This window comes from Chelonus insularis, unplaced genomic scaffold (assembly GCF_013357705.1).
Source record: "Chelonus insularis isolate UGA/USDA-ARS -01 unplaced genomic scaffold, ASM1335770v1 contig_77_pilon, whole genome shotgun sequence".
In the NCBI taxonomy this organism is placed as follows: Eukaryota; Metazoa; Arthropoda; class Insecta; order Hymenoptera; family Braconidae; genus Chelonus; species Chelonus insularis.
In genome coordinates, this window is record NW_023276746.1 from 1,029,407 (window position 1) to 1,173,585 (window position 144,179).

At 31.6% G+C, this 144,179-nt stretch overlaps 2 protein-coding genes and 1 long non-coding RNA gene across 6 annotated transcripts; 1 reads left to right on the top strand and 2 right to left on the bottom strand.

Moving 5' to 3' along the window:
• Window positions 1–8,670: 8,670 nt before the first annotated feature.
• Window positions 8,671–9,603, bottom strand: LOC118071351 (uncharacterized). The gene is made up of 3 exons (XR_004690875.1): window positions 9,557–9,603; window positions 9,070–9,125; window positions 8,671–8,916 (listed from the first exon to the last, which is right to left on the bottom strand). It is a non-coding gene; the product is annotated as an uncharacterized lncRNA (long non-coding RNA).
• A 15,602-nt stretch (window positions 9,604–25,205) lies between these two features.
• Window positions 25,206–82,680, bottom strand: gro (groucho). Of its 4 annotated transcripts, XM_035090430.1 has the most exons (15): window positions 82,449–82,680; window positions 80,582–80,804; window positions 68,956–69,068; window positions 67,480–67,543; window positions 62,035–62,079; window positions 58,874–58,936; window positions 58,696–58,770; window positions 58,573–58,605; window positions 56,842–57,192; window positions 28,591–28,644; window positions 27,638–27,829; window positions 27,244–27,456; window positions 27,112–27,179; window positions 26,089–26,965; window positions 25,206–25,947 (listed from the first exon to the last, which is right to left on the bottom strand). In XM_035090430.1, exons 2-15 carry the CDS (start codon window positions 80,615–80,617, stop codon window positions 25,840–25,842), a joined length of 2,292 nt encoding a protein of 763 aa, XP_034946321.1. In that variant the 5' UTR covers window positions 80,618–80,804; window positions 82,449–82,680; the 3' UTR covers window positions 25,206–25,839. The 4 variants fall into 4 exon arrangements, with proteins under 4 accessions (XP_034946321.1, XP_034946322.1, XP_034946324.1 ...); XM_035090431.1 differs by lacking the exon at window positions 62,035–62,079; XM_035090433.1 differs by lacking the exons at window positions 62,035–62,079; window positions 80,582–80,804; window positions 82,449–82,680 and having other exon boundaries at window positions 58,696–58,782; window positions 68,956–68,967.
• A 3,357-nt stretch (window positions 82,681–86,037) lies between these two features.
• On the top strand, window positions 86,038–102,693 carry LOC118071334 (protein fem-1 homolog CG6966). The gene is made up of 6 exons (XM_035090436.1): window positions 86,038–86,458; window positions 95,573–95,732; window positions 97,736–97,936; window positions 98,577–99,424; window positions 99,997–100,203; window positions 100,301–102,693. The coding sequence occupies exons 1-6, from the start codon at window positions 86,387–86,389 to the stop codon at window positions 100,703–100,705; spliced, it is 1,893 nt and encodes a 630-aa protein (XP_034946327.1). The 5' UTR covers window positions 86,038–86,386; the 3' UTR covers window positions 100,706–102,693.
• Window positions 102,694–144,179: the final 41,486 nt, after the last annotated feature.

Below are 144,179 nucleotides of genomic sequence, written 5' to 3' on the forward strand. Positions count from 1 at the left end.
TTCTTCGACAGTATTTTCACTGATGTCTAACTGCTCCAAAATCGACAAATTGATGTCATCAGATAGTTCAGTGGTCATAAGTATATTTTCATTAGGACTATTATTATTTTCAAACATTTCAAAATTAATTAATTCGTTTTCATCTTCAGATCCCGACAACATTGATGACGATTGAATCGGTAACACATTAGATTATTTATTGTTACTAATATTGTTAATTGCACTACCACTGGTGTCAATTTGAAGATTTATTCGATGTCGTCGAACTTTTAAACGCGTCAATTCACGAGAACGAAATTCTTGAATATTAATATTTTCACTCACATTGTATTTTTATTAAAAATAATATAACCTCATTTGCACAGTACTTAGATTGGAGATGTCAACAGCTAATGCGCACGCATGTTGACAACGGTAGTAGCGCCATCTCACATGTATTCCTTGTATGTCAGATGATTTGTAAAGGCGCAACATTTATAATATATTTCAAATCAGTACATTTTATATATAAAATGTACTGTTTTCAACATATGTTTAAAAATAAATAATTAATTATTATAGAATAAACATTTATGAGTCTGTTAAAAGTTACTTTTTATAATTTTTAATAACATCAGTAGAAGAAAATTATTTATTGATTTTTTTAACTAATTATTCCGTTTATAAACTATAATTAATAATAACAATATTTAAGCAACTATAATTAACTATAAAAAATTATGAATTAATTTTCTTTTGTGATGCAATTAAATAATACAATCATATAATGTTCACAATTGAACTAAGAGATATTTATTACAATTGTTAATTGCAATCAATAATCAATAATAAGTATTGTAAGAATATATTTTCATTCGAAATAATATCGATAAATTATTCGTAAGTAATGGAAGTTAGATGAGGGCCTAACCAGGAACCGATGAATCTTATACCCTGACTCGGTAAATCTAAAACTACCTCATCAGGTAATGATCGGGTAAATTTAGGTTTATAATTCAATAAAAAAAACCATGTGGTTCTGTTCATGACCTCAGAAGGCCAAACCTATGAAGGCTTACCTCAAAAAAACCTCATCAGGACCTTATGAAACATCAGGCCAGCGTCTATTCGGGTAGAAGCTTTCAACAAAATAATATGATTAATGATGAGATATGACTTTAAACAATCACGCATTGCATATAACAATATGAATTTGTTATAAACAATTGAAAATTTATTACTTACTACATAACGTTGGTCCATTTTTACAATTTTCCTTAAAAGTTCTATAAGCTGGGCTTTATTACCCGTCGAATGAGTTTTATAAATTACTACTTGTATCCCGCAACTTTGCCTGTGTTGGATTTTTCCAATCATTGCAAATAGTACTGCATCGTAAAAATTGATTCACAAAAATTAAGAACTACATGATACTTACAGTTGATCTGAGTAAAGAACTATTGTTTCATGATTAATGCTAGATTATTTTGTTGTATTGGTTAGTTTTGTACGTTAATAAGTTATGATTTAATAGATGTAATGAACTATTCAAAATACGTAATTCTTGTGGAATGAAAAAAAAAATTCCTTATGTGTTTATTGAAGGTATTAATCTTCTATTATCACTAAGTGAACAGATTATACGTTAATTTGGGTTTTTAAAAGATATGTATTGTTTTGCACAGACTAATAGACATTCCATTTTTTTTAACATAGATAATGTTCCTTTTGCTTTCAACTGCTTACGTATTGGTATTATCATCTCCCTGGCGACACCTGAACGACTGAGATCGAAAAATGCAGTCCGGCTAAATCATGGAATATGGCAACAAACACTCAAAGATAAAAATTTATTGTTATGAAGAACAGGCAATAAAAAGTGGCCTATGTTACTCACAAGTTTTCTTTTTTTGGACATGTGCAAAATTGTTACTTAAGTAATGTGTATATCACATAGATTCGGATGCTTTCAACAAACATTGATTATAACTATTTCAATTTGCTATAAACGATTTCTAATGAAAAGTTCGTCGTGTTAGCACAGACAAAGTGTGCTCAGTCCTATTATATTATATTTGTTATGATTAGATCATTTGAAAGTTCTATAGCTTAGTGTCAATAGAGTCACAGCAGTTACGATGTCTGGGAGATGAAGAAGAAAAATGAATCAAAAACTAGACAAAAGAAAATTTTTATGTCCGTCAGTCGTCACTGCATATTACCATAAGGCAGATACAATAGGAGAATATGCTAAAAAATGTCTGAAATCCGTCAAAAACAGATATCGTGCGATATCTGTAAAAAAAAACGGCGCCATGTCACTGTTGTTTAAAAGTCTAATATTTTCAACTTGTTTTATATGCAAAAAATGTTTGAAATCATTAAATGGCACCATGCTCAATTTGCCATTATTGCAAAACTATGAAATTGTTGTTATATATTCAAAAAAGAAAAATTTGATTTTTGTTCTAATTTTTCAATAATTTTTTTTAAGGATTTTAAAACAGCAGAAAGATTTGAAATCAAATGGAATGCCATGTCGTCCATGGAATTAAGTCATTTTTTTTTTCGATTCCGATGAATAGTATAAGGAAATACTCTTTCGAATTTTCTTTTAATAAATTAAAAAGTCAATTTGTGGATAAAATATTACGATGAATTATTTTTTTGCAATTAATTTTTACTTAATTTAAAAAAGTAAGTAGATAAGCAAGGAATCCTACACCCTGGGCCAGGACGCTTCCGTGTTCCAGGCAGAGGTGTACGCAATCCTGTTATGCGCTATGCATATCACCAAAAGAGATTGCACTGGGCAGCATATCTATATCTGCAGTGACAGCTATGCTGCCTTAACGGCTCTTTCGCAAGTGGCTACCTGTTCAAAACTCGAGGACCACTGCAGAAGGGTACTAAAACAAGCGGCATGCCGCAACAAACTGAAGCTGCTAAAGGTACCAAGTCACTGCGGTATACGCGACAACACCGAAGCTGACAGGCTGGCCCGTATTGGCGCCAGCGGCGGAGGTGACAGGGGCCCAGTGGAGATAAACGCTCCCGGGGAACTTGTGAAGGCGCTGGGGGACAAGTGGCTGCACAAAAGATTCAGCAGCTACTGGGCGGAGACCTCGGGGATGAGGCACACCAGAGCGTTCATCAGGAAACCCACAACTCAAGTGAGTAGGGACCTGATCGAACTGGATAAAAGAAGGCTAAGAGTGGCCGTGGGCACCGTCACAGGGCACTGGCTAACTCGACGCCATATGAAGATGCTGGGACGCGGAGAGGAATCCGCGTGCCGGTGGTGTGGTGAGGAGGAAGAGACGCCTCTCCACATGATAAGGGAATGCTCGGGGCTAAGGGAACCCAGGCAGCGCCTGTTAGGGAACCTTGGGACCGACGCACCCATTCTCGAGACGGTCGGGACGGACAGGCTTCTGCAGTTTTGCTACGAGGCCGGGCTGTACCAACCCACCTAAGACCGCCTTCACCACAAGTTTGGACCCAGTACAATGGCCCCGTGGCTAAGTGCAGAGGAGGCGGGGCAGACTAAAGGGGATTGGTTAGCAGAGCCGGTTCTGGATCACTCTACAATACCGGCCAAGTCAAAAAAGTGGGTTCTGATCCGCACTAATTACCGCCTGCGATAACTTTGACGATAAGTTACCGACTTACCGACCGTGATAAGTTATCGACAGTAATAATATCGATCTTTATCGTCCTCGATAAGTTATCTTTAGCGATAATACCAATTGCGATAACTTTTTGGCGATAAATTATCGGCAGCGATGATTGTGATTTTCTTTTACCGACCTCGATAAATTATCTTCAATAATAATACCGATTTTTTACCAACCGCGATTAAAATTTCACTATCAGTAAAAATAACTGATTTTCAATGTTTTGTCAATGTATTAATATTCTCTAAAATTTGCGCTACCGATTATCGGGTTTTTCTGGAAATAAATGAATGAAAACAGTAATCTTTTTCGTGTACACAATTTATTTATAGCAAAAAAAAATTTAATTCATACATTAATAATATAATCATAATTATATAATATGTATATTTTTTACAATATTTTATGTTAGTTTTCTCATTTGCGCACTTAAAGGTTTATACTTTATGATTCGATCATGTAAAATCAAACAATAGGCTAATATGTTAGCAGGAAAAGCTTTTGATGATTCAAATTCCAGTCGAACATCAACTGGTCCTGATTTTAAGGATTCATTTTGTTTAGAACAATTAATTACAACGAGTGGTGCTATATCTATAAAATTTTTTTTCGTGAGTAGAGGTTCTGCTTCTTTATCATAATATGATGTTTGGAAATCTCTATACATATCATATAATAAGGCAAATTTATTGTGACTTATGTCAAGATTCATGTTGCCATATGGATAGCATTGTGAATTGAGAAAAAGTTTTACATCTCTTAAATCACAATGATCGAAATGACTTGCATCTTTTGTAGCATCATTTTTGCGTGCAGTTTGAAATTTGAATATAACATAGCGGGGCTTTTCCAATTGAGTTGATGTTTTTACGACCCATACGTGTTTGGTTGTGTTCGGCAGCATTGGATATTCATATAATTCCCATGATCTGAAACTCACTGGAATCGGTGGGTCTTTTGCAATGTAACTTAACAATTCTACTTTTTTTATGTCTGCAACAGTGACATAAGGAATTATCCATGCAATTTTTATAAGCGTGATCGTCTTTTCAGGTTCCGCTGCAGCTTGTACAATTGCATTAAGATCGGTATTTGAACAAGTAAGTATTAATTCATGTTTGGCATTAACAATTATGCGATGATAATCTTCAGCAAATCCCAATAGCATATGTAACGGTATCGAAACATCAAAGTATCTATTATCATTAAATAATTTTTCATTATCAGTTACCCAACTTGCATTATCTAAATAATTTTTTTGACCTGGATGAAGAGATAGATATCCCTTCATAAGACTTGTAAGACCAACATTTTTATTTCGATCAATCTCAACACCATTCAATTTATATCGTATTTTTCCAAATAAATAGCATACGGCCATATTAACGAATCTTGATGTTACTGCTATTGCATTTCCGTTCGATTTTTTAAATTTCCCCATAATATGAAGAAAACTTTTGTAGTAGTATTACATCCCTGTAGTAATATTACATTCAATCCTTAATGCATTAATTTTCAAGATAGATACTGGTAAATCTGATGTGCGAGTCAATTTTGGAAAAATAACTCGTGGACTAAAGCCCAACAAACTACCAATAGAATCATGCGGTTTAAAATTTATTGTTGCATTTTCACTGCAAACTTCACTGTGTAGTTCATTATTATTGGGCTTAATAGAAATCGATAATTGAGTATCAGCTTTCTTCAAATAATTTTCAATGTCTTCAATTTCATAGCTTTCTGTGGGTATTTTAATACTTTTATCTTTACCATTGAGTGTATAATAAAATTTATAATTGCCGTTATCAATATTTGGAATAGAATTGAAAGTTAACAATTCCACAAGTCCTAGGGTATATTTTTTAGAAGATGATAATTCAATTGGTGAAAAATAAAACGCTTCTAGAATGGACGTTTGTCCAGACAATGTTAATGTGAGTGAATCATCCATGACTGATGCTTATTGGAAAGTGCATATTACTTTCATACTTTTCTCGTAAAAATTTTAAACACAAGTGTCCGCAATTATCTGTACTGTAATCTTAATGTTTTTCATGATTGTACAGTATTTTATCAACATTAAGATATTTCATAAGCTCATGTGGTGGCTGCAGATTGCCAAAACTGTCATAATATATAACTTTATTACCACGTTTTTTGTATGCCACCCAATGAGTTTCAGGTCCAGTTTTATCATCGAGATTAATAATTGCTGATTCATTTTTCCACGGTGTAGATTGTGAAAGATCATTTCGCATAAAAATACCACGGAAAAAAGGTATTTTCATGATTTTTGCATATTTTTGAAGTTTAATATCAGTCAGTGCACGATGGGGTAAATTTAAAAGTTTTTTTTTGCCGGTTTCCAATACAATCCTAATCCTCTCTTGTGTGGTTTTAGACGTAGACCTTTACTTGGAGCTATTGCTTCCATTTTCTCGTTATGTCGTTTAGCTTCTTCTAATTGACGTTTGGCGTCTCTAGCATCATTAATTGCTTTTGCAATGCCAGCAGCGCCAACTGCACTTAAACCTGCAAATAGAAGTATAAGAGGTAAAACACCTTCCACTTTTGGCGGTATTGGTATAATCACACCAAAAACAGCCCTAACGGACTTCACAAAAATACGCGCCAAGTATGAATAACGAAGACGATAATCATCGTTCATCAAGTGCGATTTCTATAAAACTTCTTTATGCGAACAACTACAAAAATGCATGAAATCATTGCAGCCAAGTATTTAAACATAAAGATTAATGATATTTAATAAAATAAAATAGAAATGTTTTTTTAATTTTCGTTAAATTATTATGTAATTTTCTACATAAATCAAAGACAAACTCTTTATAATAAGATAAAAAAAACATTCAATACATAAAGGTAGTTGACAGCCTTATGACGTTTTAAAATTTTAAAAAAAGAAGAAAAAAATTGAATTAAAAAAAAATTTCTCTTTTTTTATAAAAATTTATTTAAACACAATTAACTTGGCGTGGCTATCAATGATATGAACCATCTAATCAATGATCGTTTTATCTACAGCTGTAAGAGCCACGCCAAGTTAATTGTGTTTAAATAAATTTTTATAAAAAAAGAGAAATTTTTTTTTTAATTCAATTTTTTTCTTCTTTTTTTAAAATTTTAAAACGTCATAAGGCTGTCAACTACCTTCATGTATTGAATGTTTTTTTTATCTTATTATAAAGAGTTTGTCTTTGATTTATGTAGAAAATTACATAATAATTTAACGAAAATTAAAAAAACATTTCTATTTTATTTTATTAAATATCATTAATCTTTATGTTTAAATACTTGGCTGCAATGATTTCATGCATTTTTGTAGTTGTTCGCATAAAGAAGTTTTATAGAAATCGCACTTGATGAACGATGATTATCGTCTTCGTTATTCATACTTGGCGCGTATTTTTGTGAAGTCCGTTAGGGCTGTTTTTGGTGTGATTTCACGATTTTTTGTACAACAAACGGAATATGTATCATTCGACTCCGTTACTACGACATGGAATTTAAGAACAGACATCACTATCTGTGTATAGATAATACAGTACCAGACATAAATGCTGTTCAATTTTTTGAGGGTTCTACAAGCGATTTTCCTATACCGTCCTATAGAAAATCACACAGCATTTATGTCCGGTACTGTATAATAGTCTTCAGTCTGGTAGTATTTAACTATCAACTCAATAAAAAAAAAATTGTTATCTCTTACCGATCTTAAGAGATAAACAAAATTATTGATTGAAGGACATGAATTAGTTTTCAAAAAACGTAAAACGATTTTTTTTAAAACGTAAAACCATCGGTTATACATTCTATGTATTACCTATCAACTTAAAATGTACATAAATATTTGTCGTTTTCGATACCGAAAAACTCGGTCGGCATAATACGGACACGGCATAATGACAGCGCGGAATGTACGATCGATCGTCGTGCATAACATCCACGCAGGTTCAGAATTAGAAGCGGTACCTTAAATTTTTCGGCATATTAGATTTTTGCGCCTTTTCTGATTTTAACTTATGAAATCTAAAAAGTAATAAGTGAGGAGATGTAAGTAAAATAATTAGTGCAATAATTCATATGAACACATAAATTTTAAATTCTATTCTTTAAATTTTTCCTCCTCTCTTTTTCTTCAATTTAGTAGGATACAATTTTTCTTCTATTGCATTCCCACCATCAACTTTTTTCATGAGAATTTCCTACAAATAAAAGAAAAGAAATACTTATTATGTTCAATTTTTAATTATTGTGATGAAATGCAAAAAATAGATTAGCTACCTTACTTATCATTTATGAGTAACTTAATTGTTCGTTGAACATTATGAAATAAATAACAATCTCTAGACTTTGTACACTTTGATTTTCTTATGGGGGAAATTGACCGTTCAGAATGAAGTCGTAAGTAGACAGAAGATTCATGCTGCATTCACGTGGGAGTGAATCAAAAGTCAACAGAATAACTATTTGAATTCTTCTGTAAATCTATATTTAGAATTTTCCCAAAAACTCAATTCAAATAAAAAGTAATTTTGAAAAAAATTATTAATAATTTTAACACAATTTTAACTGTTGCGTCTTTAATGCCTTATACTATTGTACTGGAGCGACATTTGTACCAGTACTATACTGTCCTGAACATTTTGGTCATATAACATTTGTGCCCCTTTCGAAATGTGCTAGTAGTAAATTTACAATGTTGGTAGAGTCGAAACAGTTTCAACCGTTCATTGTGTTTATTTATTCAATGATCCTCTAGTACATGTATTTATTAGATATAAAGTATATTCATTATGATTAGTAGAATATTCATTGATTATTTTTTTTATATTTTTTATTTATTTACCAAAGAAAGTATATATTTTAATTTATCTGTATCTCAAAATTATGAAAAATTCAAAAAAACATGAAAACATGATTTTAAATCTATTTAATTTTCTCCTAATATTTTTAATAATTTATCGAACCCTTTTCTTTTCTTTTCCACCTTCTCTTCTTCTTCTTTTTTTCTTTTTGATGTGTAATATCTGGAACAAGACATTGAACTATAAAATGACAATGTTCATTTGGTTGTACTTTACTTCATTGTTATTGCAATAAAATAACCCTTACATTTTGTTCCGCAGCTTGAGATTTTTCCCACACTACCTCTTTTTTTTTTCTTTGAAGAAACATCTATTTTAATTTTTTGTTTCGTTTTTTCATCTTTTAGTAAATTTTGTGTTCTTGTTTCGATGACCTGTAAATTGAATTTTATCAAAAAGTATTCAGAAAATCAATCACACCGATTTTTTAATATCTCTGTACAGTCACAACTATTGACAGATAAATAAAATATCTTCGTCTGACAATTTATGATTAATTTACCTCTACTATCAACTACCGTACTTACTTGATTTATGTATAGGTACGTTTGACAGAAAGGAGCATTCAACACGCTCACCAGCGCTAATAGAACATTTATTGAAAGATGGTTGTTTTATTTACGTAATAGGTACACGGTATATCCGATTGATACACTCCCCAAAACTTTATTACTTTTTATTAATTTTTTGTACCAAAAAAAATTTACATTCATAATTTGGCGCCTCAGTAATTCTTTCGTTTTTTACCAACATAATATTTTCCATAGTCATGTAGCAACTTCATGGTAGTACCAACTTTACAAAAAAAAGTCGTACTTTTAAGGAAAAAGATTCTTTTTACTTAAAATGCGGTACAAGGGGCGTGGCCAATTTTAATTTTTGCAAATAAATGATTTTCAGGGCACAATAGCAATTGCAATTTATTGTCGTAGCTAATCAATGGGGCTTTCAAAGATTTTTTAATGAAGTTTATGTCATTATTGCAGAGAAATGAGAAATTTAAAGGAGCATAACCTCAAAAGTGCTAATTTGAGCGGAATAGAGACACGGTAGTGCCTTCGTTACCGCTATTCATACTTGGCGCTCGAGACACTACTAAAATAAACGTGTCTCTTGATACGTGGAACTTTGATTTTTTTCTTTCCACCAGCATCGCGAACAGTCTTTCGTGCAGCAGCTAATGCAGATTTAATAGGATCTGAACTGGAATTTAACATAAGCTTTGCTGAATGAACAACTTTTCGCAAATGTTTAACTCCCTTGTCCTTTTTGTTTTTTTCTTTCAAACCCATTCCCAATTTTGATTCAACTTTCATGACGTTGGAAATTCTTAAAGCAGCAATTCGTTCAGCACTATCTGCGTCTCTCGCAAAAATGCGTGTCATAGATTTTTCAGCAAGTATTCTATCAGCTGCGTTTCTAGCTTCAATGTTATCTCGATTTTGCGAATATGCAATATCGTGTTCTTTACAAGCAGCGTCCAATGGATTGATTCCTGGATTTCCACGTGCTAATCTCTCCTTCAATTTGGTTCCTGGACCACAATAATGATATCCTGGTATATAAAGTTTGAATGGCAATTTGTTTATAAGTGTGTTAACAATAACATCACCTCGTTTTTTAATACGTCTTTGCACTATCATTGTTCAAGAACGACTAACTCGACACCTATAAAAGATTTAAATTTATAACTAGAATGTCATTCTACATCAAGATGAAGTTCAATCAACAAGAAATTAAGTTGCCTGTAATTAACTTTGACCTATCACGAGACACAAATATCAAACGTCACGGACAACTTTTACCAAACAGTGTCCGTAGTGTTATTTCTGGTCCATCAAATTGTGGAAAGACAGACACTCTTTTAGCACTTATTGTACATCCAAATGGCCTACGATTTAGAAATATTTATTTGTATTCAAAATCATTCAACCAACCTAAATATCAGTTTTTAAAAAAAATAATTGAACCAATTAAAGGTATTAAATTTTATGCTTTTAATGAGCATGAGGAAGTGGTAAAACCGGATGAAGCAAAACCCAACTCAATGATGATTTTCGATGACGTAGCATGCGAAAAACGAGATAATATGCGAACCTATTTTTGTATGGGACGACATAGAGATATTGACTGCTTCTATCTTTTTCAAACTTATGCACAAATTCCTAAACATTTGGTGCGTGACAATACAAACTTTCTTGTACTTTTTAGGCAAGATGACATGAATCTAAAACACATTTACGATGATCATGTAAATACTGACATGACTTATTCTCATTTTCGAGATATATGTTCAATGTGCTGGAATAATGATAAATATGGCTTCTTGGTAATTGATAGAGACAGTGATCTTAATAATGGGCGATATAGAAGAGGATTTGATTGCTTCATAAGTATAAATTCACCGTGAATACATTAAATTGTACATTATGTATGTGATTGTCAAAGTGTCAACATGAAAACTACGAAGCTGCAACAAGAAAAAAAAATATTGCATCAAATAGCGAAAGCAAGTAATGCAATACGCCAAAAGCATAAGTTGATTAAACTTGGAAGAGATATGACTCAACAAACCATGAATAAAATATTTAAACCTATGGTGACTCCTCTTAAACAATTAGCTGATAAAACACTTCTTAAAGAGGAACCTCAAGACATAAAAATAAAAAAAAAAGAACCTAAAGAAGAGCCTAAAGAAGAAGTTGAAAGCAAACAAGAAAGCCTTACATCTGATTATGAAATAACTGATGATGATTTTTATACAACAGCAACAATTACCCATCAAAGTACTCCTATTAAAGACATACCTGTAGTAAGGTATTTCAAGATGTTCAATTGTAAGCTCTTGTGCAAAGACTTAGATACAAAGTATGGCATAAGAAAGTTAAAAGGTAATTCACTGATGATGGGTGATTCTGAAGTCAGGTTCGACAATAATTTTATTTATATTAGTGATAAAAAATACAATTCTACTTCTGGTCTATTGGAATTATTATTTATGAATTCACCTGATCAATCAAAAATAACAAAAGAAGATGAAAACACTTATGGCGGAATTATCAGTATGACAAACGCCTATCGAAAGCATTATCTTCCTGACAGAAGTATCAGAGTAGATAAGAATTTAAAAAAATTCACCGACATAATCAGTAAATATATACCAAAAAGTGGAGAAAGTTTACCACAATATATGATTAAACATAAACAAAATCATCCTACTGATTATATTTATTGGGATGATCCCAATGAACTTGTAGATCGACTTTGTTTACTTATTGCATCTCAAACTGCTGGAAATTTCAGTCATACTAACGAAATTTTATCAATTTTAGAGGAATTGCGTGAAGCTGAAATCACTTATTAATCTGATGTATTCTACACAGCTACTCATTCTTTGAAGAACTTTTGAAGTGAGAGGTTGAAAAATGAGTGTTGACGTTTTTGGATGACAATTAGCGAAAGATATTGTGAAAAGTGCTGTTCGTGGGCCTCCTGGTGAAGGATTTAAATTAACTGTGGATCAACAGTTTGACATGGATAATAAGAGATTATGTAATCTCGCTGAACCAGTAGATTTGAAAGATGCATTAAGAGTAATTGAAAAAAAGATTACAATTTTAAAAAAATTTATTGAAATAGAATTACGTCTGTTACGCGAAACTGTAGCAAATTTAAGAAGAATTGTTGAAGAAAATAGAGAAAGAATCATAATCATTAATGTTCAAGTAGAGCAACATATTGAATCATCACAAGAACATCGTAAACGTCTGAAAGAAGAATTGAATGAAACAATTGAACTGCATAAGTCAGATCGATTACGCTTACTGAAAAAAGCAAATCGTAAACAAGCTGAAAGTATTAAACAATTGGAAGAAAATATTCGGAAATATCTTGATCAGCAGCATCATGAACAAGAAGTAAAAAATAATAACTGAAGAGCTGCATAGACCGGTTAGAAGAAATTAACAACGACGACATGTTGATATACGTGGGCTTGATGAAACTTGGCAAGCTGATCTAGTTGACATGAAAGCATATAAATCTTATAATGAAGGTCATCAGTATTTATTGACTGTTATTGATATTTTTTCAAAATACGCTTGGGCTGTGCCCACAAAATCTAAGAATGGTAAAGATGTAGCCCATGCAATGAAATCGATTCTATGACAAAAAAGAGTGCCAAAATTTTTGCATGTTGATAGAGGAAAAGAATTTTACAATAAAGAATTTGAAGCACTTATGAAGCAATATAATATCAAAATGTATTCCACATTTAGTAATCTTAAGGCATCTATATGTGAACGATTTAATCGCACGTTAAAAAGTCAAATGTGGAAACAATTTACGTTGCGAGGTAATTACCAGTGGATAGACATCTCACCAAAATTGATGACATCATATAACAACAGCAAACATAGAACCATCAAAATGAAACCGATTGATGTTACTTCAGCCAATGAGAAACAATTTCGTCATACTATCTACAATAATAAACTTGAAGTTCAACAAAAAATAAAAAAGACTAAATTTAAGGTTGGGGACAAAGTACGCATAAGTAAATGTATTGAACACTGATCCAGTAACCTACAAGCTTGTTGACTATTAAGATCAACCGATTGAAGGAGGTTTTTATCAAAAAGAATTGACTAAGGTTCAAAATCTTAATATTTATTTGGTGGAAAAAGTTCTGAAAAAGTGTGGTAATCGAGCTTTTGTCAAGTGGCTAGGATTTGATAAAACGCACAATAGCTGGATTACCATAAAAGATTTATAATGTCTCTAACTAATGAGTTAGAAACAATGACTGCCAAAATGTCTTTAGCTGAAGAGCTAGAAGCAATGGCTAACAAAATGTATAGTGATGCTCAAAAATTACCACGTTATACAAAAAATAAAGCTGCTAACATTAAATAAATACCTTCAACTCATAAAGAACAACAAAAAATTTATAAGGAAAACAACTAAACATTTTGATATAATTATTAAACGAATGTTGAAAGAAATTAAAAAAAAAAAATAAGACCAATAAGAATGAAGATGATTTTGTCATATTATTTGTAGAAGATAAGTTCAATACAAACTAATGTAAATAATTTATAATATTTTTTTTTAATTAATAAATTTTTTTTCTTACAAATTATTTTTTTTTAACATAAACCTCATATTTAAAATAATTTATTTACACTATTTCATATGAATTATAACCCCAAGGAAGTGTATTAGTTGTTTGTGCTAAAAGAACTCTTTTATTGTCTTCCCAACTTGATGCTAATTTTTGTCTACTCATTGTATATACTTCATGTTTCTTGCTGACTATATGATATTCCGTTTTACATAATTTTTCATGATGAAGTAAGCATTTTTTTGTAATCATCAAATGTTATAGATTTTATTGTTGCAGTTTTGAGACCCTTTGCTTTACTATATTTGTCTTTTTTATTTTAAACTTTAAATGTGTACATTTTTGCTTTTAGACCAATGAATTCCGTCATTATTTTACCTTTATTTTCATCTGTCATAAGACCTACAATTTTTTTATTAACTAATGGAATATTAAAACGGTTATTTGGTGGATAGTCTGAGGTGTCAAATTTATGTATATTATCTTTGATGCAATCACAAATATCAGCATTAAGAAATTGATAAATTGAACTATCTGTATCTGTGTATAATAATTTTACCTGATTGTCTGTAAATTGTCTTTTAATTAAGTTGTAATGAAAATCATAAATAAACATTTTTGAAAGATCTAAAACTACAAATCCTACGTATATCGGCTTATTGAAATATATATTTTTTTCGCTCCATTTATATTATTACCATGTCATTGTCAAAAATTATACTATTGTGGAATTTTGGAGAGGCAATGAGATTTTTTGCACCATACCGACCTTCCCACTGTGTAACAAACTTTACATCTTCATACTTTCGAACGTTTTTCATTGTTTTTCCGTAAACTGCATTATTCATTAATTTATAGAAATTCTTTTCAAAATCATTTTTAGATTTTTTGAAAATTTTTTTAGAAATCTGTATTCAGATCTACATACTTCTTCATCTATGGTGATTGATTAAATTTAAGGATCCTATGGATTTTGGTTACAATCATTCTTAAATCGAGACATTGTTTAAAATTTCTGTAGTGAATCACATATTCAAGTTTAGGTAATAATGTCGTCATAAGTTTGCTGCTATTGCTGTTTGGAGGTTTACGATGTTCAGGACACGATGGCGAATCTTTATGATGCTCGTGTAAGATTTTTGGATACTCTAAATCAACCTCGAAAATGTAACCAACTGGAGAATCATTGGAGATATTTTTAATTATTTCACAGATATTAGAAATATTGATGTCATCTTTCACCCATTCAAATGATCTACTTGGTAGCAGGGATCGTCAAAAAGAGTATTTTCAATTACACATTACTCAATTACTGGGAAATTGTTAATCAGAAAAAAGAAATTATCAATTACTTCTGTAATGGATAATATCGAAAATAAAATTATCAATTACAGTATTAATTGATAATTTTATTTTTAAAATTATCAATTGATAATGTAATTTGTAATTTAATGGATCCAATTACAAATTAATAAAGTAATTTGTAATTTCGTAGATCCAATTACAAATTAACGGAGTAATTTGTAATTTTATAGATCAAATTACAAATTAGTTTTGTAATTGATAATATTTTTGGTGAAATTACAAATTACTCCGTTAATTTGTAATTGGATCTACGAAATTACAAATTACTTTATTAATTTGTAATTGGATCCATTAAATTACAAATTACATTATCAATTGATAATTTTAAAAATAAAATTATCAATTAATACTGTAATTGATAATTTTATTTTCGATATTAATGATTATTCAATAATTGATATTTTTTTTTTCTAAATTATCCATTACAGAAGTAATTGATAATTTTGCCCTATAATACTACAAAAAAAAATATTAATGCCGAACCCTGCTTGGTAGGTACCCACTCATTGCTGCTCCATACAAATTATTTACATCAAAATATGTGAGATATGATATATCTTCATTGGGGTTATAATCATTACACATATACGGATTATTTGCTTTTGCATATCTATTTGAACACTGTGCCACTCCTCCTTTAATACCTTTTTCTACGAAATTAATCATTTCCACTTTGTCCAAGAGTTCGAGTTCAATTTCTGTATATTTCAACATAGCATCAAAAGCTAATCCAGGTGCAGTGTAGTAATGTAACGGATCAAGCTCATAAGTAGAGATACAACTTTGTCTAAAATTTTGAAAAAAGTCTGCTAACAGAAGAACATCTGTTTTTAAATATAAATCTGAATATTTACCGAGGGTGTTTTCCCAACGGTCAAAACATTCATATGGGAAAACACCTTTACAAGTTACTAACTGAAATTTATCTGGCTCGGGATAGAAACTTTTGGTAATTGATTTTGCGTTATTATCCAAAAATGATGCAAGTTTCTCAATACTATTGCTCATGAATCGGAAAGAATCAATAAATCGTAATTTAACAACTATTTTTTTTTTCTTTTTTCGTGGGAAATTTTCTGATCAACTGTTTTTGTAAATGCTATGTATTTTTCTTTATGGACCGGTAATAATTCCATATAACCTTTAAATGATGTAGCTAATAATTTAATAAAAAAATGTGAGTTATATCCTGAGAGGTTATGAAAAATGACTGGAATTATGCATAAATTTTGATAATTTAAATTACAATTAACATGAGCAGCGCCTCGATAATTGCCTGTGAAGTGACAGTGATCATGTACTTTCGTTTCATCATGTAAAAATGATTTATTACAAATGTGACAGATTTTTGCATTATGAAAATCGTTTAACTGTTGAGATGTTAATGGTTTCATTGGTACTACGTTTTCTAGGTAAGTTTTGACAGTTTCAGCTATTTTTTTCAACTCAGTCGTGAACCAGTTTATACAATTAACGTCACGTTTAAGATTAAATCGACATTTTGAATTGTCATATGTACAGTGCATATAATAGGCTACTCTACATGTGATATGCTTTTGATTACCTTCATTATCAGGTTCAAGAATACTTTTAAGATCGGCATAGATAGCAAATAGCACAGGCTCTTAAAAATAAAAATTTTTAAATTTTATTTTAACACCTTTTTCCGAAAGTGAAATTCGCGTATCGTTCATATTAATACAATCTTTTTGATGATTTTCATATGATTCTTTTATCTTAAAGTGATTTAAACATCTATCACACAAGAATAGTTTGTGTGCATTTTTAGAAATTTGATTTCCAACTAATCTTGAAAGATCCTTTATCAGACAAAAATGAAAAACTGGATGAATATTATTTTCATCACCTACTTCTACTCTACTTTGTACCATTAACAAGTGAATACATGGCTCATCTACTTTATAATATTTACTTAAATATAACGGAATAATTTCACAATTATTATCTAAACCATACACATTTATTGCTAAATCGTTCAGTTTTCCGAATTTTGGAACATCATGTAAGGTTGTGGGACAGTTGATACCCTCACATTTTAACACACTTTTGTAATCAGGATATGAACTTGTTCTTGTTGAATTTACAAAAACAGGATAAAGAGCTGCAGTAATAGCCCAAAGGAAACAACATTGATCGTTGTTTTTGATATTAAGTACTGCTTTTTTTTTGTTGTATAAATTTTGGTAGAGGTATCAATGTAGATTGTCCAGGTGATAAAGGTTGATAACGATTAATATTGACTTGCAAATATTCAATCTCTACAAGTGACCAACCAGAATCTCGTTCTTGAAAATCCTCGACTTTTGTTAGTAGTTTGTCAACAAAATTTTCCAGGAAATATTTTTTTATGTCTGTTGACGGCAAAATTGCTTCATTTTTAACATTAAAGTACTTAATTTCTACAACTGTTCCATCATTTGTTTGATTACAGAATTTACAAGCAAGGACAAAGTTCACTTTTAAATTTCCCTCACTTGTTACTATATCTGTCAACTTTTCGGTAATAAGCTTTTCAGCGTCCAATGAGAAGTCTCATAAATTGAGATGTTGCAAGTTAATGACAACACCAGTGCGAATTCGATGTTGGAAAATATTTTCTAAATTTTTTCATCGAATCAATTGTTCTGTTGATTGAAGGCTTCCTTCAACGATTGAATGATTTTTAAACTTTTCATTTAAGTTTGCGAGTGCTGCAATTATCGATTGAATTTGTTGTTTTTCACCAAACGATAAACCACTCGATTGCAAATGTCTGTTGAATGTAGTAATATTGTCACCACTTATTCGCACCCACTTATCAATGATTTCACTAGATTCATGATTCAAATATGGTAGAAGAGCATAAGCCTCCTCCATCATTTTAATCAAATCAGAATAATAGTTTGATGCACTCATTTCTTTCGACTATACTAGATAAACTTCAGAATTACAATGATGAAAAAGCGTGTTTAAAAAGATTTATATAGGATTTTGGATGACCTTGTAATGAGTACCATAATCCAAAAAAATTTCTTGAAAGTTCGAGAATATCAATTACTGAATTTAACTTTTATTAAACAACGATTTTCTAAAAATGTAGAGAGGGGAAATATTTAAATCAAAAGAACAATAATTTCAAATTTTTTTTTTTTTTTCATTTATTGTATTCATTATTTTTGTAACATGAAAATTTTTGATTATCGTGAGATTTACATTTCGTCAATTGTATCCATTATATTTTTTTTTTTTTGACATGTTAAATTTTAGATTACATTTCATCATCAACTATGAATTCAAAAGAATTGTTATCTCCACCATGGTACAACAATGATAATCTGTTGTTAGCGGCCAACTCAACCAATTTTTCAAATTCTTTATGATTTTCCGAAATTTTCACCGTTCCTGGAGGTAAAAATATCATGTAGCTATTTTAAACTGTTGCCACAACTTTTGTTCCATACACAGTTTCAAGTTCTTTCAAACCAGTTATCTCATACGTTTTAGACGGTTTTAATGTATCCATCTTTTTGGTTGGTAAGTACGTCTCACACTTGGCAATTTTATTTACTCTTGATACATCCATTTTTACTGTTTTGAATTATGTATAACAATGTATTTCTCACAGTTTCAATTGATCAGTGATTTTAAACATGAGTTGCATGGGTATAAATACAATGCATCCCCTCTGAAACAAAGATTCCAGAATGTTTCAATTTTTGATGCAATCATAAATTAAAACATGCATATAAAAAACGTTTGCATGATGTTTCATCATCATCCCCCGCTGAAAACTTCCAAAACATGTCAAGGCTGTGAATCAGCCCTGAGATCATTTAAATTCTTGCTTGATTCTCCAAGAAAAAATCGAATGCATAATGTTTCATCATCATTCTCGCTGAAAATTTCCAGAACATGTCAAGGCTGTGAATCATCCCTGAGATCATGTAAATTTTTTGCTTGATTTTCTAAGAAAAAATCTTGAGGGGTTGGCATGATGTTTCATCATCATTCTCGTTGAACGTTTCAGACTATCGAAAATTACATGTAATGAAAAAAAAATATAATTTTATAGACAATCGTTGTAGTGATCAAACAATAAAATTAGATGTTATAATTTTAAAGTGGGGATGAACATATAAATAGATGATTTACCAAAAAACTTTTCAGTTGGGTTTTACATTTTGGCATGTATACAAATTTTTGAGCGCATCATGGAAATGATATTGGATGTTCAAGGTTTCAAGCAGCCAAATAATCAGTTTTTAGTGAAAGAATTGGCGACTATTACAATCCAAGATAATAGTGATGGTATGGAAGACATTTCAGTGATAATTTTTAAACCGCCATATCAGTGGGAATATTTACCTGAAAAATATGAATGCATAAAATCGTGGTTGATACGTAATTATCATGGCATTCCATGGAAATCTGGAAAAATACCATATGATGAACTTCCATACATTCTTCATGTACTTGTTAAAGATCGAGACCGTATTTACGTGAAAGGAGATGAAAAGAAAAAATGGTTAGAAAGTTTAATTGACAACTCAAAAGTTGTAATTACTTTGGATGAGCTTGGATGTCCTTCGCTACATGTTCTGGATATGAATCATCTAAGAGATTGTGGGGTGCATAATGGAGAAAATAAAAAATGTGCAAAAAAGAATGTAAAAACTCTAAAAGCATGGTATATAGTGAATTTTCATGGAAAACCCCATTTGAAAAGTCATTTAAATTGTAGTGTTTATTGAAAAATATAACAAAAATGCCAAGGGAAGATATTGCTTGTCTTCCAAAGTATTTTTTCTTGAAGATATCCAGAATACATCGACGATATTTGGGATAAATTACCGGAACATTTACAACTCGATAGAGATATCTTATTGCATCGTAAATGTTACAAACATTACATGTCATTAGATCATACAAGAACTTTGAGAATTCATTGTATTGATTGTAAAAAGAAGAATTCATTCATTCAAATACATAAAATAAAAATGTATAATTTTTATTCCTTAAATAAAAATTCTTTCTCAAGATAAAAATCTGATTATTGTTGTTAAAGAAGTCATTTAACGTAAATAATTATAAATCATAGTTCAGAAAATATAAAATGAAAAAAGATAATAATTTTTCGTTTCAATAATTTTTTTACATTTCAAATACGTTTAGTTATGATTACTCATACAGTAAATGAAATATTTCAATTGATTATTCATAATATATATTCTGTCTTACTTCAATAAGTAACAGAGAATGAGAGCATAAACAAAGTGAAAAAGGGATAAGGGTGAGGAAAATATGATGCAGTCGACCGACTGAGTCAAACGTTAACGTTTCTAAATGAAATAAAATAAGTCGATTATTTTTCGACACACGACCCTTTCAACTCTTGCATGAATCACAGCTTTTAAGCGGAGAATAAAAGTATAGACAAAGTGAGGAAGCGGTGGCAGAGTGAGGAAAAGAAGATAGCAGAGGCATGAGCGACAAAGAAAACACGTTTAATTAAAAATCCAATCGAAAAAATATGTGTCTAAAATTATTTATCCATAGTAGAGATCGTTTACAAACTATTTTAATAATTAAAAAAAAAAAAAAAAATGTCATTTAAAAATTTAAACATTTAGCCATGGTGTATGATGCATAGGACAAAATATTTAGTTCATTTTCTACAGTCAAACTGATCAAACCATACCAAGTAAGTAGTGACTTTTGCTTCATTCAAGCATAAAAAGTGTGTTTTTTTTTTTAATTTTTATGCATTAATATGATTATTTATTGAGTGTAATTGTGAATTTCATGAATTGTTAAATGATAATTTATCAAGTGGGAGAATTTTTCTTTTTTGAAGTTTGAAAAAAATCGATTACAATCGTTATTACTTTTTAGAAAAAGATGTGCACTTTTATTTTCCCAGAGGCCTGGTTCGACCTACCGATCACCCTTCAAGGAATTACTATTCTAATGGCACTTGAAGATCATTGGGGAGAGACGGGAGGGATAGAAGGCGCTACCCTCACACTTTGTGGCGTGACAGCTACCTGCCTAACGTTCCCCGGTAACGTCATATGATTCCGGATAGGAGGAGACATCTCCGTCGTGCCACCACCTCCAAGCCAGGGAATCATTACTGTCGAAGGCAGTGATAGTGAGGTAGAAGTTCTATCTCCTTCACCTCCAACAATTGATGACGACGATAATTATGATGATGATTCCACTGACTATGATGATGGTTATGATACTGTAAGTCTTGTTTTATGATTAGTTTTTCTAGTTTTACTTATATGGAAAAAGTTATTAAAGAAAATAATTTTGATTCTTACAGGTAGATTAATGCTACTTGGGAACTATCATTCAAGAGATCATTACTTTTTTTATAAAAAAGAAAAAACATATTATAATTTTTTTTTTTAATAGAAAAAATTAACTTGAAAGAGAAATTGTTTTTACTTTAAAACCTTTTCCCATCATCTAACATCTTCAAGGCCCATCACCGCCATTTTTTTTCTACGGTCATTTTTTTACTGATAATTATAATATTATCACTGAAGATAATTTATCACCAATCAGGATCGGTAAAAATCGCTGCCGATAATTTATCAGTGTCGATAACTTATCACGGTCGGTAAGTCGGCAACTCATCGTCAAAGTTATCGCGGTCGGTAATTAGTGCGGATCAGAACCCACTTCTTGACTCGGCCGGTATTGCAGAGTGATCCAGAACTGGTCTTATATATCTACTAAATCAAGTTCGATGAATAAAATAATTAAGAACGTCCGGGAGTGCAAAAATGGAAAATTCTGGAATGAGTAGTTTAAATTCGGCGTGAAAAGAAATCAATGTTTATCAAAAAAGAATTTTAGTCATGATAATAAAAAAACTGGTTAATGAAGAGTTGATAAGTATTCTCGTATTTTACAATCAAAGTCTCTCCAAAAATATATACCACAACCTGTTATTCCTTTTGAAAAATCTACTCGTAAATCAGCACCTATAGCATTATCTGTAAGTGACGTTGATAAGTTAAAAGCTAAACAACTATAAAAGAAAAATCATAAAAGTATACAGCGAGCGAGTCAAAATAATAGAGTAAAATACAAAGATGATAAAAAATTTAAAGTCGCAAAACCTTCAAGACTCTACAACGCAATTTGTTTTCAATTGTGTTTCAATTAATCGGAATTTAAAATTCTGAACCTATAAGAACAGAACTTACTCAAAAAATTGTGATAAGAACGAAAAACATAATAATATATTGTCAATGACAGTGGATAGTTCTTCTTGGGCACAGAGTACATCCAGATCGATTCTTTGATTTTGATAACTTCAATGATTGTCATCGTATTATCTATGATGTAGCAAATCTTAAAAAAAAATATCGTAGATTGATTCGGCGAATAATTCCGGAATATTCCGCTGTGATTGTATTTAATTGAGGTGTCATGCTTCTACGATTTAGTATTTATTATTAAACAAATAATAAATATACATGAAATTATGTTTAACATAATGAAAAATACAGAATAGTGGAATGTAATAACTCCAATTTACGTATTGTATGTTGCACTATGCGATATTAAAGCTGTGGAATATATTTTTAAAATAATAGAAGCTTATGAAATTTTAAAATCATATTTATTATGTTCTAATGCTGATGAAGAAATTAAAATTTATCCTTATAATAACATATCAAATTTTGCTCCTGATGAATGGAAAACAGTTGATGGAATCACATTAGATCGGAATTCAACGGTATTTGAAAAAACAGACGTAGAAGCTACAAGTGATTGATTTTGAGGTCTATGTAGATTGGAGAAATAATCTGCTGAACTTTATTCTAGTCAATTAGATCTACACAGATATAGCAAGATCTTGTTCGATCTGCCGAGATCAATTAAAACTAATATGATTAAGCTTGATCGTTTTTTCGGCCCAACATATTTACAGAGATCCATAATTGTGCTAAAAAATAGATCTAAGAAGATCTGTGTAGATCTAATCTGTTTCCCTACAATAGATTATTTTTATCATTATATGAATAAAAATGGTTTCTTTTTTAGGAAACATTAGTCGTTATTTTGATTTAGATCGAACAAGACATTTAGATGACTATGAAATCACTATAGCGAGCAGTCCAAGACCGTCATATTCTTCTTTAATAGGCAAATTTTATGACCAAAAAAATTTAAACAACCACCCAACATGTTTGCCATCGCTTCATAAACTGATCATTGATACTTTGGCAACAGCATTGAAAGCTAAAATAAAAATATATATTCATGCTCATCAGTCTTCTAGGAAAGAGTACTTAAATTTTACGAGACATTTTCAATATAACATTTGGTTTAATTCCTCATGTGATTTGCTTTTGATAATCACTGAGATGCATGTTCAAAACTATTATTTTCCTCTAGATGCATCATTTCAAACATCATGGTCAGAGAATGGTATTGTTACCTATCATCAACGCTATCAAACTCCTGTAGTACAAATTCGAGATTTTTATGGGGTTTAGATAAGTTTGTTTATCCTATTCATTCTTTTAATAACATTTATCGTTGTACGGTTTACCAAAAACAAAAACATTGTAACAAATCTTATTAAATAAATAACTATTTTTTAGGAAAGTGATAAAACTTATTGTTAGCCAAAGATGTAGTCCTATCATAATTATGAATTCGCGCACTTCGTTCACACACAAATTAAAGATAAGGGATCTAATCTAGTAATACGTAATAGTTGAGTTACTCATACTCTCATAAATAATAAAGTGATGTTCACTTATTTAAATGTTACAATCATTCATGACATTCTATTCATCTTCCGTGAACACTATTATATTGTTAATGTAGATGTAATGTTACTAATGTGACCTGCTTCTGAACTTGTTGAGCTATTCTAATACTTGATATCCAGGCATAAATATAAGTTCAGATATGAAAAATTATCAACACATCGAATAGTATCAATAGCAATGCAAGTAATCATATTACTTATAAGTATAAATCTAATCAGAGTGTCATTTGGGGACATTTCTTAAGTACAAGGTATTATTCGAGGACATTTGTATAATTTAGGGACAGTCCCCAAAAAAAAAATCATGTATCCAACGAATTATTTGAGCCACTGGCCTATATATAAGGTATTATTTGAGGACACGACGTTACCACGTTGTGATAGATTTATTTTTGTTGTTTGAAAAAAAAGGTGAAAATGAGGGCAAAGGTACACTGTAATTGCATACGCTGTACTTGCAGGGTTTTTTTTTCGACGAACTCTTAGTGTTTAAGATTTTTTTGAATGGTATAGAGTTACGTTATTATTTAATTTAGATTATTTGGGCCTGTTTTGGAGGTTTTTTTTGAGATTTTGATTAGCAATTTCCAAAATTCATAAACTATTCCTGTATAAATTATCTCTTATTCGAATTATGAAATTCGCTACCAAGTAGTGTATGTCTGTTTGATGTAACCTAGTGTGTTTTCAATTTCGTCATTTTTATCACCTATCTAATAATAAAATCACTATTTTTTCAGAATTATTATCATTATTATTGTTATTACTGTACAATAGTCACATTATTGACAAGTTTTGATAGTTGATATAAGTCTACATGCGTTTATAACCATTCCATGACTACAAGATTCTATAAGACTTGTGTCAAAAACAGTCTGATAAAACAATTTATTTTTCATTCATTTCAACTTCTTTTTTGTTTAATTCCTGTACACTAAGCGTCATTAATGCCTGGTCCATCAAAAACTTTAATACCATCCGAGAAATTATCGATGGAGTAGTTTTTTTTTTCAAATAGAGATTCCACATCTAAATTAATTTAGAAAGTTCATGATTAAATACTCTTTTAGATAGTCCCTACAACGATAGAATATCCCGACTAAAAAATTTTTAAACCTTAATTCAAATAATAACAAGAAAATTTAAGTAATGATAATTATAATTTAATTATGAACTTAAGTTTATAATTACTATAATTAAACTAACATTTATAGTCATGACTATTAATGTGCACGATTATTTCATGATGACTGAAGAAGTAAGTTTAAATTATTATTATTATTATTATTATTATTATTATTATTATTATTATTATTATTATTATTATTATTATTATTATTATTATTATTATTATTATTATTTAAATTAAGGTTCAAAAATGTTTTAGTGGGGATAGTCTATTGTTATAGGGACTATCTGGAAGGGTATTTAATCATAAACTTTCTAAATTAATTTAGATGTTGAATCTCTATTTGAAAAAAAAAACTACTCCATCGATAATTTCTCGGATGGTATCAAAGTTTTTGATGGATCAGGCATTAATGACGCCGTGTGTATGTTGAAAATCTTTTTCAATTTGCCAACGTGGGAAAACACAATTTCCCGATTGTCAAATTATCACTTGTCAATAAAATAATCGGCGAATTTACCGACTAATTGTCAACAGTCGGTAAATAAGATTTTTCTGAAAACTATTACGATTGCAAAGAATCAATTGCAATCAAATAAATTATTTCATCAGCGCACGAAATGTACAATTCTTAACTATCAACATATTTCTATTGTATAATACAAAAAAGGTAATCCATGAATGTCTTTAATTTGTCACACATCCACAATACGTTCGTTGTATTTGGTATCTAGTGATTCATCATCGATATTTATTCATGTTTCATTCACTTGTATTGATTATAAATATTTATTTACACGCGTGGCAACAGTATTTATCCATTCTTATACACGTGATCGTCCGTTCTTTTTTAATTTAGACAAAAACCTCTCCGTGATGGTCTAATATATCACTTCATAGACTGTTGCTTTTTTATCACCTGATCCAGTTACTATATATTTGTCATCCGTTGAAATGTCACAGCTTAAGACTGATGATGATTCTTTGGACTGTAACATACATTTACTTACTGAGTGATATTCATTCAGACATAATAATTTCTTTTCTTATTTTTCTCCGATTTACATTAATTATTTTTTAAGTTTAAAAGAGAAGAAAGTATGTTTTTATATTCCATAAAGTAAATTTACCTGGAATATTGATGCGCCGTACGGCGTTCGCCAAGCATTGAGAAGGTTATCTTTGCCGGTTGACACAAACCATTTGCCGCAAGCAGCAAATTTCAACGACAATACGCAGGATTCATGTAAATGAAGTGAATACTTATCCGATTTATTTGCATGTAAAACTTCAACATGAGAATTTTCCATTCCAACAGCAAGCCACTCCCCAGTAGGGCAATATCCTAAAGAAAATATTTGGGAGGTGAAGTCATGCTGTTGAAGTTGCCTTCCTTCTCTTAAATCCCAAGATCGGACAGTATTATCAAGGCCACCAGTCCAAAGCTTTGACCCATCAGCGGAGATGTCAATACATGAAGCTCCATCGGTGTGGCCTTGGAACTGCCGAACCAGTGATTGATTTTGAAGATCCCAGACAGCTATATTGCCATCACTACAGCAACTAAAACAGACTTTTGAATCTGGAGATATTGCTAGAGCATAACATGCAGGTGCTGCTGATGTCAATTCCGCTTTTATCCTTGGAGTTGGACTTGCCAAATCCCAAATACTCAATTGGCTCGCTTCACCACCAACAATTAAAGTCCTCCCATCAGGTAAAAGTTTTACTGATCGAATATAATTATCACGTTGGAGACAATCTAATTGTGATACAGGTTTTGAACTCCCATTTGCTTGTCCGATATCCCAAACTTTTACACAACCTTTACCACCAGTGTAAACGTATTTCGTAGGATTAGATATCGTTACCGCACACACTACTTCCCCGTGAGTTAGAGTACTAATTTGCCGAGCATGTCGGGGTATTCCTGGACCTACTAAAGCGTCAGTTGGGAATGGTGCTGGTTGAAGCTGTCCTTCGCCATTCATGTGAAACGAATAGGCTCTGAAAATTTATTTGTTATTGTTTTGATGAAATTTTATTATTTTTTTAAACTTAACTTTAACTATTTCTAATGAAGTGATTATTTTTTGTTATTTCTCATTAATTTCAGCTTTAGTTGTGAAGAGGATAAGTGAAGTGGTACTTACGGTTTACCTCCGGTAAGATTACTAAGTCCATTAGCAGAAGGAACTCTAATGTGACCATCAAATCCAAGCTGGAAGATTTTTTTCGTTAATAATCAAGGTATGGAATGAGGTTTTAGATATAATAATATTTACTATAGATGTCCTAGCGTAGGGTAAACTACTGTAAGATGATGGAGATTGCGGTGGTTCATTGGCGCGGGACTGCAATGCTTGGTATCCCTGCGGTGACGTTTGCTGCGATGGTTGATGATATCCTCGAGACGTTAAGGGTCCAAGGATTGCTCCCATAGTTGGGGTACAACTGCGCGATCCCTTCGGTGCCATTGGGGTTCCCGGTTTGTCGATCTACAATAAATTTCATTAATTAGAAGGATTAGCATTACTGTATGACCTTATCAATATGGATCATCTAATTAGTTAATCATTAAAGCTGATATATCCTATTCAGCTTAGTATTGTTATGATAAATTTAAAGACTTTTGAAATTAATTTGAAGTGCAAGCCTTGCTTTGTTGCAAGATCTTACATCTTTACTTTTCAGTGAGGGTGTGCTCCTTGCTGATGAACTTCCACTCCGTGACGGTGGCCTTTCTTTCAATGACGTTATACTTCCACTAGATATTGGCGCACTGCCATGACTTGGGGCATTTATCTTCTCTATACTTCCGTTTTCACGATGATCCAAATGGTCTCCGTTAGCATGTGGAGATGTTACTTCCTTTTAAAATGAGAGCATATTTTTTAATTGTTATTCTGTTGTTAGACTGGAAGTTTTATTTTATTATCTGTTTAGGGCATGACAGAAATGGAATGTCTCATCAATAACATTAGTAACATAAAAAAAATTAGAAAATATCGAATTAAATTGTATTTTAATATTCAAAATATATTACATACGATTTAAATCGATCTATTAACTGATTCCTTCAAAAGCATGATAAAACCAATCGTCACAACAAAATAGACACAATTTCGGTCAGAATTCAAATATTAACATTATTCATTAGATACAATATATATCATATCATTAATACCAATATATAACCAAATGATTTTTTAACAACTATTTTAAATAAAATTGATTGAAGTCTATATTTGACATTGATGTGGACAAAGTCGCAAGGGAAAAATAGCTGAAAGTCAATAAGCCATGAAAATACCTTTTAAATTGTAAAAACAAAAATACTTTGTTTATAAAAGATTCTTACATATTCTTGGGGTAAAAATTCACTCCATGTCAATTTAGCATTAAAATTGATCGTTACTTTAAAGTGAAAAAATTTTTCATACGGATAGATGTTTTCATCAAGTTTATTGCATTCTATGCTAATTAATTACTGAGAAGTGAAATTTTACCCCTAGTAAAGAATTTTATTTCACTCTTTCATAATAATATCGCAAAAATTAATTTTCTAAAGTTTGTTTTTTTTTTATAGTTAGATTGAGTAGAAAATGTGGAAAATTAAATCATTAACATACCTCATTAGCCACATCAACAACTAGATCTTGATCACTCTTTTCCGCATCACTATCCTAAAAACCAAAAATCCGTTAAAACTATTTCCTCTAAATAGTAATTGTGTTTACTTGAGAAATGGATGGAAGAATAATGAAGGAAGTAAGTAGGGTAAAAAAAGTTGATAAAGACTCAAAGTAGCTACGTGTCATGCAAGCAGCTCATCAATTCATTAGGTAAGGGGGAGAGGGCACGTGAAACGCGTGCGTGAATACAAAACGCTTGTATGGCGCGGCGTGAAACCACCTGTGCACGGAAACGATTTCGCGGTCGATGAAGGATAAAGGGGTTGATTTCGTCCGGTCATTCTATTTTCCCCACACACTCTAATCATCACGTGAATGACAAAATCAATCCCTGTCAAAGAGCTATTCAATCTAGTGATTCCAATCACACCGTTAATTGTTACTAATCATTATTACCTTTTTTATTTTATTAATACTTTATTACTTGTTCATTTCTACATCGTTTGTTAGATAAAAGATTTTATGTCAGTTTAAAAATTATTTTTCAAATAAATGGTTAATAATTATACATAATTAGATCAAAAAACATCTGATACTAGCAGGAATCAGTAGCGATTAATTTCAGCATTTACTCTTTGAAGTCTAATTGATAAGTTCTAATCAATACATTTTATCATCATTTTGAATCTATTTTTTTTGTGTTAAAAGCTCTATCATTGCCATGAATTGATTTGCTAACATAGCGGAGAGAAATTTAACACTGATTTTTTTATTTGGAGTTATTAGTTCTAAAGCTCATAAAATCTATCTAGATCTAGTTAATTCAATGCTATTAATTGATATCTATACAGCATACTTAATCATCTTTACCCTCTTGAGATTCAATTAGGTCTTATAAGATCCCGTTAAGATATCATCTCATTTGAATCGAATCTCTTTAGAAATCGATTAAGATTTATTAACCTACACTTCAGCTTTTTTTAATACCTAGTCGAGCAAAATAAATTTACTTTTAGATTAAAATTCACAATCTTGGCAGATAACGTATCCTTTTCAAGTATTTTTTGTTGAAATCTAACCGAATTTATCTAACAATATTTGATCGAATTAAAAAGACTGAATCTGTTGAAATGTAGATGGAGCGGATGTTTCTTAGTGATTGTATTTAGAAGGTAGTTTGAAGAATAGTAAAACAAGAACATGTCGAATTTACTCTATAATAGTAGACTATGGAAATCAATCTATCAATTATAGATTTATGATTTATGTAAATAGTGTAATTGAAAATTAATTCTTGATGTATGTTTAAAAATGTCTCGGTACGAGTATGATGGCTCTCGAAAATTATTGTTATTATTGATGCGAAAATGTAAACTTAATATGTGATAGTAATTCTTTGCGTTGAAGTGCTAAAAGTTCATCAATATTGGTCTCAAAATGCTTGTCTATGTGTACTTATTATGTGTGACAATTTTTTCCTAGACGATAACTTGGAAATGGATTGAGATTCGGACTTAAAACTGAAAATATTTCAAGTGCTGTAATATGAAGATCATCGAAAAAAAATTCTGTTCACATCGATTCGAAAATTGTTTTATCATCTTTAAAAAACTAAAGTAACATTTTCATCGCAATACCCGTGTAGAAAGTTCACCTTTTCATTCTAGAGAGATAAAGTTTTCTATGTGAATATTGTAAACAATGACATTGACTTCTAGGTAAGACAAATTAACCATTTGCAATTATATATTTATTTAATTTATATTTTTATATATTTATAAATCCATTATAATTTACCCAGTGTTTAAATAAGGCAACTTTTTCACTCTCAGTGAGAAAAGTATCGTTTTCTGAACCATTTGTTGATCAGTTTTATTGCAAGTTTCGATTAATGGCAATTGATCTGAAAGATTTAATAACTATTTCGAATAGACATTAATGATTTAACCATAAGAATAAAATATTTCTTTCGATACAAAACTTAAAACCAAATATCTGTTAATAAAAATAAAAAATAATTGTATTAATGATTAAAATCTAATTGCTCAGATAGATTTCCAGGTTCTCTATAACATTTCGTTTGTTATTTTAAATTTAAAGTCTTGAAACTTTTATTTGAGGAAAATATACCATTTAAGCTGTAATAGAAAATTAAATGAATTTAAATAACTTCATACTATCCAACCCTAAACGAAGTGATAAATATGAAATAAATAAACTAATAATGTATTATTGACACTGTGTGTATGTTGGTAGTCTGTATTATGATAAAAAATACTCAATAGCTGATATAGATGTAGAACTAAGTGAGCGAGACGCAATAAATTTGTGTGCTGAACTTGAGTAAATAGAGAGGCCGTGTGGTAGTATTGATTTCAGTGGTATTACAGGGTGACGAGAGAGGTGGTTTCAGTAGAAAAGAGAAGGAGAAGCAGACGGGTGGTTTCGAAAGGGTGGTAGTGGTGGATGATGGTAGTAGTAGTGGTACAACGAAGGGTGTCTCCTACCCCCTTTAACCTGGCCACTCTACCGTTAAATATGATACAAATGTTATCATCCTGTCTATTCCATAGCCTGTGTAGTACTCAAACCACGAGCGACCATCAACCCTTCTCTTTTTTTATCGACTATATCTTTTTTATCCCCATCCCTATTTCATCACTTCAATCTACCCCTCTACTCTCTGGCTTTCTTCTCACTCTCATTGCGACGGAGATGATGGCATTAAGGCTAGCTCTATTATTCCAACCCCTTAACCACTCGACTTTGCCTCGAGAATCCTCTAATTTTTCTTCCCCCCTCCTCCGGTATACTGCTGCCCCCATTCACCTTTCTTCTCCTCTACTTCTACTATGAGCCTATGTCCTTTCGCTTTTTTTTTACTCTTCTTGTCTTTTATTTCGTCTTTCGCTTCACGACTATTCTTTCTACTTTTTCATGTCTTGAATCATTTTCTTCCTTTCAGTCAACAGACGCCATTACGAGAGAATAAGTAGCGCCTCATCGATGTTGTGTATTGGATTTAACAACTAAAATTAGATTTCAATGAGAATAGATTATAAGAGGTTGAAAAAAATGATGGTACTTAAAAGTTTTTAACATTTTATTAAGGAGTAAATTTTTTTAATTTACACTGCACAAATAAAAGTATAATAATAGTTGTGTTTGTGATGGGGTAAAATTTACACCACAACTTAGACAAAAATTACTTTGAAACAGTTAAAATGTGATCAACAGAAACAGAGTACTATTTTTAATAAAATGGTGAAATTTACCTTAAGATATAACAGAGTTTAGTTCTTACTTCATAATGAATCATCTATTTAATGCTTAAAAAATACTTTTTATAAAATAATTGAAGTTGTAAAGTATTCGTTTTTATATTCTCAGGATAAAAAAATATTGCTTTCATGAAATTACTTGTCACAATCAAAAATGTTTAATTATTTTGCTTGTAGAATGTGCAGAAAGTATAATTCAATTCAAATCTATAATTTTCGTACATTAAAATGGAACTAAAAAATTTTTACTTTCATTACAAAAAAAACGGGGTCTTCTTCGAGAAAAATCTGTTACTTTTACATAAGATGATCGGTTTATAAATTCTTTAATAAGTCAGCAACCACGTTCAAAGATATTTTCTTTCATTGGTTTGATAAATCATCTTTAAAGACAATTTTACTTCACCAGTTGAAAAATTTTTTCATCACTCCTAACAAGTTCAATCTATCGTCCATCCGAGTAGAATTTATTTTAGGCATGCCTTAATACCTATTGTGTCCTTATTGAGCATTGAATGGGTTAGTGTAAATTAGGTATTTCTAACTTATGCCTAATATTAGTTATGCCTTATATAAAGTTGTTTTTTGGATGAAATAAGATTTTTCTAATTTCGCACTACCCAATAACTTCCCATTTACAACTTTAACTGACACAATGTCTTTATTCGTCATTTATTAGGAAATTTTTATCAGGTCCGCATAGGGCTAACAAAAATTACATCTGAATTAGGCACATATTACATTATCCTCATTAAAATGTTTGAAAAACGAATCAAAAAGTTGTAAGGATGAATTAAAAGTAAACATGTAACAATATAAAAGATTTACATTAAATTAGGTATTTTTTTTTTAATTCCAATAACAAAGTATTTTAATAATATAAATACTTCCAGATATCCTTTGTGCTTTCAATAATAGTTAACTGTTTTTATTAAACCTTAACTGGATTATGTTGACTGGAAATATATTGTAGTTTTAGACAAAATAAATAATTTAAAGGTATGAAAATATTTAAACCATTATCATTATTTATTATTGAGATTTAAAATAAGTAATGATTTACATAAATCTGTTAAAAAATTATACATATGGATTCGTTCATATTGATATAATAGTAATAAGTTTTTAATTGAATGAATAGCCGAGCGGGTAAAGACACTGGTCTCAGATGTGAGCAAGGTAGCGATCGTAGGTTCGAATTCCCCAAGGAACAAATTTCGGCATCTGTATTTTCGCGGAAATTTGATTTAAATACGTTTAATAATTAAGTAGTAGTAAATCATTTATTTAAATTGTATGCCAAGTATTGCTTGGCGTTTTACAATACTTCCACCTTGCAAGTTTATATTTTCTTACTCTCTGTGTCTCACCCCCTTTCTCCCTCTTCACTATTTCACTACTTTCCATTTCTCACCTCAACTCTCCCCCTCGCCACCTCACTACCTCATTCCCACACCAATACTTCTCCTCCTTTCCTTTACTTCCCTACTTGCCCGACACACTATTACACACATAGTATGTCGGGTTGCATCTGCAGCCGACTTACGCCCTAACCATTGTATCACATTTGCACGAGGACACGGGGAAACTGCAGAAAACCCGTGTCGATACAATCGGCCTCTCCGGAGTAGAGAATAATTAAGTATTTTAACGATATAAAGTCATCAAAAATAAGGTAATCAAACGAAACTTAGTTTTAATATTTAACTTGCCTTAATTAGGCTTTCCTCACTTGGTCCCAATAGGAACAAGCGTTACATTCCCAATTTGGGTCTTATGTGGTATCCCATTTGGCGCCTAACTTGAATTTATGAAGTTCGAATGAGGTAGAAAATAAAACATGAAAATAATTAAAACATAGATTGTAATGTAATTATTTTACATAAGAAAGAACTTAATTTGAAGATCACATTCAATTAATAATCAATGCACATTTGTAATTAAATGGAGAAAGGAAAAGACAAAAAGCGAAACACAATTAAATAATAGTATGAAAATATAAAATTAAGTATATTGGAATTAAATAAATGCAGGTTCTAATGTTGAAGTATTATTTTACGATTTTTTTTCATAATATCACGGAGAAAATAGTCATGACCATATTTCTAGAATTCTAGAAATCTTTACTAGAAACTCTTTCACTCATACGGATGATCGTTGAGTCGAGCAAAATTTACTAGAAATGTATTATCAATAGATACTCGAGGTTTACGATGAATTCTAGTAAAATTTACTTGACTGGAGAATAATTTTTTACAAATATTGTAGCTAATTCAATCAAATTCTTCAACAACGAATTTAAAAAATTGATTATTTGGTAAAATTATCAACAATAGATTTCATTCATGTAACGTATCATCTACTCTGATGTTTAAGAAACATTATACTCTTTAAATTCTCTATCGCAAAAATCGTGGCGGTTTACGCAGAAAATGCAAGAAACCAATTAATAAAAATAATTGAAATAATTAGAAAATTATTTTTGATAGACTTCATGTCTATGCTGAACACCTATTTTACGTATTCACAGTTTGTTGACGAAAGATAAATTATGGATTAGCTTAACCGTTTAAGGATAGGAAAGTTGTGCCGGATCAGAGCAAACGGAAGTCAGGTTTTATAAAAAATATAATAATTTTTATTTAACAGCACTAACAGGCACACAATACTATACAACACTTGATTTACTGAACAAAAGAATGAATGTTACTTGAAAAGTTATGAATATTGATAAGATGATCATTTGAGAATCACTGAATGTCTGTAAAATTACTTGACTTGGTGTGTTCGATATTGCTGGCCGTTCACACGAGCTCAACACGCTTGTCAAGTCAAGTCAAATGGTGATTGTGCACGTGGCGTTAGCCTATCGAGCAATGCAATGTGAAATTAATTATTAACTTCCCAGTGGGAAGTTATAGTAATGGGTCCGATTTTGCGAATCCCAAATTTTGACATATATCCACGTTTTAAGGTCCCCAGAGTCGAATACGATCGTTTTCCAGTGGACGTCTGTGTGTGTATGTACGTATGTGCGTTCGGAATTATATTTCGCTTATTTTATAATCTTTTAAAAAATATGAATATTAAATAATTAGAATACTTGTATGAAAATATGATGACAATATTTCATCGAAAAAAAAAATTTTAAAAAACAAAATCACCAATGAAAGAATTTTGAACTCGTGTCAGGATTGAGAAAACAGCGTTAAAGACGCTATAATAGTCAATAATAATTGTTAATAATATGGAATTGTGTTCATAACAATTGAACATTGTTACTAACAAGTGATTATTGATCATAGTAATATTTAAATAATAAGTTTTAAATTGTTATAAACAATAAAAATAGGAACCCATTCTATATATATGAGTACTTTAAACGCATAATTTTTTCTTTCACTAAAAAAATGTTACCAACCGTATGACATAAATGAAAACATACTTTTTTCGTGTATAACAATGAATTTGTTGTAAATAATGAAAAAAAGGATGTATGGGGTATATTTGAATTCTTCTAACGCACAATTTTTTCTTTTACTGAAGTAAAGTAACTAACCATATCAAATGAATAAAAACACACTCATTTCGTTTATAACAATTCCATTTGTTATAAAGAATGGAAACGGGTTCTATTCGAATTGTTTTTTCATTTTTTCCACTGGGAAGTTGGTCGTGTGGACCTTTCGAGTCGCACCCAGACCACTGCAGAGCACTGATATTTTAACTAAATGTACTGTGAATTGTCTCAAAATACTACTCGATTTGGTTATAGAATAAGAATATGAATGATCTTGTAGGTTCAGAAATGCACTACAACTAATGATTGACTCACAAAAGATAGATTTTAGAGAACAGAATTAGAATGTCGTGTACACATGAACGAGAACAGGAAAAGAGTGGCGACAGGAACTTCATTGGTCAAGATGGACACTGAAAATTAGTCAAATGAGTGACTAGAATTAGAATTATTGATTATTTGGTCGATTGGTTATCGACCCAGTCCCAAGATGGCCGCCGAAGTTCCTGTCAGCTGATAATTCAAACTTGAGAATTAATTAATTCTCAACATGCCGCCCGCCATCAGCAACTGGTTGATGATTGTCTTCTGGTTGATTCTGCTGCTGGGCTTTTGGAGTTGGATTGATTGGTAGAATGGCTAGTTTGACGATTGGTCTGACCAACGTCGTTATTGGTATCTTCGCCGTTTGCTACTCGTAGAAGCCCGTCATGCCCTGGGTGCAATTGAATGATCCTGACGAGTGGCCATTTCGTGAGGGGAAATCTTTTATCTGTTAGCAAGGCTAATGCACTAACTTGAATTGTTCTGTTCCTGAAAAACCGCTTAGGAATAGCTTGTAGTTTTTGTAAATAAGATTGTGACCACCTGTACTAGAACTGCTGTGATTGTCGTTGAATCTTCCGCCATCGATTTTGAATTGAATGTGCAGGTTCTGAGGTTGATGGTTCAGGAACAGTGTTGAGTGCTGACCCAATAAGAAAGTGTCCAACAGTGAGTGCTTAAATGTCTTCTGGGTCATCACTAATTGGCTCTAGAGGTCTTGAGTTGAGAATGGCTTCGATTTGTGTCAGAAGTGTGGTGATCTCTTCAAACGTGAAGAGTGATTCTTTTACTGTTCTCGTAAAATGAAATTTAAGTGAATTTACTACTGACTCCCACTTGCCACCCATGTGTGGTGCTGCAGGTGAATTGAATGACCATTGAATGCCGTTGGTGATGATGAATCTAGAGATGACCTCATGTTCTCTGGTGAATCGTGTGAATAATTTTTTGAGTTCTATATCAGCTCCTATGAAATTTCTGCCACAGTCAGAATAGATTGTCTGGCATAATCCTCGTCTAGAGGTGAATCTCCTGTAGGCAGCAATGAATGCTTCAGTTGAATAGTCACTAACTGCTTCCAAATGAACTGCAGAAGTTGACATGCAGACAAATACACAGACCCAAGCCTTTCTAGTCTTGGCTCCTCTGCCTGATGATGTTTTGATTGTGAATGGCCCAGCATAGTCTATGCCAGTATGAGAGAATGGCCGCAAAGGAGTGATACGTGATTGTGGCAATTGGCCCATGAGTTGTTGTGCTCTCATGCCTCTTTGTCGAGCACATTCGATGCACCGAAGAATGAATGTTTTTACTGGAGCTCTTCCACCCATGATCCAGTAACGTTGTCTGATTGTTGTAAGTGTAAGTTGAGTGCCACCATGTAGTGTGGTTAAATGATAATGTCTAATAACAAGAGTGGTGAATGGTGAATGTCGAGGTAGAATTGATTGATGTTTTGAATCATGACTCAATTGAGCATGCTGAAGTCGTCCCCCTACTCGTAGAACTCCTTCTGAGTCAACGTATGCTGTGAGTCTGTTGAATGAATGATTTGGTGGAAGATTTTGATTGTTAGATAAAGTCCTGATTTCTTGATGAAAATGTGCTGCTTGAGTAGACTTTATCTAGAAGATTCTCGCTTTTTCGATGTCATCTGTCGTGATTGATAATGATGGACTGGTAACTGGTGAATGTCTGAGTCTTAAAGTGAATTTCATGATTAGGGCAGTAATTCTAAATAATCTATTGGGTGTTGAATATCAGTTAACCAAGTCTTATTGAATTATTGTATCTTGAATAGCTGCTATGAGTGAAATTCCAGGACAAGCTTTTAAGTTGCAAGCCTCGTCAGCTGGTGGTGAATTTACTGACCAGTTTTCTTGAGTTTCAGCTAACCAGATGAGTCCCCTCCACCATAGCGAGTAATCTTTTAATTGATTGGCTGTAATGCCTCTTGAAGCACAGTCCGCGGGATTTTCTTTGCCAGAAATGTGGTGCCAGTGCGCGTCTGCAACTAGTTCTTGTATTTGCACTACTCTGTTCCTGACGAAGTCCTTCCAGGGTCCTGCATTTGAATTGATCCATGAATGAGTGATTGAAGAGTCCGTCCATACGTGAATTGAATGTATGTTTACTCCATGGAGTGTAGCTCGAACATACTTTGTGAGTTTCACTAGGATGTATGCAGCTGTTGACTCTAGCCTGGGGATCGTGATTTGTTTGATTGGTGCTACTTTAGTTTTCGTACAGATGAGTGTGATTTTGGGCCCTGTGGACGGTGAATTGATTTTGAGGTAGATTTCTGCAGCCATCGCAAGCTGTGCAGCATCAGAGAATCCATGAATTTCTACAGTTGAATGTGTGAACCCATCATGGAAGTAAGATCTCATGAAGTTGAGTGAATTGTTCTCTGATTATCAGCCAGCGATTGATGATTAATTGTGGGACTGGTTCGTCCCAGCCGAGGTTGTGTAGCCAGAGCTCTTGAAGAAGCATCTTTGCTCTGATTGTGATAGGTGCTACAGGGTATAAAGGTGGACTACTCCTCGTAGGTATACCTGGTAATTCTGCCCTTCTTATTACGGGACACAGGCTAAGAGCCACTATCACCACTACCTCCTTATATGTCCACAATTGAGGCTCTGCCTTGATGTGTGCGTCTTGAAAAAAAGAATGTAATGATGAAAGAATAGCAGAATGCAAAATTATAAAAAGCTACCAAGTATCGCCTTGCGCGCGCTGCCTTTTGGCGCTCTCGCTAACAGCCGGTCTTCAAAACCAGGCCACGCGCACGTTATCGGTTGGTTCCTACCGCGCATTGCGATACGAGCTTGCCGAATCCAAGGAATGCCTAGTGCTCCTAAACTGACTGGATGCTCGAGTAAACCCGACAGCAGAGTACTTCGAATCCGTAAATGCTCAGTAAGCCTAAACCAACCAAAAATGCGCAGCCCCTCCAGGCCCCGCATTCTACGCATAGAAAGGGTATTTTTTGAGCCCTCGCAATAGAAGGCCGCTGTCAGAGCTCAGCAACGAGTCTCCGCAGAGGCAACCGATATCAATGATAATATTATAACCAAAACATCACGGCATGCGAACCACGGGACAACCAAGACGGTGTTAGTACCGTCCTGACTTCAGGTGGTCGGGTGCCGTCCCCAAATATCGCAGAGAATGCCGCTATTAGAAGGACAGACGAGCTCCGTCTTCTTCAATTAAATCTCCATCTCAACATTAAATCCACGAAAGGAGCGTTTGCACTTGTGAAAGAAAAGCAACTCGATGTACTGTTATTACAGGAACCCTACTCCACAAATGCCGATTCACAAGGCTACGCAGTTAGAGGATTTGGCCAAGCCCTAGTCGCTGCAAAAACCCATAAACAGGAAAAACCCAAATCGGCTCTTGTCGTAGTTAACCTTCTTCTTAAGATGCTCTATATCGATGAACTTAGTACTGCACACTATACGTGTGCTCTCATTGAAGGGCTTGGTTATTCATTTTACGCTATTTCACACTACTTTCAGTTCAAGGATCCAATCGAAGTTCACACCGACCACTTACGAAGGGTCTTGACGACTCTTAAAGGCAAGCAAGTTCTTATCTGTATGGATGCGAACGCCCGATATTCTCTGTAGTCACCAGACTTCGACACCAGAGGGGAAAAGCTTGCAAATGTCTTTACCGAATTCGGTCTGAAAGATCTCAACAGAATCGAAGAAGGTCCCACATACAGCTCCTCAAGAGGAGAATGGTACATAAACGTGACCATAGCTTCGACAGTTCAATGTCAAAGCAGCTGATTGGAAAGCCTTCGGTAAATTGATGCCCGAGCTAGAAAGCTCACTTTCCGCTGGACCATTGCTGGACTCTTCGATAAACATTGATGGATTCGCTGACACCCTCACAAATGCGTTAACAGATCTTTGCGAAAAGTGCATGCTGCGTCGAAAAGCACCAAGGAAAGCGAATCCCTGGTAGAACAACCATTTGTCTCGACTAAAGCGCAGTGTATATAGGCTGCGCCATAGATTTCAGTGCATTAAAAAGCTTGGTGCCGATACCCACCGAATCACAGCAGTGAGACTTCGATACCGCCAGCAGGTAAGAAGGCACTCCCAAGCGATAAAAAAGGCGAAAACAAAAAGCTGAAAAAACTTCGTCATAACCCACGGAAACGAGGAAAAATAGGGTGAGGTATACAGGATTGTGGCCGTCACGATGCGAGCCGAAGAAGTTATGAATGCACCTCACATCGAGGAGGGTAATGAAACTCTAAACTTTCAAGAAACAGTCGAGCGATTGCTGGCAGTACACGTGGTCGATGACCATCCAGAAATGAATACAGATGAACAGAGCAAGATAAAGATAAACGCTCTCAACCTACTCAACACAGATGATGCAGAACCATTCAATAAAGAAGAACTTAAACAAGTCGTCCGAACGCTCAAGAATGCAAAAGCTCCAGGGCTAGACTTGCTGGAAGTGGAGGTTGTTAAACGTGCAATCGCGTACCTCCCAGAAACATTTTTAACATTATACAACGGATGCTTGTCTCAAGGCGTCTTTCCTCGGGCTTGGATAGAGGGAACAATTCGTATGCTCCTATAGAGTCCCGACAAAGATGTAGCAGACCCTAAATCGCATCAAATTTAGAGGCAAGAGAAATTACAGGGATACAAACAATCCCAACTACCGAAAATATAAACCACGCCTCAGAAGGAAGAAAGACAGGCACGAATGTAAACCGCCGAAGATTACTATAGAGGGTAACAAAATAAAGTATCTAGAGGTAGTTAAGTACCTGGGGGTCTAGTTCGGCAGAGACCTTAACATATCCACACATATTCATAAACGACGGGCGCAAGCGGAAAAGTTATTCCATAAGATGAAATAACTTCCACGAATGCGTTGGGGACTTAATTATCACACTTGTCTAACTAAATATAGGGGGTGCTTCCTTCCGGTGATTGCTTATGCATCCCCGGCGTGGAGCAATTTAAGTAATACTAAAGATTGGCTAACGCTTGCGGCCGCGCAGAGGGGCGTCTTGGGAGTTGTCGCGCATCTACCCCAAGGGACGGCCTCTGCGTAGCGGCGGGCGTCCCGCCTATACGCATAGCGATCGGTGATATAAATGCACGATATACACTTCGTACCAACGAAGCAATTACGTACAACAATGTTAGAATCTCTCTGAACGACAGAGGAATCGTCGACGTCGATAATGAACCTCAGGTTACAAACACTTAAAATATGGCAGGCAGAATGGGATGCGTTCGAGACGGGTCGTAAAACACACCATTTTTTTCTAAACATAGCAGATAGAAATCTGAAGAATCCGCAAGGGGGTAAGAGAAAAGAGAAGGGTAGCGCGAACGGGAGCAGCAATGCCCAACACACAGAATCCTCCGCCCCGTAAAAGTAGTAGGTCGTTGCCAGCGCCGTAAAAACATAGCTCGTGAACTTTATTGATCCATACCTGGGCGTTGTCGGAACACCTAGGCACAGGTTGCCTGCAACCTTCGCAGAACACCTGTAACCTGTGGATCAAACGGATAGGAATTTTATTCTTCATTCTTCACCTCACTTAACGATACTTAACAATCTTTACTAACAATAATAATAATAAAACTTTCATATATTTCAGGAAACACCTAACACTAAACATTTTCTTTTAGCTGTTGACAATATAATGGTGCTCCCCTCACACCATGAACAACTGAGGCTGCTGACCAAAGCTGATAAAACTGGTACTACGGGAGACCGAAATCCAAACATGCATCCGGGGCTGCAAAGTCAAAAAACGACATGCAGAGAACCGGGTACTTTCGGTCAATTGAGGTTGGACTCGTAGTGGTATGTTCCGAGGCCTTGGGCTAGATGCGTATATATCGTGCCTTTCTAAAGGTGCAAGAATATTACGTCCCAAGTAACGCAGGGAAACAAGGCTTGTGATAGGTGCTACAAACCCCCAAGGATCATAGATTTGAGCTACCTCTGAAAGAATAAGGCGTTTTGAATATGTTGACTCATAAATGACTGATTTTGATGAGAATGTGTCTGAACTTGGATTCCATTGAAGTCCAAGAATTTCCGTAGTGCAGTCTTCGAAGGTGACTTTATCTTGGTTGAATGAGGATTGTGACGTTTTTTGAAGAAGTGATTGACTATTTGATTGTTATTTCGCAAGAGGGAAGTCGCCCGCCTTACACAAGGTGATTAATTCCTCAACAACTTGAACTAATTCTTCTGGGGAATCTGCTCCACCAAATATGTCGTCGACATACCTGTCTTTGATAAGAAAGTGAGAAATGATATGTTGTTTAATGATTTGTCCATTAAAATCAGTTCCGAGTAGAATATCTATTATTTGTGGATTATTAAATGTTGGATCAGCTAGTGTTAATCTATTAAGATGAGGCCAATAATTGTTGGGATAATTACATGGCACTTTTAGAATTAAAGCTCTCAACTGTTTCATTATGTGAGCTCAAATGTATCCTAAATGATTGGATAATAATAATTGTAGCTCGCAGAATATTACACCTTTTGTTTGAGTGAGCTTAGAGCTTCCCACTCCTCTTGTGTTGATTGTCTGATGGTGTTTTCTCAGTTGCAGCAGTTTGGCGAGATAAGACGTGATTAATGTGAGCTCTGATCCAGGATCTATGAGCACTCGTGCAATGTAACTCCCTGAATGTGAATTGGCTCTGACTTTTGCTGTTGCTAACAGCATTGAATGATTATCTTGTAGATGACTTGGAATAGTTTGATTTGAGCAGATTGCTCTCGTCGTTGATTGTCTATTCGGTTGAACTGAATTAACGTCACTTGATTGTTGATTTTGTGTGCTATTAGCACTACTAGTTGAATGTTGATTGATTGTCTTGTGATCATTCTGACCTTTCGATTGTCCTAGATGATTGTGGTGCTTCTGAACTTGTCCGTTGGACCATTCCAACTGAACCCTCAACCCTCCTGAGGCCGTAATCTCATGTGCTAAGGTCATCCAGTCAGTTTGACCCTCCAGAGCAAGTCCATCAGCAAGCTTGAATGTCTGAGTTAAAGATGATTGGGTTTCGAAGACTGCTTCACCTCCTCGCTGCTGTGAAGTTAAAGGTTGAGTGTCTGATGATGATTTTTGTAATGATTGTGCCCTGGAAGACACCTGATTGCTGCTGCCTGATAATTGTCTGAAGAGTAGTGAATGGAACATGGTGTGATGTTTGGAGTTACACTCCTTACATCTGTTCTTGTTGGTGCAGGCTGGGGTATTATGTCTACTTATGCAGTTTCGACACAGTTTTTTTACTGTCAACAACTTTTGACCGCATCTCCAGTAGCAATGCTCTATGTTCAGGGCAGACTATGATGAAGTGACTACCATTGCAGATGTAGTGTGTGATGAGCGTTATCGAATGACTAACCTTGAATGGCTCCAGCGTCTCCAATGTGCAAATCCGTGCCAATAAGAAGTCGTGGAACTCTTGATATGATGGCATTCTTTTAAAATCATTATCTTGAGTCTCCCAGAGTTCATGAGTGTGCTGATCTAGATGTTTCAGAATGTGAAAAATGAGAATCACATCCTTATTTTGAATTGATTGTCCCAAAAGCTTCAATGGATCGAGTGAGTTGGCTATAATGGTTAGTAACGATGAAATTTTTTGAGAATTTGATGCAGCTCTCTCACAAGGGGAGTTTCAAACTTGGGAATCACAGATTTCCGTCACTTTTATATAGATTGTAGGGCAGGGTCCCCTCAATAAATATACCAAGTGGCAAGACGCCATTCGTTTTTATTGTTGAGAAATTCCAATCCAAAGTTCTCGATGAAACTTAAGTAGAAGGAACTTGTATACCGGTTGTCGCAATGGTTCCGTGGCGTAGCGGTAACGCTATTGCTAACTGTGCGGCCGGTCGGCTGTTCAAGTCCCGGTCGAGTTACTTTTTTCTTCTTTTATTTTTTTCATTATTTATAATTATAACTTATTAAATAGAAAAATAATGAATAATTAATAAAAAAAATAATCAACAAAATATTAAAAAATTCTTTTCTCATTTTTCTTACCGGCTATAGTACCTACTACCTGAGTGACCTTCGAACGTCACAGTTTACCTGCTCCACCATGTATTGTCCGAGGGATGTACATAAAAAAAAATTTCTCATGCCCCAGGAAAGTAAAATCCCAGCTGCTTACAATTCGGCCACGTCATACATTCTGAAATGCTCTCATTCTGTTTCGAGTTTTCGTACGCGTTAGACGTTAAAATAATTTTGTGCTAGTTATTCAAAGTGGTTTGTGAATCATATGGAAAAAGCAAGTACGAGTTTTGGAGATCTACATGGAGAATCTATTCTTAAGGATTCAATGAAAAATGATATTACGAATGCATTCTTGTATTGTAAATCATTATTAGAAGAAAGTGAACTTCTGGTCAAAAATCCTCCATCACAAATATCACATTCATCTATTGCCATGGGAGAAGAATTTTATAATAGCATTGTGACAATGTTAGATGAAAGAAAAATTATTGAAGATGAAGAATTGATTACAAAAGATGAAGATGATGAGAGAAATGAGTATACGAAGGTATAAAGGATAATTATTTCTGCTATTATTTTTGTTTTGAATTTTTTAAAATTATGATGCTATTAATATTTGATTCATGCGAATGACTATCAACGTTATTATGTATGATTCTTTGTATTTATATAATTATATTGAAAAATATATAAAAGTTTTTATATTAATAATTATAATATTTTTTTCATGTTTGGTAAAATATTTTTTTGGTATTTCTAGTGCATTGGTGTACCGGAAGATGATGATGATTTTATAGCTCAAGAATTTGCCCCCGAACCACATGATTATATTCCACTGTGGTATAAAGAGAGGGCAGTTGCTATTGCCGATGCTCATCCAAAATGGAGTTTAAAAAGCCTTTAAAAGCATGGAGTATCTCGATTAAAGCATAAGCAGAATTTATACCGATGGAAAGAAGATGTCAAGTGTGGAGGTACTCATTTTGACAAGTGGAACATTATTGACAGTAATACTTACGAACAATTTTTGGAAGCCCGATCTAATATGGAGCAGGTATGAAATTTTCAGTTTGATGAGATCTGATTATTATATTTTATAAGCATATGGTTTCATGTTATTTTATTTTTTTCTGTCATTTTTCTCAAGGTAACCACAAGAACATTGCAACAGTGGGCAATGAATGCTGCCTTCCAATTTTTATCGGACGAATTTCATTTCATTGCAAGTAAATCATGGGTGGAAAGGTTTAAAAAAAAACATGGAATTCGCCAACGTAAAATTACGAAGTTTCTAAGTCATAAAGAAGTAGCATCTATCGAAGAAGTGATGGAAAGTGCAGAAAAATTCCGTCTGCAAACGAAAGCATTAATGTCTGGATTTGATTTGGATTATATTATTAACACTGATCAAAGTGGATGTCAATATCAATCAACATATAACAGATTATTGGCAGAAAAAGGAGCGAAAACAATTTTCGTTAAAAAAAAGAATATTAGCTTAACTACTCATTCTTATACCGCACAGTATGCACTAACGGCTTCCGGGAAAGTGTTACCATTTGTGTTTGTATGTTTACGCGAACCAAGTGGAGCATTTGGACCACAAATAAAAAAACAGATTAATCAGTTGAGTGAGATGTATAAGAATATTATTATAACGTGTACAAAATCTGGCAAGCTAACTAAACAAGAGTATGAAAAGTTTCTGAAAACTTGTCTATTGCCTTATGTGCAACAGAATAAATTCCTTCTGATTATAGATTCATGGGGTGGTCAAACATACACGACAGTGTATGACGATATTTTTTCTAATGAAAATGGTGAAGCTACTTGTACAGTAAAAATTATCCCACCGAAATGTACACCCATTTGCCAACCGTGTGACGTCTACTTTTTTCGACAAATAAAAATATTTATTAAAAAAATTCAAAATGCTCCGGAGCTATTGGCAGATAACAGGGAATTAACATCAAGAGAAGACATCATAAAAATTCATTCTCTTATATTGCATCAATTAAATTCACCAAAATTTACAGGGATGATCCAGTATGCTTGGTTTGCCTCCAAGTTGATTGATGAAAGGAAAATATTTATGAATGTAAACCAATTGTGCTTCTCCATACATAATTTGAAAACAAAATGTAATTGCAACAATAATAGTTTTATAAAATGTGCGGTTTGCGATAAAATTTTATGTTTTAAATGTTTCTATGATGATTATCATCCAAATAAATGTATAATTATGAATGATTCTGATGATGATATAGAAAGCGAATAAATATAATATTCTTATTGTAATTGTGTAATGTTGTAATTACACTTTTTTATACTTTTTCCTTATTTTTAATAAATAAAAAACTAAATTTTTTATAAAATTTTTAATTATTTATTTTCATATTAAATAATGAATGATTATTAATTATTTTGTTGATTATTTTTTTTATTAATTATTCATTATTTTTCTATTTAATAAGTTATAATTATAAATAATGAAAAAAATAAAAGAAGAAAAAAGTAACTCGACCGGGACTTGAACAGCCGACCGGCCGCACAGTTAGCAAGAGCGTTACCGCTACGCCACGGAACCATTGCGACAACCGGTATACAAGTTCCTTCTACTTAAGTTTCATCGAGAACTTTGGATTGGAATTTCTCAACAATAAAAACGAATGGCGTCTTGCCACTTGGTATATTTATTGAGGGGACCCTGCCCTACAATCTATATAAAAGTGACGGAAATCTGTGATTCCCAAGTTTGAAACTCCCCTTGTTAGATTTAGTGAACTGACTGAAGAGTTTCTCATGGTGAACGTGGATCAGCCTCTTACGATTCTCGTACCTGGATTTTAATGTAGACTAAGCGTTGTTGAATAAATCCTTCGTATGAAAAAGGTTTTCTGATTTAAGATAATTAAATTTGATTACCTTATCAAGACCTGGTTGATTGGAGATCATTGATTCAAACTGGTCACCGAATGACAACCAGGAGGCACTGATTCCATGAAATTTCGGTACCGACAGTTTAGGTAGTCTAGTCAATGTCGACTTTGTTGGAGGTTCTTTGGAAGCTACTTTGGCTGACAAGATGAAGAACCCCGAGACTGTCTCGTTAAACTGGTAGAATACATCCTCAACCACATAAGGACATAAGGATGATGCATTGAAGCTGGTGGCCAGACCTCTTCAAGTACTTGATGCTCCAAATTGAATAATTCGTAAAGCAACGTGAGTTGTTTTTCCAGAGAAAGCCTTTTTTTCTGGAGATTGTCTTTTGTAGTTCAGTGATTGTCTTAAGAAATGATTGAGCTAAGTTTAACCTGGACATTCGTGATCTGACTGTGAAGAACAATTGACCAGGTAAACCTTGATTAGGTGAGGCACCAACCTGAATAATGCTTTCGGTAGTTCATCTTCTTTGAGCTTGAAGTAACGGGTCTTCTATTTGCTCCACTGGACTTCCAACCTCTTCCTGACTTTCGTCAGTACTGACATTGATTATGGGCTGCTATTTAGACTTTTTGTCCTCCATTTTGGCTTGCTGTTCGGCCATCTTGATTGTCGCAATCACTCGATTGTCTGAATGAGTACACTGATAGCACCAAAAATTAACACTTCACAACCGAGAGCTTTGATCCGGCTCGAAGGACCAATAAAATGTTGACAAAAGATAAATTATGAATTAGCTTAACCGTTTAAGGATAGGGAAGATTGTGCCGGATCAGAGCAAACGGAAGTCAGGTTTTATAAAAAATATAATAATTTTTATTTAACAGCATTAACAGGCACACAATACTATACAACACTTGATTTACTGAACAAAAGAATGAATGTCACTCGAAAAGTTATGAATATTTATAAGATGATCACTTGAGAATCACTGAATGTCTGTAAAATTACTTGACTTGGTGTGTTCGATATTATTGATCGTTCACACGACCTCAACACGCTTCTCAAGTCAAGTCAAATGGTGATTGTGCACGTGGCGTTAGCCTATCGAGCAATGCAATGTGAAATTAATTTATTTAACTAGATTTACTGTGAATTGTCTCAAAATACTACTTGATTTGGTTATAGAATAAGAATATGAATGATCTTGTAGGTTCAGAAATGCACTACAACTAATGATTGACTCACAAAAGATAGATTTTAGAGAACAGAATTAGAATGTCGTGTACACATGAACGCGAACAGGGAAAGAGTGGCGACAGGAACTTCATTGATCAAGATGGACACTGAAAATTAGTCAAATGAGTGACTAGAATTAGAGATATTGATTATTTGGTCGATTAGTTATTGACCTAGTGCCAAGATGGCCACCGAAGTTCCTATCAGCTGATAATTCAAACTTGAGAATTGATTAATTCTCAACACAGTTTAAAGATTGGAGAAAACGCAGATTTTAAGCTAGTAAAGAATATCCTATTAGGGAGATTCGAACCTACGATTGCTTATAACGCACGCAACTAACTACACAGACGCTTTAGCCCGCTTGGCTATCCGAAACTATTGGAAAGAATCAAAATTTTTATTTATATAGAATTGTGGCAACATGGTCATCCGAATACTGTTTATCAGAAAGTATAACAAACTGTTCCATACAACCAAAAAATTTTTACGAGATTTCTAGCAACGTTTTCTAGAATGAGTTGACTCTCCTTGATTTTTCTAATACTACCCTTGTAGCCATTAGGAAACAGACGAACGTAAGCGTGTCGACAATTCTGACGACAGATCTTAGCTACTAGGGTATTTATCAGATGGTATAAGAAACTGTTTCACACTGCGAATAAAAAGTTATTCCTGAGTAGAATTTATTTTAGGCATGCCCAAATACCTATTCCTTTATATACATATATACACATTCCTTTATATACATATTAGATAAATATATTTTTATATATACCTATTCCTTTCCCAAAAATTAATTCTACTCGGGTTAGAATTTTAGTGACGTTTTCTAGAATAAGTTTACTCGATTAGTCAAGTAATATAGCTCTGATTATTTTTCTTCGTGATATAATAATCAAAGAGGTCTTAAATAGTTTTTAATCGGCCTCATTTTTTACCGGAAAACTATTATCTCTTAAATGCTGTTATGCTGAGTCTTATACGATTAATCGACTTGAGTCATTGGCAAATTTAATCTGCAGTAAATCTTTTGGCTCGCAGCCACGTGGAAGCGTTTATGAGACCACGAAAACGAGAAAATAGATGAGAAAGAAAACATCCTGTTTTATTGCCGACGATAGTGAATGTTTCGATTAAATAGTCGTTTTTTTATCCATAATTATATGTCTACAACTCATTATTTTACGGATTATTTTCAATTAATTACTTACTCATATACATATTCAGAAAGAAAAGTTACAAAATTTAGCCATAGAAAATGAATTGATCATATCTGTACCCAATTATGCAAGATTATTTTTGAGTATCCTAATGCTATGTAAAATATAGATAAAATCATATTAGAATATTTAATTCTAGTATTTTAAATGCAAAACAGATTTGAAATGAAATTGAACATCAACAAAGGTAGAACAGTTTTACGTGTTTATTTTTGATTTCTTATCACTTAAATATTATGTGTATATTGATGTGACGCAAACACTTTATTACCTGCAGAGAATTTTTTTGAAATAAGCGCCATTTCCTACATAGAAAGTGCCCTATTTCGAATGATGTAATAAGTTTTGCAATTAAAATTGCATCAGAACTGGACTAACCATTCAATCAATGACTTTTTAACATCGCATTTTGCAGATTCGTCGCATCTTTTTAATATGACTGCTGTTTTTTGAGATGATAAAGGAGAGGTAAAATTGTACTCCCGTATAACAAACGTCTTACAAGTCTAATAAACTTCAAAAACTGTTATTCGGAATCAATTATTAACTGTTAATTAAAGTACATTTAATAAGGAGAATACAGCAATTGCTTTTATGATGGCAACAAAAGAAATTTGTATTAATTCAATTTGTTAATAAATTGATGATAAAAAAAAGATAATGATGTCCTTTATCGTATTTTATATAGTAAAACGACTCAAATGCATTGCGTTTATACTCACACAAGTGTTTATATAAAGTCAAAGGACAAAGGATTGTGTTAATCACCAGAGGTTGAAGGAGATCCGTGGGGTTTTACGAACTAGTGGTTTATGTGGGACCAGAAAAAGGGAAAGTGTAGGTTAAAGGTCGCGTACAACTTGCTGAAGATTTATAAAATTTATCTTCTTTTTTCATTTTTGAGAACGATAAACATTTATGTCAACTCTAAAAAATTACTTTTATAATTTTACTCAATCTAATGCCAGTAAATTAACAGTTAACGGAATATAAATGATATTTTTCGAATAAAAGTTCCGGTTAAGTAGAAAAAAGTAAATAAAATGTTGATTCGATATCAACAAAAGCTTTCAAAGGAAATAGAAAAAAGAATTATTATTTATTACTTCTCATCATCTATCTGCATCGCAATCTCTCGAAAGCCGTTAAAAAAATAATAATAAATAAATTACGATTGCAATCCCTGGGATTTTTTTTAAATTGCTCTAGGATCGAAGCGAGAGCAAAAAACAAATAAAAAAACATGAGGACGTTAAAAACGAAGCAGAGGAAGGGTATGTGGGAGAGAAAGAAAAAGAGGTCCAAGCAAATATGCAGTAGATACAAAGGCTGCAAGCTCATAGTAGAGAGAAAGGGAAAATGGGGGGTAAAAATGGTATGAGGTGGAAAGGCGCCCTCTACTTTTACACACATGACACGAAAAAAGCGGAAATTCGAGGTGTGCACGTGGTTGATAGTGTGTGTAGTCCAGTACACACGGTACAGTGATGGTATAAAATGGCGAGAGACGAAAAAGTGCGAGGGAGCAAGGAAAAAAAAGAGAAAAAGCTCTTGGGTGTAGAGAAGTGAGAGGGATGAGGAGAATTGGGAAAGGCTATGATGACAAAACATTCGCTCTGAGCTTCCGCGAAGGGAGGCAGGTTCGGCTTTGGGCTTGTCAGAAGAGTGGGGAAAGTGAGCGTAAGGGGAAAAAAGCTTGGGAGGAGGGTAAAATAGAGTAAGAGAGAGGATGGTTTGAAGCGCAGAGTGAGAAGGACATGAGGGTGTGAGGGGTCGAGACGGAGGTTTATTTCCATCATTTTGTATTTCTCGCAGACATAAAAATCTATACTATCCCCTCACTCGCCTACATCAAGGGTGAGCGCTTCTAGAGCCCCTCAGCATGGATAAGGGTGTAAATATATCGTATTTATTGTCCTACACAACTACTCTGTCTTTTTCATACTAACGAGCTTTTCTCATCACGACATTCAGAAATCTTTATTTTAAATACTTCCGTGTGTTTTAATGGCTTTACGGGTTTGGAAATTATTTTTAATGGAGATTCGCTTGAGAAAATGATAAAGTTACAGTTGGTGAATTAATGGATCCTTTTTCTTCCTTTCAGAGAAAAGAAGTTTTTTTCCGGATATTCCGGTCAAATACGTGAAAAATGAGATTAATTCTAGGGATTTTAATTTCTCTATTTATTACAACAAACTTTCAAGTATTCGAAAACTGTTTTAAGAGATGTAAGTAAAAAAGAGTGATGATGGAATGATTAGAAATAATTTTTGTAGTGAAAATAAATCTTGAACGGAAAAAATTTATACGAAAACAGTAAATGAAAATAGTAAAATTGAACCTATTACAACAATAAATTTTTACACCTAAGCAATGAACTTTTCCGGATATTTTCCATCAAGAAGATATTTTTCTACAATAAAAAAAAAATAAAAATATCCACAATGTAAATTTTACCCCTAAGTGCGTAAAATTATCTACTGATGGGGTTGTATTTTCTTCGTTTTCTCGAAATGTTAATATTTTTTTAGATAACTAAAAACATTTTTACCCTACAATTTTGTACTAAAGAAAAAAAGAAAAATTACAGCTTAATTTTGATAAAATCGTTTGAAAAATTTTCTAGACTGCTCTCAAAAAAAATTCAGAGCTTCGTAATGGACCTCGAATTTTTATTGTTTCAACTAATAAAGCTCGTGAACTAGTCAAAAGTAAAAATGACAATGCAATCAATAGACACTAGGCAAAACCACAAAGCTAAATTGACTTTATAGCCACTAGAAAATTTTTTTACTCAATTTATATATAAAACAGGTAAAACCTAAAATTGGTAAAAAAAAAATAGCTCTTGATATTTCTCGAATCCGTAAAATATGAAAAGTGAAGACAAATGGAGCAGGGAGAAGAACTAGCAGACAGAACTGCAGTAATATAAAAAGATAAAAAATAAAAAAAAAAGAAAGAGTAAAAGCAAGAAAGAGAGGAAAAAGGGCGTTGGACAGTGACGAGCGGTATATAGTAGATAGGACCCACAAAATAAACTGAAATCGCCCTTGTACTCATCCCCTACGTTCATTCTATCACCCTCTAACATCTCTTGGTCTTTTTTTTTCTACCTCCCCACCTTCTTTTCTCTTCCAACTATCCCGGTAGCTCAGCCAAATAAATTACACCGTCTCGTGACGCGAAAAAATCCAACGAGTTGCCAGCGTGAGTGAGGCTAAGCAAGAGCGTGAAGAGTAAGCGAGACAGTTAGAAGAATGATGAAAAAAAATTTTAATTAAAAAAAAAAGAGAAATTCAACAGGATATTCTGGTATATACCAAGCAAAAACACTACATTTCTAGGGAGTTGGATAAAATGTGGCTTGTATATGGCATATTTTTATTAATGGCGCGATTAAAGAATAGATTTATATGAATTTATGTTTATTACAGTAGAAGATGTTATTTGAGTATAGAAAAAATTTTTTTTAAATGATTTAGAACATTTGAAGGAGAATAAGTTGTAAGATAATTCATAGTAATTCCACACTGACAACAGTTACATTTAAGATATAAACTCATTCGTATGAAAAAAACGCAGCCCGATTCAAACTGTTTTATCAGTGTGGAATTACTATGAATTGTTTTTTGACATATTCTTTTTCGAATGTTCAAAATCATTAAAAAAAATTATTTGCGAGTAGAATGAATGATTGGGAAAGAGTTCGCACCCAATTCGAACTTCCTAAATTCAAGTTAGGCGCCAAATGGGATACCACATAAGGCCCGAATTGGGAATGTAACGCTTGTCCCTATTGGGACGAAGTGAGGAAAGCCTAATTGAATTTCCGCGAAAATACAGATGCTGAAATTTGTTCCTTGAGGAATTCGAACCTACAATCGCTACCTTGCTCACATCTGAGACCAGTGTCTTTACCCGCTCGGCTATTCATTCAATTAAAAACTTATTACTATTATATCAATATGAACGAATCCATATGTATAATTTTTTAACAGATTTATGTAAATCATTACTTATTTTAAATCTCAATAATAAATAATGATAATGGTTTAAATATTTTCATACCTTTAAATTATTTATTTTGTCTAAAACTACAATATATTTCCAGTCAACATAATCCAGTTAAGGTTTAATAAAAACAGTTAACTATTATTGAAAGCACAAAGGATATCTGGAAGTATTTATATTATTAAAATACTTTGTTATTGGAATTAAAAAAAAAATACTTAATTTAATGTAGATCTTTTATATTGTTACATGTTTACTTTTAATTCATCCTTACAACTTTTTGATTCGTTTTTCAAACATTTTAATGAGGATAATGTAATATGTGCCTAATTCAGATGTAATTTTTGTTAGCCCTATGCGGACCTGATAAAAATTTCCTAATAAATGACGAATAAAGACATTGTGTCAGTTAAGTTCATAAGGTTGTAAATGGGAAGTTATTGGGTAGTGCAAAATTAGAAAAATCTTATTTCATCCAAAAAACAACTTTATATAAGGCATAACTAATATTAGGCATAAGTTAGAAATACCTAATTTACACTAACCCATTCAATGCCCAATAAGGGCACAATAGGTATTTAGACACGCCTAAAATAAATTCTACTCGGGTAAGTGCAGAGTACCTCTAATCGCTCCATCGGCCGACAATGAATATGTAAATAAAAACAAAAATAAAACTTATCGTAATTCTAGTAATGACTTCTTAAAAATTCTTAATTGTAAATAAATATTTTTACAATAGTTTAAATAATATTCTCCTGAATAATCTAAATAAAAAAGATCACAAATTCGAAATATTAATCATCAAATAAAGATTACGTTCAGTTAATAAGAAATGATGAAATGAAATGTTAAAAATACTTTATTGTTACTGTAAAATTTACTTAAATGTAAAACACCTTCATGTGACAATAATACTGTAAATCCATGTCCATTCTTGTTGCTTTCAATGTGTTTCTAAATGTGTAAAAAGTGACTACAATGTTAATAAAACGGATGACGTCATATCTAACACATTTAGATGTGTAACAAACATGCACTTGGATTTACAGTGAAATAATGCCAAAATACTGCCCAAAGATTCTTGAAATGAAAATAATAATTCATAAATTGAAAACTAATAAGCCAGAATTTTTATCCTATCTCCCATATCTTTAATTATCCCCAACCTTTCAAAAACGAAATCATAATCAATAGATATAATTATCAAATAATTCTCATAAAAGTATTTTTCTCGCTTTTGAAACCAGAATTCCTTCAATGAAAGAAAAAAGACGTGGAGAAAAAACGAATAAAAGATAAAGACAGATAAAAATTGGACAAAAAGTAGGATGGAAGCTCATTGGTTCGTGGCAATATGGTCCGTTTTAATTGGTTCGACGTGGTCAGATGAAAAATTCAAACCTTTCCCCTTTCTTTCATTATCCTCTCCACAAGCAGGTGGAGATGGTAGGGAAATTCAGATGCTTTATAAACGCTTGGACGAGTATGAAAAGAACGCAAGTACATTGTGTTATGTAGGGTAAAGTGTAGTACGTTTGTCAATGAAGAAAAAAAAATTCCTACACATTCATTAACAAGTAACTTTTTAACAATGTATACAAAATTTAAAAAAAGTACACAAAATAATTAATATTACTGTTGTCACAAAAAGCATGATTATTTATATTTATCAAATAACTTTTGAACAAATAATTTCAGTTATGATCATCATGTATATTTTACGTATATGTTAGACGTTAAAATAGAACAAACATCTATGGATTTATTTCCTTTGATTAATGGATACCTTCTCTCACTGTGCATCCAACCAAACTTGCGCTAGCAGAACTCATTTCCGGGGTTCCAGACAACTAGAAAGTACCGTGGTTATGTCTAACTAGAAAATAGTCTTCTTGTAAATGTGTGTCTGTGTATGTCGTTATTCTTCAATTTTACCATCTATTGTCATGTTAGAAATAAATATCGGAATCCATAACGGTAGTCGTTCTAAGAAAATTAAAAGAAAGAAATAAAAATACGGTTCATTTGGCCCAATTATTCGAATGATTTAAAGACAATTTACGAATCTAGGAATTTTTTACGATAAAAAAAGTTATTAAAGGATTATAATTTTTTGGGAAAAAATAATTATTGATCAAGAAGTAACAACACAGAAACACCAATTTCATTGATCTATGAACTTTAATTTTATGATGCTATAAAAAAAAGTACCACAAAAATAATACTAAAAGACGTAGGAAAACGATATAATTCAACCGACATTTAGAAATAGCAAAAAAACGTGGAAGAATTTCTGGTTGTTTTGACGCTTTTAATTATAGTACGTAAGATATGAGACGACATTCTGTCATTGTCTATTTTTTTTTCTCTTTGTATTTTCTTAAATTGTTTTTCGTTTTTCTCTTATTTTTTCTGGCATTTTTTCTATAACTTTCAATAATACACATTTGAAAGAGTTATAAGAAATTTTAAAAGACCTTAAACTATAAAAACTCATCTGCGAGTATTAAAACATTAAAATATTAAGGTGAACAATTTTTAATGAACAGAAAAGTATCTTAAAAACCACTAAAAAAATTTTTTGTTTGTTACATTGAAGAAAATATTGAGCGACTATTACTGATCAATTTAGCTTGTCTAGGATGCATAGTGGAAATTACCTGATTTAGGATAAAAATACACGTTGACGTCCAAAATTGGGACTCTATACCTAAAAATTAAATAGATGACTCTACGATTTATACATCACAATCTTTGTGAAAAAATACACTGACAGAATTAGGGGATCGAATCCGGGCCTTCCAGTTACACGCTACATGTTCTACCATTCAAGCTATTCTAGACACGTGTAAATTCTCCTGCTAATTATGCTCGCACTCGTTTCAGTGTAGCTTTCCCCATTTCTTCTTTTAGCATGAAATTCGATATATAATAATTACAAACACTTTTCTATGACAAACATACAAAAACACCAATTTGGAATTAATACACGCAGAGAAATGTATAGTAAAAATTACCCTGAATTTGATGGTAATTTGCTGATAGTGCAGGATGAGGGTAAAAATTACTAAACTACAAAGTAATTTTTAAGGTGAAATTAAAGTAAAAATTACTATGCAGTTTAGTAATTTCTACAATGTGTATAGTAATTTTTACTCTCATCCTGCACTATCAGCAAACTACTATCAAATTCAGGGTAATTTTTACTATACATTTCTCTGCGTGTATATATTAAGAAGCGTTAAATAAAAATTACTCCAAAAGATGGTAAAATTACCCCCTGAAAAAAGAATTCCTACAAAGTCCACAATAATTGTACCAATTTTCGCAGTGAATTTCACATTATAATAAGGTAATTTTTACTTCATTCTTCTTTCTATATTTCAGAATACCTTATTAAATGTGAATTTTACTCTTTTGTGGGATAATTTTTACTTCGATCGAATACTATCAAATATCCATCAGTTTAAATTTTTCTCCCTTCCCCTGATAACTTTTCGAATAAGCTTTCTACAATCTTAAATCTAATAAACCCCGCATAATAACATCAAACAGCACCTGGATTGAACTTATGCTTAACAAAGTACGCATTGAAGTGTGAAAATGTATACATAACCATTTCACACTTCAAAAATAATTGATAGTCTATTGTAAGACAATATTTGTCTGATTTAACAAGAGATTAAAGTGAAGAGAAAAACCTACTTGTCCGAGTTTGTCCTCTTTCCTTCGTTTAGGATCACTTTCAAGGTCAGGCGTACGTGATCGAAATTTATCTGGTGATACGGATTGTCTTAGTCGTTCATCGGAAATTGTAATAGGTTTCCGGTCTTCAGGTGTTTCAGTTGTACTTCGGTGCTGTTGCAGATCTGAAGATTTCAAAAGTGCTTGAGCTTGAACTGCTGCGGCTGCTGCAGCTGCTGCTGGGTGTGGTGGTGGCGCTAAGTGAGGTGGAACACCCGCTGCGGCCGCTGCACCCGCGAATCCTAAAAGACTTGCCGGAGGTAATGCACCCACTACTGCACTGTGAGGTAATTGTTGCGCGTGGATTTGTTGCTGGAAGAGAAATATATTATTAACATTAATATTAACATCATCAATTTTTCACGATTTAAAGTTTAAAAGCCCAACAGTGATGATGTTTAGTAAAAACAAAAATCAAAGGTCAAATACTTCCTCAGAAAATGTATTACAAAAAAAAAACGTGTATTCATAATTACTTTTAACGGCACTGTCAAGCTTGCAAGCTCCACACGGAAAAAAATTATCTGTAATAGCAACAGATTTTCAATATGTTGCTGTTATTTTTTTTGTGATCTCAACAGAAAAAATTGTAAAATTTACAACTGTAGTCTGTAATTACAATAAAAAAAACTGTTGTAAATATGAATACAACCATCAGTAGAATTATTGTTTACAAGAATATCATGCATGTTTACTAACAAACTAGTCTGATTAATTAACTTTTCACTATCGTAAACATCTTATTTATGCTATTTTCGTTTAATAATAAAACTATAATAATTTGAATATTATAAAAATAATAAAATTCATAAAATTGAAGAACCAATGACTATGCTAATTATATTCCGAAGAAAAAATCATAAAAATCAACTGATAGAACATAAATTGTTCTTACAATTCCTTTTTTCTTTCGTGAAAATAACAAACATGTGAAATTATTCTTTTTAAAACTGGTGTCGATACAAAGAGAGTTAAGAATGTCAATTTCATCTAGTTTACTTGACTAAAATCTGTTGTCATTACAGATAATTTTTTTCGTGTACCCAAGTAGAATTTATTTTAGGCGTGCCTAAATACCTATTGTGCCCTTATTGGGCATTGAATGGGTTAGTGTAAATTAGGTATTTCTAACTTATGCCTAATAAAGTTGTTTTTTGGATGAAATAAGATTTTTCTAATTTCGCACTACCCAATAACTTCGCATTTACAACCTTATGAACTTAACTGACACAATGTTAAAAATTAGTTAATTAAACAACTTAGTCTTTGCCTATTTTTCCTTAAAATAATTTTCAAATCAAAATTTGGAGCTTTTTTGAAACTCAATTTGTACACACTTTAGAGTTTACAAGCTCCACTTTGAGTAAAGCATTTGGAATAAATAAAAAAAAGTGTTATGTTAATTATTTCCAAGTTCTAAATATCTTCAAAATAATATAAACTTTAAAGAAAAGTTTCCGTACTTGAGGTTTTAAACTTAAAAAATTGACTGGAATCAATTTACTGGTGAAAACAATCTATTACTTGAAATGTTTTTAACTCTTGAAGAACTGATCATAAAAAAATGAGTTGGATATCATTAAAAAGCTCAAAGTGTCTCTCAAACTTATCTTAAACGCAAGCTTTGAAAATCAATAGAATCGGGGAAGAATGAAAAGCTTGAAAATCACTGATCAATATAAGAATACTCACCAAAAGTTGTTGCAATCCTTGTTGTTGCTGTTGCTGAACAGAAAATCAACAATAATAAATAAGACAATTTATGATAAATATCATGAAATAATAAATTGATGAAAATAACAAAATAAAACTTACTCCAATAATTGCATTGAGCTCCGTCATGGTGACTTGTTTTGCCCTCTCCACCGCATTTGCCACTTGCTGCTGGTGCTAGAAGCGAGGCTATCATTATCGCGTCGTCGTGCTTCTTTAGTTATCGTAACTAAAGTCACGCGGCACGCGGCGCTTTATAATCAACAATCAATAAACTCACCTCTTGCGCTAAACAGGGCATTATCTGTGATATTATCACGCTCAATCTCTTCGCTATTTCCGTCTGTAAAATGATATTTATTACTTCCATTAATTATTATCATATCATTTCAATTATTTCTTTTTATTGTATTCACTGTTATATTTAATAACAGAAAATAATTTTTGTTAGCTCTAAAACGTTTTTTTTTTTTTTTTAAATTTGAACATTTTCGTATTAAGAATTAGAAAAAAAAAAATTAGAAACAAAATGGATAATTTTAAGGAAATTGATGTGCAGAGATTGTGTTTTGACTACTTGAAATTTCGCTCTAATGATTAGGGACTTTTTAGTGTTTAGTTATTTTGTATCACATGCTAGATTAGTATTAAGATGTATAGGGATTTTTTTTTTTAATTTTAAAAAATTTTACTCTAACGACTAGGAATTTTCTATAATCTTTATCTTCGCTAATTAGGAATTTCTTAATGGTTTTAAATCATTTTCTATCTAATTTCAAATAAATTATGTGATTTATAATTATTTCATTTAGCTTCCAGGTATTTTCTTGTTCTTTTTTCATAGGTTATTGAGACAGTCAAATGTAACAAGAAAGATGGCATTGATTAAAAGAAATAATTTAATGTGATAGAATAAAACAAAAAAAATATCGCGTACACTCACTTTAGCCTATTAATAGAAATCCATAAGAATATGGTGCTAATGAATAAATCGGTAGCTTTTTCGCTTCGTCTATTCTCCTCATTTTATCGAACAGAAGATAAGAGAAAAAACGAAAAATCCTTAGCAAATAAGCAGACAAAAATATATTCAGATAAATTATTAGTTTTTTCCTTAAATATTTCATATTTAATTCAAGTTCCACTTTTCAAAGTTCTTTGACAAAAAAAATACCGCGAATAAACAAAAAATTTCATGATGAAAAATTGATTTTACCAAAAAAACCATAATTAATAATAAACAAAATATGTAGAATATTCAGGTAAGATAATGAATTTAAATAAAACTAAATGAAAGTTTTAAACCTTTGAAGTGTTGATATAATTAAAAAAAAGCTGACTGTGTTAATTAATGAATAAAAAAGAAATTTTTTAAATATCATTTTTAGCGATTTAGTATAGAGAAAAAGGGCGTGGAAGAAAAATAAAAGGATTGAAGCGAATGAGCGAACGAATGAGGACGCAACGGAAAAAAATGGTTATTCTTTTTTTGCAAATGTGTTCGATGCACATGCAGCAACGATTCTCGGTAAACGAATGGTACTAGGAATGATAAAGGGGTAAAAAGGTAACAGAGGATTGGTAGAGATGATAAAAGGGGGTGAGATGAGAGGTATAGAAGCCGGTAGACATCGAAGGGGGATTGAAGTAAACGGGGTGTATTGAGATTAGCAATGGGTAAAAAAATCGATGTCATCGTTCCCATCCTCCTCTCTTGTATTCCCTCTCTCCCTATTTTAGTCTCTTCCACTCCCTCCCTTTCTCCAATCCCCCTTTCAACTTTCCAACGACCACACTCGCTTCAACCCTCTCCAATGCAGCCGGAGAGCCAAATAAAACAACGCTAGTACACACTTTCCGCGTAGCTGCCATGCGAGACTAGAGAAAGAAAAAATCCAACTACTCACACCCTCGAAAATTCTCGATGGACGTGGATAAGAGGGAGTTAGAAGGAGGGGGGAAGGGTGACAGTGATGGTAGTAGTGGTGGATGGGTGGCTTGGATGGTACAGAAAAGAAGAAATAAAAATGAGATAGGGGCTAAAATAAAATTGTTCAGAATAAAAGAAATATGGACGACATGTCAGGTGGAAGATGAGTTATATGCAATTGGTCAGTCTGTGAATTTTTGTTTCGTCCAACGATAACTTGCGATTGTCGATAAAAATATAAATGTATTGTCATTATTTTGTTTTTCAGATTTTTTTAAATTTTTTAGAATTGAAAAATTGCATTTAACACTAAACTTTTTAGAAATTGAGACAAATAAACAAAATTATTATATTGAGACTAACTAGGGCAGAATTTTGTGAAATATTCTACAAAGCATAATCAGGATTAATTTAAAACTAAGGCGCATTTAATTTTTTGGAAGTTATTTTTTGAAGTCACTGAGACTAAGTTAAGTCTAAAAATAATAAAATTTTTCGTTGAATTCTATTCATCAAAAAGGTAATATGCTACCCGTTAGTTAAATATCAATTGAGACTCATTCCATGAAATCAATAAGACTAAAATTTTATGAATATTTTTATTGAATTTTATCGTTAACGTTAATTGAGACTATTTCCTGGGAATGAGTAAGACTGAGTTGAGGCTAAAATTGATAAAATATTCTTTAAACTCAATCAAGTGAAATTTTAGACCAATCTACCAAAATTGTGCCTAAATACTGTTGGGGACTAACAGGCTAATAAGATGAAATTAAGATTATAATTTATGACGCCATATTCGTCATTTTAAATTCACCTTATCTATTGAGCGGTATATACTAAATTATAAATCGTAAAAAACTTTTTTGTTCACTTAAAACAAAAAAAAGAATTTTACCATGAAAAATATCTCTAAATATTTGTCACACTTGAGACAATGATTCCAGGCTTACTTTTTGACAGACACTCATTGTGAATGTTTAAAAAATAGCTCCGAATAAAACAAAGGTCTTAGAAAATTTCCGGGAGTTTTTGGAGCGTGAAAAATGAAAAGAAAGAACGGAACAAGAGGAAGATAGCAAAGTAAATGGTCTATACTTTAAGACCACTAAAAATAATTTTTTTTTTCTGTAATTACATGATGATTATTCTATTACATTATAACACTTGCATACGAGCTTTTTTTAAATCAATTTTTTTTTATTTTGTTAGAGTTAAGTTATTAGTTAAAGGAAAGTTTACATTGAGAACAGAAAAAAAATTTTTGACGGTTTTGTTTGAGGTTATTAAAAGAAAGTAAAATAGTTAAATTGGGACAATGCCAACTAATTCAACTCAACCAAGATATAAAATAAAAGTAAAACGATAAAATAGGCAATAAAAGCAGTTGCCGGAAGTGTTGACTTCAAGCAACAAAAGTTAAAAAATAAAAAAATACATTATTTAAGAAAAAATGTTTCAAATGTCTACAATAATAAAATAGTTGGTAGATTATGCATTGTTTAAATTACCTGCTTGTGCATTTCCATATTCAGGCCGTAGGACATTTCGTAATACTGGAAAATAAAGTGCTATCAGATTTTCTCATTTTCATACTATAAAATTAAAAAAAAAAAATTATTTCCTCCCCCAGAGATTGACCACAATTTTTATAATCATTATTTGGAAGATAAATTAAATTAATAAGAATCGCATGGAATTTTGATCTTGAAAATTAAAAATTTATTTAGATAATTAGTCAGTAATCAAGCTTTATGAACTGACATGATTGAGCAATTAATAAATGGACTATAGTCACAGTACGATATGAAAACCCATTCTGAAAATCAAATATTTAATTTGTTAATAAATAATTAAAAAATAATTGATAAATAAATGTAGATAAATAAACATAAAAAATAAATTTGATTGATTGAATTGAAATATTTTTACAATAAATTTCAGATTGAATTTTCCAATAAAAGTGACAATTATTTCCCAAAAGTAATGTTAAAAAAGTTTGAAGGGAACAAAAAAGAATAAAAAAATCCAAAAATCTATTCCGTTTAATTAGTGTAAATTACATAAGTAATTAATTGAAAAAAGAACTTATTTATGTTGGATTGATGAACTTAATTCGTAAGCATAACCATTAGTTGATCCTGGTAGGTATAGAAACTGGTTAGGTCCAACACCAGGCTTAATACAGGACCTTAGTATACAATCACAGCTTACTATAGGACTAAAAATTAAAAGAAAAACGACACAGTAAAACCTCGCTTACATTGGAACTTTGAAAATCTAATGAGAAGTATAGCAAAAGAGTAGAAATTTCCTTCGCAATTTGATTAGACAAATCCCAAAACAAAAGAAATAAATGTAATATAGGTTTTACTGTATTACGAGTTCCGTCAAGCCGATCATTGCTAATCCAAGTGTTTTATCCGTGATTAGAAACTATACACTTTAAGTGTTAATAGAGATTGAATTTCTAAACACTTATTACTTTCAAGGAAAAATTAAAGTTTTTAGTAATAAAACGTTTGAAGTGTTTAGTAATGAAACACCTAAGTGTTTACAACCTTAAACACTATAAACAAACGATAGCATTTTGCTAAACACTTAGAAGCGTTTAAAATTCGTCTACGAAACTGCTATAATTCGTTTATGGCTTTAAACATTGTAAACCCTGCCAATGTTTAATTTTTACATTTTGATTTACAGTGATAGCTAATATCAAGTCTTTATTCTATCGGCATTTTCCAACATGAAAGAAATCAGTCTATAACAAACTTTTAAGGAAGTTCCCTCGGCAGTAATAGAAAAAATAAATTAGTAGATAATGATCCGAATTTTCGGTATGTTATAGTTAACGAAACATATTATTCTATAAAACAAAAATTTGGGTACCTTGTCGATCAATTAAAAGAGTAATTATTAATTAAAAATACACTAAATAACGTAACCTGTTATGAGGATTGAACTTTAGACGTGTAATATTCATCTTTATAGAGTAGATGACAGTAATTTTAATAATTTTCTATATATTTGAGTTTATTAAGATTATAATAAAATATTTTAAAGTTGACGTTATCGTTAAAATTTTTGAAATATTTGTATTTGAAAGTGTTAGACAGCCTAAATAAATTTCGTTCTTAAATCTTATTGAAATATGGCAACGTCGCATGAATTTGTATACGTATATATATACATATATATATATATATGTATATATATGTTGATAGTTTAATACGCTATATTTCAATAAAATCAAATTAACACATAAATAAAAATATTAATTAAAAATATTTTTTAATCATTACAAAATTTTATTATATTTTTATCATAAATAATTAACAATACGTAAAAATTTTATCATATAAAATATGTCATTTGAAAAAAAATGTAATCTTTGAATACATTTATTTGAAAAATATTTTGTCAGTTAATATTATTTAGTTAGTGCAAGTTTTATCGATGAATTATTTCTAATTTAACTAGAAATTGATGGATCTTTATTATTTTTCAATGCTTCTAAAATATTAGAAATAATTCTTTCATTTTTAGTTATACGTGGACGACCATTTACATCACCCATTAGCAACTGTTTCACTGCATCTTCTCCAGATTTATAAGCTTCTTGTAGAACGCTCATTGAAAAACCAGCTGCTGCCAATTTACCTTTTATTGTTTTCGAAATTTAATTTGATAAATTTAGCGAGTTATTTTAGCTCTACAATTCTGCGACCATCGATGTAAACATACACAGGGTTATTAATTTTCTTTTTCCTTTTTTGGATACTAGCAAGTTGATTGTTTCGCCATAATTGTCGTTTCATTGTAATAAATTGTCCTTTTGACACTCCATGGTTACTTCTGACATTATAGAAATTCATCTTTAAAACATTCAAAACTTCACAGTAAGGTTAGTAAGCAGCCGCCAAACACTCGGTAAATATAACCATGTGTATGTTGTTTACTTGCGACGTTGCCAGACTTATGAGTCAAAAACTACTAAAGTCAATGCAAAGTCTACTTATAAATATAAAAAATTGTTGAATAAATCTTATTTAATATTTTATACATTCCACGAACTTTTTAAACATAATTAAATTTATGAAAAATGATTTATTATATTTTAGGTGAATTAAAATTTTTTTAAACATTTTTTCTAACTTGATTACTCGGTAGCGAGGGATCTTCCTTAATTTTGAGTCAGGTAATAAAATATTTGGGTAATAATAATATTTACTAAATAAAAAAAATATAGCAATAAATAAACATAATAAATATTTATGTAGCCAAATACTTGAATGAAAATTTCATCAATTTATATCGCATTTAACAAACTCTTGACATTTATTTCTCACTTCTGTTCTTTTCCATGCTATTTCTGATAATCACCCTCAACTACAACTATGCTCAGAGAGGCTGTCATAGTGTCTCTGTCTGATGGTTTACTTTGGAGATATCGATTACCTGCTCAACTCTCTACCCTCTTAGCCCCTCGTTACCGTCAACCACCCTCACATCTTGCTGGTCGCACTCACTTGCTCTTTCGATTGTCGCGTCGATGTTGCAGTTTACAAGGAGGGTGAATTCTCTCTCGTGCTCGCTCTTCCACATACCTACGTTGATGTTAGAGATGCTTGCCAACCCCTACTTCAATATTACCACGACAAGAGAACGAAATAATACGTCCGTTCTCGTGACGATTATCGTTATTGCGTTGAACGAACGGTTAGATTAATTACCGCATACTTTAACCCTTTACCTTTTTACGCATTAAATTGCCAAGTTCCGTTTCAAATATCTTATTAATTAATTTATTTTAGTCTCCCCGTGAATTTAACTTTTTTTTGCTTTGCTTACAATTAAAACGTAAGAAGATAAATAGAAATTAATATTTTATTCATCCTTTGAATTACTTTTTTCAAATAATTTTTTTATAGAAACAAATAAATATTCCTTAAAATAAATGTTTTAGATTCATTTTTAATGTAGAAATGAGTAATTTTTTATCCACGAAAAACATTAAGTTTTATTAACTTCCCATTAAGAAGTTATTGTAATAGGGTCGATTTTTGAAATTCGTAATATTATCATCTTTACGTTTTAAGACATTTGAAACTATATTAGAAGGTCTAAATATGTATGTATGTATGTATGTATGTATGTATGTATGTATGTATGTATGTATGTATGTATGTATGTATGTATGTATGTATGTATGTATGTATGTATGTATGTATGTATGTATGTATGTGCGTACATGCGTATGTCAGATTTTTTTTCGTTTTCGATATCTTCAGAATTAGTGAAGACATCAACTCAGGACAAATTTCATTTTAAAGATAATACAGTGAAGAAGATCTGAGAGAAGTTTGAAAAATTCAGTCCAGCCGTTTTGTTTATAATAAAAAGAGTGTAAAATAAGTTGAGTGAAGGCGACATTTGAAGTAGATTCTACTTATTAGAAGATTAACATTATTGATAACTGAAATCAATATAATATGATTATTAATAACTTCATATGACTCTAGACAATTATGTATTGTTCAGAACAACAGTTATTTTTTATAAACAAAAAAACCAAAAGATGAGAAAATTCCCTAGTAGGAACAACAGAGCCATTATTGGGCTGGTATTGGGATTGGCAGGAAGTCATCATTCAGCAATGGTTCTGTACTAAGTCATGACTAGATGATAACTTCATTTACTGGTAAGACTGGCATACCCTACTAGGGTTACAGATTTCAACTGATGGGAAATTCGTCGTCAGGGTAAAAACTAAGCCCAGACCCATTTTTCAAAGTAAGAATCAAATACGAATTTGAGAGACAATGTTAATCAAATGGGTGACGTCATATTAAAACCCTTTTAATGCTTTAAAATAGAACACTAAAATTTACAGTGTGTAATTGCAATTTGTTGTGAAGAACCAAACATTATCTTCATCTATTGAATGATAAATGCTACCAACGAATTGGGTCAATATTAGAAAAACATTGTTGAAAATGACAATACATATCTCCCAATAATTGGATACTGTTTATAACAATTCTATTTTATTATAAACAAAACAAATATTTTTCACTGTTTAAATCCATTAAAGGTTACAACTCATACTGTCAGTGAAAAGTGGGCGGTTCAGACCCATTGTTTTATGCTAAATATTATATTATATAGTGTATTAGATTTTATATATAAGTTTAAATATAATCGTAAATCCATACATTACTTATCCACTATTAAAACTCATGACTTAATGTCAGACAAAGAGATACAATTACAAAAATCGTTCGTGTGAATATAATTGAATATTTATAATTTTTTTTTATAAAATCACGAAGATTGCAATTCAATAATGATAATGATAATAACAAAAAAAAATTTTAAATTACCGTAACAAATACCAAAAAACAATAATTAAAGGATACAAAATTAAATCGACCAATCAGAAAAGAGTAACCATTTTGTTCGTGCACTGATTGGTGAATTTTATTTTTAAGTTTTCAAAATGGATACAAATAAAAATTGAATAATTTTTTTCGTTGTTAACTTGCGACAGCGCACTCGGAGAGCACACGTTGTATTTCTAGTTTTATTTAAAATCATATTGGAATAATCTCGAAAATATGTCGACTATTTTTTCGATATTTCATTTCAAGTATTCTATTTCCTGCAATATATTTCGGCATCCAAATCTACACGAGTATACAAATATACATTATATCGACTCACTTCAGTAACATATTCATTCATTTTAATGCGATATAAAAGACCAGAGAGTACTGTGAGATATAAATTTCTATCCAACAATTCTGTATACAAAAATCTTTTTGATGAATAATTAATTTAAATACGTTACTTGCAGAAATGAAAAGAAACGTGGATAAACAACTCAACTATATATTCTTATTATTCAATAGTGCAAATAGAGTTCACATTAATATATTTTTTTCTTCGCCACTCACCATAACATAATGCCTTTGCATTTCAGTTTTTTCACTAGCCAGTTTATCAAATTCCAGTTTCAATCTGAAAAACAAAAAGAAACAACTATGAAAAAAACCTGCATAACTAAATATTAAAAACCGAGTTTAAAAAATAAATATAAGCTACAATAAAATTTATTAGCATGTGGAAGAAAGATTAAGGAATGAATGAATTAAATGTTTTTCCCACACAGATACAAGCATATAAACAAATTGAAATAAAAGTAAAATAAATAAATAAAAATTGTCGTCTGTCTTGTCAGTATATAAAAATTGCTTTTGCCTGTCTACCCTTGGGAATTTTAACGTTTTAAGTTTACAGAGAAACCCCACACGAAATCCAAAGTAAAGAAAACTAGAGGACAGAAAATAAAAATAAAGCGAGGAGGAAGATAAAAAAAAAATAAAATAAATAGAGAAAAAAATAAAAAAGTGAGTATAGTAGAGGTTGTGGGTGACGTTAGAGAGAAAATGAGATAGAAAAACGAGAAAAATGAAGGAAAAATGTCATTGTCAATAAAAAGACAAGATAGCAGCTTGCAATGCTTCTTCAGATAGCGTAAAAAAAATAACAGAATGATGGGAAATGGAAGTAATGATTAAAATAAAAAATAAAATTTTATCAATATAAATAACAGTAAATTATTTTGTATACTTTCATTATCGAATTTTCATTATGCTAAGAGCTCATAAACTTTTTCATACAAACTAATAATAATTTCATCAAAACAAATTGAACAGCAGGTAAAGTATATACAATTCGATTCGCTATAATGTTTAATAAGAATAATTTAAGAAATGAAAATAAATCTATTGAAATATTATTCACAGTTTAATGATATTAACTATAAACATAGAGATAGAGGGGAAAATTGTTTTGTAGAAGTTTTTTGTTCGACAAACACATTACTGGAGAAGAGTTATACTGTAACTGTTTATAAAATGCAATTCAATACAATGGGTCAGAAAGGGAAAATATCAGTTGTGTGAACGTATATAAAGTAATACATTACACAATCATCAGGAAAGTAGAAATTTACAGAGTATTGTACAGCTTGATTCCACTGTAAATCGAAGGTGTGTGCAAATAACACACCTTGAGCATGTTAATGATAAATTGCTATACACAAACTATGATACTTTGTAGTCATTTCCAACACACTTCAAGGTGTGTAAAAATTTAGAATTTGTTCACAGAGTTTAACATTCAACACGTGTGGATAAGTTTACTGTAACACAACTTGGATTTACAGTGTCCTTCCATTAAAAATCGAAATTATTGGAACTCTGTTTCAAATGTTAAATAAGATAGTATTCTTTCAAGAAATTACAAGTAGACTATTTCTTGCTTTTGGCAATATTAGATTAGTTTTGTTTCATATTACAAGAAAAATTTTATCTGAGAAATGATGAAATGAGAAAAATGCAAATGATTTAATAGAAACAGATACTCACGAGTGATACTGTTGTTGAATAAAATTAAATTCCTCCTTGATTCTCTCACAAGTTTCCGCCACCATAAACCCACTCCCACGTCCACCCGCAGCCCCGGTGCTTCCACCAGCACCCTGAAAAACAAAACAAGAAATTTACTTAAGCATCAAATGACAAGTTAAAAATAAATGATGATTTTTTTTGCAATAATTGAAATGTACAATAAAAAATGTAAGATGTGTTAGGTAAATAAACACCATTTTTTAGAGGACTATAGAATGACGATTGAGGTTTTGATTGGCACTGGAAAGTTTACAGGGGTGGGTTCGTCAAGCAGAGAGAATGATTTGGCCACTTGTTGATCCACGTGGCTCGCGGGATACACGAAAGAGGGGGCCTTCCCTCTCTAACTCTTGTCAAGGGGTCTGAGAGGGTGAGGGAAACCCCTGTACAATGGGGTGGGAAATGCTGAGGGTGTTCACTTGTTGCAATCATTAAAAGTAGTCATCAAACAGGTTGTATTTGAATCAATGTTTAAATAATACCGTATACTCATTTATAATACTGGTCAATATAGTTATATTTGTTTTTCTGCTTTTACATGTAAGAATTATATTATATCATTACAATTAATGATTTTTCATTTTTTTATTATTATTTCCTATATTTATCATACTCAGCCATCTTTTGACTAACCTACACAGAGAAAAATAATCAGAGCTTTCTTATTTAACTAATCTTATCTATTAACCCATTAGAGGTCAAATAAAAAGAACCGATAATTATATTAAATTTATTTTCTTCTCATATTGTAATTAGAACATCAAAGGCATAATTCAGAAAAAAAATTCCCTCGTAATTATGTTGAATATACTTAAAAAGTGTTATAATAAACTCAACTAATTAGGTAACCCAAGTAAACTTTTCGAGATCTGTAATTGACACTTAAAAATATAGCTGTACAGTCGATCGAGTACAGTGACTTCTAATGGGTTAGAACTTATGACTTACTGTCAGACAAAGAGATACAATTACAAAAATCGTTCGTGTGAATATAATTAAATATTTATAATTTTTTTTTATAAAATCACGGAGATTGCAATTCAATAATGATAATGATAATAACAAAAAAAAATTTTAAATTACCGTAACAAATACCAAAAAACAATAATTAAAGGATACAAAATTAAATCGACCAATCAGAAAAGAGTAACCATTTTGTTCGTGCACTGATTGGTGAATTTTATTTTTAAGTTTTCAAAATGAATAAAAATAAAAAAAATAGGTCTGAGCACACTTTGTCTGTGCTAACAAGACGAACTTACTATTAGTAATTGTTTATAACAAATTGAAATAGTCATAATCAATGATTGTTAAAAGCATTCGAATCCGTGTGATATACACATTACTTAATTAATAACCACAATTTATAATTGTTTATAACAAATTCATATTGTTATAAACTATATAATAGAGTGAGAGTCCGATACAAAATCTAGGGCCTATTGAGTTACCGCATGAAACATTTTTTGTTGTGAAGTACTCATTATTTTATTCTTAAAAATTATAGGGCTGCTATTCTAAGTGGTGCACAAAATTTATATGATTTTTTAAAAATATAAGTACAATAATCGTACCGAAGAAGTTACCGCTTTAAAGTAGGCTTCAAATTTACGACTTACAATGTAAAATAAAATTATCATTTAACGCCTTGATGTACATGGGACCATCACTTCGGTAGTACATTTTTTTAAACAAGTAATTAATTAATTTAAATTAAAGTTTAAGCCCAGTTTGAAGTAGTAACTCGATAGGTACATTTCTTGTCAAAAAAAAAACTTAAAAAATGAAGATAAGCTTCATTATTTGCGTCTTCATCTATATTGTTATTAAAACTAATGTTATTATTCTTATATCTGGAATTGTTATCTATTAAATTATTAATATTTTTGTTCTCTTGACTCTTAATCTGAACAATCATTATGATCAATGTCAATATTATCAAAATTATTACGATTGTCTTCTTTCTCAGCTGTTCACCACCTTGTACGGCTTTTATTCAACATTATCTTCTGAGTTAAATAATTTAAAATATTAAATAACCGAAAAAAATTCGATAACAAATAATTGATAATAATGTATAAAATTTATAAAAATTGACGTATTTACGAATACTAACTTCTATATTCAACTCAAGACATAAAGCTACTACAATTTAATTTACAGTAAAATATTTATTGCATTGCAGATGGAAGAACGACTTGGCAATACTATAAATTGATCTTCGATCGCTGGTGTACTCGCACTGGGCGACAAAGTGTTGCCATTCTAAACGCGCTTTGGAAAATTTACTTTCCCCAAAATTTTTTAACCTAAAAACTCTGTTAATGTCTTCTCCGAAGTTTAACGGAAGCATTAGAATTTTTTTAAATGTTTTCATCAATTGGTTAACGAAAAAAACTTCACTACGCAACTTAAATGCAGTCCAATTTTTTTGAAGGTTTTAGAGATAACACATGCGATTTCCGATATCCTCCTATACAAAATTGAGGCACCATTTATGTCGCGTAGTCTGTATCCCGAGTAGAATTTATTTTTGGGAAAGAGTTTGCACCCAATTTGAATTTCCTAATTTCAAGTTAGGCACCAAATGGAATATCACATTAGGCCCACATTGGGAATTTAACGCTTGTTCCTATTGGGACCAAGTGGGGAAAGCCTGATTAAAGCAAGTTAAATATAAAAACTAAATTGCTTAATTAACTAATTTTTTATGATTTCATATTGTTGAAATACTTAGTTATTAAACGCATTCAATAGTATATTACGTACCAAGGCCAGAAAGTTGGATTTTCTGGCGTATGTGGTATCCAACTTTTTGGCTGTGGGTCGTATACCATTTTTCTTGATCCTCCGCCAAAATTGTGTAAATGGTAAGGGGGAGGGAGCGCGCATCAAGGACAATCGAAAATAAGATCATTTAAAATTTATTTAATATTGAAAACTACTGACATATATTGCTGGTACCTTTGGCATTACAATACGTTGTTGGCACTTTAATTTAAACTAATAAATTCAGATGAACAAATTTAACTATTACTAATAAATTATAATGAACAAACTTAATTTTAATCAAATAATATCAACAGGTACCGATCAGCGGATTTCTTGGGCAATGTTTAGCAATGTACAATAACTTTTGCTTTTTTATCAAATAATTAAATAATTTCCTCTTCCTCCTCGTGTATACTAATATGAACGAATCCATATGTAAAATTTTTTAACAGATTTATGTAAATCATTATTTATTTTAAATCTCAATAATAAATAATGATAATGGCTTAAATATTTTCATACCTTTAAATTATTTATTTTGTCTGAAACTACAATATATTTCCAGTCAATATAATCCAGTTAAGGTTTAATAAAAACAATTAACTATTATTGAAAGCACAAAAAATATCTAAAAATATTTTTATTATTACAAGACTTTGTTATTGAAATTTAAAGAAAATACCTCATTTAATGTAAATCTTTTATATTGTTACAAATTTATTTTCAATTCATCCTTACAACGTTTTTATTCGTTCTTCAAATATTTCAATGAGGATAATGTGTTATGTGCCTAATTTAGATGTAATTTTTGTGAGCCTAATGCGGACCTAATAAACATTTCCTAATAAATGACGAATGAAGACATTGTGTCAGTTAAGTTCATAAGGTTGTAAATGGAAAGTTATTGGGTAATGCGAAATTAGCAAAATCTTATTTCATCCAAAAAACAACTTTATTAGGCATAAGTTAGAAATACCTCATTTACACTAACCATTCAATGCCCACTAAGGGCACAATAGATATTTAGGCACGCCTAAAATAAATTCTACTCGGGATCAAATATTGAAAGATGACGTCGTTGTACTATCTTCAGCACATATGTTACTTGTCATTTACTCAGTACACGAAAAATTACAGGATTAAGAATTATAAAACCATCATTGTATTGTTCTTTTTACTTGAAAACATTTAATAAATACATGTCACTTTTCACTTAATACGTTGCTAAATAATTCTAAGGATGATATAAACTAATATTCTATTAATTTATTTTATCTCATCTCTTGAATGCATTCATAATAGAAAGAAATCATTCATTTGAGCTGAAGAAATCTACTCTAATAAAGGTTTTCTTAACTGTTAATGAATATTTACTCGATTTTTTTCCAATAATATATTTATTAGCTACTAATAAATTATGTTACATTCAAAGAAATCCTTTTATCAGTGTAGTTTGCAAGATATTCAATTTTACATATGAAAATGACGAGAGGAGAAAGTAGGATAACGGCCCAGTTGTTAATATGGTCCATTCGTTTATTATGAGAGTATGGTGTGTCGTCCGTCAGCTAACCCAAAAATATATTGAAGAATAACTTCTTTGCAATAAACGGAAACGTAAAAAGTGACAATTGATGATAAATTCACAGAGTAAAATGTAATTGAAAAAAAAACAAAAAGTGGCCGATAATCTTACCTTTTCCTGTACTGTCTCTTAAACAATTAAATGTCGTTTATCAGCAAATAAATTTTTAGAATTTTTTTTTAATCTAAAACTTTTTCTATGCTAAATATAAAAAACAACTTGGTATTAATTAAATTTCATTTTTTTAAGATAAAAAAACAAGTACTATGGCAAATTTTATTAAATTTGCACTTTCTACTTTTTATGTCAAATCTGTTTTAATTTGCCTTGCCCTTAATTGTCTTCAATTTTTAATTTCGTTTTTATTTGAAAATTTGTTTCATAAAAATGTTTTTTTTTTATCACTAAAAGCTTGTAATAATTAAAATTTATCATGAAATATTAAAAAATAATAATTAACAGCGTCAGTCGATAGATAAATAATTTGAATATAATTTCAATTTCAAATGGTCTCATTTAAATACCTGACAATCTCATAATTCCCGTAAAAGTCTCGAGGGATGGAAACTAAGTTGAACAATCGTTTTCCAATAATCTGAGAATCGATATGTCGAATAGCTCGACCGTGCACACCGTGAAATGGTGAGAGAACGATAGTAGAGAGTGAAACTAATTAATTTGCAAGATTACGAAAAGCAATAGAATGATTTTAAAAAAAGGACAAAAGTTATAAAATAAAAAGTAAGAAAATAAAATGATAGAGAAACGATAAAATAATATTAAGAGAGTATAGATATTGAAAGGGACACGATTGAATAAAAATTACTTCTATATTACCTTTAATTATAATGTTGCACATTACTAAATACTACTTTACTTTTATTCGTTTTATATTTTTTTTACTTTTTCATCAAGTTTACATCGATAAAAATTACATAGTAATAATACTACTTTCACTATTATCAAAAAATAAAACACTTTAAAAAATATTGGTATTTGATAAATTGAGAATAGATATTTTTGTTAATCATATTTTATTACGAGCATTTCGTCAATTGCATTAGTCGCCAGACGTAAACCTGACAAGAAAGAGTAAATAAATCAGAAACGAAAGACAGTGCTTGGACACTTGTGAATATTCATCAGCACCTGAAGCACTGTCTTCTCTACATGAGTTGTGAAAACCTTTTTTCTCCAACGTATATGCACATATACATGAGTATAAAATATTCTAAATATTTTAGGAGACTGTTCCGATTTTTTTCCTGCTATTTTTCATAATATTTTGTGTAAAAAGCTACGAGAATTTTTTTTTCAGCAGAGTGATTCTCAACATGTAGGATAAGTTTTAACAAATTGTTTATTCACGATTAATATGCACTATCACGTATAAAATAGTTGTTTTATGAATATTTGTTTTTTTTTTCAGTCAAGAGAAATGTATTGACAAGTAAAGGTGATTGTCAACTTTTTTTATCATCCATTATCTGTTGTAAAAATGATTATCTGATCTTGGTTGAATGTCCAAAACATGGTCCACTTAAATTTTCTGATATAACACTAATAGATCATAAGATTTAGTAACGAAATTTGGCAACAAATAGCTCGGATTACATTTTTTTACGGTATGTCATAATATTACTACCTCATTTTTACCTTAAAGTTACCCTATTATTATCCACTACATAAAGGAACAGGTAGGATTTTGGTCTAATCAGTAATATAATCGATTCATTCATTTTGCGAGCACGCTGAGTCTTTCATTAGCTAACTTTCACATATATTGAGAAATAACTTATTAGCAATAAACAGAAAATCCAAGAAGTGATGATTGCTAATAATTTGACTAACAAGGAGTCCACAAGAGCGTTAGGTCCTTAAATCGAATAGAGATTTTGCATGTATTTGGTACTCAGTGAGTGTATTCATATACTCAAACCCTGAAGCACATTACTCAGCTATTGCTGAAAAATAAAATTTCTTAAAGTTTGAGACAAAAAAATTCTTTATTATTTATTAACATTGAATAACTCGTTATGAATATTTTCTTTTGAATTTTTACTCATTCTTAAATCGCAAATTTACGAATTTTTAACATTAAAATATGGAAATGTAATATTCGCATTTGGTTAATAATAAATAAAATTTGTAGGATCAAAAATATGAAGAATTTACAAAATACAAATTTTTCGATCAATTCTTTTATTAATTGGTAACATTTTATTTGATGTTCATTCATTTGACCCGATCGTTGTGCCGTTAATTCATTCCCCTGTACAAAAAATTCTGATCGTAAGAAAAGGGTTTCTTGACCCTCTATGTCTGTAGTGTTCTCGGATTTCGTCAGCTGCACCTTATTCTACTCTTACCCGAGTAGAATTTATTTTAGGCATGCCTACATATCTATTGTGCCCTTAGTGGGAATTGAATGGGTTAGCGTAAATTAGGCATTCCCAACCTATGCCTGATCAATTTGTTTTTAGGATGAAGTAAAATTTGCCCAATTTCGCACTACCCAATAACTTCCCAATTACAACCTTATAAACTTAACTGAAACGATGTCTTAGTTCGTCATTTATTAGGAAATGTTTATCAGGTCCGCATTAGGTTAACAAAAATTACATCTAAATTAGGCACATATTACATTATCCTCATTAAAATGTTTAAAGAACAAATAAAAACTTTGTGAGGATGAATTTAAAATGAATTTGTAACAATATAAAAATTTTTTATTAAATTAAGTATTTTCTTTAGATTCCCATAACAAAGTATTGTAATAATAAATATATTTTCAGATATTGTTTTTTCTTTAAACAATAGTTAATTGTTTTTATTAAACCTTAACTGAATTATGTTGACTGGAAATATATTGTAGTTTCAGAAAAAATAAATAATTTAAACGCATGAAAATATTTAAACCATTAACATTATTTATTATGGAGATTTAAAATAAATAATGATTTACATAAATCTGTTAAAAAATTTTACATGTGGATTCGTTCATATTAATATAATAGTAATAATTTTTTAATTAAATGAATAGCCGAGCGGGTAAATGCACTGGTCTCAGATGCGAGCAAGCTAGCGATCGTAGGTTCGGATCCCCCAAGGAACAAATTGCAGCATCTGTATTTTCGCGGAAATTTAATTATAATATGTTTAATAATTAGTATTTTAACAACATAAAATCATAAAAAATGAGATAATCAAACAAAACTTACTTTTTATATTTAACTTGCCTTAATTAGGCTTTCCTCACTTGGTCCTAATAGGGACAAGCGTTACATTCCCAATGTGGGCCTAATGTGGTATCCCATTTGGCGCCTAACTTGAATTTAGGAAATTTGAATTGGATGCGAACTCTTTCCCAAAAATAAATTCTACTCGGGTAGTGTACAGTTCGTTAGTTTATTTTCAGCGTTTGCCCTAAACGGACGTGTTTCCTTATTTGTGTAATAATTAATTCTACGTTGATTTGGATAGCAAAATGTCGGAAAGCAAAGAACTTCCTGGCCCCTTTGTCAGTGAAGATACAATTCTTGAACCATCCTTATGCAGTGATAAGTCGAAATTATTATTGAAAAATACAGTAATGTATTATAAACGTCATCTTTTCGAAAATAATTTAATTGGATCCGAGTCTTCACCTATAATACTTAATGATGTTATATCAATCGGCGAGATATTATACAATACGACATTGAAGATTTTGAATAGAAAACAATTAATTCAAGATGAAGAATTAATTCATACCGATAAAGTATATGAAGAAGTAAGTTTTTATATGATTCATTTATTGGACTATAAAATGAAGGCTGTGAACATTGCTGAGGTACACCCTTCATGAAGTTTGGCAACTCTATGGAAAAAAAAATGCAGTCGTTAAAAAAAAAAGTATCTTTCAAAATAAGAGAAGGATATTGAAAAAGGAGAATCTATCTTTGATAAATATGCAATAATCGATTCACGGACTTATCATTTTGCTAAAACTCAATAGTATTATCAACAGGTTACAATCAAAAATTTATAGCAATGGGCACTAACTGCTGCTTCATAATTTGAAGATTTTGATTTTGAGGCCTCTAAGCATTGACTTACAAATTTTAAACAAAAAAATTGAATTCGTCAGTGTAAGATCACCTAATACGTATTTAAAAAAGAAACCCTGTCTATTGAAGAGATGTTAGCTTCAGCATAAACTTTTCGTACACAAACTTTATGCTTGAAACAACATTCCAACGCTGACTTTATAATAAATATGGATCAAACAGGTACACTGTAAATCCCAGTTTTCCAAAATGCTTCATTTTAATGCGGATAAGTGTGTTAAATATGACGTTACCCATTTGATTAACATTTTAGTTACTTTCTATACACTTAGATCTGCGTTAGAAGTGACTACAATGTTAAGCAAATAGGTGACGTCATATTTAACACACTTATCCGCATTAAAATAAAGCATTTTGGAAAACTGGGATTTACAGTGTATGTGTAATAAATCATGAATTATACGAAAACGTTTATTGAATATTTACTTTAAAAAACGTTTACAGGTGTTTTTTTAACTTCCCATTAGGAAGTTATTGAAATTGGGTCGATTGGTGAAATTTGAATTTTCATCATATCTCCACGTTTCATGGTATTTGCAAGCATACTGACCAATTTTTAGAATGATGTGTGTATGTACGTATGTATGGACGTCAGCATTTTTTTCGTTTTCGATATCTCAAGAACGGATTGAGATATCGTCTTTAACTAAAATTAGTTCGAAAGATGTTACCATAAATAAGATCTGAGTGAAATTTGAACAATAATGTCTAGTCAGTATCGACTCAAGGATTTTAAATAGCTAATCCTTTCATTTTTTTATTAGTTATTTTGTTATAAAAAAAAACGGCTATTATGAAATTTTTTGAAATGATAAGAAAATGTATACTTTTACTAATAAAGTAATACCTCTAAAGTGTACTATACTAAGACAACAATGCAATATTTACTTTTACAGACCAGTTATAAATTTAATTTAAAAAATACAAAATTATTCGCAATTGATTGAAGAAAATTCGGGAATTAATTTTCGTGAAGAGTGTATTAAAATTTTAAATATGCGTATTTTGCACGATAAGTTGTATCATTCGATACTCTAGTATGACTTAATCAACTCCAACATATAAAAGACATCAGAAATTTGCATTGTTCAAATTTAAAAGAAAGATGGTAATAATTTGCATTGTTCAAATTTAAAAGAAAGATGGTAATAAATTCTTGATCTATATAGAGAAATTTCTATTTATGATCCATGAAAAAAAGAATTCAATTTTTTTCGATTCAATTCACTGTTTTTTGTTACATCCTAATTCCAAGTAGATATATTTACAAAGTTTAAGGGGCGTAAAACTATGATAGTTGAGGGTCAGGGTAATTGTTTGTTCTAACCCCAAGGTTTTTTTCATTACTCTCTTGCCCTTTTTTCCTTCATCCTCAAGGCAATATCATTTCTGTTCAACCACGTGATACCTATTCCCTTTCATCACCGAATTATGACGCCCTCTATTTTCTATTCCCAACATAAAGTCAATTTTTTCTTCAATTTTTTATACTAAAAACTTTATTTTAATTAACATCTTACGCCGGCAATAAAAAAAATCTTTTATTATCTGTTCGTTATTAATTTACATGTATTTTTTTTTTACTGATTTATTCGTTTTCTTTAAATTCGATTTTTCGTCCAACTGACCAGGCACAGTAGGAACTTGTCAAATGTTAATAATAGCGTTAGTATATAAGTGTGTAGGCGGAGTCATGCACATGCCTTCGTAATAAATGTATTTGTGAAAGCCGGCAGCCTCAGACTTGAGAGTTGCAAGAAATAAAAAGAATAAAAAAAAAATAAATATATACGAATAAGAAAGAAGAGAAAAAAAACAGCTAAGTATAGACGTAAGCGTGAGTCTTGGATTGCAAATAATATATGAACGCTCTTTCCAGACCGCTTTGTATACTTGCACGTATTGTGCATTTGACAAAAGGTCTTGGCCTTATTTTTTTCTGACATCTTTTTTCCACCTTCCATTATTTATTGAGTTTTATTTTTCAAACTCATCTTTTTTAAACACTAGATAGCTGATAACAAAATAGTTTTCTTTACAAGATTTCCCGTTATTTATTTTCTTGGCCGATGTTTTTCTGTTAAACAAACGAGATTGAGGCATTTATTTCATCTATGTGCAGTTTTGTACAATTCAAATAAATTTTTCTAAATTAGCCATCAGAATACAATTTGATAAGTAACCATCATACGAAAAAAAAATTTTTTTCACTTTTACATCCCATCAGACTAGTCTATTGCTATGTGTATTTTTTTTTTTTGTTTTCATTTCGTAGACATCTATGTGTATGATTATTTTCTTGGTTCGTTTGTAGCTTTTTTTTCTACCATATTTTGTAACAAGTGTCTTCACAATAATAACGACGTTACCACAGCTTTTTTCTTTGTAGTGACATCTTTCATAATTTCATCATTGACGTCAAAATAGTTAAACGTCTAGATAACTTTTAAAATTAAATTTTTTGGTATATTTAAAAAACAAGTATTTTAGTCTAGTAGCGGTGCAATTTTATTAGCGAATTTAACCTCTTATTTTGAACCGAGGTTATTTTTATGTAAAATTGCACGAGGATTCTGAAAAAACTATTCGCAGGCAAAAAAATGTACCTGTCATTGAGTATTTTTGTTATAAACAATTTTTTCCGACTAGAGTGTACATTTTCATTAATAACTTTGTAGTTATGCAGAAATCGACGATACTTCATAGGACATTTTTTGTCCTTTACTGTCTAACGAAGATTTCTGTCACCTCACTTTTCTTTTTTTCCGCTTATTTTTTGAGACATTCGATTTCAAAAAATGAAAAAGATCGTGCTAACTCTTTTACAGTTATCATGCCAATTAGTCGGTATTACAGAATGTTTTCCAATCGATCTCAAAAAGATTTCTTAGTATAATATCGCAAAATTTAATCGTTTTTCTTTTTCCCTATGTCTTAAATTATTTATTGTCAATAAAAGACTTTCTTTCGAAATTTTTTTCAGATTTTGCACCGCTACTGGACTATTATCAAGACTAAATGTTGAACAATTTTTTTTTACACAGAAGTAAAGTAAATTAATGTTTAAGTTAGATATTAATAATTAACTGCTAACTTTAATAACAGATAATGAACTTACGGGAGCGGCTGGGTGTCTCGCCGGTGCGGGGTACATCTTCGTGGTGAAAATTTAAAATCACGCTTGTAGCAATTTCACCAACTGTATCCTCTAATCACTCCATACTCAAAGTTAAGTTTATAAAGAAAGGAAATCATGTATTTTCATCACTAGCTCATATCACTTGTGTATTAAATGTTTAAAAATTCTTTTTGTTTAATTAGCTCAATTTTTTTATTATTATCTATTTTAATACAAACATATTCACTCAATTTCATTCAAAATTGTCTCACTTTTGTATCAATTTTAATTTTAACTAATTTTTTAAATTAAATAATACTAAAATAAAATCTTATTCTATCTCTTTTTTACTCTAGTTAATGAAATATTCATTAAAACTTGTCAATTGGTTATCAATCATTTTATATATTTTTAATAATTTCATCTTATCTCCAACGTGCGACCTGCAAGTATCAATATTATTTCGTTTAACGTTTAAATACGTTTTATATGTTTCCCTCAATAAACTGAATTAGGTTCGGAATAAGAAAGAGAAAAAAATTATAGAGTTTAAATGAAGTTTAATGATAAATAAAATTAGCCAAAAGTTGATAATAATGTATTTGCTAATAATACTTGACATTAAAATAATCGATTTATTGTACGATTTAGGAGGTGTGTAAACACCATTTAGCGTACACGTTTATCCTAATCTCCAAATACACGCAAGTCTCAAGGTCTAATGTAAGCTTAGTACTGAGAATTGACATGACTGATTAATTTCCGGATTATTAACCTTGGAAAATTCAAAATTAATGAAGATGACAAATATCAAAGTTTTCTAGGGAGGGAATTATTTTTACTGTTTAGAGCATTTTTTAACACAAAGTGACAAGCTGGTGAAGTTATGGTTAAGACAATGAATAAATATTGTTATACAAAGAAAATTCTTAGAAATTTCTTTACATTTATTTAAGTTGGTATTACAATAATAAAAAATTCCTAGTGATGAAAAAAAAATTTTGATTCTTATTCGACAGATTTCTTTTTTTATTTTCTTATATAATTGACAAAAAATCATTTGCCATTTTTAAGAAATTATTTAGGTTTATTAGGTTGGCACTGTTATCATAAAAATTTTTTAAAGACTAAAAAAATACCCGCGACAACAATTAGATAATCTTATCAATTTCTTTACTCACATAATTTAAACAAATTCACATAAATTTTCATTTTAATTATTTGAGTTCCTTAAGTTGGCATTTTCAATAATAAAAAGTCTCTAAAGACTTGAAAAAATTTTTAAAGTTATTATTTAGCTAACTCATTTGCAATAATCATTATTTAATTGATGGTATTGAAGAAAAAAAAATTATTCAGAAATAGTTATGTTGTGAAGTGAGAGTAGAATGTTAATTAATAGACAAGTGTACGAGCAATCAAATAAATAAAATAAACGGTCAATTTTCTTTTAAACCCTACAAAGTCTAGACGCCGGCGCGAAATGAAGTAGAGTTGAGTCAGGTCGTCTTCTTAATTGCCACCGGAGGAGAGTGTTTGGCAGTTGCTTGCCGAGTCCGAAGTTAATCGGAGCTTGAGGATCGTTAGTAAAAACCGAAAAAAGTGGTCACAATGAAACACAAGTAAGTTGAAAAAAAAATCTCAAGTATCAACTTCATTTAACACGTTAATTAAATTTATTCTACTAACGAAACAATATTAATTCAACGATTAATCAATAAATCCTCAAAATTATTCAAGAAAAATTATTGATTGTTCTATTGATTGAGTAATATCCAGTATTGCAATATTTGATAAAAAAGCGTGAAAAAAGATTTAATAACGCGTTCATAAAAGCTACAAAGCTGTGATTTTGTTAATAAAATACCTCAATTGTCAAACAATAATATCCATAAAAATAATTTGATTATCACTGAAGAATAATAACGATAATGAATATCACACAATCACTTGGTCAACAATGCAATAAAAAAATATAAATCAACGTATTTAAGTAAATTAATGATTAAAAATTAAATGTAGAATTACGTCGTATTATAGACACTTGATGAACGAAAAATACCGGCTGAGTTAATTCACAAAACACATGAACGTGCCGCCGAGTCGGCTAAGACTAACGAGAGAAAACACCAATAATGGCGGCTTTGAAAGTGTGCGCGCGCGATCTCCCACTATTTTATGTATTATCACCATCTCTCTTACTAGTTCACATTCCTGCCATCAGTTGTCCTTTGTTTTCCGTCTCATGCGCACGCAGTGAATAATCGTGGGGTAATTTCCATGTCTTTGTCTCTCACGAGGCGAGAAAGGAAACATCGAATGCCGAATGTTGCCTTGCGTCGTCGCAATCGTCATCGGCCAAGTGTTAGATTAGAAGGGGTAACAGAGATGGAATTGAGGGGGCATCAGTGGTATGAGGTTAAAGGGCGGTGGGGCGCTGCCAATACAACCAAACCTTTCTGTGAGCAAGTGAGACCAAAGTGCCTTTATGCAAGCAACCTCTTTGCCTCTTTATTACCTTGACTGGACCCTACATGCGCAATATCACGCGGTCATTCAAGTGTTGATTGTGATTAGTTTATGTAAAAGAGGGTATAAATATCTGGAATGGGGTGAACTAAGATATTTAGGTACTCTCGTTCAATTAAATTACGCCATCAGACATTAGAGTACCTTAGAAATCTATAATGCTTCAAAAATACTAAAAACAGCTCATCAAATTAGTTAATTAAATTACCAAAACAAGCTAATTTTTAGACTATTTATTTATTTAAAAAATTTCCCAAATAATTTTGTTGATAATACTGTGGGTGAATCCACTAAAAAAGGCTATTATTGAAATAATATAGAATTGTACTGATAAGATTGCTTATAAAGAAGTTAGTGGTATAATGTGACAAGCGGTCGGTGGCGGTGCTAACCTTGAAGGGCGCAGGGGGTGCCACCCCCCCTTTCTCAGTTAGAATGTAAAGAGATGTATACATAACAGTCACATGCGCACTAATCTTCATCACTATTTCTCTTTCTCCATCTATCCTCCTCACTCGTCTTGTTCATGAGAATCAACGAAACGCTTTATATTAAGATAGTATGGGTCCCAATCTAAAACGTATTGCGATTGTATTAGTATTTTGGCTTCGTGTGCTTGCAAGCTAATCGTATTATTATATTGGATGTTCGTGTGTGTATTGCACAAGACGTGATGAGCAATAGAATGGGAGATTTTTCATGCTGATCTTTTTGAATTGGAAGATTATTATTTATGAATGATTATTTTATTCATCCATCTTGAATATTTGTTTTTAGTATATAGTTAGATAGTAATATTTATCAAAATAAAATTGAGATAATCAATTTTATAGAATAAAGTCCTTCTTTTAAAGAATTAATTCAGCAACAATGTGTAATGTTAAGGTAATTAGGATACTGTGTAGTTTATAGATAATTTTTATGTTGTTGGAAATGGTGATATATTAAATTAAATACAAGACAGAAGATTGATGATGTAGCATAGTGGCAAAGAGGATAATGAAGCTGAACCTTATTGCAAGATAGAGATGGGAACGTGAGTATACAGGCAGAGCATCAGAGAAAAGCAAAACTTTGTTTAGTTGGTGAGTAATCGAAGCTTGGAGGTGTCTGTATAAATGGATCGCAAAACTCATTTATAAAGTTCGACTTTTTGCCACTTTTTTCAAATTATCATTTAACTACGTACCTGTTCATTTATTTATTTATTCTATTTCTTCGTTTACTCTGTTACTTTCTTGAGGAAAATTGATTAATTGTTTTCTCTTTCTTTTTTGCAGAGTGAAATGTAATTGAAGTGGATGATAATAAAATTTGTTTTTACTCGTATTTTACTTTTGAATTTCTTTGTCCGTATAAGCTTTTTATGGTTTATATATCATCCGATCACCGCCTCAAGCAAAAATAGTAGTAGAAGTTGACCCTTGTGAATAGGTATAGTATATCTATCTGCTCTTTTATGCTACTCTACCAAAGTTTTACTCGTGCTTCGAGGATATTAGTTGTCAACTGGGAAAAGAAGGAAAGAAGGAAGTAAATCAACGATGAAAAAGTCAAGCCATGTCTACTGATGTATTTTTATTTTAAACTTTTATTTTTTAACTTTTTTTTTAAAAAAGAACAAAAAGATGAACTTAGAAAAAATTTGCATATGACAAAATAAAGTAATAATAAATACAGAAAAATGATCTAAAAAGTTTTATATATAAAAAGAAAAAACGAAAGAAAATTTACAACACAACGGAAATCAAAATAAAATAGACGTGGCACACACCAAAAAATCTAATAAAGTGTAGTCTCATTTTTTCTGTTCATCTTGATAGACGTGACTGGCCAGTCTGCTCAGCGAAGCAGATTTTAATCAATCGGTATTTTATAAAAAAAAAATTTTATTTTCTTCATTCCATCCTTCCATGGCTTTTGCAGTCAAACTTTGTGATAGTAAATCGGCCAATTCAACTGACAAAATATGAAACTCGACTCGTTCCAAACTATGTACAATACACACGTACCCTATACCTAACATATATTTATGGTTTATGGCATCCATTCTATCATGTTCTCTTTTTTTGTCTACTTTTTACTTGTGTATATTGTTATGGAATATTCTCATGCCATGTATTATACATTTATTGTCTGGATGCTTTAAAAAATTGTCGCTCCCATTAATACTTTAGTCACTAAACAGCATGTAAAACTAACAATAATGAATTCGCATTTTTTTTGTAATCTTTTTCATTTAGAAGGAAATAATACAAATAGTTTAAAACGTTCAAAAGAACTATTTTTACCTATTGTCAGCAAACTAGAACAACATATTTATTGATAAGTTACCAAGTGAGTTGATAGGCGGTAGTACACTCGGCGTCATTAATGCCTGGTCCATCAAAAACTTCGATACCATCCGGGCAATTATCGATGGAGTAGTTTGTTTTTCAAATAGAGATTCAACATCTAAATTAATTTAGAAAGTTTATGATTAAATACTCTTTTAGATAGTCCCTACAACAATAGACTATCCCCACTAAAACATTTTTGAACCTTAATTTAAATAATAATAATAATAATAATAATAATAATAATAATAATAATAATAATAATTTAAACTTACTTCTTCAGTCATCATGAAATAATCGTGCACACTAATAGTCATGTTTTTGATGAACCAGGCATTAATGACGAGGAGTGTACCACTAGGCAAAATTTTCCGTCTTTTTCTTTTCTTTCTGGTGCTTTCTTACCTTTATTGAAAGATTTTTTTTTATTTAAGATGTGTGAAGCTTTTTTGGCATATTCTTCAAAACTAGAAAAAACTACTGATCCGGTTACAGGAATGTTATCGCCATAATTAGGTTGAGTCGCTATCTTCCGGTGACACTTGAAAGTCGATAAACATTATATCGTAGCCCGAATGGTGTACACACGCTGAATTTCTAAATCATATTGTGTCAGGTGTGCACCCGGGCAGTAGTGTACTAGCAGTTAAAAAGATTTAAGATGTGTGTGATATCTATCTGTCCCTGTATGTAATATGTTATAACGGTATTATTACCCAGTGCCTAAATCACGAGTGCTAGTGTTGTTAGATAAAAATAACAATTTACGTCGAAATAAGTTAACTCAGATCATCAAGTTTAATAATAACGAATTAAATAAACTGCTTCTGTTTGTTACATCATTTCACCATACGAAATCATTTTAGAGGTTGGGATACAAAGTTAGAAGCTGTTACTAGTAAGAATTGTTATAAGGATTGTAAGACAAAGAAACAATAGAATGATAAACATTGATTACGATATTAGAATAGTGTATCATGCTGCAGCAGATGGCGAACTACGAAGGTTAAAGGTATGTTTTTCTATGAATTTATTTGAAACTCGTTTTATATTGATTTTTACATGTCTCTACGATATTTTATCAACTGAAAAATTACGTGGATCATTATACGTTTTTACTAGACTATTTTTCTCAATACTAGATTATTCAACATGTTCTGATAAACCTCTGTTAGTAACAATTATGCTGAAACATTTGCTAATTAGATAAAACCTTATTTCTCTTTGTTTGGTTGTGAGGTTCATGTCCTTTGACGTCATGATTTACTTGTTCTAATATTAAATCCTATTATATACAATGAACTTTATTCTTAGGCTAACACTTAAATTTGATTTCATGTGACTTCTTTGTCAATACAAAAAAATTATCCAATCTACATGATTTTTTAGAAAACTTACCACTATATTACGAAAGCATTTTGAAAAAAATTCTGATTAATAGCATAAGTAAAAGGAACTATAATATCAACAGTGCATAAATGAGTATTCAATTTAAAAATTAAAAACACTAGTAGACAAATTAAACAATTCATGTAATGAAAGAAAAATAATATTATTATTATGATGGCAATATTGCTAGTGTAAATTATCAATGTATTGAAAGAAAAATTTCTGTATAATTATTTTCTTGTTAGACATCTTGTTTTTGCGTATCTTTAAACCGTAAATTTTCCAAAAATAATTCAACAAGATGCAGTTTTCGAAGGTTTAAAATAAAAAAAATTTTTTGTCAAAACTGTTTTAATTATTTTATATCGATTTCTTGTATATGTTATTTTAAAAATAATACTTTGAATAATAAAACAGTATTCAATCAATGATTGAATACAAAATAAGATTACTTCTTTCTGACGTCAGATGTTAAATTTCTAAGTAAAAATTCTTGGAAATGATTCATTGTAATTTTTAAGTGCTATATAAGTATTAATTATTTTTTATTATCATATCTATATACTTTTTTTAATATAAAAATAAAATTAGATCCAATAACTTTAAATTTTATTTAATTCATCATTATTGGCAATTCGAAGTTGAACGATGCTTTGTTCAGAAAAATGTAATAACGAAATCGTTCTCACTACTTTCTAGCTATGTTTTCATGATTCTGAGAGTCTTTTACAAACGTATGTTCATTGTATACATTTATATTTATAAAAAATAAAAGTGAATAAAACTTGTAAATACTCCCGTCGTCCTTGGGTTCGTGGACCTTCTTTATTGAACTGACATGACTGTCTGCGTGTATGTAATATATTTGATAAATAAATAGAACTTGAATATTTCTTCACATCACTAAAATTGATAATAATAATAAACTTCCTGTATTACTATCAGTTCCAGATTTTTGTAGTGATGAAATTGAAAAAATTGTTTTTTTAGAAGTTTTTCAGATTTTTTTTATAAAAATTGTAATTTTTAACTTCCCAGTGGGAAGTTATGGTAATGGGTCCGATTTTGCGAATTCCAAATTTTGACATATATCCACGTTTTAAGGTCCCCAGAGTCGAATACGACCGTTTGCCAGTGGACGTCTGTGTGTGTGTATGTACGTATGTGCGTTCGGAATTATATTTCGCCTCGATTATCTCGAGAACAAAAAATGATATCGACGTGGAACCAACTGCATTCGACACGTAATTAAGCAACTTAGAACTGATTAGGTTTTTCAACAAAATCAGTCCAGCCATTTTTTTTGCAGAACCAAAAAACTAGCAAAAATGGAAAATGACCTGAATTTCTCAATTTATAAATTATACCATTTTCTAGACAAAATTTCAAAATCTTCTAAAAAATATAAATATTAAATGATTAGAATACTTGTATGAAAATATGATGACAAAATTTCATCGAAAAAAAAATTTTAAAAAACAAAATCAGCAATGAAAGAATTTTGAACTCGTGTCAGGATTGAGAAAACAGCGTTAAAGACGCTATAATAGTCAATAATAATTGTCAATAATATGGAATTGTGTTCATAACAATTGAACATTGTTACTAACAAGTGATTATTGATCATAGTAATATTTAAATAATAAGTTTTAAATTGTTATAAACAATAAAAATAGGGACCCTTTCTATATATATGAGTACTTTTAACGCATAATTTTTTCTTTTACTAAAAAAATGTTACCAACCGTATGACATAACTAAAAACATACTTTATTTGTTTATAACAATGAAATTTGTTATAAATAATGAAAAAAAGGATGTATGGGGTATATTTGAATTCTTCTAACGCACAATTTTTTCTTTTACTGAAATGAAGTAACTAACCATATTAAATGAATAAAAACATACTCATTTCGTTTATAACAATTCCATTTGTTATAAAAAATGGAAACGGGTTCTATTCAAATTGTTTTTTTATTTTTTCCACTGGGAAGTTGGTCGTGTGGACCTTTCGGGTCGCACCCAAACCACTGCAGAGCACTGATATTTTTATCTTGTTTATTCGTAAGATTATGTTAGAAATAATCTTATTACATGAAAAAAGTTAAAGAATAAAATTTCATTGATTTTAACGACTTGAAGTACTAATGTTTTGTCAACATTATAACTGGATTAATTAGAGTTATTGAATAATTAAATAGAGAACATAAACATTTTCCGGTAAATTAACTTATGAATTAGGGTCGTGAGATCGATTAATTAAAATACGGTTGTTATCAATTATCAATTGTTTTTAAATTATTTATTCTCACAGTTAGTACTTCCCGCGCATATAACAATCATATTTATCCTCCATAATCTGATACAGTCAAACTCTTATAATTTTTACGCCTCGGGCCAATTTTTCTATCAATAAAAATTACGGGGCCCTATGTTAACATATAGATTAAACTATAGCATATTGACATTTAATATACATAAACTAAAAATTACGGGGCTAAAAATTATAGGAGTTCGACTGTACATACAATAGTGTGAATCAACTTATTTCTTTATTCTTTTCGGATAACAGCATTACTAAAAGCGGTCAAATGGCCATTTATAAACATGTAGGATTTGTACAACTTGATTTTTCTTATAGGCAGGAAAATGATTGAACTCTGCACAAAGAACAGCCCAGAAGGAGGGGGGTGGTTTTTATGAGATTTTTTAGGACAAAAAAATTCACTTCAAATTAAAAATGCATTAAGTGATAATGAAACAAATATAATTCTAATTAAATGAAGCCATATAAATCATTGAGAATAATGTTTGTTTTAATTGTAATAAAAAATTTATGTGACAATAAAAAAATTGAACAATATATTAATGTATAACTTCTAATTGATATAAATTACAATGGACTTGGCTTGTAAGGGAATTTGTCCTTTGAGGTAAAATCGAACGGCAAAAATATTTTGACTGGAAACGTAAAGTAAATTTTTTACTGCGCAGGCCAACCGTCCCTATTTTTACTCGCCTGTCTTATGACTACTACCATACTAGAATTCCAGTCGCTCGACCTTTTACTTTTTTCTGCGTGTAGAAAGGAAATATTGTTAATTTTTTTTTTTTTTTGGTTCTCTTTATCAGTAGAATCAGTTTTAAAGCTTCTGTCCATACAATTGAATAGATTTAATTGGGATATAAAGCAGAAAAAAGACTTAAAAAATACGGCTTCGCATGCGCACAGTTTGAAAAAACATACCTACTAGGCTGAAATTTGATTGTGCAGGTACGTAATCATAATTTTTAGCTCTATTCCTCTTTTTACTTCGATTTTATCCAACCATATGAAAGTTTTACTACGTACCTAGAGGACTTTTGCGAAAACGTACTAAATGATTAAATCTTAAAGAATTTTAGGCCTTTTGATGATTCACTTGAGTTTTTACCTCTAACTTCGTTTTTGCTCTTTTTTGCTTTTGAGCAATCAAAATATTAGGTACATGGGATACTAGATCTTGATCTTTGAACTTTTAATTTTTTTTCCAAAAACTTTTGACATTTCAAAAAAAAACAATCAATGCTCATGTGACCTTCAGTAAATTTCCTGACAAAGAGTAAATATTTTCGATCGATTTACAATAAAAAATGATTGAAAAAATTTTATTTATCACACTGGCATACAGTAAAGGAAAGAAATAAAAAATAGGTTTGGCAAACATTAGGATAATGACTGATGGGATTTTATGAATGACTTATTGATTAATTGATGTAATGAATAGAAGGGACGTTGCACAATTTTCTCATCAATTTATTCTATTTATCAGTTAGTCAGTCAATTGATATGAATTTGTTATGCAAGACGAGGTAAATTTATAATTAGTATGACGGTAGATGTAGTCTCAATTCACCCAATTTTTTCATTCTCTAATAGTTCAAGGCCAACTCAGAAACCAATTATGTGACATAATAAAAAGCCTCGTCATGTAAAGTTCATTTTTTTGAACTATTTCTGCAGTAATTTATACCTTTTTACGGGGCTTAAAAAATCCACAATCGGAAGAATTAAAGATTATTATTAAACTTTTAAAAAAAAAGAAATATTCTTAGAATTGTTTCCACCAACTCATCAATCTTGTTCACTAATTTCCTGTAATAAAAATATGTATGACATCTACAGAAATTTCAGAGTTAATTCAGTATCCGCAAGCATATGCTGTGGACAATTGGTTAAAAAAAAATTTACTAATCGAAACATTTTTTGTAATTTAATCATTTATTAACTAATCAGCCACAAATAAAACCAAAAGTATTTTCAAACAATCAGCATTTATTTTATTTCAATTTCGATTAGTTTTATTATAGACTGACTATTCATAAAGAGTTACAGAAATATTTTTTTTCATTATAAATGAATAAAAAAAGTAACATTGTGCATTCACTGCCTACATTACTGACTGCTGACAATGTCATCACCTGTTACTGTCGCTATCTAGACTGGTAACTGCTAGAGAATACTGGTCTCTCTTTCTGTAACTGCCCACTATGCTTAAAAATTACAAACTCCACATCAATGTTAATAAAAAAAAAAAAAATGAGGAAGCATAAAATTGATTATCCTATTATTTTAGAACATTCCATGGAATTAAAAGTTTTCTTTTAATTAACTGTAAATTTTTCATGGTGCTAACTTTACTTCAAAGGATAATTGAATCGAAAAAAGAGTTATTGTTGTCAATGATGATTATAGTAATAAAGTAAAATAGTTATTAATTTCAAAGCAAAGCGACTTATTATTATTATTATTACTATAGTTTTCTTCATCTCCGACCCAAGCCTGTTACATAAAGTAAGAGTCAATCAGGAAGACAATTAGAAAGTTGCGTGACTGTACCGTAGAGGCGTTCGTTGATATCGCGTGACCATTTATATGTATTAAAAAGTATCTTTCGCTGATGATGATGACAACGGCAACACAACGATAATGGCAATGATAATAATGACGATGATAGTGACGATATGGTATGGTACAGAGATATAATATTGTTAGTATACTTTCACAACGACTAGACGTCTGTTCCAACTGGATGATATCCCTACTCGTAGAGTTAAGTCAAGATGAAAGGGGTGTCCTGTACCTGTCTGTGCTTTTCTCTTTTTCTTTCACATTGTAAATTCATACTGATCTTCTAGACACAGTCCAACGTTCAGAAGTTTGTTGGTCACCTGAAAAATCATACGTTGCATTATTTCTTATGATTAAAGTTGTTTCGTGATCTTTACGTTTACATTTTATTTAAAATTCTCTAAGTACTACTTTACACACTTTGAAGACTTTTTTTAAGTTGTTGTTATTAGTGTATTGAAGCTTTTCTCCTTCAAACAGAAAAATTAGTGAATTCATTTAATAGTGTTAAATTTAAGAGCAAAAAAGTGCAAATTATGGAAATAAGTAATTAATGATAGAAGCAAGTGGACTTTTCGAGAAAAACATTATTGTAAACCTTTAATAAACAGTAAATAGAGAATGGAAAACTAACCTAGAATTATCAATTTTTGGTTTTATTGTTCTCTTACACCCGCTTTTATACGTTCGTCTAATGAACAAAAAAGTGTTGGTAAATATACACCATCACTTTTATCTGCCTATTTATCTGAAAAAATCAAAAATCAATTATTGTTATTAAAAAAAAATAATCAGATCGGTTTAGATCTTGAAATTGACTTGATCCAAGTAAACGTGCATAACTACGATTTGATCTGATCACATCCAAAAATCAGACATAGTCAAATCAAACAAGATCCCATTAAATCTGTTCAAATCTAATCATTGAATAAAACAAGGTCTAGTTATGAGATCTAGTTAAATTCACCCCATATACAGATTCAATAAGATCTGATTATTTTTCCCAAGTGTTGAATTCTTTATTTAAGATTGTACTGAAATGAAATTAATATTCTAGGGAGAGGGGAGAGGGCGTTCGAACAAGTACGAACACGATTATAGGAAAATTTACACAAGTTTGGTATCGCTTAAATGTTAGAGCATCCAACGTATCACTGAAAGGTGTAGATTTAACTTCTCCGGTCCCAATAGTGAGTTTTTTTTGCATACATCGTTCTTTGCACGTCGTGGAGTCAACGATTGAGTTATTAAGTAAGTGATTCCGATTCTGTATAATTATCAAAATTTTTATCCTAGGAATTTTTTTCATTCGAAGTAAACTTTCAGAGTCCAAGAGCTCATACTTTAATAAATGGATTTGCGGATTGAAGGAATTTTCACTGCGGTGAGTTCTTGATGTAGAATAAAATTTTTTCGAAGTTTCCTTTTTTTAATACTTTTCGATATCTTGGCTAACAAGTATTATAAAAAATACAAACAAAATACAAGGAAAAGATTGATTCTTTCAAGAACACAAAGGGTATGAAAGCTTTAAAGATAGTTCTATCGTAACGGTGCTATAGTATTCAATTTGTTTTAAGACATAAAATTTTTCGATTAAAATATTGACGCATATTGTAATAGGGCTTAAAATAATGATAACTAGACTTTAAGTCTTAACACAAAAAAAACTTCAAAATAAAACTTTTTACTCATTACCATTAAAGTCTAAAATTTTCAAATACAATGTGGCACACAGTATGACATTTTGACACATTAAATATTGCGATTTAAACTACACATAAAGCTAATTAAAATACAACAAAAATTTTACATACAACTTTTTGGAATGACAACGACAATGTATGTGTGTTAGATTTTTTTTGTTTTTGATATTTCGAGAACCATTGAAGATATCGACTCCGAACCAATTTCATTTAAAATACAACATACTGGAGAAAATCCGAAGAAATTCGAACAAATTCAGTAAAGCTGTTTCTTTCCTGTAACATAAGAACTGTAAATTTAATGCAGTAACAAAATAATTCAAAATTGAAGTTATTCATTAAATGATTAAAATAGGTCAAACCTCAAGTCAATATTAATAAAATATTGAGTGAATGTCTAGTCGATGCATGTTTGCTTATTTTAAATCAAGGCAGTGATAAGAAAGCAAAAAAGTAGGAGGGGGAATTGCTAAAAGTTTAGAACCAAGTGTCCTGGGAAATAATCATTAGAAAATGCGCTAATTTTCATTGTTCTCATAAAGTATCAGTCACACATCATTCAATGTTTTCATTATTTACATTAAACAACTATATGTAGATATATTTCTTATGTCCTACATGCTTGTCTATTTTTGTTCTGTGTACAGAATTCTACAACATGTCAAAATTTCAAGACAATCGAAGGTGAGGGGGTTCAGCTGTTTAATTACCGAACTAAATATTTACCAATTCATTTTACCCTTATCTTACTACAATAATAAATTTTTTCAAACTATTACAAGATTTATGACACAATCGAAAGGTCATTGTTCTTCAAATGGTTTCGCTTCCTCTCATCACCAAGGTCTAGCAACCTATTAAAAATCCAAGCTAAAAAAGAAGAAAAATGTTGTTTGAATAATTCCAGATAAATTCAAACTTTGTGTATTTTTATCACATTTCACCTTGTACTCACGTCACTGTTTTTTTGTTCTCTCGATTATAATCTCTAACTCTCCCTATTCTTTGCTACTAAAATGAATAAGATAAACACATGAATGCTAAACATGAGGTCTTATCCTTGGCTTTTTTTGCCAACTTTAAATATTTAAAATATTTTAGAACGATGATTCTGATAAGTCTCTAATTAAAACATTACTTCTATCCCAAATGTTCCCATCTAATTCTCTTTCAATCTTATGATAATAACCTTAACTTGACCTTTAAATAAAGCTAAACAACATACTAATAATATTAAGAATCCATTTGTTAAAGTCATTGGCTGAATGGCTTGTCAACTTTTCATGTACTTAATAAGAATGAATCAACAAATGGTGGTGGGGAAAATAAGAAAATTTAGGCCAAATGTTTGTGTGGTTTTTTTTTATATTGGTGTTTGGAATCTTCTCAATTCTTTGTTAACGGGATCTGGATAATGGGACCTCATGAAAAAGAAAGAGAAGGCCATAGAAATACACATCTTTATGTAGGTAAAGCGAGATATACATAAAACATTCCTTTTTTTACCTTCTCATGTTAAGAACTGTTCTTTAGTGTTTGAGCTTCATCAGTACATATTTGACGTTTCTCGTGGGTGTCCAACACTCTTTGCATTCTTAGAAATACTGTTAAAAAGTCTTCTTTAATAAAAGTCGACTAATTTCACTTTTATTGTTATTATTTTCATCTAAAAAATTAGTGTACCCAGTGATTTTTTTTTGGGAGTTAACCTTTATATTAAATTAAACAAACGATTATTCATTATTGATATTCGTGATGTAAAAAGCATACAAAATTTTTTGGGTTATTTTATGATTACGATTTTACCAAGAAATTACAATATTTTTTAAATATTGATTTATCCATTCATTAAAACGATTGAAATTGAATTGATGTTGATGTGTTTTTTGCATCAGTTTCATCTTCAGTATCTACAAGTTGAGTTCTGTCTCCAGAATTGACCAGTAGTTCTAATTCAACATCAACGTGCTGACGTTAAAATTTTTTTTATCTTTTTGATTGTTTTAAAAAAATAATCACCACGGGTTCGATATTGTCTAGTGTAGGTGTTGACGTATGTTCAAGTATTTAATATAAAAATAAAAATTATTATGATACTTATGATGTAATGATGAAATAATTATTTTTTTATTTTTTTCAGCGGTACTTAGATAATAGAGATAGGTGCGTAGTAAAAGAATTGGTGAGTACCAAGACTAATGGAGCCACCCCCTTGGTGATTGCCTGTAGATATGGACATTTTGATGTCGCTGAATATCTCATTGAGAAGTGTGATGCTGATATTGAACAACGAGGCTCAGGTAAAAACCTAAATCTTTTTAAATCTTTTGAAAAGCTCCATTTCTGGACATTTACTGTATCTGCTAAAATTTTTTTAGACTTTTTTTTTTTTAATTCGCATAAATAGTATTTATCATCACCAATAGCTGAATACACAGCATAGCAAACTGGGCTCTTTTGCCTTCCACGAGCTCTCCAGGAAGATGTTTCTCACTTACTCGCAGTTATTAATGTAAAAAAAGCGACCCAAAATTTAGGATTCCGTGAAGACAAGCTTTTCCTAGATCTGATATGCAATAAGATTTCTTGGCAATTAGGAAAATTAGAAAAACATTTCTCTCTACGGGCGGTGTATTAGTTACTCCCACTCTTTCGATTGCCTTGTTTTTTTAATGTGAACACTCAGTATAAAAGGATGAGATCGCTGGATTGACTTCTAAGAATTTTTTAGCGAATTTGATATTCTACCAAGAAGTCCTACACTGTATTCTGTCTTAAAATATCCTTGACACTTAACTTTACCAATTAACACAATAGAACTGAAATAATTCAATGGTTGTTAATTTTAAGTTTCATTACATTGTAAAAATATTGTTGACAATTTTGTTAACAAGATCTTTCCATCTGTTTCACATGAGCAGGTACACATGCGGATTTTTTTGTGCAGAATTTAATTTACTACAAAAATATTATCATTTTTTTTTCCTATTTATCACCCTTTTCGCTACGTAAGCAGTGAAAGGGAAAAAACGCATGTTGCAAAACTTTGACATTGTTTAAACAATAGTAATAATTAATTCTGAGTAAAAGTATTATGCACACGTGCTTTCCTCGGTAATTGTTACAATAATCTTAAAAATTTTTTTCTCTTTAATAAACCAATAATTTCTGAGATATTTTTTTTGGCACTGGACTATTTAGATAATTTCTACAGCAATATTTTTTCAGTGTAATTGTGTAAAAATGATTTCCTCGGTGACTTAAAATGACGGCTACTGGGCGAAAAGTAATAGTATATTGTGCAACTAGGACGGTAACTAGCCGATTGCCCACGATGGCAGGGTTTGACGCACGAGCGAAGCGAGTGCGTTAACTGTCATCATGGGCAATCAGCTAGGTATCGCCCTAGTTACACATTCTACTTTTATTTTCATTACGAGTGCGGCAGGGGATTCGTTTGGGGGGTTTTGAAGGGGTGGTCGGGGGGAGGAAAACGGGGGGTTTGGGGGTGGAGCCCCCCGCAAAGAAAAAAAATCATTCAAATCTTTTTAATTTTATTTTTCAATTTATTCACTCATTCTTCGTGAATTAATGTTTATAATAAAGTTGGTACACTTTGGAAAAAGTAAATGTATAATTTGACCATCATCTAATTCAATCTTAACTCCACTCGACTAAATTCTTCAACGATTCTCAGAACAATGATATTTAAGGGCAAATGGTTTGTTAGAAAATTAAATAACGCACGCTTCAAGATGAGTGGTAAGGGAAAATGTTTATGATCGTCTATGAACAATATGGACGAAAGAAAATCATTTAAATAATCTTAAACTATCGTAACGACTGTTTGGCTCTTTATTTATACGCATCTAGCTTAAAAAATATTCTTGCTTACTTAAAAACTACTAGACAGATGTTGGACACGTGACATATCATAAAAAGAAAAATAGAAGGATTGATTTAGACAAAATAATCCTTAAAGTTTACTTTCATTTTAAGTATCCGTGCGTTATTCTTAAGTCTCCTTAAGTATCCGTGCGGTTATTTCATAAAACCCGGCACGGGGTTTTATTGCTTCCAGGCCTAAAGTGGACAATCGGAGAGTTTGCGCCCGGAGATGCGTGCGGTACAGTAGTAGTTATTCCGTATGAGTGATGAAAAAAATATTGAAAAATGGTTGAATTCATCTGCATATTATTCCGTGTTATAAGTGAACTGTCTTTTTTATACCATATAATAACCTTTCTCTCCATAAATCAATTTTTTTATCAGAATTGAATCAAATGAATCTATTTGTTTTCAGTCGTATTTGATGGCGAAACAATCACTGGTGCGCCACCATTGTGGTGTGCTGCTGCTGCTGGACACTTTTCCCTGGTGAGACTGCTTGTGGAGAGTAGAGCCAAGGTCAATGCTACTACCACCACTAATTCTACCCCCTTGCGTGCTGCCTGCTTTGATGGACATATTGGAATTGTTCAGTATCTTATTAGTCATGGCGCAGGTAATTAAAAATTTTAGGTATCTGATACTTCAATATACTGCTATAGAAAGGTACATTAACCTCCAAAAAATTATATAGAATGAAATAGTTCGTTAAATTATCATCAGTTAATTGATATTAAATCATTCTTATTAGTAAAGATTTTTATTTGCATCACGAACTTTTTAAATATTTTTCTTAAGATGTCATAAGCAATATCTTTTAATAAACTATTTTTTAAGAATTTTTTTTTAAATATAAGAAATGTATTTGCATTCGTCTACCTCTGATACATTGCTGATAACTCTAAAATGTTAAAGTTAGTACTTAATTTAAGGCCATAGTATCTTAAAAATAATTAATAATGTAAAAGCAAGGCTCGTCGATTGGAGTGATAAGCAGACCGAGTGAGGTCTTCACAAGGTAAAGATAAAGTTTTTGTGAAATACGAGTACAAAGACCTTACTAGTACTTTCTCCATCGATGGATCAATGCATGACTTATGATAAAGTCATGCGTCGAGGTAAAGCGATCAGAGTGTCAAGCCGTAGGGTAAGGGAGGCCTAATATTAATCATGCAAGCTTTTCTGTCATTCAAGTTTCTATGTGCTTAGACTCAACCTTGGTTAGATTGATTACCAATGAAATATGTTTTTTTCAGATATCGAGATAGCAAACGAACATGGTCACACCTGTCTGATGATAGCATGTTTTCGTGGGCATGTCGAAATAGCAAAATTACTATTAGCTTTAAATGCTGATATAAATCGAAAATCGCTAAAAGGCAATACAGCACTGCACGACTGTGCAGAAAGCGGATCTTTGGAGATTGTAAAACTCCTTATGGATCATGGAGCACGAATGGATGTGGACTCTTGTGGAATGACCCCATTACTAGCAGCTGCAATAGCAGGACATATGAACATAGTGGAATATTTGATTGGAATGCCACAACTAGTGTTACACAAAGACAAGATTGACGCCTTACAGATTCTAGGTGCTACTTATGTTGATAAGAAACGAGATTTACTTGGAGCATTAGAGTGCTGGAAACGAGCGATGGAAGAAAGGTGTCGCGGTGATGAACCAGTTCTTGAAAAACTACCAAGGCTACCAGTAGTTAAAGCTTATGATTATGCTCAAGAAGTCAATGATCTAGCAGCTCTCGACGATTTACTTGCTGATCCTGATGAGATGCGGATGCAAGCTCTATTGATCCGTGAGAGAATTCTTGGTCCAGTGCATCCAGATACTAGTTATTACATCAGACATCGTGGTGCTATGTATGCCGATTCTGGACAATTTGATCGATGCATTGAGCTTTGGAATTACGCTCTCGATATGCAACAAAGTGTATTAGAACCATTGAATTCAATGACACAAAGCTCATTTAATAGCTTTATCGATCTTTTTAGACTCATGCTAGGAAAGGTACCTATGCTGCCAGTGAGAGGAAGAAGAGTTCCTCCCATAAATGATGATGAAATCATGAGGGTTTTCAAAAAGGCGGTAAGCTTATTATTTAAAAAAAATTTTAAAGAAATTATTATTTAACTCAGAGGTGGGTAAACTTCAACGTTCGTAGAGAACCCGTAAAAAATCTACTTAGTAAAGTCTTATATATCTCTCACTGTTACTCTCAGGAGCAATAGATCTAAAAATCATACCTGGGGAGCCACTTTAACTTCTAAAAGGCATTCTCACTTATCTTCAACTTAAATAGGGAAAAAATTAAGATTTTTTTGCATGCAATAAAAATTCATGTTCTAGAAAAAACGGCAAAAATTATGCGGATTTAACCGAACATTATTACTTCTATTGTGGCAAGGAAAGAACATTGACATGTTTTATTTCAAATTTTCATAGTTTAGAATTCATAAATGGAAATATGTTGTTCATTGGCTGTAAATTCGTGCCTTGAAATAGTACTTTCTCCCCATATGTGGTTGAAGAAATTAAAATCAACTATTCTACGTGCAATATGAACGATATCGAAAGTTTCCAATGTGGTCATATTTATCTATAACTTGTTTATTAAAGATTTTTCCAAAATTTACAATCATTCAATTTAATTGTTACAGGTACTTGAGGTAAAAGTAGGAAAGCAAATGTTGGAAAAAATTCCCTACAACGATAGAAATCCCAACAATCTGGATCGTATTTTAATAACTGCTTTATACCTTGCCGATTTATTAGTACAATTCAAACCAGATGCTGGAACTGGAAAATCCGAAATTGTACATAAAGAAATTTACGAATTAGTTCGAATCAACGCTAAAGATAAAGCGGTAAGTTGTTATTAATTAATAACAACTTAATTTAATTAATTAAATGATTAATTAAATTAAGAAAAACAATTCCTAAACGAATCAAATTTATTTCCAGGGTCGAAACGTGCTTCAGATGGCCCATTACACTGATACAACATCAAAAAATCTTCATCCAATTCATGAAATATGCTCGGCGGATTTATCAAGAGCTTTATTAAAAGCTGGTGCAGATCCAACTTCTGTTGATGGACATGGTAATTCAGCTCTACATCTCATAGCTATGTCTGACCCATGGCGAGAAGATTTAATAGAAATACTGTTAGAGTCAGGTGCACATTACGATGCTGTTAATAATCGTGGAAAAACTTTTGTGTGTATAATTAATGATAAGCGTCAATATGCATCACATAGTCTTAAATATGTTAGTCTTATGTGTCTTGCAGCAAGAGCTGTCAGGAAATCGAATATTGATATTAATAGGATACCTAAACATCTTCAGAGTTTCGTTCTTTTACATTAGTAGCGGTGGTTCATGGTTCGATTCAGTTACGAGTAACCAACATAAATTTAAAAATATTTAATTTTTTGCGCCAATATATTCTATTAATTTCATAAAATAAAAAATAATACCAGTGCTCTCCAATGGTCTGGGTACAACCTGAAAAGCCGACATGACTGGCGTCCCAGTGAAAAAACAAATTTTTATTGTTTTTAAAATCAATTATTATTATCATAATGATTGTAATAATTATTATTATCGAAGGATGCCTGGCCAGAGATCCCAGGGCTCCAACACACCTGGGGCCTAACCAGACAGAGTTTATCCTGCAGACACCCGACTCCCTCAGGTTTGAGGGTGAGCCGGGGCTGCAGCCGTTCAGTCATTAGTTCAGCCGTCTTAGGATTCTGAGAGAACCAAGGATGACCGCTTTCTGCATACGAGCTGTGAAAATCCCAGCCTGACTACGGCAGACTGGTATTGTTCGCAGCTCTGTCAGAAAGCGTTCCGTCATCCCTCCGAGGGCACCAATCACCAGGACTATTATCATCATTATCATTATTAAAAGAAGATTAGGAGCGGAAATTTTGCATTCATTGCAAAATTTAGCTATTTTACCATTTTTAACTTCCCATTAGGAAGCTGTTATAATGGGGTCGATTTTTGAAATTCGTAATTTTATCATATCTTTACGTTTTTAGAAATTTGGAACTATATTCGAAGGTTTAAATATAGATGTATGTATGTGCGCACATGCGTGCGTATGTCAAGTTTTTTTTCGTTTTTGATATGTTGAGAATCACTGAACACATCGACTCGAACAAATTAACTAGAACAAATTCAATTTATAATGAATAATTGAAAATGATTTTAATTTTTTGAATTATCATGACTATAACTATCTTCGATTAATACCGATTAAATATTCTTATAAACCACTTGATATGATTAGACAATTATACATTGTTTATAATAAAAGTAATTTCTTATAATCGAAAATACTAAAAGATCATAGAATTAAGGATTTCAATTAATGAGAAGTTTGTCGTTAGGGCACAAACGAAGTCCAGACCTATTTTTTTTATTTTTTTGATTCTGTACAAAAAAAGCTGGACCGATTTTGCTGAAAACGTAACCAGCTTTAAGTTGCATAATTATGTGTCAAATGCTATTGAAAATATGTTAAAATTTGGGATGCGTAAAATCAGACCCATTACAATAACTTCCTACAAGGCCGTTAAAAATCCAATGAAAAGAGTGATAGTAGGAGTTGAAGATTACATCCCCGTTATAGCAAAAAACTTCACAGTACGAGACATACAAGTTAATGATGACAAATTCTAGTTTAAATAAAAGTTTGCAGAGGAGTAAATAGATCATAAACATCGGAGATAAGGCAATTCATATGGACAGAAGTGATTTCTATAAGTCCTACACGGTTCCTATATCACTTCAATTTCATCTTATCAGCTCAAGTAACAAAATTGAAAAGATATCTTCTCATCTACTTTAATACATCTTCTTCAATAACACATCTAACATTAATGATGGCAGAGTGAAAAAAATATCCGTCATGATTTAATGGTGGCTACCAGTTTTAAATTTATGTTAATTGCTCGTAATAAAACTATGGCTTTTCAATCTAGTCGCTACTAAAATAACAGCTCTATGATATACTTATACTTTTTGTTTTATTGTTTAAAACCCTCTTTACCCTTTCTTTTCTTCTTTCTAATAATTACAAAAAATCTTATCAGATTTAAACATTGTTTTCTGGATAATTTATCGGATATCATCCAGTAATAGCCGGGGTACAAAAAAGTTCGAATGAAAGAAAAATAAACAACAACAAAAAAAGATTTAATATTGAATTGAAGTGTGTTTTTTACGATAATATTTTGTAATAATAATTATGATAAATAACGCGAAGCTTGATTGCTACGTGTAGTACTGATGCCTTTATGTGAATTGTGATACACATTTATGTATAATAAATATATTTACACGAATTCATTTGTCTACTCAATCCATACATAATAATCGATTTAATAATTAGATGAGAATATTTAACAAAATAAATGTGTATAATCTCGTCATGCGTATTACGTAAAAATAATTATAAATCATAAAGTTAATAATTGCAAAGGTATAAAAGAAATGATGTTCCACAAATTATTTAAATAAAATTACCTAAAAGCATGGCTTTGTAAAATATCCATCGTCAACTGGATCGAAAATTGAATTGACTGAATCGAGACTTTAGCTAGTAATTTCTCGAGAAAAATTGAAAAGATCTTATTTAATTTTATCTGATCTATCTGGATCCAAGTAGATACAATTTGTAGCTTTACATTAGCTAACAATTATTTTAATCTGCTCTAATTCAATATTTCATTTCCACACTAAATCAGATCTAATTGTATTTAATATTCGACGGCAAACTATAAGTCCGATCTGATTTGATCGAATATTCCATTTTTTTCCTCAATCTAATCCAATCGAGTATGATATTTAACAGCTGAAAAACAAGTTTGATCCGATCTGATCTAACATTTCTTCTCATACTCAATCGAATCCAATCATATTGGAATTAATTTTTTATAAATTCCGATAGATAAAATTTAATGTATCAAAATTTTTGTGATGTTACAAAGGTCTAAAAGAGGGACAGGATTATTTTTTATGTATTTCTTTAACTTTTTTACAATATAATCTCAATTGAGTTTGGTTGCATACAAATATGTGATAAGAATGAATAGCCGCAGTTATACAGATAAATAATTCAATAGTATATTAAGCAACAAGGGCGGTAACGAGCTGATTGCCCACGGTGGCAATGTTAGACGCACGAGCGAAGCGAGTGCGTTTATTGCCACCATAGGCATCGGCTAGTTACTGCCCGTGTTGCGTATGCTATTTTTCATCGCAAGTGCAGCGGAGGCGTTCGTTCAGGGGGGTTGAGGACGGATAGTTGGGGGAAGAAAAACGGGGGGTTTGGGGATGGAGCCCCCCGCAAAAGAAAAAAAAAATTTTTTATTAAATTATTAGTAAAATCCCCCTGTAAATAAAAAATAAAACAATTTACAATAAATTATTTAAATACAACGCTTATTTGTCGGTACACTGAACTAACGTGAGTTATTCCTAAGCCTTTGTAAGTAGTCTTTAGGTTCCCGTGCGTTATAGTAACAATCCGGGGTTTTATGGCTCACAGACTTACCGTGGGCAATAGGAGCGTTACCGTATGGAAATCCGTGCGGTAACCTAGTAGTTACCACGCACGTGTGACAAAAAAATAGTATCTTAAGTTTTCTGAGTTAGCGTAGTGGTGACGACGCAAGTCTACGATTACAAGGGTCTAGGATCGAGTTAACCTAAGGTTCATTACTTTACTTCAAAAGTGATTTTTAGCAGTGAAACGACATCATAATTATGAACTTACAATATGTATTCAACCATAAGATTTAAATTCAAAAAAATTTTTATTTTTATTAATATTGTCCTCTGAAACTAATTCCAGCTATATTTAATAAGATCTGTTCTCATCGAGGTAAATCAAGATATAATTTTATCTAATATTTTAGATTAAAATAGATCTAATTGAAAGATAGATAGAATAGATCTAGTTCAAATGAAAAAATTTAGATCTACTCCAATCTAATATTGGAGATCTAATTATATTGGATAAGATTTGATAACTTTTTCTTGCAGAATCATATCTATTAAAATCTAACTAGAAATACACTGCGCGCTCTTCAAACGCGCTGTCTCAAGTCAACAACGTGAAAAATTATTTGATTTTTATTTTTATTTATTTCGAAAATTTAAAAATAAAACTGACTAATCAGTGCACGAATAAAATAGTTACGCTTTTCTGATTCGTCGATTAAATTTTGTATTCTTTAATTATTGTTTTTTTGGTATTTATTACGGTAATTTTAAAATTTGTTTATGTTATTATCATTATTAAATTGTAATCGCTATTATTTTATTAAAAAAATATTATAAATATTTAATTATATTTCTATGAACGGCTTTTGTAATTGTATTTCTTTGTCTGACAGTAAGTCATGAGTTTTAATAGATAGGATTAGACTTATTTGGATATTGTTAGATATGGCCAATTTTGAGATCTAATTTTATCTACAGTTTCCGATCTAATCAAATCTAATTAGATATGGTTATTTTCCCCGGGTTGTATGAAATGATTTCAAGCACATTTTGCACGCTGCTTTATTAAATTAAACTCATAATTTTTTTAACAATTTGAAGCTAAAGGTTAATAAAACCATTCTATAGACAATAAATTTTTTTTTCTTCCAACCAATCACATTATAAATAAGAAGTTTATAGTCAGTGAACCGCTTCTGTTTCAAGCTTTTTATGACACAGGAAAGTTAAATTACACCATTTTTTTAGATTTGAATTAGAATAATGTCTACTTTGTTCATTCATGACATCTACCCTAATTACCAAATCAACGTCAGACTAACGGAAGATTGACGTATTTTTACCCATAATGTTGATCATCAGAACTACGTACGTCTTTTCCGTTTCTGATGAACAGAAAGACATAATACTAACGTTTGTATCTAACGTTAGAGTATTAGGTCGGACAGACGTTAGCCTGACGCAGGATTTCTGTGGTAGTTTTTCCATAAGTCTTGCGGCAGAATTACGGCAGACACCTGCGTTAAATTATCATTATCATTATTTATAGCAATTAGTGGAACTTGGGAAGTTTCACGACAATATTTTTCATTGATATTATTCATTACTCCATTAATATTACCCAGTTCAGAATTAAGTTTTACTTGCCGGCGTTCAGACTCATCATCCGATGAAGTAGTATAATATTTGGATGGTTTTATCACCTGTCGACCAAATTTGTTCGTTCCTCTAGAACGCTTTGAAAAAGGTTAAGACTGAAACCAATTAAAAAACAATCAGCAGTAAGAAAATTAAATAGAAATTTTGTTAATTTTTACGTTTTTCATGTAATAATGTGCAAAAAACTCACTATTTTTACTATTATTACAAAAAAATGGCATTCTATAACATTTTCTCCTAACAAATTCGACGGAAATTTTCTAATAATTACGTTACAAATTACAACAACTATAAATTCCGGGGACGTCGAACGTAATTCCATGTTCATCCACGAAGTTACGGGTTTCAAATATTCGAACTATAAAGTAAAATTCATTTCCACGTGATTTAATATTGGCAATTTTACATATTGTATTGTTAATTATCATGCAGCAATTATTATTTATGTCAAGACTGAAACGAAATTGTCACTTTCAAAATGTTTTATCTCGATTTTTTTTCAGCGTTCTCTTTTGAGAACAATATGATGAAAATTCGTAAAAATATGAGGAATTCTCATCGCTCTCTCCAACAATATATTCTCAGATTTTATAAAGATCAAAATTACAATACCAATCAGGAAATTTCAGAGAACTGAAATAAAAATTACTTGATGGAAATGCATAATAATGGACCGGTGCGACAAGATCATCATATTAAAAAATATCAACAATGTAAAAAATGTAAAAGTGATAATTTTTTTTAATAGTGACGAATTTAATTTATTTATCCATGAAAATAATACAACTGAGCACACGATGTTACAAAATTATTTAGAAAAATACGGTGGAGTAGATGTACAGTCAACACTTAATAGTTTTTTGCAAGTCACAATGACTCCCGAACTTTCATTGAATTTCAGTTATAACAGAAAAGATAAAAATAAGATTAGATTAGATTATATTGGAAAACACAAAAATCAGTAGAATATTTTCTAACGCGATTTCAAAATATTCATTTAGTCCTCATAACATCAAAGTTTAATTCATCAATGATTCAAGCTCTTAAAGCGAACAAGCAAAAAAAGATCAATGATGAAATTTGCGGTGGAATGATGGTGTATCACGTGGTAAATCATCTGATTAAAAGAAACTGAGATCGTAATAGACAATAATATTTTCGCGCGATTTAAAGTATGGAAAATTGGGTCAAAAAAGAGTAATGAAAACTTAGGAGAATTTTTTAGGATTTTATACTTGCGTCAAAAAGCCTTTTTGACTCAAAACCAAGAATTTTCATAGCTGCTGACTATTTATATAGAACAATGACATCAATAAAATTTTATAAGTTTACATTGGGAACCATTGGGCTCTTTTCTGTTCTTTACGTTCCCACTGTAGGAGTATGCGTTCTCTTTCGCACTTACACTTCTCTATGCACTGCGCATGTGCAGAAAAAATGTAATGAGTGCGAGTAAAAAGGAGATATGTCGTTTTCTCTCAGCGAGAGTAACGTAATAAATTTAGTCTTCCAATTCTTATTTTTAATATTTCTTATGTGGATGAAAATGGAAATCCAAATTAGAGAACATATTTTATCGCAAATTTTATGCTGAATCGAATGGAAGGGGAAAAAACATCCAATTCGATTAAATGCTAAAAAAATTAATTTAAAATTTTCACATTAATAGTAATTAATGAAAAGCTCATGGAACAAAATAAGAAAATCTCAGAGAATGTTGTCAGAGTGATAAACAAGTGCTCTAATGTGTTAGTTTTTGAAAAAAAAAAATTTTTGTAACAATGAAATAATTTCTTAAAAAATTTTACATTCTACGGTCTCTTTAATCGCATTTAACTGATGAACGGTAAGAGATAGGGAAAAATAATATAAATACTTTTTTGTAGAGAATTAAATTCTCTACAACTTTTACTAAAAACTTCTCTTTATATTTCGAGCCGTTGTTGAGATGTTTGTGAAAAAGTCAATTTTGCACTCTGTCGCAATTTTTTTGCAAGGGTTTCCTTTCATTTAGGACCCTGATTTTTGGAACCAACACTGGGCCCCCATGTTTACATAAATGTTTCCGTCCTTTAAGATATGTCGCGTAACCCGGGGGCAGATTATAGTTCGTCGTACCCCATTTGGTATTGCTCTATATAGTAGTCTGAATATGAGTACTCCGAACACGCCGAGCGCGAGACGCGTTAGCGACCGCCGACCAAAGCGAATAAAAATGGTACTACGGGAGGCCAAATTCTAAGCCCTGTGCCTGGGGCTGCAAAGTCATGTAGAACTAGGTACAACTGGCCAATTGAGGTCGGACTCGTAGTAGTATGTCGTAAGGCCTGGGGCTAGTTACGTGTATCCTTGCACCTGTTTCAAGGTGCAGGTATACGCATCCCAAAAAACGCCATCGCGAAGAGAATAGAATTATCATATCCTAGAGTTATGCCCTAGTAAGCGAGATACTCAATTTCCGTCCTTCGGACGGGGAAAGCAAGGATTTGATTTTGGCACTAACATTCCTACGACCCTTACGCACATTTTCGCGTTGGTTTTATATTACCCACCTAAAATAATGATTTCAGCCTTCCATTGACTGGACTATTACCCATATTACGACGTTCCCATTTGGTACTTTTCAAGGCTGAAAACGATTTAATCATCCGGTATTTATCCAATTTTTAACTTTTCAGGGAAAAAGTTATTATATAGCGTTCGATTTTTCAAAATCTAAATTTTGACATACCTTCATATTTAGAAATCCCCGGAGTTGAATGCTACAATGAAAAAAATTAACAATCGAAGGAATGGCTCGTGACGTCACACCTTGCAAAGAAAAATGCAAATCTGTATATATTTCAGTCAATTCTACATATTTTGAGGACATTTTTTTCCGTACGAGACGCTCATAACCTTATATCTGATAGTAAAATTATAATATTTACGCCTTTCAGTATGAATGCTATTTATTATTATAAAAAAAATTAGCTTCAAAAATTATATGATATTCTTATGCTAATTTCTGAACAATGCTAACAAGATTATTTTTAAAATAATTGCGGAAAATATTCTTCTAAAGAAATTATTTCAGATAACGTTAAATAATTTTCTAGATAATTTTGACATTCATCTAGTGATGATTTATCTAAGCAGCACGATATTGTTTCTGCAGCTATAAATTTTTTTTATATATATTGTTATTAAGTTGATGTCCGTGTCTGCACATGTGCGTATGTATGTTTGTTATTAATGTTTACCAAATGCATCTAAAAAACGAATGAAGATGTTGATATAAGTAGTATGGAACAACTTTGACGGTCCCCACTTCTATCCCCACCACAAAGTGGGGATGAATTTGCGTCCAGCGGTAGGGGCGTCGCGCGAAGTGGGGGTAAATTCATATTTACAGGTGTAAAAATAATTATATTAATAATTACCCTCTATAATAAAAATTTCTATTGTAATTAGCCTTGTTTTAAAATATAAGAAGTATAACAAGTAGTTAAATTACATGCAGTAATTTTAATAATTCTTATATTCATGTATTCCAAGACAACACCCCGCACAAAAAGAGTTCTTTAGGAGCTCTTTTTTGTAAGCTCATAGAGGACTTTTAAAAAAGAGTTCTTTGCGAGTTCTTATTTAAGAGCTCATAAAAAGGAGCTCTTTTGAAGCTCTTTTTCGGAAGCTCGTAGAGAGCTCTTGAAAAAGAGTTCACTAAGAGTTCTTTCTTGCGAGTTCATATATATAAAAATTTTTTATTATGATTTAAACAACAAAAATCTTTCCGGAGCTCATATTACAATAAATTTTACAAGTTAACACGAAAATATTTAAAAAAAATTTCTCCTTACAATAAAATTTTTCCATCATTGTATTTTGTTATATATTTATTTTAACGTAAGAAAAACCGTAATTTAATGCCATTACATACTCGATAAAAGTTATTTAGTCATCGAAGAATAACGTTTTTTATTATTGCATAAAGTTTAAATAAATTGATATTATATATTTATAAATAAAGTTTCTCTAAAAACCTATTTAGCTTTCTCATCGAAATTAATTGTTAGGAATTCGCCTTTATTCACCATTGTCAGCATTGTAAAAAAATATTGTAAACAAATGCTTATACATAAACATGTGTGTTTCGTTTTATGCTAAAGTTTGTGATTAGCAGAGTAGTCTGAACAGAAATGCCTCGACATAATAATTTTTTATTTTTATCTAAAAGTCAAAAAAATCGAAGAATAGCAAATGCTTTACGAGATATTTGCCCAAGTGATTACATTAAAAACGGACAGCACAGAAGAGGTTATCCATGATACAAGTACTTCGGAATGTACCAGTGATTCTACATCATCTATCCAAACGAATAATTATTTCAGCCTTCCTTCAATGGAAGTCTGTGACAATCCACCTTGTTCAGTATTTGTATCTGAACTTAATAATATTCCAAAGGTTAACCTACAAGAGTCACCTTCTCCTGTATGTGGGTTGAGAGTCAATGATTCTTCGAATTTTAACCTATCAGAAACAATAGCACAGTGGATCTGTCATTTTAATATTTCTCACACCGCTTTAAAAGTTTTAATAGACATTTTACACAGTATAAATTCATTAGAGCAACTGAAACAACTTCCACAAGATTCAAGAACTTTACTTGATACTCCTCGAAGAACAATAATACGGCCTGTTGCACCTGGAAAATATTTTTATTATGGTCTAGAGCGAGGATTGATCAAATAAAGGCTTTTGGTGATAAAATATCGTCACTAATCAAAGTCAATATTCACATTGATGGTTTGCCATTAGCAAAAAATTCAAGCAGTCAGTTATACCCAATACTGGGTAAAATTTTTCCCAAAGTAGCTTAACCATTTGTTATTGGTATTTATCACAGATATAATAAACCATATGATTGCAACATATTTCTTGAAGAGCTTATTGATGAATATATCAATTTGCAGAGAGAAGGTTTCGTGTGTTTCAATCGAACTTTTACTGTTAAAATTAGAGCTGTTCTGTGTGATGCACCAGCTCGATCTTTTGTAACCTGTACGAAGGGGCATACTGGATATTATGGATGTAGCGAATGTAGGGTGGAGGGAACATGGGAAAATAACCGTGTGGTATTTTTGAACATGAATGCTCCACTTCGTACCGATGAAAACTTTGTACAACGTGTGGATGACGAACATCACATTAGATATTCCATTTTTGAAGAAACTGATATTGGCATGGTGTCTCAATTTCCATTAGATTACATGCACCTTGTGTGCCTTGGTGTTACTAAAAAAATTTTACTGGCCTACATAAAAGGATGGCGTGTTAATCAAAGTAATTTGCTTAAATTTAGCAGCAGAATGATAAATGACATTTCCAACCAATTACGTTCAATGACGGAATGGATCCCATCAGAACAAGGAATCGATAACATCACTAAATCAAACGAAAATCTTCCTGCTAAACGGGTGATAAGAATACCATCTCGTCTACAGTCAACTTCTGAAGAGGAACATTATACAAATAAACCAAAAGGTATTTTATAGTTTTCTGAATAATTTCCATTATTTAAGGAGAACAACATTAACATATGTAAATAATGAATGACCATTATTTCTATTTCAGTCATTAAACAAATAAAGAGCAATCCGAAAGTATATACATATGAAACAAAAGTGAATAATAAAGTTGAAAATGATGTGTCTAGGTCGTTAGTGAATAATGAACAAAGACTATTAGATATTACAAATAAAAAGGAATATTATTCCACGAAAAACACATGTAAAAGAAAGGTTCGATCCCGGATTCCTTCATCTTCTGATGAAGAATACAGTACAAGAAGATTAAAAGGTATCATATGATTAATAGGTATAATGTAATCTCGTTGTGAACTGTTGTTCTAATGGCTCTTATGTATTCATAGATAATAATCTTCACGATGACCTTCAGAAACCAAATTCTCCATTATCTGATTTTAATATTCAATCAGACAACGAATTGCAACGTGAGGACAGTAATCCGCTCAATTATGGAGATTTTTTTGATGAAGAAATTGGAAGAGCTGCATCTTCAGAATCTATTATTAACAACAACATTAAGCAGTCAGCAGTTAAGCCAGTAGTTCGAAGAAACGTTAAAACTAGTAAGTTGTGGAATTTGAAATTTAGTAATGTGGCGTGATAAATATGTGAAGCTCAAAATGTTTCATAAAGAATTATTGATGGCATTAATATGCAAGAAAAATACAACATAAGAGTTGCTAATGCAATTCATTTTTCAGACAAACGCTTACCTGTATTTTCAAGAGAAGACAATAATCATCAACACAATAAATTAAGTGGCTTTTTGGGTACTAAAAATAACGCAAGTATTTCTACTGATAATCAGCACCATGATGAGCATCACACAAACTGTTGTCGTAAGTACAAGCTAGTGTATGTTGCTTGATTCGTTCAGTGTAAATATTCTATTTCATACTTCAAAATACTTTTTCTGAGCATACATAGTGATGTATACAACTTTACACGTGGGTGTAAGATTCTGTTCACTTCTGCACAAACTTATTGTATTTCCAGGTGTATGTCGAAAAACAACTTTATTGACTTTACGTGAGGTACAAAGTTTAGAGCTCTCTCTTATGAACATTTCTTCTCACACTAATATATCTCGTAAAGATACAAATCTCTTACCTCAATTTCCACTAAAAACAAAATCTGAGTTAGATCAGTTTAATGATCTCTTAGAAAAAGATGAAAGAGCATGCCTTCAATATGTAATTAATTTTAATTTTTTGGTTATTATTTAAATTAATCATAAAATGAATGTGCAAAAGTTTTATTCGTGTTCTAGAAAGCAGAAATTCGAATTTATTGGAGGTAAAGATATTCATAAAAGTATACGTCAAGTTTTAAGTCTTCATTTAACCGACGAATTTTGTGTCGTGTTATCATGGACAGGACAAAAAAGAACAATCGGCGTCGGGAAAATGAAATTCATTGAAATAATAACAGGTACATAAATTAGAAATTATATACAGTGCAATTATTTTTCTTCTAAAATGTATGATCCATACTATACACTTTTTTATTGCTAACTAATATCTTTATTATTGTAACAAATCATATCTTCATATTATCGAAATTTTTCAGAGAGCTTGCGAGAGAAGTATGGAGATTGTACAGCATACGAGATTCAAACAACAGTACAATCATGGCTTCAACATGCCCGGGATCGTCTAAAAAAAGCTAACGCAGGAGACTAAATTTTATATTTAATTTTTTTTTTGTTTCTTTACATGGAATCTGTTATTTTGAATAACAGATTTCCAATTATAAAATTCTCAATATATTGTATCATACATGTCTAAAATAAAGATGAATAAATTAATCATTCATGTATCTCCATTTGGCTTAAAAAAAACGATTTTTAAAAAATTAAACCCTATCCCACGTAATTTTCAGGTTACTATTGTCGTTAAAGCGAGTTCTTTGATAACTCATAAAAATGAGCTCCTGAGGAGCTCTTTTTTCCGAACATTAATTCTCCTTCCCAATCGGCGCATAAGAGTTCTTTCTGAGCTCGTAGGGAGCTTACGAGCCAGCTGTTTCTGAGTTGCAACTCAGAAAAAAGAGCTTATTAGGAGCTCGCGACGAACTCTCAATGCTGTCTGGGTTATTGACGCATGCGCATAACAGGAACCTCATATTGCAAATGAAAGCCTGACCAAAGAATACAGACCCATAGAATACAGACCCATAGAAGCCCAGGGCAATAGGATTTAATGTCGCAGTAGAACGCTCAGTACTAACTGCGACCACAGATGTCGCAGCAGTCCAAATGAGTAGGCTGCAGATGGAGTGGCCAGCAGTCGTTGACCAAACGTCAACCGAACCAGTATTGAGTCAGTATGTAGATGAATGTTTGAATTTTTAGGTGATTTAGATAGCAGAAAACAATGATAACATAGATGAAAAAATTCATTAAAGAAACAACTAGGTAAACCACTAATCAGAGCCAGGTTATATTTCCGAAATTCACGACTATTTTAAATTAAGATATCGCATTTTAAATAATGCAAATTTCGAATAAATGATAATGGAACATGATTTTTTCATCTTTTATAATTGATAATTGTTTTAATAATCAACATTGAAGAATAAAAAATGGCAAAATTATGAATATCAGTCTGATGTAGAATTCCTTATGATTTAAATGATTAGAAGCCGCGAATCAAGCTTACGGACAATTATGAGAGCGTCCGATGAAAAAGTGCTTAAAACATAACTTTTCCATCTTTTAAAATTAATTACTTTGTCAATTATTAAGATTAAGGAATAAAAATTAGCAGAATTATACAAAATGCTCTAATGTATAATTCTGTATGATAAAAATAATGAAAAGCCGCGAATCGAGCTCGCGGGCAATTATGAGAGCGTCCATTTTAGATGAAAAAGTGCTTAAAAGATAATATTCCGATCTTTCAAAATTAATTACTTTGTCAATTATTAAGATTATAATATAAAAATTAGCAGGATTATACAAAATGGTATAATGTATAATTCTGTATAACATAATTTTAGAAAACAATTTTTTTTCACATACAAAGTGCTTAAAACATGAAGTTTTTACCTTCCAGAATTGATATTTTCGATCACTCATGTTGGTTGGCAGACGTTAAAATTCTCTACTGAATCGTGTGTACGTTGGCTATTTCTCTGCCACAATGCATCTGTTTAGCGAAAAATGAATCAAAATACTATCGAGCGTTGCGTTAGAGAACTGGCTGACTCGCCAATGAGGGCCTACTTCCATTTATTTTCTACTTCCTTGGTTCTAATTTTTACAGAAGTGTTTTATCGCTCTAGCCGATTCCAATCGAAGTTTCTGTCGAGACACTTCAGATGATTATATGGAATGTAATGTAGTTTACTACTTAATGTTTTTGTTAGGTATTAGAACTTGTCTACTATGTTTGTTAAAAATTTCACTTTTATGATAGTGTTGACTACGACTCGCTCGACCGTTGCTGCCGTATTATCACTCTGTATTAGTTTATGACATTATTGAGGTGTGGATTAGGACGACGGATGACACGTTTTCGTTTTTCCGTGCTCTCGATATTGGAATACTTTTTTTTGAAAACCGTTCTTTTTGAACGAAACGTGTTAAGCAGTAAATGAACTATATTTGGTCAGTTCTCCCTCCGGAAAAATTATTAACAAATGGAATGCACTAATTTTTCTAGCATTCACCTATTTTTCTCCCATCGACTGGTTTTCTGAATATTCCATTAACTCCCACTCCAAAATGTACGTTCTATTTTCCAGAAAAATTTGGTTGCATTTCGGCTTTGGTTGATTACGCAGCTTCCTCAACGATTTACGTTGGCTCTCTTTGTTGCTATTCTCTGCTACGTGCTTAATAATAATCTTTTCTGTGCTCATAGTGCATTTTCAGGATTTCCGGTTATCATTTACCCAGTGATATTTGCAAGATAGTGTTTAGTTCCACTACTTACTGCACATTCTGGTGTATTTTTGATAATTTTTTAGGTTTCGATTCATTTGTTAGTGCTTTGTTTCTTATCACAATGGTGCAAAGTTCCACGAAGTGCGTTTATAGTGGTTGTGGGAACTCAAAGAAAAATCATCCACATTTAACATTTCATCGTTTTCCAGACAACTCTATCATGTAAGTATTATTTTTCTCTCCTAAAGAATGTTACGTCTATAAATTCTAATCATCTCAAGCAGAATTGATTCTTAGTTTCCATTATTCTCCTTAGTAGCCATTAGGAAACAGACTGTCGTCAGACTTACGTATGTTACTGTCTTTTGGTTTCTTAACGTAAGATCAACGTTAGACATCATATGCTGCTGCAGAAAGGAAGCAGAATTACGTAAGGCTGTTCAACGCATTTTGAAGACAGTGATTTTAAACCCGGCCCTCGGAGATTACTGTTTCCGGAATCTGTTCCAAAAATTACAGACAATGTAAGTAATGCTGCAAATATTACTCTAGGAAGTATTAGCGTTGATTCGCGGGAAGAGTTCTATGAAGAAAATGCAGAATCGATTCTGAAGAGTTCCAATCCGTTAATAAAAAAATATAAATTAATTATTACGCGGCAAAAAAAGACGATCAATTCTTTACGTCGTCAAATTTCAAGATTGAAAAAATTGCGAACTAATTTTTCACTCAAATCAGCCAAAAAATATTTTAATTTTGCTGCTCCCCGAATTTTTACAAATAATAAGCAGCTATGCTTTATTAACATGCAGGTAAATCATTAAAAATCATGTAAATGGACCGAAGAAGATAAGTAAATTGCTTTGTCCATTTACCAACCCGGACCCAAAGCGTATAGATTTTTGTGTGATGAATTAAATATTACCCTTCCGTGCTTGACCCTAATTCATACGTGGCTGAACAATATTGACGGTACTACTGGATTCGATCCTGCATTTTTTTCTCTACTCCGTAATAAAGTCGAAAGTATGAGTGAAAATGAACGTGAATGTGTTTTGATGTGGGATGAAATGGCCATAAAAGAATCGTTAGAATTTGATATCGAAAAAGACTTTGTGCACGGGTACGTAGATTTAGGTTCATTAGGTCGCACTAATGATGTTGCAAAATTAACCTTAGTTTTTATATTACGCGGATTAACTTCATCGTGGAAGCAACCGATAGCTATTTTTTTTTCGTGTGAAAATGTCAAAGGTAATATCTTGAAATACCTTGTAAATGAATGCATTGAAAATGTATTTTCGATTGATTTAAAATTTAAATTCATGGTATGCGATCAAGCACAGACCAATTGCAGTATATTCAAATCATTAGAGATATCATTAGATAAATTTTATTATGAGTGGAATGATGAGAGAATTTACTGCGGCTATGATAGTTCACATATGTAAAAGTGTTTCCGTAATTTATTATATAAACACGATTTTATTTTAAATGGAGAGATAATTTCATGGGGTGCAATTCGTGAATTATTTAATATCGAAAAATACAACGTCGCGAGAGCATGTCATAAATTAACTAGTCGTCATCTGGATCCGGGCCCGATGGAGAAAATGAGTGTGAAATTAGCGACACAGGTTTTCAGCCATACAGTAGCGTCAGGCTTGAAAGCTGGTTATTGTACTGGCAAATTGATACATCCCGCATGTAAAGCTACTGCGGAATTTATTGAGAGAATAAATTGTATAATTGATTGTATGAATGCGAAAAGTATATGTGTTAATAATATGTATCGTGCCGGGTTATGCAAATCTCGTGATTTCGTCGAAAGATACTTGATAAGTTCGTGTAAATGGCTTTCAAGTTTATCTCTGGCTAACGCTGCCAAAGCTTCTCCCTCTTCTAACAATATGATAATTACAATTAATAGTACCTTAAAGCTTTGGAAAGAATTACAAAATTGTAATGTAGAATATTTGATGACAGCAGGATCTATTAGAGAATTTATTTGGATATTGGCGTGGATCCTGCGGAAATAACTCAAATCCATCAGCAAAAAGAGTAATGAGCTGTGCGCAACGATCTATGATATATAACGTAGGTAAAGCTCCTGAAGGAGCGAATTGCGAAGAAGATAAAAACGAATTGTTGTTAAAAAATACAAGTATCGATACGCCGGTAGAAGTAAATGATAATAATGGATGTATTGTGGCCAATGGTGATGTAATTTTTTTTGATATGCTTTGCGATAATGAAGTCTTCAATGATACTAAGCGCGATGAAATTGTAGATTTATTAGGGTTTTCATTAGAATTGTGTGCTATACGATATGTTACGGGATATCTTGCTTATCGCCTGTATAAGCAACAGAAGCGTGAATTATCTGAAATTGATAGAGACAATAAGATCAAGAAGTGTGGTTGTACAGTTTGTCTAATTAAAGACAACAGCGATCTGGAGGTGGCATCAGAAATTTTAATCAATATGAAGGCGTATAGCACTATTGACGACAAAAAATTAGGAAACCTTAAAGCACCCAATGACCAATTTTTCGCGATAATAAATTACGGATGCATGATGTTCAAAAACATAATAATACCTGCGTTTTACAGGAAACAACCGCGAACAAAATTTGTTAGAATTTTTAATCAGTGGGTCATGAAAAATCATAAAGGATGGATGGATGAGTTCTGCTCAAAACATTATGAATTTATAGTGAATGTTTTTAGCAGAATGATGATATTTTATAACTTAAAATGGCTGTCAGCGGAAATGTGTGAATGTTCAAAGCACAAGCGATCAAATAGCACATACGAAAAAAATTAAAAATTGAAAAAATTGAGGAATGAATGAGAATAATAGTAAGAGTAGAAGTAAGTAAAATATTGTAGTAAAAAAGCATACACAATTGTAGCAAAATGAAAATGAAGTAAACACGCAATCCTTCCAGTCGCAAAAATCCAATCATCGTTTTGGAACATGGACTATACCTACAGGGAATACCATGAAAAAAAATGCACCTATCATTCTACCTCATGGGTGGTGAGAAAAAGAATGAAAATAATATAAATATAATTCGCGACCTTCAATCATATTGATTATACAGAATTATACATTAGACCATTTTGTATAATCCTGCTAATTTTTATATTATAATCTTAATAATTGACAAAGTAATTAATTTTGAAAGATCGGAATATTATCTTTTAAGCACTTTTTCATCTAAAATGGACGCTCTCATAATTGCCCGCGAGCTCGATTCGCGGCTTTTCATTATTTTAATAATACAGAATTATACATGAGACTGTTCTGTATAATCCTGCTAATTTTTATATGATAATCTTAATAATCTAAAAAGTTATCGAAAACATCATGTTCGAAAGGTAAACAAATCAGAGGAGGAAAGACTGACCAAAAATATTTTATGTAGTGCTCAACGTTTTCCTTCAAAAAAAATTGTTGGCTGAAAAAATATTTCCACATCGAGAACAGGAAATAAACTAAAATGTATTGCCGCTCGTTCTAAACCAAACCTTAATTAAGTCATAAACTACCATAGTAGCTATGGTATTATTACTCTGTATGTGAAAAAAAAAATGTTTTCCAAAATTATGTTATACAGAATAATACATCACACTGTTCTGTATAATACGTAACGTAAAGTTTGATACATCAGTCAGTTGTCGAAAAAGTAAGATCAAGATCAGATCGTCGTGGAACATCTCTTGAAATCGTAAGCCCTGTTTCGTCTTGAACATTGGATTGATAATATTTCAAAGTTTGTAAATTTTTGTATGAAGTTTATTTGATCGTCATATTATTTTTCAATTGATATTTAAATTGATTTGCAAATAAAAGTGAATATTGCGCTGACTGGAGGATCGACTGAGGACAAATTAAGTGTAATTCATCTCGATCAGAGTAAAAGAAATCATCTGTTGGTAACGTTTAAATTGTTTTTATAATTTTTCAATAATTTTTATTCAATAAATTCTGTTATTGTTTTCATGTAAATCACACATTTTCACTTCCTCTATCGAAGATCCCCTCATCCCTGTCTATAGGTTAAAAGGCTAGGACTAAAAAGAGGAACTTGAAGTCTCTAAGGTTAAGCATATGGTTTACATATTGACACCTTTATCGAGCAAAAATACATAACATATTGGACCAGCTTGCTCCGGGGTGTCCAAGGTTCTTGAAGACAGAATAGATCGGATTCCAATTTCTGCTTCCAAGTTTCATGACCAGCATCCCATGAGAAGTTATATTTGGTCTTGTAGGCACGTCGCATTTCTAATTCACGAATTGTTGCTGCCAGTGCCAACCGGTGCTGATATTCAGCAGAGCAGTTTTTTGGCATATAAGGTTCTAAATTTTTCGTGAGATGATAACGTCTATGTGCTAAAGCGCGTAAGCGCTGATGGTCACTACAGAAACGACTTGTCTTAGTCAAGTTACCATATTTTATGTCCCTATAAACAAAGGCCACACACGACTAAATTTTTCTTGATGATTTTGTTAAATGATAAAAAATGTTATTTAACATCTCATTAACACTTCTTTGCAAACGTAACACAAACTGTTCATCACCAAATCTATAAATCACTTGTAGCACTATAAATAAAACACCAGCACCAATAATGATGGTCATGATGAGGTATGAAATGTATTCCAAAATTACAACAGATACAGATACAAAATTATCAACGAATAGGTTAGATAAAATTTATGATCCAGTTTTGGCACGCTTTGATCAAGAGATGAATGAAATACTATGCTCCACAGCCTATCAAAATAAACGTGAGAAGTGGAATGCTTACTCACAAGTGCTAGAAAAATATTGACGCCTTATCAACAATAAGAATTAAGCGGTGACAACACCAAATTTAATTAAAAATAAAAATACTTATGATGGTGAAAAATCATTGTATGATAAAGCAGGGGAGTCGATAAATAAATCGCCTGATCATAACATTGATCAATCTGTTATTGATAGTGTTCCGAAAAAATTTAAGTCAAAGGCAAAACTTCTTCACAGGCGTTTAAAGAATATGTTTGATAATATTATCACATGGGATAATACAGGGGTTGTCCGTATTGAAGGTAGTCCTATCCCAGGTTCAAATATAATAGATGGTATTTTTAATGTGGAAGAGCTGTCAAGAGTGGGTCAAAAATCAAGAAAATAAAAATGACACTGCAAAAAGACGAGTTTCACAAAAATAATAGTAACATGATTAATTTTCCTGAAAATACAACAACGTACCTTGTTACACAACTATCACATTCTCTAAAATTGGGGAGTGGGGCGTATCCTTAGAAGAAATAAGTATTCCTATGAATTTTTTGAATGTGCCTGCAAAACATGCCATTGTTTCATTTTCACTCATACATGTCGTCGATATCCTAGAATTCGTGAGAGAAAACGTTGCTGATACTCATAATTTTGACAGAGCAAAAAGTCAAGAGTTGTTTATTCCTGCTGGTGTATACCAAACACTTAAGCATCTAATTGATGAATTAAATAAACTCGACATTATCGACGAGCATATAAAATGGATGGCAAACCCTGGTGGTTATGTTGAAACTACAATGATTTGCGACGACAGTTGTGATGGGGTACACCTGGTCCAACTATCACCTCATCTCTAGTAGATTCTTGGGTTCTCAGCAACGAATAGACTTGAATTATTAGCTCATTTTCAAAGCACACGGCCTGCAAGCATCTTTACATCTCTACCATGTAGCTCATTTGTTTATTCAGGTATTTATGAAAATCATACAACCAGTGATGTACAGACACCATTATTACGTATTATGCCTCTTAATATGCATAACTATGCATATGGATCAACAAAAATAAAGTCATTTTCAACAATGCGCTACTTACCACTATTGAAAATGGATATTCATACAATCGAAATAGATATAAGAGATGAGTGTGGTAAACGTATACCATTTGAACACGGTACGCTGACGGTAACACTACACTTCAAAAGGCTAAGATAGATATGTATCAGTAGTTTTTTCGGTGGCTTATTTAGGAGTGTTCTGCCCTTCTTAAGAAGTGGCGCAAAAGTTATTGGTAAAGAAGCCCTTAAACCAGGCCTAAATATTGCCCTCGATGTGGTTGACAACGGTTTGTCATTTGAAGAATCAGCCCACACGCGTTTACGAGAGTCAAGGCGAAATTTGAAACGTAAAGCTGAAGAAAAAATTGATAGTTTAATAAGAGGTTCAGGTTCAATAAACATTTGCTTTTGGAGAGACGTTTAGAGAACATCGGCTCTCAAAAGTGAAGAAAACGCGGTACAAAAAAAGTTAAAAAGTCAAAAAAGCAGACACGTAGAGGAAAGGAGAAGAGTAAAGACCGTACAATTAAAAGAAACACGAGAAAAATAAAGAAGTCAAAAAAGGCAAGTAAGAAATCGTGGTGCGTGGCAGACATATGTAAAAAATAACTATGGTTTTTCTTCATGTACATTTATGTGAATTTGCAAAAACAGAGTTGGAATTATTCTTTGTTTCTCCTACGCAAACAACAATTGAAGGCTCTTAACTAGTGTTTTACAGGCCGATTTCATCGTTAACGAATAATTCACCTATTGAATTTGTCGTTCAAGGCCAAGGAGATAAATACATAGACTTTGCGAGTACTATGCTGAATTTAAAAGTTAAAATTACATCTCCATACGCCAATGGCTAAAAGTGATCCTCAACCTATTGCTGTCGCGCCTATAAATAATTTTATGCATTCTATGTTCAATCACGTTGATGTTTTTTTTAACCAAAAATGTGTATCACCTCTTGATAATTTATACGCTTATAGAGCCTACATTGAAAGACTGTTAAATTATGGATGAGACGCGAAAAATTCACATCTAAGTACCGTTGGTCGGGCTCAAGATACACGTGGTAAAATGAACAGTCTCACTGATGAGAATGAAGGGCTGAAAAAACGTCGTCAATATTTATCATATGGTAAAACGTTTGATTTTCTTGGTCATTTACATTGTGACGTGTTCAATCAAGAATGCTCTTTAATAAATGGCGTGGAAATACCCATTAACACGTGTAAAAATTGAAGCTGTTTCCATAGATGGAGCCGTTCATGGCAAAACCATTGACAATGCGATTCTTGGTCAATTATCACGTCGAATAATCATTGGTTTTGTTGATTATAAAGCTTTCAACGGCGATCGGAAATTAAATCCGTTTAATTTTCATCATTATAAAATTAATTATTTATCCTTGTATGTCAACGGACGACGAATTCTCTCAAAGCCTCTACAGCCAGATTTCACTAAAAATTCCCTGAATGTTGACTGCTATCATACATTATTCTCAGGAACAGGAATACATTTTCTTAATGAAGGAAACGAAATTAGTCGCACCGATTATCCAAACGGCTATTGTTTATTTGCTTTTGACTTGACACCTGATCTCTCAGCAAATAGCAATACACACTAGAATTTGATCCGCCATGGCAGCGTGCGTCTTGAGGTACGCTTTGATGACGCCCTAGCTCCAACTATAAATTGCATTATTTATGCTAAATATAAAAATATACTTAAAATTGATTCATCCCACCAAAGTATTGTGGATTTTGCTGGTTGAGCACATATTTGATAAAATGCAATTATATAATTCAATAAAGTGCTCAATATTGAGCTAGTCGCTCACGTTGTAATACGTTTTAAGTATCAAGAATTGTTTGTATCTAAAATGAAGTTTGTGATTGATATTCAAAGATTCTTTAATAACGACGCTGATTTTTTGCCAAAAGAAATTGCGTTAATTGCTCTACATGCAAACATCGTTGGTCACTGGATAATTTCTCCAGAATTTCCATATTTGCTATTATCAAAAGCAAAACAGCACACAAATATCTTGATGTCAGCGCAACATGTTATTCCTTGGTACGAGGGGTCATCATCAATCAAGGCCGTATATAATAATCTACGGGCTATTACACACGCATATATATATATATTGTGTCGTTATTTTCTGGATAACGTCCCATTGCTAGCTCTAGCAATATTTTATTAAGAGTTTTGAGACTAATAAAAGCCCAGTTAGTAAGAATTACAAAGAAAATGTAGTTATTTAACGCTCACTTGAGCAATCATACTGACTTTATAGTCCAACTGTACATATTTTTACATGTCCTTATTAATAGTAATTAGTTTCCTTACGCTAAATGATTTAATCATTTCATTATTCTATTATTTTTATTTTAATTCATAAGTCACGATAGTTATCTAAATTTATCTCTATGTATTTCATGTAAAATTATGATCTTTATAGGTATTTTGTGACGTAGGATAGTTAATTATGGTTTGTTATTGGTTATTGTTCATTGACTTATTATTGGTATCTATCTGTTAATTATTATTAATGCAAACCAAGGCTAAGGGATTTAGTTAATAATTAAAATTAGTGTTAGAAATCTCAATACTACAAAAGAAGCAGAATTAAGATCAGCAAGTAAATTCGTCAGCCATATGGACTATTAAGAGTTTTTCCATGCTGGGAGACGTCTTAGCCCTATAGGATGTAGTCACGAGGCTGTTGCCAGAAAATGGGACTCTATGGAAAAGATGAAAGTGTGGAAGAGGTCGTAGGATTAAGTTTTCAAGTTAGACATTAAGTTTTGTAATTAGGATTAAGTTTTGATGCACATTAGTTTAAGTGACCCCTCCATATGAAAATCTTCCAATAAGAAATATGTTTTGACAAATTGAAAACATTTTGATTGGAGGGAGAAGAAAATCAAGAGAATGAAGAAATGGAAGATTAAGAATTTTGGAGAAATAGTTTTTGCGAAGTTGTTGATGGTGGTGTCTACGGAGAGTCGAGTGTAAGCTGAGCTCATGGACAGTTAAGCGTTACCATCTTGTTGAGAGAGAAGACAAGAGAAGACTCCAGTAAGGAGAATGAAGATCAGACACATCAATCCTCACTTCAAGTAGAAGAAAGTCTAGGACAACCAGGACTGGGTTTGACAAAAGCTAGAATATCGAAAGCTCTCTACGGAAATTGTAAGTTCTTGAGAATTAGTTTTGAATTGGGTTAAAAGGTAAATTTGTAGTTAGTTGAAAATATTTTTTTGAATAAAAGAAAATCCATGAGGCTTGGTTTACTCTCGGACTCGTTAGGTTAAGTTAAATTGTAGATTTTGATCCACAAGATTATGATTTATTTTAGTTAATTTGATTTGAAGATTTGTCTATTTGTTAAAATGTTAAGATATTGAATTTTGAGTTTAGGATTTTGAGCTATGATTGATCGAAGTTTCAGCTCGAAGTTTGTCATAGCGTTAATTGATTATTTAATGAAGGGAATTGAGATAATACTGTTGTGAGTTCCCGTGAGTGTTAAAAAAACCTGATTGAGTGAAAGTGATGATAATAAATTCGAGAATTAAAAATATGTGAACCTGTTAATTTATTTCTTGTAGTTTGGGGACCTTGAACTTATCCCGTTAGTTATTTAACTTTATTTGTTTTTCAATTTTTTTTATTTATTTATAATTTGTTTGCCGGACACGACCCCTCTCCACAACCTACACAACTGAGGGCCAGGACATGCCCTCGACTAAGACATTCATGCGTGATTTTTATACAAACATACATATTAAAATATCTATATGACTTACGATTTTCATTATCCATACATCGGGCTATCTCGAAATTCAAATCAGGAATTATCTCTTTAAATATAACCCTGTGCATGCACACAAAAAATGGTACACGTTTATTGTATCATCATCAATTAATTTCTGTAGTCGAATGATGCTGGGCCGATTAATAATGTATCGAACCCTAGGGATCCTGGTTATAGATCTTCTTTCTTCTCGTGCTAATCCATCAAGTGTTAGATGAGATTTTAGAAAATGTTTATAAAAATTTCTAAATAATCCCAGATTATTCCATTACGATTATACAACATACTATCCATCATCTCCCAATGAACATCTTCACAATTAAACAGTGCTTTTTTGTCGTTATAAAAACTATAATTCGATGGAACAATGTTTATAGTCCAATTATTGCAATAATGATAAAAAATTCTTTCCAATTCTATCATGTTTGCAGGCACTTCTCAATGACATAAGAGTTTCATATATTTTAGCAGATTGTAATAAACTAATCGAAATTAGTTTTCGAAGAACTATACAATTATTACGAGTAAATAAAATAAACAGTACTTCAGCTTGGTTCAGAAGTACATGACAATAAGAAAAAAAACTTCCTTTAATTCATGTCTCAGAAGGAAAAATTTAACGTAGGTTAGTAAAAATTGCATTATTAAAATTGAACAATATTTTTCCAGGAGTAAAACTCTCTCCCAGTTTTTGTATTATTCTTGTATGACAAGACGATGGGTATCAGCATTATTGTGTTCAATCAAACACCAATCTATTAAAAAAGTATAGTTGAAATGAGGAATAATAACATCCAAATGTTGATTAATATTCATGCCCATCGGTGTATTAAATCGATTAACGATGATGAAAATTGGGCCACCATTTACGGCAATTCTTAAAGATGCTTGGAGCGCTGTCAAAAAAAACGCAGAAAATAATTCCTTTTAAATATTGTTGATTCAAAGATTTAAAAAATTGGAGTTTAATGATTTTAGGACTTTTTGTAATTTTATCATTATCGTTATTTATGCTTGGGCACATTTTCGTACAGCCTAGAAGGAAAAACTTTTATTTCATTGAGAAGTGCCTGCAAACATGATAGAATTGGAAAGAATTTTTTATCATTATTGCAATAATTGGACTATAAACATTGTTCCATCGAATTATAGTTTTTATAACGACAAAAAAGCACTGTTCAATTGTGAAGATGTTCATTAGGAGATGATGGATAGTATGTTGTATAATCGTAATGGAATAATCTGGGATTATTTAGAAATTTTTATAAACATTTTCTAAAATCTCATCTAACACTCGATGAATTAGCAGTTAGCAATTAGATTTCACTATTTTCTGTACATATCAACTGAAAAAGAATATCAAAATATCAGTGCTCTGTAGTCGTCTGGGTGCGACCCGAAAGGTCCACACGCCCAACTCCCCAGTGGAAAAAATGAAAAAACACCTCGAATAGAACCCGTTTCCAATTGTTTAAGACAGATTTAGTTGTTATAAATAAAATGAGTGAGTTTCTATTTATGCTGGTAACATTTTTTTAGTAAAAGAAAAAATTATGCGTTAAAAGTACTCATATATACATATATAGCATGAATCCCTATTTTTATTGTTTATAACAATTTAAAACTTTCTATTTAAATATTACCATAATCAATAATCACTGGTTGGTAACAATGTTCAATTGTTATGGACACAATTCTATATTATTAACAACTATTATTGACTATTACAGCGTCTTTAGTGCTGTTTTCTCAATCCTGACACGAGTTTAAAATTCTTTCATTGCTGATTTTGTTTTTCGAAAAATTTTTTTTTTTTTTTGATGATATATTGTCATCATATTTTCATACAAGTATTCTAATCGTTTAATATTCATATTTTTTTAAAGATTTTGAAATTTAATCTAAAAAATGGTATAATTTATAAATTGCAAAATTCAGGTCGTTTTCCGTTTTGTTAGTTTTTTGGTTTTGCAAAAAAAATTGTTGGACCGATTTTGCTGAGAATCTAATCAGTTCTAAGTTACATAATTACGCGTTGAATGCAATTGGTCCCACATCGATATGATTTTTTTTTCTCGAGATAATCGTCCAGGAAAATTCCGAATGAATGTACGCACATACACACACAGACGTCTACTGGAAACCGATCGTATTTGACTCTGGGGACCTTAAAACGTGAAGATATGTTAAAATTTGGGATTCGCGAAATCTACATTAAATTGTTTTAGTAATTATTCTCTCATTATTGAAATATTTTTTGTGTTTGATTATTTTGTAATATTTTTTAAATTGAAAAAAAAAATTTCTCTCAACCTACAATTATTTACTTAGCGTTAAATTCGTAATATTATCAATAATTTGTGATCATGTTAATTTTAATTTAATGAAGTATTCTATAAAAATTATGAAAGAAGCAATAAAACAATTAATGTTACTTTGAAAAGTTTTACCAATAAGTAATAAATTATCTGTATTTTATATACATGCAATAGAACTTAAACTTTTGTAGCAATGAAAATAAATTGATAATCAATGCCTATTGTTACACCTTTTAAATTACTCTAAGGAAATTGTACCGTTTTAACACATATTAATAGAAATGTTATGGCCGACTATTTTTAATTAAATCTAGTTTATTTAATGAATAATTTTATTTCGTAAGGTTATGATTTACTGGTGATACCATAGAAGTGAAAGGGGTGATTGCAGGTAGCGTGTGAAGGATTGGAGACGTCGGACATGGACAGGTAGTTTTTCTAAGGGAAAAAAAAACTTCTTTCCCCTCTTTCCTGTGAAGGAAATTTTTAAGGGAACGTTAGAAGAGCCTGCACTCTTCTCCCCTCTTGCCAATGATGAGTCCCAGTTCAGAATTGGAGGTTGACAATGTAAGATGAACTTACCTTAATCCGTACTGCTTGCCAGGGGGACAATTACGAACCAGGTACAGGAACGTTGAGTAGTGAGTTTCGATGGGAGATGTTTTACTCCAAAGGAGTAGAGATTCTCCTGGATCACAAATAACTCACACAACACCTCTTAGTAAACAAATATTCCTTTATTGCTCTATTTTAGTCCCTTTGTTTTTCTTACAATACTAATAATAGGGTTTCTTTTTCTTTTTGTTCTTACGAGCAAATTTGTAACGTCGGTAGACGGAAACTCTTTATAAAATATGATTAGCAATAATTACTATAGGAGAGGCTATACGCGTTACTGCGTCTCGGAAGAGATTATTGTAACGACTGAAGATAGAATAAATTTTATTTAGTTCAACGCGATGCTAGATACGCGGGCCGTCTTGACGGGTCTATGGTCTTCAACGAAAAGCCTTGATAAGAGCTGTTTGGTCTACAAAGTGGCCGCGTGTAAACAGAGTCGCCGGAAATAACCCTGTACCGGTTTGAATGTCAGCAGCCGACATAAACAACGATCCAACAAAGTATTGCTTTGTAAGGATTGAGTCGTCATTTTATGTATGCGTGATTTCTGGTGAACTGGAAAGTTTCTCAAGCTGATTAAGCTGAGAAACTCCCAGTCCACAGAACAAAACGGGAAAAAGGCGCACCGTCTGCAGTTTGGGGCCCCGGGCCCCGCCACAAGTCAAAAGGCTTGGGAAAGAGCTGACCATCGTCGACGGAAAAGAAAAATGCTGGTCAGCGGTCTAAATCCTATGCAAAAAGTAGAAGAAAAGAGAAAAGGGGGAAACAGAAAAAGAAATAAGGGATACGTGGTGGACGAATATTAAGTCGGACATAACAGAAACAATTAGGAAGTTAATTACGCCCGGTAACGTCGGTGCATAGCGAGTAAGATACCTTCAGGCTAAGGTGTCACCAATATGGAAGGGACAGTGTGCTCCCTGAAGTATTAGTTCTCACCAATAAAATTTGATAAGTTAAAAATCACAAAGCTAATTGGTTTTGACTTTTCCTACTCTCGGAAAAGTCAACGCCTTCTTCAAATAGTATTCATACCATTGTAAAAACTCAACAGTCAGTTGCGAAGTCGTGTTTGAACCAAACGAACGTGAATCAGTGTTCAAATTGTGGTTCCTGTCTTAAATTGTACATTCTATGGATTTACTTGCTGTTAATTCAAGGTATTATAATTTTATTCAAAAATGTTGATTTTGTTTTATTGAAACTGCTGTTTAATATACGACTTTAAAAAGTCACTTTAAAATTAAATCACTGGTTTAATCAATTTTTACAATTAAAGATCAAATACAATCAATACAATCAAACGTTCATTTATTACATCTATTACTGGTACTAAAGAGAAAACGTGATTGCTGTATGTTGAATCAAACCGACAATCAAATTGACAGAGTCAATATTTTTTTGACAACACCTTCATCAACTGCATGCATCCTATCGATAGTTGTGCCCATAATAAAATCCGGCATTATATGAGAGAAAATAGTTCGACCTTCAACACCCATTACAGGGTTATTAGTACCTGAAGCAATTCGACCATGATGAATAGTTTCTTAGTTTCTTCTTTCTTTCTGGTTTAGCTGGCAAATCACAGGTACCATATAACTATATTCCTTTTATTGTTTTAACTTGTCCGTTCAAAAGTGTAAATTGGTGTCCTTGTAAAAGATCATCAAACTGAGGTTGGAGTTTTTGAACAAAGGTGTTTGCATCAGGCTTATTTTTTCCAAACTAAAGAGCAGCAAGTAACAAGTTTGACCGTTTAGTTCGTCCTTTGAAAGGTAGCTTATTTATTAATAAATAGATTGGCCACATGCTTTTTTTAGAGGATTTAAACATTGGTATACCATCTTTATACCATGTTAATGAAATATTGTCTTCATTTGATAATAATCCATCTTCAACAAATCTTCTGTATAAATTTTCATCATATAAATCACTGATTGTACCTGTTTCGATACTAGAGCGTTCAGAGTGATGTTGCAGAAGATCATTGAAACCTATTCTTTTTAAAAGTTCATCAAGGTAAAGTTTAATATATTAAACCTAATATATTAATGCCTATAGGTATTACTATATAATAAGAGACTTTTGCTGATCCAATATTGGCACATTGTTGACAGACACTCATAGTAGAATCAAGATCTCTTAAGCAACTTGTACAATAATAATGTTTTGAATATACTCCATTATTTCTTTTACGTAAAGCAAAATATTTTTCAAATTTATAGAAAGAATGATTGTACTTTTCTTCATTATCGATGGAATGTAAATTGATTACACTGTTTACGACTTGATGCCAGAGTAATGTTTAAATGTAACTAATTGAACTAAAAACTATCAGTTTCGCTAAATCATGGCTGTTCACCACCAGATTCTATTTCAAATGGCTCTTGGTAGAGCGCATGCGTTACTGTTAGGCGCATACGTTGTATCATTCTCATCTTCCTATTTTCATGAGAAATGTGTCGTATACATATAATCACAAAGATCACAGGCACCAAGACAGAAGATCAATTTTGTTTTGATTTAGTGGATTCAAACTGGCTCAAAAAATGTGTTAGAAATGTTGTTTTTGCCGAAAGGAAAAAAAAAAGAATGATGTAGTGGGCCTTCCATGGAAAAACAATGATACCGGGAAAGTTACTCGCGAAGAAACCAAGATTATTGAGTTTGGAGGTAAGGGTATCTTCTTATCTGAAATGGATGCTCTCATAATTACCCGCGAGCTGATTCACGGCTTTTATTTATTCTAATCAGACTGTTCTGACTTCGAGTCGGCCGGACGAGCAAACTAAAACTAGTGGACTGTAATAATTAAGAGCAGAATAAGAACAAAGGTTGGATGCTAGAAGGTTCCTTAAAATGATTCACAAACACCAATTTGTCTAGGTTTTGATGTTTTTTATTCAACAATAACACTTAACTTAAACAATAGAAATTCTTAATCACTGAGTTTAGGTGAATTGACTGTACATTAATTGTTCATACACTTCTGAATTGTCTGATGGTTATTTTGTCACCAAAAAAAGTCCCAAAACAGTGAATAGCAACATTCACGGTATACACCAGAGTTGTTCGGGTGTGCGATGTATATGTGAATGTCCGTGAGGCACTATGGCGTCGACGCCAGTTCAGCTTCGCGCCCAAAGACACTACAACTGACTATACTGGACTACTGGCACTGATGAGAGTAATTTTGATGATTCACTTATGTTCGTGAGAGTAGTCTGAGTCTACTTGACCGTCTTTGGTACTACCAAAGGTGAGCTGACTGCACAAAACCGCGATTTTGACTGCGAACAATTATACAGAGATGACTGCGTGATTTGCCTGGAGCTAACTGACGCCACAAGTGCTCGACCGCGTGCTTGTTGGCGTCACTAGGGCCGTAGAGTCGCCTTCTGGGCCATGAGGGAAATACTTCCCGACGATTGGTCCAGTGAGTTGACTGAAGCGCCGGTGGACAAGTCCGGCATGAAGGAATTTTGATTATTCCTGACTAACTGACTTGGGCCCCTCCAAGTCAGAACACAGACTGTTCTCTATTAGTCTGTGTTTTGTAATTGTCTTTTTGTTTTAAGTAATCTCATAAATAATAAGTTAGAAATATAAAGTTAATTGAATAATAAATAATTAACTCATTCAGTTATTTAAATGGTTGATTTGAAAATCTATATTTATACTTCGATAATGATGTGTATATTAAAAAATTGTTGAACATAAGTACATATTTTTTTATTACTGAATTTTGCAAAATGAGCTTTTTATATTCAATAATAAATCGTTAAATTGATTATAGCTACTGAAGAGGAGATGAACAAGATTCGTTTAGATAAATATGGCAATGTCTGCGGTGGTGATGCCAAAATGTTTTCTGAGATAGTTATTGAAAGAAAACAAAAGTTACAAGAAGCTAATAAAACTGCCCGATTAGCAGCAAAAAAAGTCAAGCATAACTTAGCTACAGAGTTAGGCAGTAAAACATATATTTGCAATATTCAAGAAGCTAGTAAAACAACTTCATTGGACCATAATTCAAAAATAGGTCTAAGCACACTTTGTCTGTGCTAACACGATGAACTTCCTATTAGTAATTGTTCATAACAAATTTGAATAGTTATAATCAATGTTTATTGAAAGCATCCGAATCCATGGGATATACACATTACTTAATCAATAAATACAATTTTTAATTATTTATAACAAATTCATATTCTTATAAACAATGCGTGATTGTTAAGAATCATAACCCATCATTAATAATATTATTTTTTTGAAAACATCTAAATCCATGTGATATACGTATTAGGAAATCGATAAACACAATTTTCAATTGTTTATAACAAATTCGTATTGTTATAAACAACACATGTTCGATAAAAGTTATATTTAGTTGTGAACAATAATGTCTAGTCAGTATTGACTCAATTTTCAAATGAAAATGCTATTGGATGACTTAAAAGTATTTTAAACAGCTAATTATTTCATTTTTTTATGAGTTATTGTTATTTTTATTTGTTATAAAAAAAATGGCTTGACCGAATTCGTTCAAATTTCACTTATCATTTTTTTGATAATATCTTTTGAATTAATTTTGGTTGAAGATAATATCTCAATCCGTTCTTGAGATATTGAAAACGAAAAAAATGCTGACGTCCATACATACGTATGTACGTACACACACATCATTCTAAAAATTGGTCAGTATGCTTGCAAATACCATGAAACGTGGAGATGAAAATTCAAATTTCACAAATCGACCCAATTTCAATAACTTCCTAATGGGAAGTTAACAAAGAAATCCTCGATTTCTAAGAAAAAATCTCAGAAGAAATTTGGTGCCAAAATGTTAAAAAGTACAGTTGATAAACGATTACTCAAAGAAAATTGTATCACAGAGCCGAATCAATAAACAAGCATTTGATACTTCACTATCATCTGAGAATGTAGAAAATGAATATTCTGATCATTGTACTCTCTTAAACTAAATCAGTGGATAGTCACTGATTAAAGTAGTGCCAGCCAATCCTTCCACTGTGAATCAGTGAGTAATCACTGAGTGTTTCAGTGGATTTTAGCTTTACTGAAATATCACTGACACTTCAGTGAGCTCAAAAATAAAAAAAATTTGTGTGCTAAAAATGTTTTTATTATTAATTGGAGTCGTCACTTTCATCCATTTCTACATCACATATATTAATATGTATAAATGAACGCTTTGTGGGTCTACAGGCATTTTATAAACGTATCTGTCCATGAAATTATAAAAATTAAGTAAAGTCCGGGGATACTCCAAATTGAAAACGTAGAAAAATTTGAAGACAACGTCAAATGCCTGTAGTGGGCTGAAGCTCTCTGGTAATCGTAATAGCAATCCATCTCCTTGAATAAAACTTATATTTCCTCCTTGACCATTGACGCAGATAAGGTGTGGTTGAACATTTTCATGACTTGCATTGCGTACAGTTTTTTCAAAATGTTCGACATTAGTTTAGTACCTTCCTACATGTGAAAAACAGTTTAATTTTTTTAATTCAAATTAAAGTATTTCCATGATCTTATTGTTCGTACAAAAAAGAAACTTACAGATATAAAGTGTATCAATTCTTTATTAGGAAAATCTGATTTTACTGGGTGATCCTCTTCTTTATCTCTCTCACTGTACAGCTGAAAGAAGAACAATCACATTTCAGTAAATTATTGAATAATATTGAAATGATAAAAATATACTCATGTATTTTAGTTACTCTTTTTTTTTCCTTTATTAGAAGTTTTATTTTTTTCATTTTTTTTATTTTTAAAGGCATTAGATACTGGTAGACGTTTCGTCAATATCAACAAAGCTTTTAGTTGCTCTAAATAATAAAAATATTAATTAATTGGTAAGAAAACTACAAAACGTATTTCCTGAATCACTGAAATGGAATATACATGTGTACAAACCATTTTTAATTATTTTTGATTTTTTAAAAACTGCTGTGTGAAATTTTTTTGCATATTGTAAAATCCGAGGTGTGTAGTAACCAGGAAATTTTGATATTAAATTATCATTTGACTCTGGAAACATCTTCTTGAATTCAATATCAATCTGTGAAAAGGTTTCTGATTTATAATTTCAATAATTGTAAATTGTGTTAAAACTTATGCGTTAGTCATATTAACTATATATACAATACTACTTAAATCTACTTGGTAAATTTAATAATTAGATATTTTTTTCAAAACTAGACCTGTAATAAAAAAATTTTATCAGTAAAATTGTTGTTAAAATATTTTCATACCATCTCGCCATTATAATCTCTCAATCGTGGATAAATTTGAAAAATTTGAGTAAACGTTGGTTTTTCCTCTGTTATCCAATGGCGTCTAAAAATATGAGTTTCTTCTAATGCCTTGATGATAATTTTTTTATTTTCTTCTGTCGGATTTGAAAACTTCAGCATAAAAATCTATGTACAACAATTGTAAATAAACATAAAAACCTTAGTATAATTAGTGAATCAATTATTTTGTTACATAATAATAATTTATTATACCTTTTCATTGATTTTTTCTGTTGATATATTTTCAATATCAATGGTCGGGTTTTCTTTTTTAGAACTTTTTTATACTTTTTTGTGGAAGACTAAGATGTGTTCTCATCGTCCACAGTCTGTAATACAGAGACATGTAATGGTACTTACTTATCCTCCAAGTGAGTTATCATTTCGCAAACGTGGGAATTCAGTTACGACAGCCTTTGCTAAAGCCGTTTTTGCTGAGTTAGGTAGATAACTATAACAATTTTTTTCAAGTTATTCATTACAGGAAAAATTATCATCAAATTTATCATACACAAAGAAATAAGATTAAAAAACTTACTAAGATTGATGAGTTTTGACAAGTTCTGTGACAATTATTCGAATCAAAGATTTTCGATGATTTTCTGTAAATGAAGATTCAGCAGCATCTATTATAAATGTACCTTGCAAGTGTTGTTGAAGCGTTTGTTTTACTGTTCTATGACGCTGTAATTATTTGTTTTAATAATCAGATTCTTTTGATAACTCTTTATTAAAATAATTACCGAAAAACATAATGCATCAATGCTCTGCACTATTGATGGATTGTCTTTGCTACAATGAGGCTGTAGCTGCATAACATTCTGGTTGTGTACTATAGGCTGTTCATTTAAAACAGTGCTCTCTTTCAATATTGAAGGTTTTATTGATCCATCTTCTTCTACTATATAATTTTGAATGATCTCTTGCGTTTTTTCAGCATTATTTATTAATTTTAATAACATTTTCCTTGGACCCAATCTAATCTCTAACTCTTTTAAATCATCCTCTGTTAATTCTAAAAATGCAGCACCGTTAATGCTTTCATCTAAAAATTAATTATTTTTAATTAATAATGTATTATTAATTTATATATTATTAATTATTTATTATATTATTAATTATTAATTTTACATATATGTAAAATAATATTCTTAAATATTAATAAATTCAATAAATGTACCAAAACACCAAAAAATAGTAGGCAGCATGATAAAAATGATATATATATGTACATATAATATATATACATATATATTGTCAAATATTTGTATGTCGCCATCTAATGATTATTGGACTAATGACAGTTTATTAGTTAACGACGATTGCTTGACGATTAGATTGTTTATAGCAATGAGGGGAGAGTTTGTTTATCTCCGGTTTTTGACTGAGACTTGAGTTGACCGCACGGATTCTTTCGTTTTAATTAGTTGCTATCATTCTTTAATAAACTTTTCTTTTATTAATTTATTTTCCGAAGTTGTTATTTGGTCTTATTTTACAATATATATGTATATAGTAAAAGAACAGAAGGATAATATCCATTTCATGCTTGAATTTATAATAAAATATGACGAAGACTTATGTAGAGATCATCAGAATTAGGTTTTCTCCAACAACAAAATGGTTTAAAATAGGCCAAATGAGAATTCTTCATGAAACAATACACATCAGTGCTACACGGTTTCTCAATTTGTTAAGCATAGAGATTAGTGTTAAATAGTATAGTTATCATAATCTCTTCGAGGAGCAGTCTCAAGACATACAAATAAGTTTAATCGAAACTGCACACTATTAATTTTTACTGATGTACAATAATAGATTTCATCATTATCACAGTAATGAAGATCATTCAAAAATGTTCTACTTAAGCGATCTATAATATGACTTTTATTGACACATGACGTAATAGTTCCTGAAAGCTTCACATTTTTTTGGCCCCATTTAGCACTCTGACCACTTTGAACTATTCTCACTGACGTTCTTGGAGGATTGTTAAAGTTGTATACATTATGGGCACGAAATTTTATTGTATTATGTTTCGCTTCATAATGTATGCACCAATAATGTATTAAAGGACCAGACCACATAATACATTCTGGGTAATGAAATAAATGGTGAAATTTATTAATTGGGTTAACTTCTGGGAATAATCTTCGAAAAGTAATAAAAGAATTCCCGATCAATTCATCTAAATACGCAATTATAGAATATGTAAGTTTTGGAGCGAAATCTAATTCTATTATTTGCAATAAATTTATAAAAACTTTCATATATCCGTCATCTTCAGGAATTAATCCATGCATCAGAAATGGAAATGCACGCATAAGAAGCCAAACCTGCATTGCTTTTTGAGATATTGAATGATCTCGTTTACGAAGCATGTTATCATGTTATCAAAAAATCGTGCATGGGGTCAAAGATTTTGTTTCTTGTTATATGAAAATAACGTGATTGGTGTAAGCAACTATTCCCCCAAACGCCCGTTGCAGTGATTGATGCATCTAAATAATTGGTGTTTTCTAAGAGAGTTAAATGTGCGTTGTACTATGTTTCCCTTCTTTCTGGTCTTAAAGTTAGCGAGCCAGCATGCAAATCATGTCTGTTATACATACAAAGTCGACAAAATTGAATGGCTAATGGTCCCAGTAAATTAAATATATCATGAACAACCAACCCATCACCACAAAATCCTACTATAGATGCACGAATTGTGTACTCATTTCCACCAATATTCAATTGAACACCTTTATCACTTTCTAACTCATTTAAATCTTTTAAAAAAAGAGCTAATATTTTTTCATAGCCATATTTAACAACATCAATAGTTGAACATAAACAAAGTGTATGAATAGAATTTAATTGTGAATTCATGTGTGGTGGTAAATTTTGTATTGTAAAATAAAAGCCCCCTAACTTATGTACACTGGTTTTTGAACCAAGAGGATTGACGACTTCAAAATCATCATAATACAACTGTATTCGTAAAGCATGAGGATATTGTGAAAATAAGGGATGAACGTGAACATGCTGTCCATCCAAATATGATGTTAGAAATCCATTCGGTGATTTTTCTTCATTCTCAATTGCATTTCCTACATCAGGGCTAGATAATATTCATTCCAATGTCTTCAAAATAAGCACATACTGACAAACATCCATAACAAGTTTAGGCTTGTATGTACCAGTTTTTCGATCAAGTACTTGATCTAATCGATGGCCTAAAGGAATCTCTTCAGGTTCAATATAATTACACTGCTCTTTTAAAGCATCAATTTGTTTATTTAATGATCTTAGACCATCAAAAGGATTATCGAATTCAAACGCGTTCAAAACGAGCTTTGCCTCTTCATCATCTGACAATTGTCTCCTTCTGAAGAATGTATGAACTTCATTCTGGAAAAAATTTTGCATCAGCAACACTATCTGTTCAAATTCACTTAAGACCTCTGTTAATATAGTTTCTGTTACTGAACCTTTGCTTGGAAATCTCGCAATCATTCGCACAATAAGTTGACGCAAATTAAAATCAATATTTTCATTGTCAGGCTGTATGTGAATATTGCCATGGTCATCTAGAACTTTTTTTTGGTTTATAACTTCGTCTTCATCATCGAGAACATTTCTTTGATTCATTACTTGATCATTATCATAATGTAAATCTTGATCTGGAACAATAACTTCTTCAAATTGTTGATTTAACTGTGGAAGATGATGTTTCCTAATATGTTTTCTTAAGTTATAAAAATGAACATATCTTCTTCTACAACCATCTTGTCCGCATTCAAAACCATTAGCACCTACACCACGACTAATTGTCAATCCGTGAACTCGTATAAAATGATCAGTCAAACTATTTAAAGATTCTGGGACTTAATTATTGCAAATAGAACAGTTGAGTTGATCCATAATGTTTAATTGTTGAATATTTAGTTGATAAACAGGTTTTTAGGTGACTCGAAGAATGCTGTGACTAACAGAATAATTTTGAAAATATAAATAAAATATACTTGAACTAATATAGATTTAGAATACAAAATTGTTATGTAATTGTAGCAATATATTCATTTAACATTGATTATTGATAATTATAACCGATAACAGAAGTTTCCGAAAATTGCAAGGAGCAGATATTGTTGTTCAAATTTCTACTTTTTATAAAAGAAATTTAGATTAAAATAATATTACATAAATTTAATTTTTCAAAGTTTAAATTATTATATTGAAATAAAAACAATTATTAAGTTACCTTAAACTTAGTTAAAGTTTCATCATCAATCAATGACTTCAATTTTTCAATCGATTGATCCACAGATAGGGTATCAAATTCGTCTGACACTTCTACTTGTATATACTGAAGCAAATAAATGAGATGTTCTCTGCAAGTAGATAAAATAAATTTTCAATAATAATTCAACAATGATAAAAAAGTTTCAAGAAAATTTTGAATGAGAAATTGTACATTAACTGCACTTTATAGGTTATAGGTATAACCTGTAAACATTCATTGTCAATTACTTTGTACTAAACTTTTTTCTAATCATAATTATAAAATAATACAAATATGAGTTGATCTTAATTATTAAAACTATAATATTTATAAAATGAATAATACTAAACTTACCTGATTATTTATCAATATATAAAAAGTGATACAACAAATCAAAGGGCTAAGATTCTTTTTCTGGAACTGAACTAAACGGTTAAGAAATAATTTAAAAAAATACTGAAGATATTAATTTGATACAACCATTAGCTTCTCGATCGAGTATCTTTAACATAGATAATATTATTAAAAAACCAGTAGAAAAATATGTTGAACAGGAACCATTCTTTTCAACATCAACGAATTGCATGATGAATTTTGCCACACTTGAACATTCTAGAGAACAATCTATTAATAATCAGAATAATTCAACGTTCACACAATTGATATCAAATACGTTAAATGATTTTTTCTTTCCATCAACTGTAATAAATTCTGGATTTCATGAACCGATAATGACATCTACTTCTCTTAATTCTACAAAAAATGGGTGCACAGGAAATTTTTGGCATATGCTAAATAATCAAGGAATGTTTTCTGAAAAATGATAACATTCGAGTACACCTATAACAGATAATACTACTGTACTCTACTACCTAACTTATCAATCTTTTCTCCATCAAACTCGTCTCCATAATCTTTTCTTCTCATTTTTTCTTTTCGTTTTCTCTAGCCCTCTTATTCGCGTGTTTTATACTTGCTTGCTTGCTCAACCTGCTTCTGTTAAAATGGCTTATTCAAATTACAGAAATCTTAAGATTCTTCAATGAAATGCTCGAAGTATTCTCAATAAACAAGCGGACTGAAAGAAATATGTCAGGACTATGATGTTCTGCTAATATGTGAGACTTGGCTCATTCCGGACATCAATCTAGCGATACCAAATTTTACTATTTTAAACTCTTGCTGTAACAATCGAATCTTCAATAGGCAGTTTAATAATAGTTGTTGCGAGAGGTTAATCGCAACCTGTCAACTGGACTCGCTCTCGTCCCAGCTCGTGCTTAGTCGAGCTCGCCCTATCCTAGCGCTCTTCTTTTAGCGCTCAACTAATTACAGCTCGTCTTCTCCAACCTAGTCAATGATAGTTGTACTACTATTGTGCTAGGTCTACCGACGCCGGCTACAACGTATTTGCAGCCACTAACGCTCACGCGACGCTTAAGTACACGTGATCTGTTACCGCTGTTAAGAATACATTGTTAACAGTAAAAATAGTATATTTTTTATAATAAAAGTGCATTCTGCTCTGAAAAAAAGGTGTTAATTGTGTATGTGCACTTTACCTGACCACATCCTACGGCGTAGCTCATCAGTTATCGATCTTTTGGCTCAAAATAACTAAATCAAAATCTCAGGCAATTTATTTGCACTAAAAACAATAGTTAATATTTACAAAATTCCAGGTATTCGTGTAGAGTACACTAAATGGTCTCATATGTTTAAATATAGCAATGATGCTTCTACAATTGTATTTAACGATGGCTCCTTTACTACTGTTAGCAAGCCAGGAACTTCCTGTTCCGCAATTGATATCTCAATAGTCTCCTTTAATATCGCTTTGTTATGTTTTTAGAAAGTACTTGATGATGCTTTGGAGAGCGACCACTACCCCATAGAAATATTGCTCGGAGTTCAACCTCTTAAATCCCAATTATTTACACAGAAAATTAAATATCAATAAAGTGGACTGGCATAAACTCTGCTCATATATATTAGAGGACACTAATTTTATTAATACTCATTTGGCAGATCAGTTTCTGGACCCTTTAATCCGTTACCGGCAGCTCAAAGATACTATAATATCTGCTCTTCATTCATCAATCAGTCCAGACAATAGATATTGTAAAATATTTGTATGTCGCCATCTAATGACTATTAGACTAACGACAGTTTGTCAGCTAACGACGATTGCTTGACGATTAGATTGTTTATAGGAGAGAGTCATCACCCGCGATCCTCTGTCCAATGCCTATACTTTCCCCGTGATCTGGGAGGGCGTGGACTACTAAGTTTGGAGTGTCCACATGACAGATTAGTGATAGGCCTGGCTTATGACATCTATGAGAGCTCTCATCCTATTCTCAAGTTCGTGAACAGCTTTAAACTATTAGGAAGGGATGCGTTCCTATATAGAGCAGCATATCAGGCAGCGCAGAACCTCGGCTCAGTTTTCGACCCTAGCAGCCCAGACGGTCTAAGGCTTTTGCGATTGACCAGAGGGCAGCGAAAGATCGATATAGAAACGACCGAGCAGTTAAAACTGCTCGACGAACATGTGGCAAAGTCCTTACACGGTGTGTTTTATCGTCATCTCGAAACACGGGACTTGTCACACCAGCTGACTTTCCGATACCTTAAGTCAGCTGGCTTGTTGTCTGAGACCGAAGGATTCATTATGCCCGGCCAAGATAGTGTATTCTCCACCCTCGCCTGTCGGCGTGATGTTATGCACGAGCAACTCGAGAACACAAGATGCCGAGTTTGCCACGGTGATGGGGATGAGACGCTATTTCATGTGTTATCGGCTTGTCCGATATTAGTGCGCTCAGCTTACATTTACCGGCATAACACCGCCCTAAGAGTGTTGTATTACCACCTTCGGCACTCTTATGGGATAGACGAGGCACCAGTGCTGCCCGATATTCCCGGTGAAATTGAATCAGTCGGTGAGAAAGGAAGAGCAAAAATTCTTTGGAATTACACGCTTTCTACGCCTCAACGCATTGAACACAATAAGCCGGATATTACTCTCTTCGACGATACCACCAAGCCCGTATATTACATTGAGTTCTCAGCCCTGGCTGAGACGAATATACGTGAAAAAAAAGAGTGTAAACAGAAACGCTACAGAGAGCTCATAGAGGTCATGAGAAATGTCTATCACGAATACAAAGCGCACGTGATAGTCCTGGTGATTGGCGCCCTCGGAGGGATGAGGGACCGCTTTTTGACAGAGCTTCGAACAATACCAATCTGCCGTAGTAAAGCTGAGATTCTCGCGGCTCGTATGCAAAAAGCGGTCATCCTCGAGTCTCTTCGAATCCGGAGACGTTTATAAAATTTTGACTGAACGGCTGCAGCCCCGGCTCACCCTCAAACCTGAGGGAGTCAGGTGTCTGCAAGATAATCCCGTCTGGTCAGGCCCCAGGTGAGTAGGAGCCCTGGGATTCCTGGCCAGACACGTTTGACGAATTGCAAGATGATAATCATAATAATAATTTATAAATTCATAATTTAGAAAATAGTTCCAATAATTTGGTTGAATTGGCCTCAACTTCTTCAGTTAATAATAGTTTGTTCGCTTTTGCAAAACTGGGTAAATTTGACGGTTTTCAAACGTGGGAATCTTATTCCCGTCAATTTGAGACTATCGCTCGTCTGCGTAAGTGGACAAATGAAGTAAAAACATCGATTTTAGTATCCTGTTTGAAGGACAAAGCTCAAGTTATTTTAGAAAATTTGAGTTTAGAAGATTTAGGGGATTTTGAAAAATTGAAGAAAATTTTGGAAGATTGTTTTGGTAAAGCTTAATTTTCTAGAGCTTATTTTAGTCGTTTTGACGCTAGAAAACAGTCTGAAAATGAAAATTTAACAGACTTTTCAAATGATTTAGATAGGCTTGTCAAATTTGCGTATCCTTCGGTCTCTTTTGAAGAGAGAGATAGAATTGCTGATTCGCAATTCATTTCTGGATTAAAACAATTGAAGTTACAATTTTCTTTTCGTTCGGAGAGAACAGAGTCTCTTCAATTAGCAACTCAGAGAGTTTTAGAGCTTGAGTCGATTAAAGATTTGACCTTTGGGGGTCAGAATAAAAATAATTTTAATAATGAGAATAATAATAATTTTTGTGAAAATAATGATAATTGTAATTTTAATGAAAATAATAATTTTAGAAATAATTTCAAAAAAAAAAAATAAAAATAATTTGTTTAAAGGGAATTTTAGGTCGAATTCTTAAATTGTAATTCTTCGCAAATTTTCCAATGTTGGATTTGTGGTGAAAAAAAATATTCTTAGAAGAATTGTCAGGTTTTCCGAGCTGTTAGAGCCAGTTCATCAAATAGTCATAATTCTAATGAGTCTATTGGTGAGAGTTCATCCAAAAAAAAATTTCGTCAAAACTAAAAAATAATTCAATTGATTTTTCTTATTATTCTGGTTCTTCTAAACCGAAACTTTTTTAGAGGAGAAATTGATAGTAAAAAATATATCATGACAGTTGATACTGCCTTGAAGGACATAGACATCTGTGTGAAAAATTCTTTTGATTTAGGAAAGTCAAAAATTTTACAACATAGAATAAATGTTGGAAATGCACTTTATATTGTAACCTTGTATTATAACCTGGTAATGGTCCTTGGGCTTCTCCTGTTGTTCTTGTTCCAAAAAAAGGTGATGAAATTAGATTTTGTGTTGACTATAGTAAATCAAACGATGTTACAGTTAAGGATTCAACACCAATTCCACATCAAAAAGACATATTGAATAAGGTTCTTGGTGCTCAATGGTTTTCTAGACCTAAAACTGCTTTTTGTATTTGGAATGAGGATTGGCGATTTGAGGTTCTTGCTTTCGGCTTGTGTAATGCTTCTGCCGCCTTCGTTTAACTTATAAACATAGTTTTAGAAGGTCTCCTCGGCAAAATTTGTTTAGTTTATTTGGATGATATAATTATCTTTAGTAAAAGTGGAAATGAACATTTTATTCATCTTCAAAATGTTTTTGAAAGACTTTTACAAGCTCCTCTTAAGATGAATCCTAAAAAATGTATATTTTTCCAAAAAGAAGTTATTTTCCTTGAACATGCAGTTTCTGGTGAAGGACTGAAAAGTTCTCCAGGTAAATTTCTGCTATTATTAATTGGCCTGTTCCTAAAAATAAATCTGAACTTAGAAGTTTTCTAGTTCTTTGTTTTTATTATAGGAAATTCGGCAAAGATTTTGCTACTATTGCAAAACCTTCATATCTTATTAGTCACGCAAAGGAAGATTTTATTTGGGATGATTTAGCTTTTCAAACGTTTCGAAAATTGAAACAAATTTTGACTCCTACTCCAATTTTGGGTTATCCTGATCCCAATTATCTTTTTATTTTTGATACTGATGCTTCGAATGTTGGCATTGGTGCTGTGTTATCTCAAAAGATTCCAGTTAATTGAAATGGTGAGACTGTTTATAAGGAAAAAGTTGAATTGTTGAACATTTTCGTTATTTTCTTCTTGGCAAGAGGTTCACTATTAGAACTAATCATGCCACTCTCACTTGGATACTTTCTTTTAAAAATCCTCAAGATCAAGTAGCTCGTTGGTTTGAAATCTTATTTCAATATGATTTCGAAGCTCAACATAGACCTGGTCATAAACATGGCAATGCTGATGGTCGATCTCGGCATCCATGTGATTGTAAAACATGTCTCAAAATAGATTCTGATGAAAAATGTGATAATAGGCATATTTTTTGTATCATTTGTGGAATTAATAATGATTCTAATTGGATCAAATTTCAAAACGACGATAACATTTTAAATTTAATTATTAAATTTAAAAGGATAATAAAGTTCTCGAGTTTAATGATATTTCACATTTTGATTTTACTTTTAAAAGTTATTTACTTCATTGGAATTCTTTAGAATTGAAAGATGGAATTTTGGTTAAACGTTGGGAAGCTCCAAATCTTTCTCATATTATTTTTCAGGTTGTCACTCCTTGAGCTGAAGTGAATGAGATAATTCAT

Coding starts and splice junctions, on each gene's coding strand:
- gro (XM_035090430.1), bottom strand. CDS start 80,617: ATGTACCCCGCACCGGCGAGACACCCAGCCGCTCCC. Junction 57,193..58,572: donor AAGGATTGCAACAACTTTTG/GTGAGTATTCTT, acceptor TTTCTCTTCCAG/CAACAAATCCACGCGCAACA. Junction 27,830..28,590: donor TTGTTGATGTGGCTAATGAG/GTATGTTAATGA, acceptor TCATTTTAAAAG/GAAGTAACATCTCCACATGC.
- LOC118071334 (XM_035090436.1), top strand. CDS start 86,387: ATGATAAACATTGATTACGATATTAGAATAGTGTATCATGCTGCAGCA. Junction 95,733..97,735: donor TATTGAACAACGAGGCTCAG/GTAAAAACCTAA, acceptor ATTTGTTTTCAG/TCGTATTTGATGGCGAAACA. Junction 99,425..99,996: donor TGAGGGTTTTCAAAAAGGCG/GTAAGCTTATTA, acceptor TAATTGTTACAG/GTACTTGAGGTAAAAGTAGG.